The 112,500-nt window shown below is 39.9% G+C and overlaps 2 protein-coding genes across 2 annotated transcripts in view; both read left to right on the plus strand.

Annotated features, from left to right (window-relative positions):
* The first annotated feature begins 17,277 nt into the window (after positions 1-17,277).
* Positions 17,278-105,427, plus strand: adgrf6 (adhesion G protein-coupled receptor F6). Its single transcript, XM_063222155.1, has 109 exons — positions 17,278-17,476; positions 33,710-33,801; positions 33,972-34,020; positions 34,195-34,341; positions 34,839-34,997; positions 35,819-35,956; positions 37,687-37,833; positions 38,593-38,736; positions 39,552-39,680; positions 41,338-41,514; positions 41,893-41,919; positions 42,097-42,237; positions 44,142-44,288; positions 44,378-44,524; positions 44,616-44,762; positions 45,049-45,195; positions 45,282-45,428; positions 49,133-49,279; positions 49,366-49,512; positions 49,797-49,943; positions 50,030-50,176; positions 50,358-50,504; positions 50,591-50,737; positions 51,023-51,169; positions 51,256-51,402; positions 51,687-51,833; positions 51,920-52,066; positions 52,922-53,068; positions 54,361-54,507; positions 54,695-54,841; positions 54,971-55,114; positions 55,448-55,579; positions 55,942-56,118; positions 59,345-59,371; positions 59,549-59,689; positions 61,001-61,147; positions 61,264-61,410; positions 61,503-61,649; positions 61,748-61,894; positions 61,988-62,134; positions 62,558-62,704; positions 62,812-62,958; positions 63,103-63,249; positions 63,337-63,483; positions 63,671-63,817; positions 63,916-64,062; positions 64,146-64,292; positions 64,385-64,531; positions 64,912-65,058; positions 65,140-65,286; positions 65,376-65,522; positions 65,616-65,762; positions 65,885-66,031; positions 66,120-66,266; positions 66,652-66,798; positions 66,902-67,048; positions 67,440-67,586; positions 68,936-69,082; positions 69,728-69,874; positions 70,183-70,329; positions 70,426-70,572; positions 70,929-71,075; positions 71,226-71,372; positions 71,484-71,630; positions 71,994-72,140; positions 72,290-72,436; positions 72,552-72,698; positions 73,061-73,207; positions 73,356-73,502; positions 73,610-73,756; positions 74,118-74,264; positions 74,448-74,594; positions 74,693-74,839; positions 75,225-75,371; positions 75,522-75,668; positions 75,767-75,913; positions 76,922-77,068; positions 77,324-77,470; positions 77,577-77,723; positions 78,095-78,241; positions 78,749-78,895; positions 78,999-79,145; positions 79,430-79,576; positions 79,742-79,888; positions 80,406-80,552; positions 81,736-81,882; positions 82,065-82,211; positions 82,385-82,531; positions 82,614-82,760; positions 86,898-87,035; positions 87,383-87,532; positions 89,333-89,470; positions 89,669-89,815; positions 93,309-93,455; positions 93,566-93,709; positions 94,580-94,591; positions 95,342-95,442; positions 95,600-95,658; positions 96,933-97,072; positions 97,171-97,368; positions 97,984-98,172; positions 99,894-100,040; positions 100,812-100,987; positions 101,254-101,424; positions 101,928-103,277; positions 103,761-103,802; positions 104,031-104,096; positions 104,636-104,699; positions 104,835-105,427. Exons 2-109 carry the CDS (start codon positions 33,712-33,714, stop codon positions 104,897-104,899), a joined length of 16,197 nt encoding a protein of 5,398 aa, XP_063078225.1. The 5' UTR covers positions 17,278-17,476; positions 33,710-33,711; the 3' UTR covers positions 104,900-105,427.
* A 5,297-nt stretch (positions 105,428-110,724) lies between these two features.
* batf (basic leucine zipper transcription factor, ATF-like) overlaps positions 110,725-112,500 on the plus strand; it is a 12,398-nt gene continuing 10,622 nt past the window's right edge. The window contains exon 1 of the mRNA XM_063222486.1: positions 110,725-111,149. Within this exon, the coding sequence (XP_063078556.1) occupies positions 111,081-111,149 (69 nt within the window). The 5' untranslated portion in view covers positions 110,725-111,080. The remainder of the gene's footprint in view (positions 111,150-112,500) is intronic.

Raw genomic sequence — 112,500 nt, forward strand, 5'->3', positions numbered from 1 at the left:
AAAATAATATCATGCTTAAACACACCAAATACAATTTGAAACTTTGACATCCAAAGAGTTTAATAGCTTACAAGTTAGCTAAAATAAATAATTCAGCAAATAAACAGACATGTTGATGGACTCACCAGAATTTGGTGAGGTCAAAATGAGGTCTCAGGCCCAAATGGTTACTAAATAATAACTTTTTTGCTCACCAGCCACTCACAGGCCAAACAGTTTTTCTTTTTTTAAGATGTTTGTTTGGCCTTTCAACTTTTTTATGATAACACTGCAGTTAAGGATTGACAGTAAGCAAGTGGGGAGAGAGAGACGGGGAAGTTTTGGCCAAGGACCCAGGCCGGAATCGAATCCAGGTCAGCCGCGTAGCAGATGAGTGCCCTAACATGGCCGGCCATACAGTTTTTCTACTCCCCACAGTTTTGTTGCCCTTTTTTTCCCCTTTTAGAATGAATCTAGTCATCAGTTTTCACAAGGAAGAGCGTGACACTGCTTCTTCACGGTTCACAAGTTTTTATTTTTCTTGGAGCACCAATAAAAATAAAAAGTGGTGAACCGTGAAGACGCAATGTCGCGCTCTTCCTTGTGAAAACTGATGACTGAAGTACCCTGAAAAGCTGCACCTGCTGAAAAAGAAGCCTTCGAGGTGTGCGGGCTCTCGCAAAACTTTGCCAGCATGAATTTTAGTGCCAAAGCAATATGCTGTTTTCTTCTACCTGTAACTTAAACCCATTTTAGCCTAAGCCCTTTTTGGGAAAGGGTGCCCTCTGCCTATTAAATCCTAAATATCTCCGAAGCACATATAAACATGACATAGGCTGTATTTAATTTTTTTTGCATTAGAATGTCATGGAAGACTCTGAATGAAGCGTATATGTGTCTCCAGGCTAAAATGGGTTAATACAAACAATTGATGCTCCACAACTTTGATGTGTCAAGCCCTGTTGGGAACCACTGCTATACCATGAGTAAGCAGAGAGGCAGGGGTTCCCAATCCCAACCATTTCCAACTTTAGGCCCACTTACAATTTTCCCAAATGTTCGGGGCCCACCTCTTGTCCAATAAACAATACAACTTAAATGAATAGTCAACAGCAACACATACACAAATATTACTTTGTTTTAAAAAAAAAAAGATTTCAAGGCCCTCTTTGAATACCTTGAGGGCCCTCCGGTGGGCCTTGGCCCACAGTTTGGGCTAATGTTTTTCCTCCGCCAACTGATGCCAAGATAACACACGAGGAAACAAATGCATTGTCTGTGAAGATTCTTACTGAGGTCATGACTCATGTTACTTAAGCAATATGACCCGAGTGGGAGGGATGATGTGCACTGACATCCTCCCTGGTGTGGTTCGGCCATAGGCACGAAGCCGAAGGCTGAATTTAGTCGTTAAAATGGTCATAGTCATAGTCATAGTAGCAGTGGTGAAAGTAGTTTCCATGTCTTACCGGTGCTACCCCCCCCCCCCCCCCCCCACCATTTGAAAATAAAATAAAATAAAATAATAATAATAATAATAATAATAATAATAATAATAATACTTTTTTTAAAAGATGCGTGTGTGTGTGTGTGTGTGTCGGGGTGGGGGGGAGGGGTGGGGGGGTGTTGGGGCAGGATGTGTTGAGGCAGGTTTTGAGGCAGGATGATAACTGAATGCCAATGCCAATAGTAGAAAGAGCGCAAATAAAATAGGCATGTGTGCACGACTACAGGACTACTTTAGGAGGAGTATATCGGGAAACTTTGAGCTATTTTCTTCATACGATATGACACTTGAATCAAATGGCATAATTAAGTTCTATGTGTTTTCAACTTAAATCATGCACCTTACTTTTTCCCCCTCAAATGTGGGTTTTTGTTCAGCATTAACCCTTTTCTTGCTTCGCACCAGCAGAAAATGTTAGACCGGTGCTACGCACCACCTTACTTTCACCATAATTATGATAAGTTATGATGTGTAATGATTTAATATGATGATCATGTTATTAGTGGAGTAGGCCCTAATAGAGTAGAGTAGAGTAGAGAACTTGTATTAATCCAAAGGGAAATTAAGGTGTCTGCAGCTTACATAACTACACAAATACAAAAAGGACACAAACACATAGTAATACACGTTATTGCAGATTGCAGTAAACATACACTAGCACACATTTGATTATAGTAATTAGCCTTGCATCAGTTCACATACACGCACCCACGCTCTGTCTCTCTCTTACACCCACTCACCCAGCTTGCATAGGCTAAATACACTTTGAATATATTTATTGTTATAATAGGCTATATAATTAACAATTAATAAAATAATAACACCATCTATTAGCAATAGAAACAATATACTATCTGTGAATACTACCTGACACCATAAAAATGTACCACCTATCTAGTCCATACATTTTTATGTATTTTCCTCCTGTGTGTTTGCAAGTTTGACAACCCCCAGCTTTAGCCTATGGAGCAGGTTATACCAGTTTCACAGCATTACTGTAATTGTATACGTTTCCAAAATGACAAGAGAATGTGGAAAGTGAATACCATTACGAGACAGAGTGGTTACCTCTTTTTTTTTTTAGCAAATACTTGTACATCACTGAGATTATGCTATTGTTTAATATCAAAATACTTTTTACTCTACTTTCTCACTCATTTGCCTTTGCTTAGAGTACAAATATTTGGCAACGTAGCTGTCCTGGGTCCAGTATGATGTATCATCATATGGGATCATACTTACACCACTCTGTGTGTGTGTGTGTGTGTGTGTGTGTGTGTGTGTGTGTGTGTGTGTGTGTGTGTGTGTGTGTGTGTGTGTGTGTGTGTGTGTGTGTGTGTGTGTGTGTGTGTGTGTGTGTGTGTGTGTGTGTGTGTGTGTGCGGGCTGGCGTGCATGCGGGCTGGCGGACAGGCGTACATGCGTGCGTGCGTGCGTGCGTGCCAGTGTTAATTTCGTCAGCTTTTTTTGATTTAGTCTTAGTCTTAGTCACAATGACGAAAATCAATTTTAGTCTTAGTCATATTTTAGTCATTGCCTTCCCAATTTAGTCTTAGTCTTAGTCAAAATGACGAAAATCAATTTTAGTCATAGTCAAATTTTAGTCATTTTAGTCAACATTTCAAATTTTAGTCAACATTTCAATTTTTAGTCATTTTAGTCAATATTGTGTAAAATGAATAACCTACAATGGCTATTGTTATTTCACAAAGTATTACTAATATTGCCTATTGCAGCAAATATTCACCTTGTTACTTGGTCATTTTCCACCAAAACCCAAATCAGTAATTTCAACATCATAGAGCAAAAGAGCATCTCACACACACACACACACACATCCAGGCTGTGCGCTCTCTCTCTCTCTCTCTCTCTCTCTCTCTCTCGCATTAGAAGCTGCTGCATATTATATTTCATTTTGAGTTTGATCACGGAGGAAGCTACATGCTCTTCTTCACCTGACCGCGGGACTTAAAGGAACAGTTTGGTCAATTTAAACATGCAGTTGTAATGCTCACACTACCCTGGACTTGTCAGTGCCTGAGATTTTTTTTTCTTCTTCTTCAGCCGTTTCCGAGATCCTGGTCATTGTAATGGGGGCAGCTCTTTGTTTACATTTCAAAAAAACATTTTTATTTATTCCCAAAAACATCCAAAAGGTTATAAAACATCAGCAGACAACTAGCAAACAGCCCAGGTCAAAAAAATGTGTACTTAAGTGTACTTTAAATATATTTAATTTTCTGAAAGTATATTTTAAGTACACTCTATTTATCAAGTACAGTACTTAAGCATGGTATTTAAAAATATACTTATAGTTTAGTGTATTTTAAATATATTTTAAAATAATTTGTATTATTAAAGTTATGTACTTAAATATAGTTTTATAAAATATACTGTTAGTGTATTGTATTTTAAATGTATTTTAAGTATATTTGTATTTTAAAAGTAATGTGCTAAGTGTAGTATTGTCAAATATACTATTAGTGTATTATATTTTAAGTGTATTTCAAGTATATTTGTATTTTAAAAGTAATGTGCTAAAGTGTAGCATTATAAAGTATACTATTAGTGTATTACACTTTAAGTGTATTTTAAGTATCTTTGTATTTTAAAAGTTATATACTTAAGTGTAGTATTATAAAATACACTATTAGTGTATTGTATTTAAATGTATTGTAAGTACATTTGTATTTTAAAAGTAATGTGCTTAAGTGTAGTATTGTCAAATATACTATTAGTATATTGTATTTTAAGTCTATTTTAAGTACATTTGTATTTTAAAAGTAATGTGCTAAAGTGTATCATTATACAGTGTACTATTAGTGTATTATATGTTAAGTGTATTTTAAATATCTTTGTATTTTAAAAGTTATGTACTTAAGTGTAGTATTATAAAATACACTATTAGTGTATTGTATTTAAATGTATTTTAAGTACATTTGTATTTTAAAAGTAATGTGCTAAAGTGTAGCATTATAAAGTATACTATTAGTGTATTATATTTTAAGTGTATTTTAAGTATCTTTGTATTTTAAAAGTTATGTACTTAAGTGTAGTATTATAAAATACACTATTAGTGTATTGTATTTAAATGTATTGTAAGTACATTTGTATTTTTAAAGTAATGTGCTTAAGTGTGGTACTGTTAAATATACTATTAGTATATTCAATTTTAAGTCTATTTTAAGTACATTTGTATTTTAAAAGTAACGTGTTAAAGTATAGTATTATAAAATACACTATTAGTGTATTGTATTTAAGTGTATTTTAAGTGTATTTGTATTTTGAAAGTAATGTGCTAAAGTGTGGTATTAGAAAATATACTATTAGTGTATTGCATTTTAAGTGTATTTTAAGTTTATTTGTATTTCTAAAGTAATGTGCTAAAGTGTGGTATTAAAAAATACAGTCCCAAGAAAAAGTTTGTACACCCTTTGAAATTTCTGACCTTTCTGTCAAAATTGGTCATAAAACATGGTCCGATCTTCCCGGAAATCACAAGAAGGAACAACCAGAGTCTGCTTTAACTGATTCAACCCAAACATTTACAAGTTTTCATATTTTCATTGGCCATAAGATGTAAACATTCACAGGACAGCAAGGCATAAGTAAGTACACCCTTGCATTCAATAGGTTTTAACCCTAAGTTAGTCGCAATAACCTCAACCAGATGTTTCCTGTAGTTGCAGATCAGATTAACAAAACAATCTGGATGTATCTGGTCTCCCTCTTCTTTACAAAACTGCCTCTCGTCAGCAAGGTTTGTGGGATGTCTGGAGTGCATAGCTTTCTTGACTTCATGCCATATAATCTCAATTGTTTTTTGTCAGGGCTTTGACTGGGCTATTCCAGAATGTGTATTTCATTATTATGAAGCCATTCTAAAGTCGATTTGCTTCTAAAGTATGGGTTGTTGTCACATTTCAGCACCCATCCTCTTGTGTGCTTCAACTGTGTGACAGACTACCTCACTTTTTTCTGTAAAATATCTCGATAAACTTCTGAATTCATTGTTCCACTGAAAATAGCTAACTGAAAAGGGCCTGAGGCAGCAAGGTAGCCGCATATAATGATGTTCTCGCCACCATACTCGGAGGTGGAGATGATGTTTTGGTGAAGGTGTGGTTCTCCAGTTCTCCTCCAAACATGACATTGTGTGTTCCCTTGAACAATTCAACTTTGATTTCAACGTTGGTCTACAGAATATTTTGCAGTAATTCTATGAAGCATATAAATGCTTTTTCGCAAACCTCAAAGGTGCAGCAATATTTTTTTGGACAGAAACCCCATTCATTTTAGATTGGCAGAATGAATCCCATTTTTAGCGATTCTGGGTTACATCTCCTCTTCTGAGTATGGTGGCGGGAGCATCATTATATGCGGCTACCTTGCTGCCTCAGGCCCTTGACAGTTTGCTATTATCAGTGGAACAATGAACTCAAGTTTATTGTGATATTTTACAGAAAATGTGAGGTAGTCTGTCACACAGTTGAAGCACACAAGAGTATGGGTCCTGAAATGTGACAACAACCCACTTTAGAAGCAAATCGACTTTAGAATGGCTTCATAATAATGAAATACACATTCTGGAATAGCCCAGTCAAAGCCCTGAAAAAAACCAATTGAGATCATATGGCATGAAGTCAAGAAAGCTATGCACTCCAGACATCCCACAAACCTTGCTGACGAGAGGCAGTTCTCTAAAGAAGAGGGAGACAAGATACAAACAGATTGTTTTTTAAATCTGATCTGCAACTACAGGACAAGTCTGGTTGATGATATTGCCACTAACTGAGGGTTAAAACCTACTTAATGCAAGGGTGTACTTACTTATGCCCTGCTCTCCTGTGAATGTTATGGCCTTATGACCAATAAAAATATGATAACATGTAAATGTTTGGGTGGAATTAATTAAAGCAGACTCTGATTGTTCCTTCTTGAGATTTCTGGGAAGATCAGACCATGTTTTATGACCAATTTTGACAGAAATGTAAGAAATTTCAAAGGGTGTACAAACTTTTTCTTGGGACTGTATACTATTAGTGTATTGTAATTTAAGTGTAGTTTAAGTGTATTTGTATTTTTAAAGTAATGTGCTAAAGTTTGGTATTAGAAAGAATATTTGAAACGTACTTTAAGTTAAGTATGATTTTAGTATATTAAGTACACTTGTACAAAGTTTGATTTTAGTACCAAAAAGTCAACTTAAAATGTGTTAAAGCTCTACTTAATTATATTTCAAGTGTATTTAAGTATACTATAAGTTGTCCCAAAATAACACAACTTAAGTATGTACTTCTGCAGCATGCTATAAAGTGCTTTCTTATGACCTTGAATTAGATTTGTAGCATACTTCAAATAGTTACACTTAACCACATGTTAAAGTACACATTAAACATCTTTTAAAGTGAATTAGTAAGTATATTTAAAATGTACTTACAGTTAAGTATGATTTTAGCATATTAAGTACACTTCTGCAAAGATTGATTTTAGTACCAAAACGTCAGCTTAAAATGTGTTAAAGCTCTACTTAATCATACTTCAAGTGTATTTAAGTATACTATAAGTTGTCCCAAAATAACATTCTTTAAATACACACTTTTGAAGTATATTTTAAATACAAAAATACATACTTATTAAGTATATTAAGTACATTTTGTTTCACCTGGGTACTTTTTTTAACCATCAATTTAGTGTATTTTAACCTAGGCTTATTTATTCATTATGCTTTGTAACATTAAATAACCTTCCACCTTCCATTTTGTTAATGTATTTTCATGGTAAAAACACCATATTGAAGAGCACAAACAGATCTTAAAAAGGCATGTAAGGCCTTACCTATTACACTTTTAAGCACAATACTGAAGTCTGTACTTAAGTTGTGTTATTAGTGTATTAAGTGCACTTTAAGTGTACTTTTTGGTGCACAAATTAAACATGTAAAAGTGTCTTTAATTCGATAAAAGCATACCACCACCAATGATTTCTAAGTATTATTATTAAATATATAAAAGTATACTTAAAGTGTACTACTCAAGACTATTACTTCAAGAACGTAATTGTGCCTGTAGAAGAACAGGTAGTTGTGGTCTAGTGGTTAGAGTGCAGGTCTGTGGTTCAGTGAGTTGTGGGTTCAAATCCTGGTTGAGGCAGTGGTTGTTGTCTGAAGTGAAGGTGAAAGGAAGGTTCATGTGAATGGCTGATGGTTGTGAACAAGACATTGTACAATGGAAATGAGCAATTCGAGATTACATTAATGTTTTTTTCATATACTTTTGAAATATATTTAAAGTGTACTTAAAATAAATATATTTGAAATGTGCTTAAAGTAAAATCTACTTGTAGTATACTTAAAATACATTTAGAGTCAATACACTTAAAATGTACTTAAAGACCTTGAAATAGATTTGTAGTATACTTAAAATACACTAAACTGCATGCTAAAGTACAAAATAAACATATTTTAAAGTGAATTAGCAAGTATGTTTGAAATGTACTTAAGTTAAGTATGATTTTAGTATATTAAGTACACTTGTACAAAGTTTGATTTTAGTACAAAAAAGTCAACTTAAAATGTGATTAAGCTCTACTTAATTATATTTCAAGTGTATTTAAGTATACTATAAGTTGTCCCAAAATAACACAAAATAAGTATGTACTTCTGCAGTATACTATAAAGTACTTTCTCATGACATTGAAATAGATTTCTAATGTACTTAAAATGCACTTATCCGCATGCTAAAGTTCACATTAAACACATTTTAATGTGACTTGGTTAGTATACTTATAATGTACTAAAAGTTAAATATATTTTTAGTATATTAAGTACACTTGTACAAAGTTTAATTTTAGTACAAAAAAGTCAACTTAAAATGTGATTAAGCTCTACTTAATTATATTTCAAGTGTATTTAAGTATACTATAAGTTGTCCCAAAATAACACAACTTAAGTATGTACTTCTGCAGTATACTATAAAGTACTTTCTCGTGACGTTAAAATAGATTTCTAATGTACTTAAAATGCACTTATCTGCATGCTAAAGTACACATTAAGTACATTATAAGTATACTAACCAAGTCACTTTAAAATGTGTTTAAAGTTAAATATATTTTTAGTATATTAAGTACACTTATACAAAGTTTAATTTTAGTACAAAAAAGTCAACTTAAAATGTGTTTAAGCTCTACTTAATTATATTTCAAGTACATTTAAGTATACTATAAGTTGTCCCAAAATAACATTCTTTAAATACACACTTTTGAAGTACACTTTAAATACAATAAAACGTACTTATTAAGTATATATTAAGTACACTTTTTTTTTACTTGGGAGCAGTACCTTTTGGGAAAATATTTGGAGTTGGCCTATGTTTCATTTTTTAAAAATGTAAACAAACGCTGCCCCCATTAGAATTGCTCATATCTCGGAAAGGGCTGAGCCGAAAAATGTGGCATCACCAGGTACTGACAAGTCAAGGGTAGTGTGAGCAATACAACTGCATGTTGAAATTGACCAAACTGTCCCTTTAAAGCCTGCAGATTGCCGGCAGTGGGAAGACCAGACATCCCAAGTCTGCATGAAGTTCAAGAAGTCTCCCTGATAGTGGCTTCCCGATGACCACGAGTCAGATAAAATACTGCTGATGTTAGACTATGCAAGTTAGCGGTTTTTGTTTTCAATTGGCAATGCGAGCAGAGAACGATAATGACTCGTGCGGCATGTGTGGAATAGGCTTAAATAGATTGCGCGAGCCCACTTCGTATGCCCTGCAAAAGTCCCAGGAAAAATAGTTAGGCAGGGGTATGCAGACTGGACGATAGAAAGGACACGCATATACAAATATTTAAACACTAATGCTGTTTTGTTTGTCGGGGGTGTCGAGGCTCGATAAGCATGACCTGGAAAGAGTTTTTGGAACTTAGGAAGACGCTGAAGACGCACGGAAATGCTGTCGACTTCCTTGGGTCTTTTAGCGTTGCTCTCGACGAGAACAAGTTTCAAATCTCAACAGTTTAAAACTCCTTAGCGATCGCCCATCCATTGATTCTTTTCAAAACTAGACTACAGTAGCCGTGCCTCTGTTACTTTAGACAGGCCAACTTTCCCCCTGCTGGCGCGCGCTCCCGCGGTGACTGATTTAAATAAATTCACAAATCCGACCTTCATGATTTGCTTGCTGCCTACTCATATGGTTAAACAACAAATATAGCAAACATTACAAAAAAAGAACAGACAACAAACGCCGGGCTAAGACAGCCTAAGTGAAAAGGAGAATAGTGGAAGCTCGAGGGGGTTTAGAATGACAGTATCAGAGGAGGATTGGCGCGACTGTCATTACCTACTGCAGAAACACGTCTTCGTCATGGATAAGAGGGTTGTTGAACATGTTTCAAAATGAACACTTCTCTCAACGTCGGCTATTTTTTCTCTTTCTCTGGGAATGTTTTAGGACCTAAACTCAACTTAAATGGACTCACTGAACTACTAGGCTACAGAACTACTGACTGAGCCGCGCCATGCATTGGCTGCCAGCAGATACAAGCGAGGCAACACAGCGTGAGCGCAATCACCTATGAAGTTCAAGACACTTAGGCCTATATTACAATTACAAATTAATTACAAATAATTATATATTTTTAATGTCCATTCGTCCATGGCTTGTAAATTTCGTCTCGTCTTAGTCTCCTTGACGAAAATATATTTTTATTTTCGTCATATTTTGATTTGCTTGAGGCAATTTTTAGTGCGTCATCGTCTCGTCATCGTCAAGGGAAAAGGGGCGTTGACGAAATATTTTCGTCATCGTCGTGGTTGACGAAATTAACACTGGTGCGTGCACACAAATAATGGGCAGGTGCATGTGCGAACCTACGCATACATGCACGTCTGTATCTATGTCTGTATATGTGCTGTGCTGCACGAGTGTGATCCTACCAATTGGTCAGTGGACCAAATGGCATGAGAAATGATCTCATCCGGCTCTCTGCGAAGGTAAGACAGCTGTCAAGCACTCCACTGACTTGAGTCTTTATTAACCCATTTTAGCCTGGAGACGCATATACTGCATACACTGCATTCAGGCTCTTGATATTTGAGGGTTTTTATTTAAAATGTGGGTATGTTACAGCGGAATGAACACATTCTAATGCAAAATGAGTGTCCTAGCTTTTAAATGCAACATTTCACGTTTGTATGTGCTTCGGAGGCTGAGATATTTAGCATTTACTAGGCAGAGGGCACCCTTTCCCAAAAAGGGCTTTGGCTAAAATGGGTTAAGCACTGGCTACATGCCTACGCGTTTTCGACCCATTGTCTTCATCAGGGCCACTGGTCCACTGACTTCTCCTGAACTCTGTCTCACTCAGTGGATATCTTCATACTGTTCTGGTCGGACAGCCTGTGGCCAAAAATACTGAATCAAACCAAGACATCGCAAAACACGCCCACTCAATGCAAAAGCTTGCTCAAGTTGGGTCTCCTAAGGGGGCGTTGTCCCCTACTTCTTTTTCTCTTTTTGAGGTGTTTGTGCAAGACGTGCGCTACTGCCATCTACAGTGCTAAGGGGACTTCATTGATTCTCAACCTCAGGACTCTGAAGGTCTCCTAACCGAAGCTCTCCTAAAGGGGCGTTCACCCGACATGAAGTGAATACCGGAAAAGAAACAAAATGACGCTTCTTGTTAGATCCACCTTCTTTGCTGTGGCCTTTGTTGTAGGCTAGGCCTTTCAATACAGTCCTTTTCAAGCCAGATAAACCACCCACATGGCATCATGTTTTCATGGTCCCTTCACTGCACTTTTTTTCTCAGCGATACTCCCTTCATGGGAATATAAAATGATAAAGATCTATGGGCCTGGTAAGCATTACGACGACAGCTCAAGATAATGCAAGTGATCTATGGGCCTGGTAAGCAGCGATAGCTCAAGATACTGAAATGCAAGTGATGCGGAGATGTAAAAAAAAAATGTTTTTCCCCCAGATCTCTGCATAATATAAACATTGCGGAAAGTCACACCACATGCATCTGTCAGATGAAGATGGTCATGGTGGATGATCAGTCAGCTGAGGACTGGCGGTGGAGAGTGAATCGCAAGCAGCATGACATGAGAGCTACTGTATGTAGGTGCTGTATGAGAAGAGTGGAGAAGAGTAGAGGAGCTGCACATTGTGTTTCTGCATACAGCATACTCCCCCCCCCCCCCGCCCCCGCCCAAGGGACACAAAAATAGGGTACTTTTGCATTTACTGCAAACATCAATTTTATACACAGGCTAAAATTTTACCCCAAAACATTAAAATACATTTAAGGGCCCTGCCGTGGCTAACCGGTAGGGCACTCGTCTACCATGCGTCTGACCCGGGTTTGATTCCCTGCCCGAGTCCTTTGCCGATCCCTCCCCGTCTCTCTCCCCATTTGCTTCCTGTCTATCTCTCGTACTGTCCTGTCGAGAAAATGAAGTAGAGAAAAAAAAACATTTAAGCTCTCTCTCTCTCTCTCTCTCTCTCTCTCTCTCTCTCTCTGTGTATGCGTGTGTGTGAGAGAGGGAGGGGGGTTGAGAAAGAGAAGAGTGGAAAAGGAAAGTGAATGTGACTCGGGAGACATTCGGGCTGCTGACAGGTTTAAGAAGACAAAGCATGCATGATTGAGTGACAAATATGTGTGTGTGTGTGTGTGTGTGTGTGTGTGTGTGTGTGTGTGTGTGTGTGTGTGTGTGTGTGTGTGTGTGTGTGTGTGTGTGTGTGTGTGTGTGTGTGTGTGTGTGTGTGTGCGTGTGTGTGGAGAAGAGTGACAGGGACTTAGAACTTGAATTAGCTGCTATAGGAAGGGAGTGGGATTGTTGTGCCGGCCAGTAAAGGGACCATTGCACAGTTGCACGCAGGGTTAATGACAGGCAGGTTGCATTCCCATGTCAGTCTTACTCACTGATGATGTTGAAGTAATTTAATCTAATTTACAGTGCGACACAACCAAAGTATACATACAGCATATATTCATTTTAATAATTTGCTTTAATTTTGCATTAATACAAAAATACAGGAAAACGAGGCAAAATATGACTTCCCTGCAGCTTACATGATTAGGAGAGGACATGCCCCCCTTTCCTTTGGCATGTAAAGCATGAATGATTTCTGTTTTGACCGTAATTATTACTTTTTATTTTATTCATACCCGGGTCGAAAACCATAAGTGCTATATTTTTATCTTGACCATTTTCAAATTTGGTAAAATGTTTTTTTAGGCCTACTTTAGAAATATGTTCAAGATGGTTCTAACAAAGTCAAGAAAGCCTTGATGAAAATATTGTTCATACCCGGGTCGAAAACGACCCGAAAACCATAAGTGCTATATTTTTATCTTGACCATTTTCAAATTTGGTAAAATGCTTTTTTAGGTCTACTTTAGAAATATGTTCAAGATGGTTCTAACAAAGTCAAGAAAGCCTTGATGAAAATATTGTGATTTAGAGCATTTATTTGCAGAAAGTTACAAGTGGTGAAAATAACACAAAAGATGCAATGTTTTCAGACCTCAAAAATCCAAAGAAGACAAGATGATAGGCCTATTCACTTTAAAACAACATAAAAGTAATGTGTTAACTTGGGAAGAGTTCAGAAATCAATATTTGGTAGAATAACCCTGGATTTTAATCACAGCTGTTATGCATCTTGGCATGCTCTCCACCACTGTGTCTTTCACATAAGCAATAAGCCACGAGAGGTTATCAAGTAAGGGTTAACGTTCGGCGAGAAGGTCGCTACCGTGGAATAGCAGCACGACAGAGAGAATCTTTAGACCCCGACGCGGAGCGGAGGGGTCTTGTTCTCTCTGAAGTGCTGCTATTCCACAAAGCGACCGACTCGCCGAAAGTTAACCCGCTTATTATATGGATATACTTAAATGATTCACACATGGCGGGGACATTTCTTTAGGCCTATTTAATGTTAAGATTGTTGCTGCGCAAAACAAAACAGTGCCATTGTGGAACAGCGCTAGGCAACAGCTAGGTAGCCAGGACAACAGGTGTTGTCTATCACAGCAACTGATTAGAGTCTTGTTGAAAAGTCGCTTTAGCAGTGAAAAGTCTTGTTGCCATCGACAGCGGTCTGTTATAGACCAACCCGTCCGTTATCGAAAAATAACAGACGTGCGAAGGTTGGGGAGCCCCGTTGAAATGAATGGAGCATTCGACCGATGACGTCACACCATATAATAATAGAGCATAACCCACGGACTCAAGTGGCTTATTGCTTATATATTGCTTATATATATATAACACTGTTACACCTAATCGCTGACGAAATTTCTTTAAAAACACGTTAATAACAATTAATTTTATCCGCAACGTTCAGTTGCCAAGTTGAGGAAGTGATTGTGGTTAGGTTACCCCGACAACCATACTGGGCGTGCTTGCATTCGTCGCGCTGCCAGACAGACACTTCGCAACAAAAACTGAGCAAGGGGCGATAAACGCAGCAGGACTGAAACGTCTTTGCAATCACACTGATAGGCCTACCCCAACCACAGATTGTGCAAAGATGTGCTCTTCTTGCAGACCCCCTACCCCAACTGCAACATATTTTCATTACCAAATTAGATGCGCTGGGTCTAACGCGCATAGAATCTTCAGGTGGAAGGTGTGGGTTGATGCCTGATTAAACACGGCTATCAGCCAATCAGAATCGAGAACCGGTGTTAGATATCGCCAAAGACTCTTGAGACAAGAGGGCTTACTCACGTCATAACAGCGTAGTGCGAAATGATGGCGACGGGAGTACGGAAATTTTATTATTCTTCTACGGTCAGTACTGGAAGCATCAGGGAAGCATGCAATGACACTTCCACGAGGGTCGGAGTGTGGAACAGGTCATAGGACAGCGTGAATGTTTGTCAGCTGTCCTTAATTACCCCCAGCAATTACTGCTGACCAACAGCTGCCGTTAATTTGGCCACAAATTATCCATCATGGTGTCGCCCCCACTGACCATGCGCAAGGGAGTACGAAAATTGTATCCATCTCACCCACTGACCAATGACTATAGTGCAAGGGAGTTAATTTTCCCTCCACTCGTGTCCTCAGGCAACGCCCCCGTACTACACCGTGGCCAAAGCATTTTCCCCCAAGAGATTGTTCTTCTGTTGAGTTTCTTTGATATCGCTCTGAAATGATTTCATTCCACCCCCGGTTCAAAGATTCAAGTTGTTGAACTTTGTTTGATGGCTTGTGACCACACATCTTCCATTTGATCACATTTCAGGGGTTTTCCATGGGACTCAGGCCTAGAGATTGTGCTGTCCATGTATCAGGGTATTGATTTGGTGGTCCTCCATCCACACCTTTATTAAACAAGCTTTTTTTTTTAGGATTTTAGAGCAAAAGCCTAATACATGTTAAAACATGTTACACTACTCTACCAAGACTATCAAGACTACCAAAACCGCTAAAAACGAAGATACTACAAAAACCTTTCCGTCAATCAGGGTCCCACTTCTCAAAAGCATTACTGCTGAGCAGTTAGCAAATTAGTAGGTTGCCTATGGGAAATTGCATTGCAGCAAAGTAAGTGCTGACCTAATTGACGCTGTTGAGAAATGCCCTCCAGGTCGTGTAAAAGTTAATTTGGTCAACAAAGAACTCAAAAATGTCAGTGCCACATGTTCACATGGTCAAGTGCACATTGTGCCAGGGCATGCTCTGTGTGGGGGGGACCATGAACTGCACAGTAAATTCTGCAGTGCTCATTTAACACTCAGGGAATTGATTTGACATCATTTGGACTTAAATGAACTCTCTAAGTGTTGAATTAACACAGCAACATTTACTTTGTGGGTGTCAGGGGGGAGCGGAGGAGGTAGGATATGTAGCCTACCTGTATGAAGTGTTGCCAGATTGAGCAGTTTCCCACCCAATTGTAGCCTGGTGAACCAGCGCCACCCGCTGGACGCCAAAATGTTTTGTCTACGGGTGGGTCTGGCCTCGCATAATGATTCAATGAAGCCAGAATGCCATGAATCTGGCAAACCAATTACAACGCAAAGATGTGTTTTGAATCAAAGCGGGCAGGGTTTTGAGGGAAGGTTGTTCTCATCAACAATCTTCGGATGTATTATGCATCGAGGCCAGACTAAATTAGACATCCACATTTAGTCTGGTTTATCAGGCTAACCCAATTGGGCTGTTTAGGATGTCTGTCGGTAAAACAAAGGGTGTTGAGTAGGTTTCTCTGAAGATTTATGGCCATAGTATTCACTGGAATTAAGTTCAAATTGCCTCCTGGTGGATTTTGAGCATTTTTGGGGCTGGTAATCACCTGTCACATCTGGTAACCTTGCCTGCGTGTGTTGTGGTGGCAATGAGGTTGTGGGACTGTCACTACCTTCCCCATCTATGACCTTGACCCACACCTCAGTCACATGATGTGAGGGCCAAACCCGGAACGGCTACCTTAGTCAGGTAGGTGGCTTTAGTAATACCTTTTAACTTGTTGTAACCATCTAGGATGAGGAATGTTGAGAGTGACCTACTTGGCTGACTGAAGGTATACTGTATGTTCATATGCAAAATATTACAAATCATAGTAGCAGCAGTTGTGTAACATCATGAACTTTCTTGTCAGCCATCTGCTTGTTATTGGCCATTTTCTTTACTTCAACCTTAGCCTCTTTGTGCAGATGGATGCGTTACCATTCACGCTTTGTTGAAAAGACTCAACTACATCATAACAACATACTGTAGATATGACATTACCGAAAGCTTTGAGTTCACAGATGTAAGGCTTGGTCATTATTATGTTGGCGTCAGTAGTGTTATGCCATAGCCTCTATGCGCAAAGTTTACAGGTATGTATTGTTTGTGAATGGCTGAGGATGTTTATGTGTCTGTGTGAGAAAATGGTGTCTATATGTATAGCAAATGAGATGTGTACTACAAGATCTATTGAAAAGAAAATAAAGGTCCGCAACACTGGTAAATGCTCCCAAATATTTAATGGCACGACGTTTCGGACTAACCGTCCTTCAGAACATTGCAACACAGACGACAACAAGATCTAAGCTGATGGAACTAAGCAGTCTGATGTGAAAAGAAATATCCCTAAGGGACAATAAAGAATCTAATCTTATCTAAAGGGGTTCGTCAGATTACATAAAAATGTTCAGATGGAAATCATGACCTCTTTATTTCTACATGTCTCACCCAGTGTCTTCGACGGGCGTAGTAACGAGTTGTGGTGGTGCATTTTTTTTCTCTTCATTCCTTATTTCTTAACATGTTACTGCTGCTGCACTCCACTCATTTGCCTGCAATGAAATTTGAGAAAGCCTCATTTAGGGAGCCCAAAAGAGGGGATGCAAATGCACCTCTGCATCCCCATTTCCGGCACCTATGTGTCTGTCTGAAAATATTTCAAAGTAAAAACCATTTGCCTTGTTGTCTGGAAAAAAAGAGGCCTGAATACAGACAGGGTTAGCTTATACCAACAAGCGGGCTATTATTATGGTGAACAGACAAGAGGCGGCAAGCATGGTTAGGAGGATCACAGAAGTATGCACCTGTATGATAAAATTACAGATTGGCATCTGTAGGGAACAATGCTTTCTACGTCCTCCAGTGGAACCAGGAAAGAGAAAATCACTACAAAAACAGGTCCAACCAGGGTTTTTCTACTCACGCCTTCTGCCTGCCTGCCTTGCGCGCCCGTGTGTGTGTGTGTGTGTGTGTGTGTGTGAGTGTGTGTGTGTGTGTGTGTGTGTGTGTGTGTGTGTGTGTGTGTGTGTGTGTGTGTGTGTGTGTGTGTGTGTGTGTGTATGTGTGTGTGTGTGTGTGTGTGTGTGTGTGTGTGTGTGTGTGTGTGTGTGTGTGTGTGTGTGTGTGTGTGTGTGCTCTATAGCCTTGCCGATGCTGAAAGCGTGTCAGTCGTGATTGAGTCTTGAACAGTTGGAGGATGACATGACTGCTCAAAACACAACTGCCCCAGAACGTACAACTTTGGTAAGTTGCTTTTTTTTTTTGCATGTCTGTCTCTGCCATTAAGTGTGCAGTGATAAGGAATAGATATTCATTGGTGTTGACATTAATGTAAACTCACGTGTTACCAACGTGAACACTTTGACATGTATTTTGAGTTCATTCTTCTCTGCTTATGGAGATTGTGATGACAGAGTGGTTTTCAGGTATTCCTTCTGACAACGCTGGTCATTTTTGGTGCTGCTATCTTTAGGTTATACCCTAAAGCAACACATAGTGCACCTTTCTACTGGAAAAAAACGATGTGCACAAAAATGATGTTGTTACCCTACAAGTTGTTGCTGGTAGCGCAGCCAAAACGCTTTAAGCTAATCATGAATATTACAGTGAAAAATGGTCCCATTGCTGTATAAAATTATTGCGCCCATGTACACTGTGTTATGCTACCACCACAATTTACCAAATTACTGAAATGTCAATCATCACCACGGGGGCAAAGTGTGTTAATGATTCTCCTCGACCAATATAAAATCAATAGACCATAAAAATAACATCATTTTGAAATTAATATAAATATCTCGCTGGTGCATTCAGGTCTTTGATCAGATCCGATTCTCTCTTCAGGATTCCAGGATGTGTCTCTGAAAACTGTAGATGCTAATCAAAGTCAGAACGATGCAATCAGTTAAATGTGAGGGAAAAAGGATTGTCACAGGAGATTACTTCAACAAACGTCCCTGTAAATGGCCATCTACATTTTAAACTTGCTGAAATGAATTTGAAAATCACTCTTTTTTGTAAAAAAAAAAAAAAAAAACACAAACTGAATCAGGTCATTGACAAGGCCAATGGCAACTGGAATGACTGAGATGTTTTGAGTAGAGTAGAGCTGGGTAGAGACAGTAGTTAACAAAGTAGGTCACAAACCCCGATGTAGAAGGTAGTCTTCAGCTTGAGGCAAGTGCCAAGACTATCATTTTGACCACAGTGTTAGTCTTGGCACTTGCCCCAATAAAGCTGAAAGCTACCAGCTACTGTACATTTGTAGACGCTCCAGTGACCTTCTTTCTTACTAGCACTTGGTCCTTTCAAGTGACAGACCAGATTGTGAAGTGCAGGAGCGCGGATGGACATTTTTCTTCTTTAGAGGCACCAGTTATCTCTGCTCTGAATCTTAATAACCTCAAGACACCTGGGTTTAGGACATGCCACTTGAGCAAGATGATGGCTGGAGGCCCATTAAAATCTCCGCAAGGCACATGTCAAATTCACAGCAAAGAGTCATTGCACAATGTCACATCACAACATTCCTGACAATACACTCCGCTTGTACAAGCACGACACCATCCGTGAATATGACCTGTTATCTCGACTCGCCCCACAATTACCAGGAGGATGGTAGACTATTGTGTGTTAAAGGAACAGTCCACCCTTTTTTGATTTTCACATATTTGCAGTATTTCCCAGCATTATTAATGAATGTGCATATCATTTTCGTCTATGTGTTTCCACTGCCTAGTTTAACAGTATCCAAATTAAGCGTAGCAATGCAAGTCTATGGGGGCAAAGAACACATCATCAAATGTACTTATAAAGTACTTTAAAATTAATGTAAAATTCACCAGAGTGCAAAACAGCTATTTAACCCTCTGGTTGTGTTACGGTCAAAAATGACCGTTTTGAAACTTCATTCTTAAATAACTTCTCTATTTCTCATCATACACAAATGACACTTCATGATATCCTCCAGCTAACCCATTCAAATGGTCAAAATTAAATACAATGAAATTCCTAAAAAAAATTGTGGAAGATACACCAACTTGTTACATTCATGGTGTTTCGGTCAAAAATCACTGGACCATTAATTTACATCTCCCAAAGTTAAATACAGTTATATTACATTCATTACATACTTTTTTAAGCTTTTCAGAATACAACCATATGTGCCACATTAGTATAGATGTTTACATTTAGTTGAAATACTTGAAAAAAGTAAAGGTGTTCCAAACGGCCTGAAAGCCTCTGAGAGGCCCTAGACTCCAGACCAGAGGGTTAATAAAACGAATTGGTGCAAGATGAGGGGAAAAAAAGCCTACAAATCACTAAAACAAAGCAGAATAACATTTAAATCACATTGGAAATGTTTCAAAAGGATGTCTAAAAGGTATTAATCACAAAATATGAAAATCAGATTTTTAATCAATGTATTATTACCTTTTTTGCGTAGGCGGTCAATTTTGACCGTTAACACCATGAACGTAACCATGTTTCTAACACAACCAGAGGGTTAATCCTGTCCTATGATCATTTGTGGCTTGATGCTAACGCCTCCATTTACTTCCAGTGATTATGCTAAAATATGCTAATAATTCTGATCCAATACATCTAAGTACTGAAAAAACTGAGAAGAAAATTATATGCACAATCATGAATAATGCTTGGAAATACTGGAAATATGTGAAAATCAAGGGTGGACTGTTCCTTTAAAACCAGCAATACAGTTGGAAATTGGCTGGTTAATATTGCAAAACTGTATGAGCAACACAGAGCCTGATACAGTATGTACTGTTTTGGTCCTACCTCAGACACCACAAAGGACTGTAGATGAATCATTGAGGGTTGACAATGAAAGAAGACAATGACACCCGTGTTTAGTTGTCATATTTTCAAGGCAGTGCCTAATGAGTTGCCCAGAGGCGCTTGAAATAGCCTCTAATTACTGTTGCAGTTTAAATTGCTTGTCACGAAACTCTGCAGACTGTCGCTCATAGGCAGTGCAAATAAGTACATTTTATTGTTGTTTTTTTTGCGTGGCTATCTAATGTTCGCTCATGTGCAGTTTTGCATCATTAGCCATTTGGTTGGGTTTCTTTTTTTTTTTTTTGGTAAGATATTTTTATTTGCTTTTTGGGCCTTTCTTTCGGATAGGACAGTGAAGGTGCGACAGGAAGTGACTGTGGAGAGAGATGGGGAAGGGCTGGGAAATTACCCCGAACTCGAACCGGGGTCCCCGTGGGCATGCAAGCCCAAGTGTGGGGGGCTTAAGGTTGGGGTTTTTTTGTGCTGGAACAAAACATACTGCGTTCATGTCCTCTCAGAAAAATACAAGGTGCTTTATTTGCTTTATTTGTTCTACCTACTGCAGAGACTGAACAACCCCCACAACCCCTCCCCAAAACCACACACCTTGGAAAACACACACACACACACACACACACACACACACACACACACACACACACACACACACACACACACACACACACACACACACACACAGAGCCCAACCTTAAAATATTTGTGGGGCCCTTGTAGGCCCCTTCCAAATCTTTGTGAGGCCCTTCCATACATATTAACCCTAACAATAGCTAAAGAATGCTAAACTCTGCCGAAAACCAAAACAATCCCTAACCCAATCTGTAACAGCGGAAATGTATTTACACTTTTAGTTTTACCAGTAACAACAAAACTACCCCAGCAAAAGGGGTCCAAACATATGGGGTCCAGGATTTGGGCCCCATGGAGCAAGGGCCCCAGCATGTGGGTGTGCTCCAATAGCAGTGGCCTCACAAAGGTAGATTGGTGTAGCGCGCACACACACACACACACACACACACACACACACACACACACACACACACACACACACACACACACACACACACACACACACACACACACACACACACACACACACACACACACACACACGGAAGAGTTCCATTTCATACACTGGTGATTTTATATGTGGGTGATTTTTAGTCCACTATACGGTCCACTGGTTGGGAACCAGTTTGCATTTTGGAATCACAACATAGACCTGCTGACCTTGTTTTATTTCAATGTTGTTCATTTCCTGGTCAACATATTCCCAACACTTTGTCTTTCGTAGTATATCTGCCTTTGTGTCACGCATCTTGCATGCTCTTGTCTCAGCTTCTGTATCAAGTTGTCTTGGAGCAGATATGGGGCACCTAAGTCACGCCCTCTACTTCCTGGTTCATGGGGCAGAACGTTGCAAAAAAATGAATGGAAGTGAACGAGGCGAGACGTGGTGGATGTGTGGTGCATAAGTGGAGATCCAAGGTTTGGATTGTTGACGAAAAACCACTCATTTCAAGCCCAGTAATTATTTTTTGACTCCCTCTGCCCCATGAACCAGGAAGTAGAGGGCGTGACTTAGGTGCCCCATTATCATGCATCTTTTTTTCTGAACATCCAATGGTCGGTAGGCCTAAGGGGGAAAAAAGTATCGGAGGGAGTTGGGTAATGAAAAGGCTGCACAATGTACTGTAAGTGTAACGGATTCCAACTAGTAGAGTTCAGCAGTAGAATGTTAGTAAAATCTCCCTCTTGAAGCCTGATACAGTATAGATAGCGCTGAGCTATCTCAGTTAGCTCAGCCGTATTATGCTGTGCTGTGCCATAGGCAAAGCAAAGCAAGGCAAGTTTATTTGTATTGCACATTTCATACGCAGGTGCAACTCATTGTGCTTCACAAAAATAAATGCAAAAATGAAAGGAAACAAGAAAGAAAGAAATTAGAGTCAAAGAAAATTAAAACATTAGGATAAAACATATGGTAAAATAAGAATGAAAACATCATTTAAGCTAGGGGAAAGCATCTGAGAACAGCTTCGTCTTAAGTCTGTAGTTAAAGCTATCACTCGTGGTTGCATTTTTTACATAATCTGGGAGCTGGTTCCAAAGCTTTGCAGCGTAGAAGCTAAAGGCTGCCTCTCCACTCTTTGTTTTGACTTTTGGAATTACCAGCAAATTCTTCTCGTTGACCTTAGTGACCCGGTTGGTGCATACCGCTGAAACATATCCAGTAGATAGGTGGGTCCCATTCCATTTAATGATTTAAACACAAGAAGCATTGCCTTAAAAATCAATTCTGTAGCTTACTCTGGGAGCCAATGCAGCCATATCAAAATTGGAGTAATGTGGTCAAATTTCCTTGTTTTCATAAGAACCCTTGCTGCTGCATTTTGGATTAGTTGAAGCGGTTTGATGGTCTTTTTGGGGACCAATGTGCAATGCCCTATGCACAAATAACTGCTAAGTCAATAAGTCACTTTGTATAAAAAAAACATGTACAAACCCCAACTCCGGTGAAGTTGGGACGTTTGGTAAACAGTGGATAAAATCAAAATGCTATCATTTTCAAAACATTCAATCTATTCATTAGATGGAGAATAGTGAAAAGACAACATATTAAGTGTTAAAACCGAGAAAAAATATTGTTTTGGGGGACATATGTACTCATTTATAATTTGATAAATGCAACACGTCTCAAATAAGTTGGGACGGGGATCAGTAAAATTGAGTAAACATCCAAATAAGATAAAACAACAAAGAAGAACATTTCAAAATGAATTGTACTGACGGACAATATAGGTGTATAGGCTGAGTCACTCAGAATTAAAGATGCAAAGGGAATAATTACCATAGTTATTACATACATTTTTGAATTCCCTTTGATTTACCACGATTGAGTGTATATAAGACATATTTTTGTTACTAAAATCATTGTATAGGTTCATGACATCATGAAATATATATTGGCTGTAGTCTCACTCTAGCACTCCAGGAATTAGAGCTATTGAAAATTGACCATATTAAGAATGCTTAACCCTTTAACGCATAACATGGGTCTAAATAGACCCGGCTGAGTTTAAAATTTCTATATCTTTGTAAGAATACAATTTTCTTACTCAGCACTCCATGAATTCCTCAATTGACTTGTTTTTGTCCCTTAGATGACTTAATTTATTTTTGTTTATTGTGTATTGAAGCCGAAAATATACAACAGAAGTCTAAGGATTAACTGGAGAGACAGACGTTTCGGAGCTAGTCCATTTTCAATGTACTGGAGACATTGAAAATGGACTAGCTCCGAAACGTCTGTCTCTCCAGTTAATCCTTAGACTTCTGTTGTATATTTTCGGCTTCAATACACTTTTTCACACAAGTCTTGTGTGCGCCTCCTTTTTTCCATTATTTTGAGTGATTATATACACTGTGTGCAGAATTATTAGGCAAACATGTTTTTGACCATATTGTCTTTTTTATGCTTATTTTCCAACAGGAATCTATATGAACTTGAAAACCTATCGGATTTAAGCATTCCAGGCCATGCATATTTGTATAAAAATATGGGGCTGTCGTCGAAGGTGCCCAACACCTTATATCAGGTGTGCATAATTATTAGGCAACTTTGTTGTCTTCTTGGAAAATGGGCCACAAAATAGATCTAACAAACTCTGAAAAGTCAATTAACAATTTTGAAGTCTTCTAGAGGGATGTGGCTGTCGTGAAATTGGCAAGACGTTGGTCACTTTACCACAGAATTATGAAATGCATCATTACAAAGTCATCAGTCTCGTAAGAAATGTCACTGGCAAAAATTGAGATGAATTTAAGGTGGAACTACAAAAAAAGTATTACCCTGCAGTCCTATAATATTACACAATAGAAACCTACACCGAGTGTCCAGAAGAACAGGGCATTGAGCACTCAGAGATATGACCAAGGTAAGAAGGGATGACACCAGACAAGTTAATTAAGTCAAGACTGGGTCAAAAATAGAGAGTTTTCAAAGTTAGGCCTATTATGGACTTGGGAAAGTGACTCTTGACAAACAGGGTGGATGAGCCCATGGCTGGATCATTGAGAGGAAGACATTTGCTTATTTTGAAGACCATGGTATTTATGCTGTACTTTGCTGGCATTTGAGTGGAACTCAGGAACTCATGTAAGTGTGCACATTGCTGATCTAGCCATAAACTCATCTACCTGGTCCATTAACAGTCACCTTCACTAGTTCATAAAACCATTGAAAAAACATTTCTTGACCCAGTCTTGACTTAAGTGTGTTGTTGAGTGGTCTTCAGGTTTCAGCCTGTTTTACCTTGGCCAAGTCTCTGAGTGCTGAATACAATGTTCTTGTGGACACTCAATGTAGGTTTCAGTTCTGGAATATAACAGCACTGCAGGTAATAGTTTTGTGGTAGTTTCATCTTCAATTCTTCTAAATCTGGCAGTGACTTTGTGAGCTCATGTCATGTGACACTGATGGCTTTGTAGCATTGCTTTAGACGGATGTGACCAATATTTCAAGACAGCCACACCCCTCTGGAAGACATCAAAATTGTTTATAGTATTTGTGGAGTTTGTTAGATGTCTTATGTGGCATATTTTCCCATAGGAAAGCAAAGTTGCCTAATAATTATGCATATAATATGCATATATGCAAATAGGCTATTGGGCTCCTCCGATCACACCGTATCTATATTACTGACATGGAATGCTTAAATCCAATAGGTCAGCAGTGGTCAACAGTGGTCAAAAACTGTCCGCAGTTTATTTGTTCCTTACTGGAATCCTTTTAAATATATTTTAGTTCCTTACGTGAAACACTTCAGACTTAGGCTATGTCTGCAATAATGGGAACTTATTTATGTGTATATTTATATAAGATACATAAATAACACCCATTTTGTGCATTAAAAACAACCTACATTACAACTTTTAATCCATTAGCTATTAAAATACATTAATTGTGGAAGTTATTACAGTGAAAGATTTAGACTTCCATTAGAAATGAATGCGGGCCATTTTCGATCCATGTCTAGAAATTAGTGATTTAATTCCAACTTCATGTTTATTTGTAAAATAAAAATATAAGAACATTTTAAAAAATACTTTTTTAAATTAAGGACCACCTATGTAATTACTTGAAGAAGAATTATGGGATAAAATGTATTGGTTTTAGAAGTTGTGTGAGAGAATACATGATTAATGCTCAGAAATACATTGGAAATGAATGCGGGTCTATTTAGACCCATGTTATGCGTTAGTGTGAGTCCAATGGCTTATGCATTAAAGGGTTAATGCGTGCAAATGATACAGGGGTGTAACATTCTCCTAAGCACCTGAGCTCACTTGAAATAGACCCAGAAGACATGGGAAACTGTCCTTTGCTTACAGAAGTCGGCAGAAGTTGTAGAAGTCCATTCTTTTTGACAATAATAGAGCATTGCACATCCTGTGCTACAGTGAAAATGGACCATCCAACTTGTGTTAGTGCTAGCTTCAAAAGTCAGCCTCCATGATGGCATGCGGGTGCAGTAGTGCATTGGTTAAGATCTTCTCACTCATCTGTAGAGTTAAATACAGTGCTGAATGGTATAAATGGGTTTTAAACAGCCTGAAAAGCCACTCATTCATTATATTTTGAAGGGAGATCTTCGATTACTGCCACATAGTAAGGTCAAATTGCATTCTCTACTATGTTTTAACAGTTTGGCTCCATCATAAGGACCAGCAGGTGATAAAATGGTGGGATTTTGGTCAAGAACTGTCACACTGTAAGCACTACATAGGAAAACATTGCAAAACATGACAAGGAATACACCCACCATTTAAGCTGGTGAAATCATGTCCAAAATAGACATTAACATTGTTTTTTTATATAAAATCATCTCATCGGTTAATGTAATTAACTGTTAAAGGGACACTGTGCAGGAAATGGTCAAAAAAGGTACTGCAACTATGCTGCTCATTGAAACTGGGCTGCCTATTGCCAAATTTGACCTTTTCATGATAGTTTACTAAGTAATAAACTAATATTTTCTAGTGTGGCCCAAGTACAGTCGTTTTTACAGCTAAAAATTGCTATTTCTGGAAATTCAAAATGGCGGACCATGGAGAAGATCCCTCTTTTCATGTATGAAAACTGCAATTTTTCCAGTCATAATGAATACTTAGAATTTGATGGTGGTGGTAAATATTCATGAAAAAGGTAACATTAGTGAATTGGCAGCATGAATTCTGGAAATAAACAACTAAAAATCTCACACAGTGTCCCTTTAAGTGTTGTCCTTTGTTTTGTTTTTAGTCTTCCTCGACATTTGCTGCCATTTATTGTCCCCGTCCCAACTCTTTTGAGACGTGTTGGATTTATCAAATTAGAAATGAGTACATATGTCCCCCAAAACAATATTTTTTCTCGGTTTTAACAATTAATATGTTGTCTTTTCACTATTCTCCATCTAATGAATAAATAGACTACCCTAATAGATAAATGTTTTGAGAAAGATAGCATTTTGATTTTATTCACTGTTTACCAAACGTCCCAACTTCATCGGAGTTGGGGTTTGTAAGATGTAATGTGAAGATTAAGGTAAAACTCTGACTTGCTTGATGAAATGGGAGTAGTTGCTAATCATGTAATGTCAACATTAGTGCAGCAGAGAGACAAGTATGTAACCTATGACATTGGGACGAAAGGGCTTTGGTTGACACTTTGGTTGTGTGCTTGATAAGTTTAAGTAGAATTCTGATAGTTTTTGAAATGTGCCTCAGCTGTTTGTGTTCAAGGATGTTGTTAACCGTGAAGACTGCAAGATAAATACATACTGCACTTAGTAAGGCCTGGGATATGCTTGCTGTGTGACTTAACTTAGGCTACGTATGGTAACGAGTGCACATCTTATTAAGAACGATCAGAGCATACACACAATACTGGAGGTATCATCTACTGTAGGGCAGGGGTCCCCAACCTTTTCCATCTTGGGGCCCACTGGAACACACAAATGTCAAAAATGATTGATTTTTAGAAAATAATTTCAGGGCCAACTGGGAATACCTTCGCAGCCCACAGTTTGAGAACCAGTGATCTAGGAAGCAGACAGCCAACGTGGCCCTCATTAATATTTTCCCCCATTGTTTGACTCTACCGCAGCCTCAACATGAACATTAGGTCCTTGCGATCTTTTCAATTTTGCACCATGTGCACGTGTCTACGTACCTTGTCAGGTGGTGTCCAACCACGCTCAAGATTGACGTATTATACACTTGGCAACGTGTTTGTGCACGACATGTGCACACAAATGCACATGTCCTGGGCATTAGGTTCATGTTAGCTAGCATCTATCAGCTCCACTGTGTTGAGTGTGATAGAATAATACACTGTATTCCTCTTCAAGTGGTTATTTGGTCAGATTGAAGACAAAGTTGGACAACTGCTATTATGAACTCTAATGTGTATTATTGTAAAGTGGGTTCTGGGCATGTAGAGAGATTCTGGAGGACGATTGTGTATAAGACTTCCAAAAGATTTATTAACCGTTTATCAGCAAATAACAAAGGCTGCTCACCATCTGACAAATTCAGTTCCCTCCAGAGAGCTCTCCCCAGTGTTCCAAAACATTCAACACAAAAGTCCCCACGCTCTATCCTTTCAACATAAAAGTTTAAGTGTTACATTATTTATGATACTTGTGCTGTACTCCTCTTCAGCTTCCAGGTGGTCATATTGTGGTCTTGCAGCTCAAAGGACTTCAGATTTGTGAAGAGCAGTAATGTAATATTAGTGTTTGTTTTGTGTTTGTGTGTGTGTGTGTGTGTGTGTGTGTGTGTGTGTGTGTGTGTGTGTGTGTGTGTGTGTGTGCGTGTGTGCGTGTGCGTGTGCGTGTGTGTGTGTGTGTGTGTGTGTGTCATTGGTCAATAATACGCAGTAGCCTACTACATTGGAAACTAGAAACTGGTGGTACAGCTAGGTTTTGTCAAATGTAGGCACTATAAAATGGGACTCTTTAGGCCCTTTTCCACTGCCTGTTTTTCACTAGTACCTACTATCTGGAATGCCGTGCGTGAACTCGTCCTCACCAGTGAATCAAAAAACAATCATGGTGGCCACCCGATCTACCACCTTGGACCTCTCTTTAGTTTTACACTTTATTACTTTGATATTAAAATCGAAGGCAGAAATCAGCATTGTAGTATCCAAATACGATGTCGCTCAAACTATGTATAGCTTCGATAGATCAGATATCTCTTGGCCTCATGTTAGTCAAAAAGTCTAGTTGGAAAGTAATGATATGTGACAATGCCAAAACCGTAACTCCAACCATGCTCCGGGTAACACGGTTTGTAATGGACACCCAAACCAGGCTGATTTAACACTCGACACAACAAAGCACGGCATGACCGGGTTGTATGTGGCAAAATGCCTTAGGCGCTGCATGCCATTTGCATCTTGTACACACACACTAATCCTCACACTCAACTCGTGTGGCGTATTGCAATGACCTCCCTCATTCTTGAGAAGTGTTCAGCAGCTATTGGAATTTGGAACTATTATGTTTTGTTTTTTACACACTACTTACCTACAGCATATTACTACATTATTGACATTAAATATAGAAATTCTACATGATTTTTTTTTTACTTCCGCCAAGGAGGTTATGTTTTCGGTCACATTGGATTGTCTGTTTGTCTGTCTGTCTGTCTGTCAGTCAGCAGGACAACTCAAAAAGTTATGAACGGATTTTGATTACTTTCATTTGATAAAATGTTGGTGATGATGTGGATCCAGGATTTTTTTCTTCACAATTGATTCTTCACCATTGCAGGATAGAGCGAATGTTGACTTTCCAGTTTCTAACTCCACAAAAACAAAGCTAAAAGGCTTGAATAAAATTAAGTTGCAACATAGTCAAATACTCTATCAAACAGAACGAAGAGACGAGACCGGAGCAGCTCAGATGGGATGCTTTTTCTTTTTAATTCAAGTGCACAACATGTTAGGGACTAACGTTTCGATGGCAAGCCACCTGGACTCTGATGAAAATGGCTTGCCATCGAAACGTTAGTCCCTAAGAAGTTGTGCACTTGAATTAAAAAGAAAAAGCATCCCATCTGAGCTGCTCCGGTCTCTTCTCTTCGTTCAAGATTAACTGCCTCCCTCCCGTTGATGCACCAGATGTAAAAACAGAAGCGCGTGGAACCCCTTTTGTGTTGATTCTATCAAACAGCTTCTTTGGCAGAGGTCTACACTCTCTGAATACATGTCTAGTTTACTTGTATAACCACTTTCTTGTGTTGCATAAGATGCATACAAGGAAGTAGAACCAAAAATGTTGCACTCATATGCATCCATTAAACAGCACCCATCATGTTTTTTTTTCCTGCTTGGCATTCCACATTCCAGAAACCAAGAGAGTACAATATGTCTGATGAATCACCTCTGCTGCATTGTAAGGGTTTTGGTCACTAAAGCCAATGAAGATGCGAAAAACGCCCAAAGGTGCGATGCCACCACGATATAGCTCGCTTTCACTTGGTTCTGTGTACTTCATGTAGAGGAGCACTAAGCAGCATTTTTAAGTTAATCATCTTTAGGAGTTTGCTGATGTGTAACTTCTTATTGAAGATGCTCCCATCCACAGGCCTATTCACTCTTCGTTGAACATACTCCACTATATCATAACAACATTGCTAGGACATTACAGAGAACCTTAAGTAAAAGATTAAGACATGGCTATTACATTTTTTGTGACAGTAAGGTTATAACATAGACTTCGCTTTAAGGGGTTAAGAGACAATTAACAATGACATTCAGAAGGTCAAAGGCTGACCAGTCCCGAAAGGTGGACCTGTCTCCTGAATAAAATGAAAATGGGTGGAACTCGACAAGCATTCCGATGCCTCTGCAGCTAATTTGAAAGTCGGCCATCTTGAAAGTGTTCACTTTCAATGTTTGGCCAGTTTTTGTACCCATTATAGCGTGTTTGCACACAAGGTTGGGTTAAAATCCCCCAATTATTCAAAGGTTAGCCTATTCCACAAACAAAAAGTCAACCATCTCGAAGGATGGCAATCTTGAAAGCATCATCACAAGATTTGGTGGAAATCTGTCCAAACATTCAAGTTATTGCACAAAGACAAAACTAATGCCATGGAGTGAGGTCGAGGATTTCACCCAGCAAGCCTCTGATTTTAAGTCCACCTCTCTAACCATTGGACCATTTTTGCGCCTGTTGAGAAAGTTTTAAGTTTTCACACCCATCCTTAAAGCATTTTACTCCTCAGCGGAGAGCATCTTGACAGGGTCCATCATCACCTGGTACGAAAACACCACAGTGCATGAACGCAATGCACTACAAAGAGTAGTGCATTCTACTGAACGCTGTATTATTGTATCTCTGCCAGCCATGCAAATCATCTAGAGAGTGTTTTTTTTCTTTTCTTTTCTTTTCTTTCCTCAAGCCATTTATTTACTAAAATTCCTCCTAATTGTGTTACTGAAAACACACACACACACACACACACACACACACACACCTTTCTTCTGCACACTTGTTTTGCATCGGCCGTTCATTGCATTACATGTGACACGAAAGTGTCTCTACAGGTAATGTATGTGACAAATAAAAAACCTTGTATCCTTGTACACCCAAGAACACAACGACCGGAGAGGGTTCTTGCCTGTGCATAGTTAACCTGACTTACATAATCTAGCTGCGTGTCACCAAACAACACCCAAGTGCGTTCTGGTTTCCTTATGCAACCATCGCATCGAAGGATCATGAAGATCAATATCATTTATGAACAAATGAGTCGATCAGGATCGCCGGGTGGGATTTTCCGTACATGGGGGTGTTATGGTTCTTCTTCCACCTGTTGTTCTCAGCTGCGACACGGGTCAGGGTTCAATGTGAGTTACTGAAGTGTCCCTTCAGTGCAATTGAGGTCAGGTTGTGAATCCAATCACATGCAAGGATTTTTCATAAGGAGCGTCATTCGAAAACATGTTGGTTGTGGGGGGTTCCCAGATGGTATCATAAAGACGAAGGCGAAACATACATGTTGGCGGGAGTCAGGTGCCGCATAGTGTCAGTCATAGTGCCCACTGGCAGGGCTGCCGCCCAATTTGAACTAAATCCTATTCATTTCTATGGCAATAAATCTACCGAAAAATCTGGCCAATACCCTGGTTTTTACCCTCAGACGGTTCTCCTAAGCAGCCCAATTGGGCGGGAAACAGCCCAATCTGGAAACACTGCCCACTGGAACCAGTGCATGCATTCCTCAGGGCGACAATAAGCTTCAGGGTTGCTGCGTCATCATCCCAACTTTCTCCTCTGTCATGGAAAGTACACCAGATAGCCTACCCTCACACTTAGTGCTACTTGATCAGATTACACAGGAAAGTCCTGCAAATAGAGTCTCTTCGGCTTTGACTGATAACACTAGTATTGTTTCAAACCATGCCAATTACTTCACTTTCCCTACATTTTTTGGGCTGTATTTTCTATTCTTTTTGTCTGTGTTTGTCACTAAAAGGGCCACGTAGTGTAACTCTCTTTTTTTGTATTTCTTTTGAGCGATTCAATGTTAATTAAACACTGTTTGCAGAATATGGATCATATTCAAATTTAGTGTTAATTTCAACTGGTTGCTTGTTGAATTAACACTGCAAAGCCATATAGGCATGTGCTTTAAAATAGTGTTAAATTCAACTCTTTACATGTGAATTCAACACCTAGAGAGTTGAATTAACAACACCAAATTGCTTGAGGCCATATAATCTCAGAACAGTGTTAAATTAACACTGCATTTTCAACGGAAGTGGTTCTTAACACCTGTAGGTGCGCCAGAGATCGCAGGGGGTGCAAGGAATTTTGTTTGTGTTGAGGTTGTGACCAAAATTGTGCTTGGGAACATTATAATTAGGCCAAATCAAAACCAAATTAAAATATGCTTTGATCTACATTTAAAGTCATCTAGGTATAGATGAATTCATTAATTGATTAATGCAAGAATTGTTGTAGCCTATTTAGTGCGTATAGTATACACGTATAAAAGTTTTGGTTGGTGGTGCGTGACTTGTCTTGAGCACAGGTAAGGAGGTGCAAGAACTGTTCAACTGTGTACCTGACTCTCAGGGAATGAGGAAACTAATGCCAAACTGTTCCAAGATTTCACCTCCGCATGCCTCTCGACAGCACCTGACACTTCATTCAGCATATGAATCGTGTGCCAGCGAAATTTGGAATTCCATTTGACATGAAGGAGTTCCTGATCAGATACGAAATTAAAGATAAAGAGATAAATAGCATGGCTGCATTCATTTTCTTCTCACGTCTCCTAAGCTTATCATGCCAAGTGAATACATTTTCACCTTTAGTTGGAGAACATTCAGTTTAACTCTCTTTTTAAATTGTATTACCTCCGCCAAGGAGGTTATGTCATCGTCCGAGTTTTTTTTGTGTAGGCCTACGTTCGTTTGTTTGTACGTTAGCGGTGCATTTCCTATCCACCAGAGGGTGGAGGTAGGCTACACATGCTCTCTGAGTGCATTTCCAGTTAACTCTGAGACCATTGATAATGATTGTGTTAAAAATGAAATTACCTCAAAAATAGGGAACATAATTAGGCCTACTAAGTTTTAACACTTTTATGATGATTGTGCAACAGTATTTGAGCGTAGGCATTAGGCAACCGTACAATGCGTCTAAATGCATACAGCGTGTCCTAAATACATGTAGGCCTATAGTACAAAGTTTACTATATAAGTCAACATACAAAAGACCGTTTTAAAGCAGGCAGGACGTAAATGTGTGGGTTAGTCTTTCTGAAATGTGAGATGCATGCCGATATTAAACTATGGAACAGACATGGTTATTGTGGTTGCATGTCATGTCTGACATGTTCTCGATGGGGAAACATTTTGAGAATGAAAATGTCCCAGACATAGAAGGAAGTAGACCCATTGTCTGTTGAAAACTAAGGCATGAGTTATAATAGCTGGGTGAGGTGGAAAACATCGGCATCTCTCATTAAGACGCTGTCGGCACATAGTAGGCCTATGTGGATATTTTTGAGAAGGCAATTGGCCTCGGACTCTCATTTACATGTTAAGAGATTTAGAAATCCGTTTTTTTTTTTTTTTTTAAATATCCATTTTGGGGCTAAAATGCAACTGTCACAATGACACTTTTTATTTACATTTTATTGTTTTTATATATAGACTAGCCTATAAATACGTAATGTCTTATTTTGCGTTGTTTTGTTCATTGTTCTGGTTTGTCTTGATGAGCCACTCTCTGACTTGAATGGATTTGCCCAAGTGCCGGGCGAATAAACAGAGTTAATAAACAGGCATGTAAGCCTAATGGCAAAACAGATCCAATGCCTTACGTCAGTGATTCTCATACTGTGGCCGGTGGCCCACTGGTGGGCCCTGAAGGTATTCCTAGTGGGCCTTGATATCAGTTTCTAAAAATCACATTGTTGTGCGTGTTGTTGATATGTTTGAGCTTTATGCTTATTGTATCAGAGGTGGGCCCCGAAAGATTGTGAAAATTTCAAGTGGGCCCGAAGTTGGAAAAGGTTGGGAGCCTCTGCCTTATGCCTTTTTGTAGGGCCTACTATAAGAATAATTGTGATGTTCTTTCATGTGGACAGGTATGGCAGTATCCAGGGGAGAATCAGTCTTCTTCATAGTTATCTGTTGCGTTTTGGCCACAGGAGCACTTTATGAATCTGCTTTTTCTCAGGTAGGCCTAATGTTGAATGTTGTAATTAATAGTGCCTTTTCATAAAGCAATATTGGGTACAGTAACCATTACCCTTATTGACTTATGGAAGACAAACATTTTATAAAGCCATTTTCATCCCTGGTTAATATTATACTGAGTCCACATGTGTACATGCTTCCTTATCCTAGCTCACAGAGAAACATGGAATTCAACTCCACCTTCGAACAAGACGTTCCAGTACGTATTCACATCCTTAAAGTTTAACTTCACTTGTAAAACAAGTAGTGCATTGAATTGCTACTATGCTCTGAAGTCAGTGTTCTCTACACTAGCTAAAGCATTTTTTGTATGAGTATAAATAAAATTGGCTTATAATGAACAGATTTTAATTTAATTCCTCGTTCTTTTCAGTTTCAGGGGGCTTGAGGTTTACACTTGAGATTGATGTAAACGTTTCGAGCACAGATGTCAGTGATAATCTGAAATCTGTAGTGGGCAATTTGAGTTATCCCTTGCAGTTGCAAAGTGCTAACGTCACACAGCTTGAAGTCTCTACCGGTAAGTAATGGTTGAAAATCTGGGACATTGGGTGCGTTTGGGGCAGCCATGGCCTGATGATTAGTCGGTCTTTAATATTAGAGGGTTGCAGGTTCAAATCTCACCCTTACCTCTCCCTACACCTCCATCCATAGCTGAAGTGCTCTAGAGCAAGGCACCTAACCCCACATTGCTCCAAGGACTGTTAGCCATTACCTGTAAATAACTGTAAGTTCCAGTGTCAGCGGAAGTGTAAGTGTGGTGTAGTGCAATGTAATGTAATGTAGTGTAATGTAAAGCGTAATGTAAAATCTTATTGTAGGCCTATGGATGCCATACGAAATCTAAAAAAAATTAAAAAATTACGTAGCACTTTATAATAACCATCTGCTGTAAATAGTTAACTAATGTTTAATGGTGGTTTATTTTGCAATAACATGTTAAATAAACCATTTGTTGATCATTTATAAACGATTTCTTATGATTAAAAAAAATTGCAATGATTGTTTTGATTGTAGTGTGTTCACCAAATGGCACTGAGTACGAGTGTCGCTGTGAGGAGCAGTATTTTCTCTTCTACAACACCTGCGCTACCTACGGTGCGTGTGATGACATAGTGGATCAGACATGTGGATGCATCAACTCCCTCCCATACACCTCATCTCTGTGCCAAAAAGGTATGTCCACATACTGAGCGGATTCCAATATGCGGTGTCACGTCCTCGCTTGCTGACTTTCCTCCATGTGGCCTCGTCATGACAAGCCAATGCCCATTACTCGGTCCGTCAAGAGTAATGGGCGTTGGATTGGTCAATGACAATCACATAGAAAGAAAGAAAGAAAGAAAGAAAGAAAGAAAGAAAGAAAGAAAGAAAGAAAGAAAGAAAGAAAGAAAGAAAGAAAGACCGCCTGGGAAACACCAACTTCCATTGTTATTGTGACCCAGCACTCTGCAGCACACAAATGCACACAACAAAATTGTATTCATGCCTCGCCCGTCACGTGCAAGTGGGCAGCCCCCAATGGCGCCCCAAGGGAGCAGTGCGGCACGACAGTGCCACGGTACCTCAGTCATGGGGGTGGAGTTAATGACTTCCCCCACCAACCTGGCATATCAGGAGTTGAATCATCAACCTTTGGGCTACAGGTCTGGGACCCTAACCACTTACCCACGCCGAACCCTTGGAACCGGCTCTATGGGAAGACGCGTAACCCCTTAAGACACGGCATTATAAATTAGCTGTTACCAGAATGGCAATGACCAAGTCATAATGTATTACTAAAGGCCCCGTACACTGTCAGAGTAGTGTAGCACTATAGTAGTTAACTTTCAATGTCTATTACAGCGTGCCACAGGAGGTACGGCGTGCATTAAGGGGCTAGACAGTATTCATGTTTCACTTCATTGCACAGTCTCCTTGTAGTGACCCATGCCATGCAGTTATTCATTCTCTCTCTCTCTATCTCTCCCCTCCCCCCTTTCTCTCATATACTATAGATGTCTGCGGTCAGTCGCAAATCTGTGGTCCCAACTCTAACTGCACAAACGTGCTAGGAGGACATTCCTGCTCTTGCTGGTCTGGGTATAACACCACAGATTCCACCTGTGAAATCAGTGAAAGTAACCCATGCTCAGGTGAGGTGTTCTTCCTTGCATGTACAGTAGGCCTACCGATGATTACTGAAATAACTTTTTTCTGCCAACTTTGAGAACCATTTCAGTGTTTGCTTCTTACCTGAAGAGGGTTCTGAATAAGTTCTGGACTATACAGTATATCATGAAAGTGAATACACCCCTCACAGTTTTGCAGATTTTTGAGTATATCTTTTCATAGGAAAGCATTACAGAACTTTCACTTTGACACAATGATTAGTGACCTTTTAACAACATATTTAACCGCTTACATTTCTTGTTCACTCACAAAAAAACTAAATACAGCCATTCATCTTTGAACATGTACTCACAAAAGTGAGTACACCCCAGATTAAAATCCGGTAGAGAAGGGGCTATGTTGGCTCGAATCGTCTCGAAATGAAAAGGGATGACAAGGGAGGTCATCAGTGTGCGTTTCAACCTTTCTTTGCATTGAACTTTTACATTTTGAGTCTGCATCTGGCTTAAATAGATTGGTGTGAGATTTGAATGCAATCCTATGGAGAATATCATGATCTGCTTCAGTAGTCACAGTGCATGTTGACATGCATGTTTCTTTTAGGTGTATTTCAGATTGCCAATGTTAACAGCATTCATGCATCCCCAAACCATGTCAGTCCCACTACCATGCTTGGCTATTGAGAGGATAAACCTTCTTTGTAAAACTCACTTGTTTACCACCACACATGCTTGACACCATCTAAAGCAAATTTGAGATGAACAGACCAAGGATATGGATCACTGGAACCATGTCGTGTGATCTGAAGAGACCAAGATAAACAAATTTGCTTTAGATGGTGTCAAGCATGTGTGGTGGTAAACAAGTGATTTTTACAAAAAAAAGGTGTATCCTCTCAGTAGCCAAGCATGGTAGTGGGACTGACATGGTTTGGGGATGCATGAAAGCTGTCAACATTGGCAATCTGAAATACACCTAAAAGAAACATGCATGTCAACATGCACTGTGACTACTGAAGCAGATCATGATATTCTCCATAGGATTGCATTCAAATCTCTCACCAATCTATTTAAGCCAGATGCAGACTCAAAATGTAAAAGTTCAATGCAAAGAAAGGTTGAAACGCACACTGATGACCTCCCTTGTCATCCCTTTTCATTTCGTTTCATTTCGAGACGATTCGAGCCAACATAGCTCCTTCTCTACCGGATTTTAATCTTGGTTGTACTCACTTTTGTGAGTACATGTTCAAACATTAATGGCTGTATTTTGTTTTTTTCTGAGTGAACAAGAAATTTAAGCGGTTAAATATGTTGTTAAAAGGTCACTAATCATTGTGTCAAAGTAAAATTTCTGTAATGCTTTCCTATGAAAAGATATACTCAAAAATCTGCAAAACTGTGAGGGGTGTATTCACTTTCGTGATATACTGTATGTGGGAACTTAGACAAGGATTCATGTCCTGTTTATAAATAAATAAAATAGCAGTAACACTATTGGAATTGGAATGGGACACAGACTTACCATTCCACTGCACAAAAACTCTGATAAATGCAAATAGCCTAAATAATATTGAGGGTCCTTGATTGCATTACCATCAAACATTTACGTTATTGACACTCATCCTTTTCACTGTTTAACACTGACTGACATGTGACTCAGACTTGACTTGGACTCTAATCTTTTTGGACTCTGTCTTGTCTCTGACTCGAACCTGCTACCTCAGGTAACCCATTGTGTTTGTGATTTTCAGATGTCAACGAATGTTCTGAGGTACCTAGTGTGTGTGGATCCAACTCCAACTGTGCCAACACCAATGGAGGATACAACTGTTCCTGCTTGAATGGATACCAAGTGACCAATGCAGGCCAACCCATAAGTGCCAGCAACCAATGCACAGGTGATTGGGAAAAGGATATTACCTTAACCCTATCCAGACTGGGGGGGGGGCTAAAAGTGCCCGCACCAACTTTGATGTTGTATAATTCCTTAACGACTTAAGCTATGACTACGAAACTTGGTGACTTTTCCTAAAATTTAGTTGGCTACAGTTTAGTACCAAAAAATTATGTTTATCATTTTTGCCGTTGCCATGGCAGCGGTTTTCTGACAGGTATGTCTGACCGAAAATCACTGATCTAAGTCTCATTATTGTTCCTTTTTCATATTTTTTTGTTATTTCCATTAGCGTCAGACAGCTTTGTGAGCAATAAAGTGGTCTGAAGCATATAATCATTAAAATTTAAGAGCATTACCTAAATTTGATGGGAAAGACATTATGGCGAGATTTTGGGCATTATAATCAGATGATGTCATAATGACGTCATAATACCAGATAATGACACGAAAATTATGTCATTCATAGATGTCCATATGTAGATCATCTCCCCAAAGTTTGGTGGTCATACCGTATTCCGTTCATGAGTTATGAGGGGGGGGGTCAAAAGAGCCCCCCCCCCAGGCCCAGGAATGCCAAAAAAGCCCAGTCTGAATAGGGTTAAAACACTGTTAAAATACTATACTTGTATACGTAAATGTAAAAAAATGTTCATAGTAATATTGTCTGCTATTGCTTTTCAGATATGGATGAATGCCTCCAGAGTCCACCAGTCTGTGGTCTAAACTCATAGTAATTGAATTGTTTGCTATTGCATTTTAGATGTGGATGAATGTGCCCAGACAGCCATCTGTGGTCCAAACTCCACATGTAGCAACACAGCAGGAGACTACAGTTGCACGTGTCAGAGTGGATACAAAGTTACTGACCCTAGTCTGAAGAGTAGTGCTGACAACCCCTGTACAGGTAAGAACATCATGTCACATTGTTTTGGAGGAGATGGGGAAATGACCCTATCTGTCTATCTGGTTACTTGTCCTTTGTATGCGTGCGTTTTGTCTGTAGGGGGTTTCAAACACACCAAGTCGTACACACATTCTTCGGCAAATACAGACACACTCAATATCATGTGCAGCTACCAAGGACATATTACAGCACGGGCCTAACAGGGTCAGTCCCAGAGGCCCAGGAGGCAAGGGGGGGCCAAAATCCAAGCCTCCAAACTACAAAAAAACACTTCGTTCTTATAGTACAATCATGTTTTTAATATTGTGTTAAAATGTATTTTCAAATTTTATTGGGGAGTAAACCCCTAAACACCCAACAACAAAAGCTCTCTTACATCTTCGGTAAACATCCAAATAATTTCGAACCTTGAGACTCCATGAAGGGATGATTTTCTGATTTCTGGATTTTGTTTGTTTTTTCGTTTGTTTGTTCTTTAAGAAAAGATCATTGGATCTGCTCTGGTGCAAGTGCCAGCTGTCAAGTCATTCATTGAACTTTTGCTCTTTAGTTTTTCTTCTTCTTTGGATTGTGTCCACGTATAGATGACACACTTTGATGTTAGATGCTAATCCTTATAGATTTGTATATCTGTTAGATGACTGATAAGTGAAAAGAACTGGGAGGGTAATTGTCAAGTGCTGTCGATTTAGCCGCACAATGATTTCCCAATTGAACTGAATGTGGGCACTGATGGACTTGTTGTAAATAGCTGATGTGAATGACAGAATTAAAGCGTGCTCTATTTTTCCTCATGATTTTCACATTGCTTGCAGAAATACTTTACTACAATATTGGAGCACAGATCAACATATCAGCTGACGCTGTGGATGAACTTCGTGCCATTTTGAGTAATCTCTCACTGGGTGCCCTGATCGAAATTAGTGATGCCGATATCACAACAGGTAAGGAGTGAAGATGGATCAGACATCAATAGAGCACAAGAATCAGAATTGAGCTTTTTGGTTGTAAGAAAGTTTTTTTATTGCCTACATGTGTATCTTCTCAGCCCATTTTGTTTGATATTATCTCTCACTGACTCTGCCTTTCTCTCACGTCTCTCTTTTACATACAACCAGGGCTCTAAATTAACACACGCCAACACGCCAAACACGGGTGAAAATTCATTTTGGCTAGTAGAAAAAAATACCTACCCGCCAATTTGGCTAGTAGCGCCCGAGTACAGTAACTTATGAACGGTAAACCGCTGCTATTACGAACGTTATAGGGCGAGATTTCCTACATTACCCATGGACACTAGCGTCACGACGTAGCCTCCCACCGTGGGCTTTCCAGTGCATCGAGCGTCAACTCCATGCTGTTGCGCGCACCAGGATTGAAAACATTTCAGACGACCAGCCTTCTGTCAGCTAAGCTGCGCTCACACTATTCTGACAGGCAGCTCTCCTCCTATGCTCTCGTCGCTTTCGCTACAACCCTTTTAACGTCACTACTGCCATTATTACTATATGAACCTTGCTGTAACAGGCTGCATTTTTGAAGCAGCGAAACCCTGACCGTTTCAATAACAGGACTTACGCAGATTATGCATAGCGCTACTTCTGTTGTGTAGACTATGTTTTGTGCGAGTGATGAGAATGTGGCGGGGGTTAGAGCAAGGTTCTGTGTGTTGGTGAATGCTAGTAGTAATTGTAAATAGTGACGTTAAAAATGAGTGGTTGTGGAACGAAATAGCGACCGCCGACCAGGGCAGAGGAGGAGAGCCGACTGTCAGAGTAGTGTGACCGTAGCTGTCAGTTCAGTTGTCTTCTGAAATGTTCAGAGTCGTGGCGCAACTAAGTTGGAAAGCCCACGCCATCGGAAAGAAAAAAAAAAGCAACCAACGACGAAGCTGTGGAAGTAACAAAGGAAGCGAAGATTCCCGAGATATTATTTACTTTTAATTAAACTAGGCTTCTTGTCATTTTGTTGCGCATGGTAGAGAAGAGCTCCTCCTCTCTCCTCTCATTTTCCTCTCATCTCCTTCCTTGGGGTGTGCGTATGTGAGGTTTTGTAGTGTTTGGCTGTGTGCTTGGTTACTGTATGTTAAAGGTCTGTTATGTGAGTGGCTTGTGTGATGTGATTCAGCTGTTTTCAGAAGAATTTAACAAAAACTAATCAAATGAATTAGGCCTAAGTAATGAAAGTAAAAAATAAAGCAGAAGTTAAAAAACAATGAAAAAATATATAGCCTATAATATGCTTATTATGTAGGCATATAGTAGGCCTACCCTATGCAGGCCTATAGTGTATCTGTGTTGTAGAAACAGTTGGACAAAATGACCATTTAATTAGAAAAAAAATAACTAGCCTAATGCATAGTTTATTTTGGCGAGATTAAAAAAAATGGCTAGTTGAACTTCTGTTTGGCTGGTAAGAAAAAATGTCCACTAGCCAAATTGGCTGGTGGTGGAAAAAGTTAATTTAGAGCCCTGCATACAACACACGCAAACACATGCACACGCACACACACACACACACACACAAAGAGTCATTTGGCTTTTCAACTTACCTCTTATCCTAAGTTATATAGTAAATGTTTTCTCATTTTCATGCCGCCAGTGTGTTCTCCCAACGTCACGTCGAGCGTCACCTCATACCAGTGCAGGTGTGAAGATGAGTTCTACTGGCCTTGTGACAAGTGCAACGCCTATGGACACTGTGATGACATCGTCAATGACACGTGTGGATGCATAAACGCCATCCCTGATGACGGGCTGTATTGCCAACCCATAACAAGTACATGAAAGAATATTCTATTTTATTTGGTTGTGTGCGCTGTATTTTATTCACCAAGGATAGCTTCCGTGAATAGTTTCAAACTGCTACCACACTATGTAGGCCCAACCTTATAAAATGTAACTCTTGAAATAAACACATACATTGCATTTTCTAATTAGGGCATTACAATAGCACAGAAAATCAGAACGTTCAATGAATCAATCGTTTACGTTCCACTTATGCCGAAGTCCCATCATTATAAGGAAACACACTCCAGTTGCTTACATGTTGTATTGTGTCATGCTGTGTCATGCTACTGCATGTTACACTACATGATGTTGTTTCGACTTATATTCTCTACTCTCCTTTCAAACTCTCTTATTTCTGTATTAACAGACCTAACTGGCTGCCCAGTGCCACCAGGTAAGTCCAGTCTGAAAAGTGTATTGTTGCACCTGTAATCATCCTGATTGTCCTGATTATGTCAGAATGAACACGGATGAGTTTTATGTTGTACTTCAATGAAAGAGTCATTTCCCAAAAGAGTTTGTATACATCTGTCCAGATTATGACATTTTTTTCATTTTTGTATGTCAACAGATGAGTGTGCTGACAATTCAACAATCTGTGGCCCAAACTCAGTCTGTAACAACACTATTGAAGGCTACAACTGCACATGTTGGACTGGATACTTGGTTACAAACACCAGTCAGATAAGCAGTGAAGAAAATCCTTGTGTCGGTAAGGTACCCTGTGTCAAAAACAAAGTCCTACCCATGTTTAAGTGTGAATATAACCTATAGGCCTACCATCACAGCTGGCAGAGTACTCCAGGAAATCACCGTACTGATCAAATAACTTCATGACATCGACGACATGCAATGACATACAAATGACTAGTTTCCCAAACTGGCACTGTGGTAATATGTTCACATTGCGAAATGATGGTACTGTTTTCATTTAAGAACAAAACAGACAATCAGTATATGTGTATATGGGTGGTTGACGTTTAAGGGCGTAACGCAAAAAAAAAAAAAAAGTTTTTCAAATTCCTGAAAAAAATGATGGATAAAAATTGGAAAAAAATAGAAAAAAATAAAGCACTTAGTGGTCTGTGGAATTTCACCTTATTTTTGCCATTTTTGGGAAAATGTGTCCTGCATCAACACATAGCATAGGCATGTCACACCGCAGGAAAATGGAGTCACACCACAGGGAATTCACTGCATTATGGCCATTTTAATCCTTTTGTATACATGACTGACATCTGAGCTCATGCTAACTTGATAATGCTATTGTGTTTAATCTTAATATGTGTTTTCATTAATAAATGAAATTTTTTTTCCTCCTATAAGAGCAGTCACACCACAGGACACCATAAAATGAACCTAAGCATTGCGTGACAGAAAGATTGCAATATGAAGACATATTAAGAGGTTAAGAGTCACCTTAAACTTCCACAGCACTCTCCAATAACTGAGGTACTGACTGGTTAGGAGCCAGTCTTTAAGACCCTTGTAGTTGGCCTTGCAGCAGCCCATTCACAAACATTGACATACATGTCACCCCTAAGGACGCAATTTGTGTTACGAAATTGAACTTGTAGTTAATATTACTGTCTTGAGTTTTTTCCACATTCACATATCTTAATCTAAAGTTAAGATTTATGCAATCATGCCAAATGCTTCATACATTATTCAAAATGTTGTTGGTTAATTTATATATATATTATTATATATATTGTTTCATTAATGTTACAGTCACACCGCAGGAAATTTGACATATAAACTTTTACATAAATCTTAACAAAAATGTTTCTTCTCATCTAAGACTAATATGAAACATTATGTACCACATCTTCTTTCATTGACATTTGTTTTTTAAAGGAAAATAACAGTTTTGTAGATTTTTAACCAATGTTACGAAAAAACAAGGCATCACGTATCCCACCCATATGTGGACCAAAGCAAAACTGTGTCAATAGCAATGGAGGCAGCAGCAGCTGTGTCTGCTTGAGTTGATACCAAGTGACCAATGCATGCCAAAGCATCACTGTAGCGAAGGGCAGTAGAGTTGCCCAGCCGGGACTCGAACCTGGACCTTCTGGGGTTGTAAACTGGGGCTCTGACTGCTACACCAAAGAGCCAGGTTCATTGGCATGACAGTCTGAACACACCCACAACCCTAGTGATGGTCACTCCATCACACTGCTCTTCGCTTCGGGAAGCGCACCCGTGAGCTTCACACACTGATGGTGTCCCTCACGCAACTGCCCATCATGCTTCTCCCATCCAGTGTGCCCCATCATCAATGATTCACCCATCACTGGGGTCCCTCAAAACGGGGTCACCAATCCTGGGGATCCCTCTCATGGAATTATGCCTCACACACAATGGGTGCGCTTCTGATGGCCTCACGGTAGCCATCCCACTTCTGACACCATTTGTAGCGAAGGAGTAGAGTACTACTCCTACCACTGCAAAGTAGAGTTACCCAGCCGGAACTCAAACACAAACCTTCTGGGGTATTAAACTGGGGCTCTGACCCCCCAAAGAGCTAGGCTAGAGCTAGAGTAATCATCAGTGCAGAGGTATATACCCTAGATGAAATGTATAATATAATGTGGCTGATTTATTTGCTTTCAGATGTGGATGAATGCCTCGAGAGTCCACCAGTATGTGGTCCAAACTCAGACTGCAGCAACACCATTGGAGACTACAGTTGTACGTGTCAGAGTGGATACAATGTAACCGACCACAGTTTAAGAAGCAGCCCTGACAACCCATGTACAGGTAAGATTGTTTCTGAAAAGTAATCAAGAAAGGTTGTTCCTTATGAAGGTTGTGTACCTAAGGTGATGAGTTGTCTTTGTGTTTTGTAGATGTCAATGAATGTTCAGAGGTACCTGATGTGTGTGGACCCGACTCCAACTGTGCCAACACCAATGGAAGCTACAACTGTTCATGTTTGAATGGATACCAAGCCACCAATGCAAGCCATCCCATAAGTAACAGCAACTCATGCACAGGTATTGTACATTCAAACTAAATAGCTAAGATAGATACTTCTACAACTGTTCCAAAAGCATTCGATAAAACATTGTAACTATAATCTTTCAGATGTGGATGAATGTCTCGAGACTCCAGCAGTCTGTGGTCCAAAGTCAGACTGCAACAACACCATTGGAGACTACAGTTGTACATGTCAGAGTGGATACAATGTAACCGACCACAGTTTAAGAAGCAGCCCTGACAATCCATGTACAGGTAAGCTTGACGCTAAGGATGAGAAGCACCCATATTTAATACTTATTTTTTTCCTCAACATGTCTGAAGAATTTCCCTAAAGCATCTGAATAAGTAACCTGGTTCTCACCCGATAGTTGAGCTCACGAAGTTTAGCGAAGATGCACGAAGCACGAATGGTCTGTGTGAGAGCCAGGCTACTGAATAAGTGGAGTAAGGCTGTTTGCATTAAGGACAAAGGAAAGAAACATAACCCTTGTCTATTTTATGTGTACCTAAGATAACAGGTTGTTTCTGTGTTTTTCAGATGTCAATGAATGTTCAGAGGAACCTGATGTGTGTGGACCCGACTCCAACTGTCTCAACACTAATGGGAGCTACAACTGTTCCTGCTTGAGTGGATATGACATCACCAATTCAAGCCAAGCTATAAGCGGCAGCAATCCATGCACAGGTAATAAGCATACAGACCACAAAATAGATATTACTAGAACCATTTGAAAACACACCTGGTAAAATGTTGTAAACATCATCTTTCAGATGTGGAGGAATGCCTCGAGACTCCAGCAGTCTGTGGTCCAAACTCAGACTGCAACAACACCATTGGAGACTACAGTTGTACATGTCAGAGTGGATACAATGTAACCGACCACAGTTTAAGAAGCAGCCCTGACAATCCATGTACAGGTAAGCTTGATGCTAAGGATGTTAACAGGGCTCCAGACCAACATTTTGCACTGGTTGCACTGGTGCGCCTAAAAAATTTTTTTAGGTGCACCAGCACAAAATTTAGGTGCACCCAAATGTTTTCACCACCCCATACACACACGCACCTCAGCTTTAAAAAATCATTAAAACTAATAACAATAGCAATAATAATAGCAACAATAATCATAATAATAATAATAATTATTATTATTCTATTATTGTTGCTATATTTTAAAAGACCTGGAGCCTTTCATGTGCTATAAGTTAGTCTTCCAAATGTGCTCCTTATAAAAGACAGTCTACTGGCAACCTAAGTAACACATCTGGGCTACAAGCAGTTTGGCTGGTAGAAAAGACCAAATGAGTAGCCTTTTAGTCAGTATGTGTTTGACTAGTAAGATCAACATACCAGCCTTTTCTGCAATAAGGCTATGCACACGACACAAGCACAGAGTTACAATATGAAGATGGATGGATTGATGGATGGATGGATGGATGGATGGATGGATGGATGGATGGATGGATGGATTTTTTTTAACAAACCCTGCTAAATGATGTATATCTATGTAATGATTTTAAATTTCATTAGACACAAATAGCCTAGCCTATGTTTACAGTGGAATCTGAGGTGAATTGGGTTTTGTCTATTTTCCCGTTTTTGAGCGCTCTACCGCTGCATAATGATTGTGGTAGGCTATATTAGCAAGCGCTAAGAACAGACACAACAGCACTAGTGCGCTCGCTCGCTCACTCTCTCTCGCTCTCTCTCTCTCGCTCTCTCGCTCTCTCTCTCTCTCTCCCCCCGTCTCTCTCGTGCTGTCTCGAGGTGCATGAACGATGCCTTGCCGACTGATAGGCAGTATGTAGCCTACCCTAGTCGCTATCAAAAAACTCTCACAGAAGTCCCGACAGACTAGCGCGTCACCTGTCAACCAACTGTTGTTTGGCCAGCTCTGCACAAGGCTGAAACTTATCCGCACCCGTCTGCGTTTTTGTGTGGCAATGTTTAATATCCGCTCAAGCCATTTAGTTTTTCCCCGTGATTGTGACTCTCTCGTGTTTAAAATATCCTCGAGTCATTTAGCTGTTTTACCGTGATTGTAACTCTCTCGTCCGTTGCAAAACTCGCTGGCACATGTGAACTCGGATAGTTGAGCGAAGTCGAACATTCTATTCTGAAACGTCGGGCTGCCTGTGAACGAGGAAGGGGGAGAAAGCTACCGGTAGTTCAGCGGAGTTGAAGGAATGACTGCATCGACACGCTTTATTGTGTGATGATGGGCCACTTAGGGCTGAGTACCGATCAGAATTTTTCGGTTTCGGTTCCGGTTCCAGAACCTACGTTTCAATGCCGGTTCCTGACGGTGCCATTTTCGGTTCCTAATTTATAAACACTGAACGAAATGTTTAAAAATCTCAAACGACCACCGAGCCTACCTCATTATCCAGTTGAAGTTCCCGGGAATTTATTTTAAATTGAGAACTACAATCTAAATCCAACCCTATCCATTTCGTGGGTGTGCATCTTTGCATCGGAGCATCAGGTCATAGTCATACAGTCGATGTTCATGGCAATCGCACAGACAATCGTGCGAATTTACCTGATTACAAACTGAACCAGCATGAAGTTTTGCATCAGCCCCAGACAACTTGAGCGGCAAAACAACAAGGAGAAACTCATATTTCATTTTTTACGCTGCACACGCTCCTTTTAAAACATGCCCTGTGTGAGGGGATTTTCCTCGCGCAGGGACTGTTAAATGGAAAGGCATGGTGTACTGTCTGACCTGTCACTGCCGTCCCGTTGACTGTCAGGATTTGGCCTGTTGAAACTTTTCCAACTTTGTCTTTAAAATCAGGCAATTTTGCAGTTTTTTTTGTAGCTAACAGGTATGCTGTTCTTGCAAACACTTTTAAAAACAAGAAAGGTCGCCACATTCCGCCCACTTCACTGATCACTTCACTGTGAACGTGATAATGTCACTATTTCAAATACTATTTGATTATGCTATCGTATATTTTTGGATAGCGGCAACTGTGTAGATGAGGTTAATGAGCATATTAGCTAACATTGGTGGCCCTTTCTATCGTGTAATTTGGAGATAACGTCCAGCATGTCCAAAATCTAGTTTCAGCACAATTCGCCAGCGAAAGGCTCCCAATTCCGCCCGCTTGATTTCAGGTCACGTCGGAATTTCCGTTAGCCTACTGTTATTCCTTCATGCTGTTTTGCTTATTTCGTTCACACTTGTAGTCCTAAAGCGAAACAGGGAAGCAGCCAGGGCGAGTTTTTAGCCAGAATGTCGTCGTGAAATTAAAGTTCCTTTCATGCTGCCGTTACGACGCCCCTCATTACAATGCTGTTTATGGCCGTTTCACTCAGTTTTAAATGTCATCACCGTTTCAAATTGTATGCATACAAACTCCGTATCATGTCGATATCCATTCCTGACTTAAACAGTGGATACATAATTAACTATCATCACTTATAAGTAGGCGGGCGGATTTGGGGAACGGGCGGAGGCGACTTGGCTATAGCTTGTTACGCACGCAGTGACTCTGTTTCGAGTTCTTTGCATGGTCCGTAATTATAGGCTACCAAACGGAAAAAAATATCCACATAGAAGAAATCAAGTCTTCAGTTTCAATAACCCACGCTACTGCGTTCCGTGGCACAAAGAAAGTCTCTCGCGGCCAAAAGTGACTGAGCTCACCTGATGCTTCTGATATGAGTTTACATTTTATTGACATGAAATGTAAACTTTGCAATGATTCACGGTGTAATCCAAAAAGTCAGAGAATGCGCGCACCCACCACTAAAGGGAAAAGGTCCCCAACACTGTTTGATTCATGGTGGAGTGAACAGTGTTGCCGACTTTTACTTTCCTCATACGCCGATGTAACCATCTGCTTGAGAATGATGGAATGCTTTGTTTGCACACCTCTTGCTGTTTCTTGGCTCGCAGTGGCTGTGTCGAAGACAAAGTTTGAATTCTTTGCCGTCTGCAAACGCTAGAAATAGGCTACTCTTCTCGGTAAACCTACACAAATTAAAGATGGGCTGATGGTAGTTTCTCTCGTAACAGCGTTAGTATCCATAGATGATCTGAAGACCTGTTTAAAAGGGGGTTGTAGCCTACCAGCAGTCTCTGCAAGCCCGAATGATCACAATTAATGTTACCAGATTTTTTTGCCAGAAGCGACTGCCGTTCTGACTGTGTTAACGTTCTGGGGTTATGAATGCGAAATGATAACTGACATGATGCAAATCTCGGAACCGAAACGTGGAACCGACAGCCAAGGCACGTTTCGATGCCAAGTAGAACCTTAGCCTTTCATTCAATTCCATTAAGGAACCGAATTTCGGTACCCAGTCCTAGGGCCACTACTGTAGAATGACTATTAATTTTATGTCCATTAAAAAGGTTGTTTGATAATTGATTTTGTTCTACTGATGACTGGTCGCACCATTGAAAAAAATGGGCGCATATGCGACCAAATTGGTCGTACTCTGGAGCCCTGGATAAGCACCCATACTTCAGTGTACTGTCCCCACAGGTCTGAAGAATTGCCCTTAAACATCTGAATAAATGAAGTACGGCTGTTGAAGGATGAAGAAGAGAAAAATCACCATGCTTAATTGATGTGTACCTAAGATAACAGGTTGTGTTCGCGAATTTCAGATATAAATGAATGTGTTGAGGTACCTAATGTGTGTGGACCTGACTCCAACTGTCTCAACACTAATGGGAGCTACAACTGTTCCTGCTTGAATGGATATGACATCACCAATTCAAGTCAAGCTATTAGCAACAGCAATCCATGCACAGGTAATACGCATACAGAACACAAGATAGATATTACTAGAACCATTTGAAAACACACCTGGTAAAATGTTGTAAACATCATCTTTCAGATGTGGATGAATGCCTCGAGACTCCACCAGTCTGTGGTCCAAACTCAGACTGCAACAACACCATTGGAGACTACAGTTGTACATGTCAGAGTGGATACAATGTAACCGACCACAGTTTAAGAAGCAGCCCTGACAATCCATGTAGAGGTAAGCTTGACGCTAAGGATGAGAAGCACCCATACGTCATGCTTCTTTTTTCCCAATATGTCTGAAGAATTTCCCTAAAGCATCTGAATAAGTAACCTGGTTCTCACACGATAGTTGAGCTCACGAAGTTTAGCGAAGATGAACGCAGCACGAAGGGTCTGCGTGAGAGCCAGGCTACTGAATAAGTGGAGTAAGGCTGTTAGCATGAAGGACAAAGGAAAGACACATAACCCTTGTCTATTTTATGTGTACCTAAGATAACAGGTTGTTTCTGTATTTTTCAGATGTCAATGAATGTTCAGAGGAACCTGATGTGTGTGGACCCGACTCGAACTGTGTCAACACTAATGGAAGCTACAACTGTTCCTGCTTGAGTGGATATGACATCACAAATTCAAGCCAAGCTATAAGCGACAGCAATCCATGCACAGGTAATAAGCAAACAGAACACAAAATAGATATTACTAGAACCATTTGAAAACACACCTGGTAAAATGTTGTAACCATCATCTTTCAGATGTGGATGAATGCCTAGAGACTCCACCAGTCTGTGGTCCAAACTCAGACTGCAACAACACCATTGGAGACTACAGTTGTACATGTCAGAGTGGATACAATGTAACCGACCACAGTTTAAGAAGCAGCCCTGACAATCCATGTACAGGTAAGCTTGATGCTAAGGATGATAAGCACCCATACTTCAGTGTACTGTCCCCACAAGTCTGAAGAATTTCCCTTAAACATCTGAATAAATGAAGTAAGGCTGTTGAAGGATAAAGAAGAGAAAAATTACCATGCTTAATTGATGTGTACCTAAGATAACAGGTTGTGTTCGCGAATTTCAGATATAAATGAATGTGATGAGGTACCTAATGTGTGTGGACCTGACTCCAACTGTGCAAACACCAATGGAAGCTACAACTGTTCCTGCTTGAATGGATATGACATCACCAATTCAAGCCAAGCTATTAGCGACAGCAATCCATGCACAGGTAATAAGCAAACAGAACACAAGATAGATATTACTAGAACCATTTGAAAACACGCCTGGTAAAATGTTGTTAACATCATCTTTCAGATGTGGATGAATGCCTCGAGACTCCACCAGTCTGTGGTCCTAACTCAGACTGCAACAACACCATTGGAGACTACAGTTGTACATGTCAGAGTGGATACAATGTAACCGACCACAGTTTAAGAAGCAGCCCTGACAATCCATGCACAGGTAAGCTTGACGCTAAGGATGAGAAGCACCCATACGTCATGCTTCTTTGTTTCCCAATATGTCTGAAGAATTTCCCTAAAGCATCTGAATAAGTAACCTGGTTCTCACGCAATAGTTGAGCTCAAGAAGGTTAGTGAAGATGAACGCAGCACGAAGGGTCTGCGTGAGAGCCAGGCTACTGAATAAATGGAGTAAGGCTGTTAGCATGAAGGACAAAGGAAAGACACATAACCCTTGTCTATTTTATGTGTACCTAAGGTAATAGGTTGTTTCTGTATTTTTCAGATGTCAATGAATGTTCAGAGGAACCTGATGTGTGTGGACCCGACTCGAACTGTGCCAACACCAATGGAAGCTACAACTGTTCCTGCTTGAGTGGATATGACATCACAAATTCAAGTCAAGCTATAAGCGGCAGCAATCCATGCACAGGTAATAAGCATACAGACCACAACATAGATATTACTAGAACCCTTTGAAAACACACCTGGTAAAACATTGTAACCATCATCTTTCAGATGTGGATGAATGCCTAGAGACTCCACCAGTCTGTGGTCCAAACTCAGACTGCAACAACACCATTGGAGACTACAGTTGTACATGTCAGACTGGATACAATGTAACCGACCACAGTTTAAGAAGCAGCCCTGACAATCCATGTACAGGTAAGCTTGGCGCTAAGGATGAGATGCACCCATACTTCAAACTTCTTTTTTCCCAACATGTCTGAAGAATTTCCCTAAAGCATCTGAATAAATAATCTGGTTCTCACGCGATAGTTGAGCTCACAAAGTTTAGCGAAGATGCATGAAACACGAAGTTTCTACGTGAGAGCCAGACTACTGAATAAGTGGAGTAAGGCTGTTTGCATGAAGTACAAAGGAAATAAACATAACCCTTGTCTATTTTATGTGTACCTAAGAGAACAGGTTGGTTCTGTATTTTTCAGATGTCAATGAATGTTCAGAGGAACCTGATGTGTGTGGACCTGACTCCAACTGTGTCAACACTAATGGAAGCTACAACTGTTCCTGCTTGAATGGATATGATATCACCAATTCAAGCCAAGCTATAAGCGGCAGCAATCCATGCACAGGTAATAAGCATACAGAACACAAGATAGATATTACTAGAACCATTTGAAAACACACCTGGTAAAATATTGTTACCATCACATTTCAGATGTGGATGAATGCCTCGAGACTCCACCAGTCTGTGGTCCAAACTCAGACTGCAACAACACCATTGGAGACTACAGTTGTACATGTCTGAGTGGATACAATGTAACCGACCACAGTTTAAGAAGCAGTCCTGATAACTCATGTACAGGTAAGTGTAAAAGTTATTGAGCATGAGGACTGAAATATTCACAATCGGGCAACCAGTTATGAAAGAGAAATTGTGCAAAGAATAAAATCCTTGCACGGGAGCTCCAGTTATGTCAGAGTCATTGGACATGAAAATAATTGAATGTGATTGTATAATTAATGACTGCATAAATCACATGTTACGATCAGTCTCATAAAATCGTTAAATTGAAGTCAACCAGAGAAGGATTCACAAATTTGCCTTCACTTTAATGGTTTTAGGACACTAATCGTAACATGTAATTCATGCAGTCATTGATTAAACAATTGATGATTCCATGAATCCATACCTACATATTTGGAGCCACAAGTGCGAGGATTTTATTCTTTGCACACAATTTCATTTATATTTTTGATACCCCAGCGTGAGGTGTTTAGCCTACTCCTCTTGCGTTATTCTTACACTTTTAGTCCTCACCTCCAAATGTACATTACCCCTACATGAGTGCTGCCCTCATGCGAGGGCTTTGGTCTTCATGTCCAATTATTCTGACATAACTGGAGCTTCTGTGTGATGATTTCATTCTTAGTACAATTCATCTTACATAATATGTTGCCCGAGAGTGAGGATTTCTGTCCTCATGCTCAGTAACGCCAACATAATTGGTGACCCGTGTGAGGATTTTCGTCCGCATGCTCAATAATTCCAACATAAGCTTGATGCTAAGGTTTAGAAGCACTCACATGTCTGAAGAATTTCCCTAAAACATCCAAATAAATGAAGTAAGGCTTTTTGTATGAAGGACAAGGGAAAGACACATAACCCTTGTCTATTTTACGTGTACCTAAGATAACGAGCTGTTTCTGTGTTTTTCAGATGTCAATGAATGTTCTGAGATACCTAGTGTGTGTGGACCCGACTCCAACTGTGCCAACACCAATGGAAGCTACAACTGTTCCTGCTTGAATGGATACGACTTCACCAATTCAAGCCAAGCTATAAGCGACAGCAATCCATGCACAGGTACTGTACATACCGTAGCAATAGCCAGTCCCTCCAGGATTTCGCGCTGGGATTTTGTGATTTTTGCGGTCAAAATGTCTGATTTTGCGGCGGCATTTTCTCATTTTTTGCAAAGATTTTGCGCCCCTTTCTGGGATTTACAGAATTAAAATTGGCCAAAACAATATCAAAATACATAGCCTATACAGACTTTACACCCCCACCAATGACATGTCATAATACCATAACCAAAAATACAAATAAAGAACTAAATGGCAAAAATAACAAACAATATCGATCGCAAACTGCATGAGGGTTTGATTGACAGTTGAATATGACAGCAAAGGTGCGCAGCGGAAGCGCTTTCACTGTAGGCCTAGATGGATGGAGGCGGAGCTGGTGTGTGCAGTGGACTGGTGAGTGGACTGATGCTGAAAGTTTGTGCTGAGTGAATGAGTGGACTGGCGGGGAAACTGTGGTGCGTTGGGTAGTGGAACATGCTAGCAGGCGCCTCGCTAGATGCTGTGGATGTCATGGAGGGACTGTTTTAAAGGCAAAGTGTGGAACACCTCGTGGTAGCGTCGCCCGCGACGACCAAAACCGTCCAAACTTTCCCCCTTAAGTTCCAAACCTTCCCCCCAACAAAACCCGACACAACAAAGTTCATTTTAGCCATGCTCAAGTCCAGAATCAGTAGGCCTATTGCGTGTGCGTCTATGTGTGTGTGTCAACGAATGCGAGTGCTCCGTTTGCGCACCCCAGAGAGAGAGAGAGAGAGACACTTTATGCGCTTGCTGTTGCCAATGCTGTCCGTGCGCATTCACAAACGGAGCGGTGAAGAGGGGAAGAGAATTCACATCCTCACAGGGACAAATGGGAAAATTTGCGGGGAATATGCGGCTTTACAGGAATTACGCGGCATCGTGAAATTATGCGGAATATCACTGAATTTGCATGAATCCACGCGATCGCTGAATCGCGAAAAACTGGAGGGACTGAATAGCCAAAGTAGACATTGTTAAAGTAGCTACGTTATTATTTATTACCAGACTATATCACAAGTTAGATATAGTTTAGAGACCACCTACGTTGTCAGTTCAGTAGATCAGTTGTATTCAAACAAACTACCTTCCATATGTTGAGAAGTATGTCATCATCTTTCCATCCCTTCCCGCTCTCGGATTGGCTCCCTACCTCAGGCTAGCGCTTTGGGATGAGCATCTATGCTGACTTTCAGATCTGAACGATGGTGGAAAGCAGCATGGGATTTCACAACCTAGGTACATTCTGAAAAATTTGCGATTATATTTCAGATGTGGATGAATGTCTTGAGACTCCAGCAGTCTGTGGTCCAAACTCAGACTGCAACAACACCATTGGAGACTACAGTTGTACATGTCAGAGTGGATACAATGTAACTGACCACAGTTTAAGAAGCAGCCCTGACAATCCATGTACAGGTAAGATTGAATCTAATGCTGAGAAGCACCCATACTTCAGTGCATTTTTCTGATACGTCTGAAGAATTTCCCGTAAACACCTGAATAAGTGAAGTGAGGCTGTTTGTTTGAAGGAGAAAGCAAAGAAAAATAACATTTCCTTAATTGATGTGTACCTTAGATAACGGGTTGTGTCTGTGAATTTCAGATATAAATGAATGTGATGAGGTACCTAATGTATGTGGATCCAACTCCAACTGTGCCAACACCAATGGAAGCTACACCTGTGGCTGCTTGAGTGGATATAACATCACCAATTCAAGTCAAGCCATAAGCAACAGCAATCCATGCACAGGTAAAGAGCATACAGATGCAATACACAAAATAATCACCATCATCTTTCAGATGTGCATGAATGCCTCCAGAGTCCACCAGTCTGTGGTCCAAACTCATAGTAATTTAATTGTTTGCTGTTGCATTTTAGATGTGAATGAATGCGTCGAGACAGCCATTTGTGGTCCAAACGCCACGTGCAGCAACACAGCAGGAGACTACAGTTGCACTTGTCAGAGTGGATATATAGTTACTGACCCTGATCTGAAGAGTAGTGCTGACAACCCCTGTACAGGTAAGAACATCATGTTATTTTTTTGCTGGAGTGCCAGCTGTCAAGTCATTTATTTGGCATTGTTTTTCTTCGTCATTGGATTGTGTCCATGTTTAGATGACACACTTTGATGGGAGATGCTAATCCTTATAGATTTGCATAGCTGTTCGATGACTGATAAGTGAAAAGAACTGGGCAGGGTAATTATTCAAGTGGTGTCAAGTTAGCCATACAATGATTTTAAAATTGCACTGATTTAGGCCGCTGATGGAGTTGAAAATAGCTGATGTAAATTACATAATTAATGTGTGTGCTATTTATTTACTGTACTCGTGATTTTCACATTGCTTGCAGAAATACTTTACTATGATTTTGAAGCAGAGCTCAACATAACGTCTGATTTGGAAGAGCTTCGCGCCATTCTGAGTAATCTCTCACTGATATTGGATGGCCAGTTAGAAATTACAGATGTTGATATCACAACAGGTAAGGAGTAAAGATTGATTACAAGTAGAGCAAATGAATAAGCTTTTTGGTTGCAAGACAGTTTTTGATTGCCAACTTTTGCATCATTTCAGACCATATTATTCGATAAGATCTCCCACTCACTTTGCCTTACTTTCTTGACTCTCTTTTACTAAAACGCACACATGCAGAAACACACACACACAAACACACACACACACACACACACACACACACACACACACACACACACACACACACACACACACACACACACACACACACACACACACACACACAGTACAAAGTGGCATTTGGCTTTTTGACTTAACTCTTATCCTCTAAGTTATATTGTAAATGATTTTTTATTTTCATGTCGCCAGTGTGTTCTCCCAATGTCACGTCGGGCGTCACCTCATACCAGTGCAGGTGTGAAGATGAGTTCTACTGGCCTTGTGACAAGTGCAACGCCTATGGACACTGTGATGACATCGTCAATGACACGTGTGGATGTATAAACAGCATCCCTGATGATGGGCTGTATTGCCAACCAATAACAAGTACATGGAAGAATATTCTATTTTTTCTTTTTTGGAGACATTTAATTTCAAGATTCTGTATGTCCATAGTTTTGGAAATACATACCACCTAATAATGTTTAAGTCAGCTCGTGTTATCCAAAGAGCTTAGTAAGTTTTACAGAACTGGAAGCCGGCATGGAGATTTAAAGATGCTTTGTTCGTTATCCAAAGAGCGTCATCAGTTCTTTGGTTGATGTATCAGAAAACACTATAGTTATACGGTCATTATACAAACTATACAGTAATTAGGCACATTTTGGGTAAAGCAAAAAAAATAAAAATAATAATAAATAACCTAGATCTTGCAATAAATAACATTAGAGGGTAGTAGGGGGGTCGCAGCAGGTTGGAATGAAAATAATTGCTAGACAAAACAAACAATTGAATAAATTAAACGGACACTGTGCAGGAAATGGTCAAAAAAGGTACTGCAACTATGCTGCTAATTGAAACTGGGCTGCCTATTGCCAAATTTGATCTTTACATGAAAGTTTACTAGGTAATAAACAAATATTTTCTAGTATGGTCCAAGTACAGTCATTTTTGCAGCTAAAAATGGCTATTTTTGGAAATTCAAAATGGCGGACCATGGAGAAGATCCCCCCTTTCATGTATGAAAAGTGCAATTTTTCCAGTCATAAGGAATACTTATAATTTGATGCTGGTGGTAAGTATTCATGAAAAAGGTAACATTAGTGAATAGGCATGGTACGGTTTGCGTTGCAAACCGAGACCGTACGGTTTGCATGTCACGGAACGGGGTAGTGGGCAACCGCACGGTGCCCACGGTTTCAAAATGAAAAAAAAATAGAGTGACCACCGGCGGACGACGCTATTAAAATCCTACTACTTTTACAAGCATAAAACACAAAGACTACGTAGGATATTGAGTGTGGAAAGACTGATTTCTATCAGCCAACTGAAAGACATAATGTAACAGCATGCGCCAGCTGACTAGGCTACAGTAGCCTACAAGCAAGTGCAGGTCGGTCATCAGCGTCACCCTCTCCCCCTCTCTCTCCACGTTAGCGCAAGTGACTGTTCCCAGACTTTATGCTGACCATTTTAAATTAAATGAACATGAATTTACAAACAATGACAGATTAGCAGAACAAAGTAGACTATGACTTACGTTACATTAGCCTAGTGTAGGCTATATCCACGTGGCATTGAATGGGGATTCCGGACGGCAAAATGCGAGATAATTGAACATATCCATCAGATTCACTGTGCTGTCCTTAACTGCAATCAACTGTAGGCCTAATTATATGTAGCTAGTTAAACTCTGATGGACGGAAGGGGACTTTGTGCGGTTGCCTAGTTAACATGTAAGGGTTAACGTTCGGCGAGAAGGTCGCTACCGTGGAATAGCAGCACGACAGAGAGAATCTTTAGACCCCGACGCGGAGCGGAGGGGTCTTGTTCTCTCTGAAGTGCTGCTATTCCACAAAGCGACCGACTCGCCGAAAGTTAACCCGCTTATTATATGGATATACTTAAATGATTCACACATGCGGGGACATTTCTTTAGACCTATTTAATGTTAAGATTGTTGCTGCGCAAAACAAAACAGTGCTGTTGTGGAACACCGCTAGGCAACAGCTAGGTAGGCTAGCCAGGACAACAGGTGTTGTCTATCACAGCAGCTGATTAGAGTGACAAAAGACCGGACCCCCTGCGGAGTGATATGAAACATTCGCTTTAGCCACTGACTTGTATACAAGCCAGTGGCTTTAGCAGTGAACGTCTTATTGCCATTGACAGCGGTAGCCAGGAGGACAACGGGTGCTGTCTATCACAGCAGCTGATTAGAGTCTTGTTGAAAAGTCGCTTTAGCAGTGAAAAGTCTTGTTGCCATTGACAGCGGTCTGTTATAGACCAACCCGTCCGTTATCGAAAAATAACAGACGTCCGAACGTTGGGGAGCCCCGTTGAAATGAATGGAGCATTCGACAGGTGACGTCACAACCATATAATAATGATGTTTAACACTAGGATAACATTTGACTGAAAAGGCTCAGCTTCACAGGAGTTTTGTGAAACATTCTTGTGCATACACTTCTAAAAAAAACGATCTTTTAAAATTATTTGTTACCTTAACTTTCACATTTTAACATAACATAACCCTATCACTTGTTCACTTAAAATTGAATTTGACTTCTGATTTTACTTCTATGCTTCTCACGGCCGGCAGTTTCATGATAGGAAGCAACTGATTCATAAGCGCAAAACTCGCAGAAAGCGGTATCAAAATAAAAGTCCAATTCGTTCTCAGTGTGTCATTAACCAAAATAGTCATACTACACTGACCTAATGGTCCAATTACCTACAGGAGTGTAGCCGTTTTATTTTTACACGTCAAATGTGTTATAGCATGTAATATTTGAATATTTGTCAACTTAAAAGTTAGGACTTAGTTCTCCCTTTTTGTGAAATAAATGGAAGCATGTTAAAATCATTGATATCTTTCCTCTTTCAGTTGGGTTAAATGAAGTCAAATTCAACATAACCATGTTAAGCTTACATTTTCATTCAAAATGTTATATAATACATTTTATTTAAAAAAATTTTTTTTTTAAAAAACAGAACCGTACAAAACCGAAAACCGTGACCTTGAAACCGTGATATGGACCGAACCGTGACATTTATGAACCGTACCACCCCTATTAGTGAATGGGCAGCATGAATTCTGGAAATAAACAACTAAAAATCTCACACAGTGTCCCTTTAAATAACTAAAGTACACCAAAATATGCACACAAAAAAATAATAAACTCAACAATATCCCCATTAGTTACTGTCTAATCTTTGAAATGGCCTCGTTTACATACCGTACTCTACACTGGTATATTTATCAAGGTGGCACAGCCCACGTCAAGGGGTCCTTTGAAATCAACTGATATATGGGGGACAAAGTTTAGGAACCCCAGTATTATACTATAGTATTCCGGAAAACATCAATTAGACAATTGATAAAGGTCCTTACATGATGAACAAGATGTCTTTCAACCTCCGGAAAACATCAATTAGACAATTGATAAAGCTCCTTACATGATGAACAAGACGTCTTTCAACCTCCAAGAAAAACTCCAGTTGCTTATGTTGTATTGTGTCATGTCACTGTATGTTATAGAGTGCTACATGATGTTGTTGTGATTTATGTTCTATATTTTCCTTTCAAACTCTCTTATTTCTGTGTTAACAGACCTAACTGACTGCCCAGTGCCACCAGGTAAGTCCAGTCTCAAAAGTGTATTGTTGCACCTGCAATCATCCTTATTGTCCTGATTATGTCAGAATGAACACTGATGAGTTTTATGTTGTACTTCAATGAAAGAGTCATTTCCCAAAAGAGTTTGTATACCTCTTTCCAGGTGGTAACATTGGTCTCATTTTTGTGTGTCAACAGACGAGTGCGCTGGCAATTCAACAATCTGTGGCCCAAACTCAGTCTGTAACAACACTATTGAAGGCTACAACTGCACTTGCTGGAATGGATACTCGGTTACAAACACCAGTCAGATAAGCAGTGAAGAAAATCCTTGCGTCGGTAAGGTGCCCCGTGTCAAAAACAAAGTCCTACCCATGTTTCAGTATGGATAACCCTACCAACACAGCTTGCAGAGTACTCCAGGAAATCACTTTACACTACATGATATTACACTACACTACATTACATTACAGTTGACAGATGCTTTTAGCCAAAATGCAACATGCCATAGAGATACCCTGGGTCTAGGACAGCTCAGGCATTAGTGCTGTAAATACTCACAAAAAAGAAGCATCTCTACCTGCTTCTTGAAGGTTCAGAGATATGACCCTAATCTTGCTGCATCTGGAAGTTTGTTCCACCACTGAGGGACAATGACAGAGAACAGTCTTGACTGAGATTGCTTAGAGCGAGTAGGCGCATGGCTAAATGGTTTGTGTTGAAGGAGTGTAGCTCTCTGGCAGGTACTATGGCCTCACTATGTCCGTCAGATAACCTGGAGGCATTCCTGAGGTGGTTTTGTAGGCAAGGGTCAAAGCCTTGTGCTTTATCCAGACCGCCAGTACAGCTCGACAAATAGAGGAGTAACATGGGTCCTTTTGGGTTGAGTGAATACCAAACATGTGGCCACATTCTGGACCAAATGCTGTTTTATTGCAGAAGCAGGTAGACCTGCCAAGAGAGAGTTGCCAGTACAGCTCGACAAATAGAGGAGTAACATGGGTCCTTTTGGGTTGAGTGAATACCAAACATGTGGCCACATTCTGGACCAAATGCTGTTTTATTGCAGAAGCAGGTAGGCCTGCCAAGAGAGAGTTGCAATAATCCAGACGGGAGATGACCATGACCTGATCCAGTAGTTGTGTTCCATGTTGGGTCAGATAGGGTCTGTTTTTCTGTTTATTGAACAACACAAATTGGCACTGACTGATGTGGTGTGTTTGGAGAATGACAGCTGGTCATCAGTCATGACACTAGGGTTTTGGCAACTTTGTTTGGTGCCACAGTGGCAGAGCCTATGTTGAGGTTGATGTTGTGACAGGTTGACTCTTCAGCTGGGATCACTAGGAGCTCTGTCTTGGACAGGTTCAGTGGTAGGCGGTGTTCCTTCATCCATGTTGACAGGTCGGTGAGGCAGGTCGAGATGCGTGCCGAAACTGTGGAGTCATCTGGCTGGAACGTCAGGTGTATCTTGCTGTCATCAGCATAGCAGTGATAGGAGAACCCATGTGTTCGAATGACATTTCCCAGAGAGGTGGTGTACATTCGGAACAGAAGGAGCCCCAGCACTGATCCTTGGGGTACGCCTGTAGTGAGGGTGTGAGTTGAAGACAGTTTTCCTTATAATGTGGTTGATATATTTGCTTTCAGATGTGGATGAATGTCTCGAGATTTCACCAGTATGTGGTCCAAACTCAGACTGCATCAACACCGTTGGAGACTACAGTTGTACATGTCAGAGTGGATACAATGTAACCGACCATAGTTTAAGAAGCAGCCCTGACAACCCATGTAGAGGTAAGAATATTTCCACAAACACACAAAGAAATCAATTAAACGTTTTCTGTCAAGTACAGAAACACTTTAGAGAAAGTTTTATGTGCCTAATAACAACTTGTGTTTGTGTTTTTCAGATATAAATGAATGTGGTCAGGTACCTGATGTGTGTGGACCCAACTCCAACTGTACCAACACCAATGGAAGCTACAGCTGTTCCTGCTTGAATGGGTATGCTTCCACAAACGCAAGCCAAACCATAAGCAACAGCAATCCATGCACAGGTACTGAACACACAGACCAAATATACAAGGTACAGTAGATAATCACTAGAACTATTATAGAAGTGTAAAACATTGTCACCACCATCTTTCAGATGTGGATGAATGTCTGGAGACTCCACCAGTCTGTGGTCCAAACTCAGACTGCAACAACACCATTGGAGACTACAGCTGTACATGTCAGAGTGGATACAATGTAACCGACCACAGTTTAAGAAGCGGCCCTGACAACCCATGTAGAGGTACGGTGAGCTTGTTGATTTGAAACACCTTGGCAAAGTATTACAATAAGAGTTATCTACTTAAGTTACTATATTCATACTGTCACTCTGCTTTGCAGACATACATGAATGTATTGAAACACCTAAAATATGTGGACCCAATTCATATTGCACCAATTACAATGGAACTTTCAACTGTTCCTGTATCACTGGATATCAAGTGACCGATTCAAGCCAATCCATAAGCAACAGTAATCCATGCACAGGTACATTGACTTAGAACTTCATTATGTATTATTAGTGTGAAATGTCACTAAGACTTCTGCCTAAGACAAAATACATTTACTCTCATCTTTCAGATGTGGATGAATGTCTTGAGACTCCATCAGTATGTGGTCCAAACTCAGACTGCAGCAACACCATTGGAGACTACAGTTGTACATGTCAGAGTGGATACAATGTAACCGACCACAGTTTAAGAAGCAGCCCTGACAATCCATGTACAGGTAACAATATTCAATAGCACTAAACTTGACGCCAGCATCATACCTATGACATAACAGTCACATAACAATGTCGTAACACAGTCATACATGTGTCATAAACATTATGTCAATGTCATGACTGCCATTAAGTGACATTCAGTTGTGGTAAAGACAGCCCTACCAATGTCAACTTTCCATGACCATAAAACGGTTGACATTGACATCACTTTATGACTCATCCATGACTGTATCATGACACTGTTTGGCCACTTTTTTGACAGTGTTATGTCATACGTATGATGCCGGCATCTAGTAAAGTGTAACCCAATAGTTCCTCAAACATGATGGAATCAAGCAAAGCTTTTCTCTGAAAGATAAGGTAGAAAACATGTCTACCTCATTGTTTTGTACCAAAGATAACAGGTTGTCTCTGTATTTTTCCAGATGTCAATGAATGTTCTGAGGTACCTGATGTGTGTGGACCCGACTCCAACTGTGCCAACACCAATGGAGGATACAACTGTTCTTGCTTGAATGGATACCAAGTGACCAACGCAAGCCAACCCATAAGTGACAGCAATCCATGCACAGGTACTGTACATTCAGTATGATGACTTTCAAATCGAAACGATGGTGGAAAGCAGCATGGGATTTCCCAGGTTAGGTACATTCTGTAAAAGTTTGCAATTATATTTCAGATGTGGATGAATGTCTTGAGACTCCAGCAGTCTGTGGTCCAAACTCAGACTGCAGCAACACCATTGGAGACTACAGTTGTACATGTCAGAGTGGATACAATGTAACCGACCACAGTTTAAGAAGCAGCCCTGACAACCCATGTAGAGGTAAGGCCATGTCCATGTCACCATGCTTCCAACCCATGTAGAGGTCAGTGAATGTCCCCAAAATTTGTAAGAAATTTGAAATATGGAGAATTTTTAAAGATATCTTGTGAGCCTAAGGTAACTATTTGCATCTGTGTTTTCAAGATGTCAATGAATGTTCAGAGGTACCTAATGTGTGTGGACCCGATTCGAACTGTGCCAACACCAATGGAAGCTACAACTGTTCCTGCTTGAATGGATACCAAGTGACCAATGCAAGCCAACCTATAAGTGACAGCAATCCATGCGCGGGTATACAGAAACAAACAAAATTACAATAGATATTTTCATAACGGTTCAAAAAACATTCCGCAAATTATTGTAACTATCATCTTTCAGATGTGGATGAATGTCTTGAGACTCCACCAATATGTGGTCCAAACTCAGACTGCAGCAACACCATTGGAGACTACAGTTGTACATGTCAGAGTGGATACAATGTAACCGACCACAGTTTCAGAAGCAGCCCTGACAACCCATGTAGAGGTAATCATTTTGCTTCCAAAGATGGGAAGCACACTGGCTCAGAATTAAGAATGTTCTAGAACTTAAGTTTACAATATTCACACAATCACTGTGCTTTGCAGACATACATGAATGTGTTGAGGCGAAGTATTACAGTAAGATTTATGGACTGAAGTTACTATATTCATACTCTCACTGTGCTTTGCAGATATACATGAATGTATTGAAACACCTAAAATATGTGGACCCAACTCACATTGTACCAACTACAATGGAACTTTCAACTGTTCCTGTATCACTGGATATCAAGTGATCGATTCAAGCCAACCCATAAACAACAGCAATCCATGCACAGGTATACGGATTTAGAAATTCCTTTTGTATAAGCAGTATGAACTGTCAGTAAAACCTTTCGTATACACAAAATATATTTACCGTACCATCATCTTTCAGATGTTAATGAATGTCTCGAGACTCCAGCAGTCTGTGGTCCAAACTCAGACTGCAGCAACACCATTGGAGACTACAGTTGTACATGTCAGAGTGGATACAATGTAACCGACCACAGTTTAAGAAGCAGTCCAGACAACCCATGTACAGGTAACAATATTAGCACAAAGTGAAGGAAAAACAGATTTGCCAAATATTGTACAGTATAATAAGTCGTGTATATATTTTCTCAGATGTCAATGAATGTTCTGATGTACCTGATGTGTGTGGATCCAACTCCAACTGTGCCAACACCAATGGAAGCTACAACTGTTCCTGCTTGAATGGATACCAAGCGACCAATGCAAGCCAATCCATAAGTGACAGCAATCCATGCACAGGTAGATAAAAGCCAAATACTGTACCTGATTCAGACATTTCTACAGCTGATCCAAATAACATTCAACAAAACATTGTTACTGTCGTTTTTCAGATGTGGATGAATGTCTCGAGACTCCACCAGTCTGTGGTCCAAACTCAGACTGCAGCAACACCATTGGAGACTACAGTTGTACATGCCAGAGTGGATACAATGTAACCGACCACAGTTTAAGAAGCAGCCCTGACAACCCATGTAGAGGTAAGAATAATTTATTACACTAAACTTGATGCCAGTGTCATAACTATGTCATAACAGTGTCATAACAGTCATGCATGTGTCATAAACATTATGTCAATGTCATTAACATTTTATAACGCTATCAACTTTTCATGACCATGAAACGATTGGCATTGAAATCATGTTTATGACTCATCCATGACTGCGTCATAACACAATTTTGACACTTTTATGACACTGTTATGCCATAGGTATGATGCCGGCGTCAAGTAAAGTGTAACTGAATAGTTCCTCAAACATGATGGAATCAAGCAAAGCTTTTCTCTGAAAGACAAGGTATAAAACATGTCTACCTAATTGTTTTGTACCAAAGATAACAGGTTGTCTCTGTATTTTTCCAGATGTCAATGAATGTTCTGAGGTACCTGATGTGTGTGGACCCAACTCCAACTGTGTCAACACTAATGGCAGCTACATCTGTTCCTGCTTGAATGGATACCAAGTGGCCAATGCAAGCCAACTGATAAGTGCCAGCAATACATGCACAGGTACATTCAAGCTAAATAGCTAAGGTAGATATTGTTAGAGCTGCTACATCCAGTGAAACTTGTAACTACTGTATATTTCAGATGTGGATGAATGCATTGAGACTCCACCAGTATGTGGTCCAAACTCAGAGTGCAACAACACCATTGGAGACTACAGTTGTACATGTCAGAGTGGATACAATGTAACCGACCACAGTTTAAGAAGCAGCCCTGACAATCCATGCAGAGGTAAGCTTGTTGATGAGAAACACTTTGTCAAAGTAATACAGTAAGAGTTCTGTACTTAAGTTATAATATTCTGTCATTGTGTTTTGCAGACATACATGAATGTGTTGAGACACCTAAAATATGTGGACCCAATTCTTACTGTACCAACTACAATGGAACTTTCAACTGTTCCTGTATCACTGGATATCAAGTGACCGATGCAAGCCAACCCATCAGCAACAGCAATCCATGCACAGGTACATGGACTTAGAACTTCGGTTTGTATTATTAGTGTGATATGTCACTAAAACTTCTGCCTAAGATAAAATATATCCACCTTCATCTTTCAGATGTAGATGAATGTCTTGAGACTCCAGCAGTCTGTGGTCCAAACTCAGACTGCAACAACACCATTGGAGACTACAGTTGTACATGTCAGAGTGGATACAATGTAACCGACCACAGTTTAAGAAGCAGCCCTGACAACCCATGTAGAGGTAACAATATTTCTTCAAACATGATGGAATCAAGCAAAACTTTTCTCTGAAAGATAAGGTATAATAATGTCTCCATAATTGTTTTCTGCCTAAGGTAACAGGTTGTCTCTTTATGTTTTCAGATGTCGATGAATGTTCTGAGGTCCCTGATGTGTGTGGACCCAACTCCAACTGTGCCAACACCAATGGAAGCTACAACTGTTCCTGCTTGAATGGATATGACATCACCAATGCAGGCCAACCCATAAGCGACAGCAATCCATGCAAAGGTACTGTGCGTACATACCAAATAAACAAGGCAGATATTTCTTGAACTGTTTGAAAGCACAGGCAATAAACAATACCATCATCTTTCAGATGTGGATGAATGCCTCGGGACTCCACCAGTCTGTGGTCCAAACTCAGACTGCAACAACACCATTGGAGACTACAGTTGTACATGTCAGAGTGGATACAATGTAACCGACCACAGTTTAAGAAGCAGCTCAGACAACCCTTGTACAGGTAATTCAAATGATGTTGATGACAAGTCACCATGTTTGCACAGTTCAAATCAGTTGTGTACTTCAGAGACGTATTCCATGAAGTTTGTTCGGTAGCAAACCAGGTTAACATTGAGTTATGCCAGGCATACACTGTGCGAACAGTGTGAGTAGTAGCTGAATACCCATGATTGGAAATATCGCACAGTGTAGGCCCACCTTTAGTCTGTATGTTTATTATAAGACATCTCTTGAGTGTTTCAGCATATTTTACATCATTTTTTATCTCACTTTACTGTACAGCACATTTGAGTTGCATTCATGTATGAAATGTGCTATTCACATAAAATTGCCTTGCCTTGCCTTTATTTAAAACAATATTGTAATATGTGACTGCCATCTTTTAGATGTGGATGAATGTCTCGAGACTCCAGCAGTCTGTGGTCCAAACTCAGACTGCAACAACACCATTGGAGACTACAGTTGTACATGTCAGAGTGGATACAATGTAACCGACCACAGTTTAAAAAGCAGCCCTGACAACCCATGTAGAGGTAAGATTGTTGATTTGAAACATCTTGGCAAAGTATTACTGTAAGAGTTACGGTATCTACTTACATTAAGTTACTATATTCATACTGTCACTGTGTTTTGCAGATATACATGAATGTGTTGAGACACCTAAAATATGTGGACCCAATTCTTACTGTACCAACTACAATGGAACTTTCAACTGTTCCTGTATCGCTGGATATCAAGTGACCGATTCAAGCCAACCCATCAGCAACAGCAATCCATGCACAGGTAAAATAGTATTTGGGAATGAGGTTGGTATCTCTGTCATGAGATATTTCTAGTATGTTCATCAAAAACAAAGTTGTTACCATCCTCTTTCAGACATCTTTCAGATGTGGATGCAACAGGCTAATTTGTCCATTTTACACTTTAATTTTGCATTAAGGTGTGCACGAGCGGTTTATGTATTTAACATGTTTCAAAGTATATGAATAGATTAATTAATTAAGTTATTATTTTGCAGGTCATTACATAATCTTCATGGGAAATTGTGTTATTGCAGAAAACAATAACTACAGTTCAGACTACAATACCATTACTTTTAAAAGCAAAAATACATAGTTATCATGTTGCATTTCATAACATTTGTTGTTGTTATTGGAAATTGTGTTTTTTGCAGACATAAATGAATGTACAAAGACACCCAGCATATGTGGACCCAACTCCAACTGTTCCAACACCAATGGAGGCTACAGCTGTGTCTGCTTGATTGGCTTTGAACCGACCAATGCAAGCCGTACCATCAGCCAGAGTAACCAGTGCAGAGGTAGATAGGATCAATGAGACGTATACTTTTATTCAGGACTGATAATCATTCCATTTGACATATTACCATCCACTTCACGCCCTTTTTATGTAATGTAAATGTGGCTAATGAAGTGCATGTAAAGAAATTGACAATAAACCCAGCTTGACTTTTATTCAGGACTGATAATCATTCCATTTGACATATTACCATCCTCTTCACGCCCTTTTTATGTAATGTAAATGTGGCTAATGAAGTGCATGTAAAGAAATTGACAATAAACCCAACTTGATGTTGTAAGACTTGATGAGTTTGGCCTTGTCTCTTTAGATGTGGATGAATGTCTTGAGACTCCAGCAGTCTGTGGTCCAAACTCAGACTGCAGCAACACCATTGGAGACTACAGTTGTACATGTCAGAGTGGATACAATGTAACCGACCACAGTTTAAGAAGCGGCCCTGACAACCCATGTAGAGGTAAGGCCATGTCCATGTCATCATGCTTACAAAGTTTGGAACAGTTGTGTACCTCCGATTCATACATTTACTCTATTTTCTGTTTCTTTGCAGACATACATGAGTGTATTGAGACACCTAAAATATGTGGACCCAATTCACATTGCACCAACTACAATGGAACTTACAACTGTTCCTGTATCACTGGATATCAAGTGACCGATTCAAGTCAACCTATTAGCAACAGTAATCCATGCACAGGTAAAATAGTATTTCAGAAGGAGGTTGATTTCTAGTATGTTCATCAAAAGCAACATTGTTACCATCATCTTTCAGATGTGGATGCAATAGGCTAATTGGTCAATTTTACACTTAAATTTTGCATTAAGATATGCATGAATGGTTTATGTATTTAACATGTTTAAAAGTAAATTATTTAATTAATTAATACAATTATTATATTGCATTTCATTACATAATCTTCGTGGGAAATTGTGTTATTGCAGATAACGACTTCAGACTACATTACCATTACTTTTAAAGCAAAGTAAAACAAAACAGTGATCATGTTGCATTTCATGACATTTGTTGTTATTGGAAATTGTGTGTTTTTGCAGACATAAATGAATGTACAAAGACACCCAGCATATGTGGACCCAACTCCAACTGTTCCAACACCAATGGAGGCTACAGCTGTGTCTGCTTGATTGGCTTTGAACCGACCAATGCAAGCCAAACCATCAGCCAGAGCAATCAGTGCAGAGGTAGATAGGATAAATTAGACGTATACTTTTATTCAGGACTGATACTCATTCGATACGACATATTAACATCCTCTTCACACCCTTTTTATCTAATGTAAATGTGGCTAATGATGTTGTAAGACTTGATAAGTTTGGCCTTGTCTATTTCAGATATGGATGAATGTCTTGAGTCTCCAGCAGTCTGTGGTCCAAACTCAGACTGCAGCAACACCATTGGAGACTACAGTTGTACATGTCAGAGTGGATATAATGTAACTGACCACAGTTTAAGAAGCAGCCTTGACAACCCATGTAGAGGTAAGGCCATGTCCATGTCACCATGCTTCCAAAATCTGGAACAGTAGTGTACCTCAGACTCATACATTTAGTCTATTTTATCTTTTGTTTGTTTGTTTTTTTGGTATGCAGATATACATGAATGTATTGAAACACCTAAAATATGTGGATCCAATTCTTACTGTACCAACTACAATGGAACTTACAACTGTTCCTGTATCACTGGATATCAAGTGACTGATTCAAGCCAACCCATCAGCAACAGAAACCCATGCACAGGTAAAATAGTATTTCAGAATGGGGTTGGTGTCTCTGTCATCAGGTATCTATAGTATGTTCATCAAAAACAACATTGTTACCATCATCTTTCAGATCTGGATGCAACAGTCTTATTGGTCCATTTTACACTTTAATTTTGGATTAAGGTGTGCATGAATGGTTTATGTATTTAACATGTTTCAAAGTATATGAATAGATTAATTAATTAAGTTATTATATTGCATTTCATTACATCATTTTCATGGGAAATTGTGTTATTGCAGAAAACAATGCCTACAGTTCAGACTACAATACCATTACTTTTAAAAGCAAAAATACATAGTTATCATGTTGCATTTCATAAAATTTGTTGTTGTTGTTTTTATTGGAAATTGTGTGATTTTGCAGACATAAATGAATGTACAAAGACACCCAGCATATGTGGACCCAACTCCAACTGTTCCAACACCAATGGAGGCTACAGCTGTGTCTGCTTGATTGGCTTTGAACCGACCAATGCAAGCCAAACCATCAGCCAGAGCAATCAGTGCAGAGGTAGATAGGATAAATTAGACGTATACTTTTATTCAAGACTGATAATCATTCGATACGACATATTAACATCCTCTTCACACCCTTTTTATTTAATGTAAATGTGACTAATGAAGTGCATGTAAAGAAATTGACAATAAACCCAGCTTGACTTTTATTCAGGACTGATAATCATTCCATTTGACATATTACCATCCTCTTCACGCCCTTTTTATGTAATGTAAATGTGACTTATGAAGTGCATGTAAAGAAATTGACAATAAACCCAACTTGACTTGTAAGACTTGATACGTTTGGCCTTGTCTCTTTAGATGTGGATGAATGTCTCGAGACTCCAGCAGTCTGTGGTCCAAACTCAGACTGCAGCAACACCATTGGAGACTACAGTTGTACATGTCAGAGTGGATACAATGTAACCGACCACAGTTTAAGAAGCAGCCCTGACAACCCATGTAGAGGTAAGGCCATGTCCATGTCACCATGCTTCCAAAATCTGGAACAGTAGTGTACCTCAGACTCATACATTTAGTCTATTTTATCTTTTGTTTTTGCAGACATACATGAATGTATTGAGACACCCAAAATATGTGGACCCAATTCACACTGTTTCAACTACAATGGAACTTACAACTGTTCCTGTATCACTGGATATCAAGTGACCGATTCAAGCCAACCCATCAGCAACAGCAATCCATGCACAGGTAAAATAGTATTTCAGAATGGGGTTGATTTCTATAGTGTTCATCAAAAGCAACATTGTTACCATCATCTTTGATATGTGGATGCAATAGGCTATTTTGTCCATTTTACACTTAAATTTTGCATTAAGATATGCATGCATGGTTTATGTATTTAACATGTTTAAAAGTAAATTATTTAATTAATTAATAAAATTATTATATTGCATTTCATTACATCATTTTCGTGGGAAATTGTGTTATTGCAGATAACGACTACAGACTACATTTCCATTACTTTTAAAGCAAAGCAAAACAAAACAGTTATCATGTCGCATTTCATGACATTTGTTGTTATTGGAAATTGTGTGATTTTGCAGACATAAATGAATGTACAAAGACACCCAGCATATGTGGACCCAACTCCAACTGTTCCAACACCAATGGAGGCTACAGCTGTGTCTGCTTGATTGGCTTTGAACCGACCAATGCAAGCCAAACCATCAGCCAGAGCAATCAGTGCAGAGGTAGATAGGATAAATTAGACGTATACTTTTATTCAGGACTGATAATCATTCCATTTGACATATTACCATCCTCTTCACGCCCTTTTTATGTAATGTAAATGTGGCTAATGATGTTGTAAGACTTGATAAGTTTGGCCTTGTCTATTTCAGATATGGATGAATGTCTTGAGTCTCCAGCAGTCTGTGGTCCAAACTCAGACTGCAGCAACACCATTGGAGACTACAGTTGTACATGTCAGAGTGGATATAATGTAACTGACCACAGTTTAAGAAGCAACCCTGACAACCCATGTAGAGGTAAGGCCATGTCCATGTCACCATGCTTCCAAAATCTGGAACAGTAGTGTACCTCAGACTCATACATTTAGTCTATTTTATCTTTTGTTTGTTTGTTTTTTTGGTATGCAGACATACATGAATGTATTGAGACACCCAAAATATGTGGACCCAATTCACACTGTTTCAACTACAATGGAACTTACAACTGTTCCTGTATCACTGGATATCAAGTGACCGATTCAAGCCAACCCATCAGCAACAGCAATCCATGCACAGGTAAAATAGTATTTCAGAATGGGGTTGATTTCTAGTATGTTCATCAAAAGCAACATTGTTACCATCATCTTTCAGATGTGGATGCAATAGGCTAATTTGTCCATTTTACACTTAAATTTTGCATTAAGATATGCATGAATGGTTTATGTATTTAACATGTTTAAAAGTATATGAATAGATTAATTAATTAAGTTATTATTTTGCAGGTCATTACATAATCTTCATGGGAAATTGTGTTATTGCAGAAAACAATGCCTACAGTTCAGACTACAATACCATTACTTTTAAAAGCAAAAATACATAGTTATCATGTTGCATTTCATAACATTTGTTGTTGTTATTGGAAATTGTGTGATTTTGCAGACATAAATGAATGTACAAAGACACCCAGCATATGTGGACCCAACTCCAACTGTTCCAACACCAATGGAGGCTACAGCTGTGTCTGCTTGATTGGCTTTGAACCGACCAATGCAAGCCAAACCATCAGCCAGAGCAATCAGTGCAGAGGTAGATAGGATAAATTAGACGTATACTTTTATTCAGGACTGATACTCATTCGATACGACATATTAACATCCTCTTCACACCCTTTGTATCTAAAGTAAATGTGGCTAATGATGTTGTAAGACTTGATAAGTTTGGCCTTGTCTCTTTAGATGTGAATGAATGTCTTGAGACTCCAGCAGTCTGTGGTCCAAACTCAGACTGCAGCAACACCATTGGAGACTACAGTTGTACATGTCAGAGTGGATACAATGTAACCGACCACAGTTTAAGAAGCGGCCCTGACAACCCATGTAGAGGTAAGGCCATGTCCATGTCATCATGCTTACAAAGTTTGGAACAGTTGTGTACCTCCGATTCATACATTTACTCTATTTTATCTGTTTTTTGTTTGTTTGTTTTTTTGGTATGCAGATATACATGAATGTGTTGAAACACCTAAAATATGTGGACCCAATTCTTACTGTACCAACTACAACGGAACTTACAACTGTTCCTGTTACACTGGATATCAAGTGACCGATTCAATCCAACCCATCAGCAACAGCAATCCATGCACAGGTAAAATAGTATTTCAGAATGGGGTTGATTTCTATAGTGTTCATCAAAAACAACATTGTTACCATCATCTTTCAGATGTGGATGCAACAGTCTTATTGGTCCATTTTACACTTTAATTTTGGATTAAGGTGTGCATGAATGGTTTATGTATTTAGCATGTTTAAAAGTAAATTAATTAATTAATTAATAAAGTTATTATATTGCATTTCATTACATCATTTTTGCAGGAAATTGTGTTATTTCAGATAACAATGCCTACAGTTCAGACTACGTTACCATTACTTAAAAAAAAAAGCATAGTTATCTTGTTGCATTTCATAAAATTTGTTGTTGTATTTATTGGAAATTGTGTGTTTTTGCAGACATAAATGAATGTACAAAGACACCCAGTATATGTGGACCCAACTCCAACTGTTCCAACACCAATGGAGGCTACAGCTGTGTCTGCTTGATTGGCTTCGAACCGACCAATGCAAGCCAAACCATCAGCCAGAGCAATCAGTGCAGAGGTAGATAGGATAAATGAGACGTATAATTTTATTCAGGACTGATAATAATTCGATATGACATATTACCATCCTATTCACACCCTTTTTATTAATGTAATTGTGACTAATGATGTTGTAAGACTTGATAAGTTTGGCCTTGTCTCTTTAGATGTGGATGAATGTCTTGAGACTCCAGCAGTCTGTGGTCCAAACTCAGACTGCAGCAACACCATTGGAGACTACAGTTGTACATGTCAGAGCGGATACAATGTAACTGACCACAGTTTAAGAAGCAGCCCTGACAACCCATGTAGAGGTAAGGCCATGTCCATATCACCATGCTTCCAAAGTTTGGAACAGTAGTGTACCTCAGATTCATACATTTACTCTATTTTGTTTCCGTTTTTTTTTATATATATACAGATATACATGAATGTGTTGAAACACCTAAAATATGTGGACCCAATTCTTACTGTACCAACTACAACGGAACTTACAACTGTTCCTGTTACACTGGATATCAAGTGACCGATTCAATCCAACCCATCAGCAACAGCAATCCATGCACAGGTAAAATAGTATTTCAGAATGGGGTTGATTTCTATAGTGTTCATCAAAAACAACATTGTTACCATCATCTTTCAGATGTGGATGCAACAGTCTTATTGGTCCATTTTACACTTTAATTTTAGATTAAGGTGTGCATGAATGGTTTATGTATTTAGCATGTTTAAAAGTAAATGAAGGAATTAATTAATAAAGTTATTATATTGCATTTCATTACATCATTTTTGCAGGAAATTGTGTTATTTCAGATAACAATGCCTACAGTTCAGACTACGTTACCATTACTTTAAAAAAAAGCATAGTTATCTTGTTGCATTTCATAAAATTTGTTGTTGTATTTATTGGAAATTGTGTGTTTTTGCAGACATAAATGAATGTACAAAGACACCCAGTATATGTGGACCCAACTCCAACTGTTCCAACACCAATGGAGGCTACAGCTGTGTCTGCTTGATTGGCTTCGAACCGACCAATGCAAGCCGTACCATCAGCCAGAGTAACCAGTGCAGAGGTAGATAGGATAAATGAGACGTATACTTTTATTCAGGACTGATAATAATTCGATATGACATATTACCATCCTATTCACACCCTTTTTATTTAATGTAATTGTGACTAATGAAGTGCATAAAGAAACTGATAATAAACCCGACTTGACTTGTAAGACTTGATAAGTTTGGCCTTGTCTCTTTAGATGTGGATGAATGTCTTGAGACTCCAGCAGTCTGTGGTCCAAACTCAGACTGCAGCAACACCATTGGAGACTACAGTTGTACATGTCAGAGCGGATACAATGTAACCGACCACAGTTTAAGAAGCAGCCCTGACAACCCATGTAGAGGTAAGACCATGTCCATATCACCATGCTTCCAAAGCTTGGAACAGTAGTGTACCTCAGATTCATACATTTGCTCTATTTTGTTTCTGTTTTTTTTGCAGACATACATGAATGTATTGAAACACCCAAAATATGTGGACCCAATTCATATTGTACCAACTACAATGGAACTTACAACTGTTCCTGTGTCACTGGATATCAAGTGACCGATTCAAGCCAACCCATCAGCAACAGTAATCCATGCACAGGTAAAATAGTATTTCAGAATGAGGTTGGTGTCTCTGTCATCAGGTATCTATAGTATGTTCATCAAAAACAACTTTGTTACCAACATCTTTCAGATGTGGATGCAAGATTTGTCAATTTTACACTTTAATTTTGCATTAATGTGTGCATGAATGGTTTATGTATTTAACATATTTAAAAGTACATAAATAGACGAATTAATTAAGCTATTATTTTGCAGTTCATTACATAATCTTCGTGGGAAATTGTGTTATTGCAGATAACGATGACTCCAGTTCAGACTACATTACCTTTACTTTTAAAACAAAACAAAACAAAACAAAACATAGTTATCATGTTGCATTTCATACCATTTGTTGTTGTTATTGGAACTTGTGTGTTTTGCAGACATAAATGAATGTACAAAGACACCCAGCATATGTGGACCCAACTCCAACTGTTCCAACACCAATGGAGGCTACAGCTGTGTCTGCTTGATTGGCTTTGAACCGACCAATGCAAGCCAAACCATCAGCCAGAGCAATCAGTGCAGAGGTAGATAGGATCAATGAGACGTATACTTTTTATTCAGGACTGATAATAATTCGATATGACATATTATCATCCTCTTCGCACCCTTTTTATCTAATGTAAATGTGGCTAATGATGTTGTAAGACTTGATACGTTTGGCCTTGTCTCTTTAGATGTGGATGAATGTCTTGAGACTCCAGCAGTCTGTGGTCCAAACTCAGACTGCAGCAACACCATTGGAGACTACAGTTGTACATGTCAGAGTGGATACAATGTAACCGACCACAGTTTAAGAAGCAGCCCTGACAACCCGTGTAGAGGTAAGGCCATGTCCATGTCACCATGCTTCCAAAGTTTGGAACAGTAGTGTACCTCAGATTCATACATTTAGTCTATTTCATCTGTTTTTTTTTTGCAGACATACACGAATGTATTGAGACACCCAAAATATGTGGACCCAATTCACACTGTTTCAACTACAATGGAACTTACAACTGTTCCTGTATCCCTGGATATCAAGTGACTGATTCAAGCCAACCCATAAGCAACAGTAATCCATGCACAGGTAAAATAGTGTATGAGAATGAGGTTGGTGTGTCTGTCATCAGGTATTTCTAGTATGGTCATGGAAAACAGCATTGTTACCATCCTCCTTCAGATGTGGATGCAACAGGCAAGTTCTGTGGTATCTTGACGTTTCTCAACAGCATCGTTGCTAACTAAGTTATCAACATACTTTGTTGCAATGCAATTTCCCCTAGGCAACCTACTAAGTTGCTAACTGTTCAGCAACAATGCTTTCCAGAAACGGGTCCGTGGATTGCTCCTGACTACTAGAGCTGGGTATCGATTAAAATTTCAAGAATCAATTCGATTCCAATTTTCAAGTTTTCGGAATCGATTTTTTTTCGATGCGCTCCAATTCAATCCGATTCGATCTGATTTCGAGCTGATTTCCAATTCAATCCGATTTCGATTCGATCCGTGAGTTAAAAACGTAGGCTATTTGAGCTGTTTCCTTCATTTCATGACTAGAGAAGCAACATATTAAATCTAGCATAATATCAATATCACTGTAAACAGCTAATCTTATTTATTTGGTAGTAGTATTTGGTAGAAGTATTTGGTAGTTACTGATGGCTGGAAGACTGAAAAAAGGTTAACTGCGGGGGAAATTAAAAATAATAATAATAATAATAATAATAATAGTAACAATAAATAATGATAATAATTTTAAAAAAATCGATCTGTGGATGGATGAATCGATTATCGGAAATGAATGTGTGAATCGATTTAAAATCGATCAATCGATTTTTTCAACACAGCTCTACTCACTACATATACAAACCCAGGATGACCTTCTAAAGGGCATTTTTTATTTTAAACTTCTCTATGTATTGAATATTGAATTGAATTGAAAACTTTATTACAGACTCAAAAAGTTCCATATAAGATACATAAAAAGACATAAAAACACACATAAATGTAATTAGCATGTTTTAAAAAAAATATAAATGTAGTTATAAGTTTGCCTTTCATTTCCTAATTTTCATGGGAAATTTTGTTACTACAGATATAAATGAATGTACCGAGACACCCAATATATGTGGACCCAACTCCAACTGTGCCAACACCAATGGAAACTACAGCTGTTCCTGCTTCATTGGATACCAAGTCACACATGCAGATCAGGCCATAAGCAAAACCAATCCATGCACAGGTAACTTAAAGTGGGTTTTTTCCAAGGCAAAATTGTGATCAATTCTTTTCAGGTGTACATAAATACTTCATGCTTTATGTATTAGATTACAGTTGTTTATATATATATATATATATATATATATATATATATATATATATATATATATATATATATATACATATATATATATATAAACAACTGTAATCTAATATATATATAATTTTGTATTTCCTAAAATGTATTTTTGTCATTGGAAATTGTCTGTTTTTGTAGACATAAATGAATGTACAGAGACACCCAGCATATGTGGTCCCAACTCTGCCTGTGCCAACACCAATGGAAGCTACAGCTGTTCCTGTGTCACTGGGTACCAAGTGACCAATGGAAACCAAAGCATCAGCCAAAGTAATCCATGTAGAGGTAAGAATATGTCTGTCAAAGACACTCACAACATTTCCCAAGTTAGGAATAGTTGTGTACCTCAGCTTCATACATTTATGTTGTGTCTGTTCTTCTTTCTTTGCAGACATACATGAGTGTATTGAGACACCTAAAATATGTGGACCCAACTCACACTGCACCAACTACAATGGAACTTACAACTGTTCCTGTATCATTGGGTATCAAGTGACTGATTCAAGCCAACCCATAAGCAACAGTAATCCATGCACAGGTAAAACAGTATAGGAATGGATAAGGTATCTGTCATATGAAATCTAAACTGTAGTGTGACGTTGTTTTAAGTAGTTAAGTAGTTCTTCACTAAACGTTCATCTCTGCATGATGGCGGTCCGTGTACATTTTAGGAAGTCAATTTTCGTTTTAGGCCTTAATATTGCTTTAAGATGTGCATCAATGCTCTATGTAGTCAGGATTGTATTTAAAACCAAGATTTTTTTTTCATTGCATCGATAGACATAAATGAATTTCATTTTTTTGTGAAGCACATTGAATTGCACCTGTGTATGAAATGCGCTATACACATAAACTTGCCCTGCCTTGCCTTTCATTGCATCATTTTTATGGGTAATTGTGTTATTCCAGATATAAATGAATGCACAGAGGTACCCAACATATGTGGACCCAACTCCAACTGTGCCAACACCAATGGAAGCTACAGCTGTTCCTGCTTGAATGGATACCAAGTGACCAGTGTGGATCAAACCATAAGCAACACCAATCCATGCAGAGGTAAGTACAGGTTTTTTTTCAAGGCAAGATTGTGACTAATTGTTTTCAGGTATATGTATATACATACTCTATGTCAGGGGTATTCAATTAAATGTCAACGAGGGCCAGTTTTTCAAATTCCTCCAAGTAAAGGGGCCGAACTACAGTATATGTATATATTATAGTTGCCGACTGTCAATGAAAAAAATATGGCACATTTCTTTCAGTGGGGGGTCAGAAAGTTTTGCATTTCTTAGATGTTATTTCCTGCATTTTAACGTCCCGTGTCCCGTTTCAGCATGGTAACGGAACCCATACCTTTATCTCTAAATTCCAAAAAATGATACTGTATTTCAAGTGGCTTGTGGGGGGCCAGAACCTTGCTGTCCAGGGGCCGCATCTGGCCCCATTGCGCCATTTGAATAGCCCTGCTCTATGCAATAGATTAGAGTTGTTTAAAAAAAACATTCATAATTTTGTATTTTCTGAAAATGTATTTTTGTCATTGGAAATTGTCTGTTTTTGTAGACATAAATGAATGTACAGAGACACCCAGCATATGTGGTCCCAACTCTGCCTGTGCCAACACCAATGGAAGCTACAGCTGTTCCTGTGTCACTGGGTACCAAGTGTCCAATGGAAGCCAAAGCATCAGCCAAAGTAATCCATGTAGAGGTAAGAATATATCTGTCAAAGACACTCACAACATTTCTCAAGTTTGGAATAGTTGTGTACCTCAGCTTCATACATTTGTGTTGTCTCTATTTTTTCTTTGCAGACATACATGAATGTATTGAGACACCTAAAATATGTGGACCCAACTCACATTGCACCAACTACAATGGAACTTTCAGCTGTTCCTGTATCCCTGGATATCAAGTGACCGATTCAAGCCAACCCATAAGCAACAGCAATCCATGCACAGGTAAATAAGTATATGAATGGATTGTATCTGTCATTGGAAATCTAAACTGTGTTTATTAAAGGTAGAGTGTGTCATGGTTTTATGTAGTTTATTTCCAGATTTTTTGCTGCCCAGTCACAAGTGTTATCTTGTTCATGTATATTTACCACCACCATCAATTTCTAAGTATTCGTTATGACTTGACCACATTGAATTGCACCTGTGTATGAATTGCACTATACAAATAAGCTTGCCTTGCCTTGCCTTTCATTGCATCATTTTTATGGGAAATTATGTTATTCCAGATATAAATGAATGCACAGAGATACCCAACATATGTGGACCCAACTCCAACTGTGCCAACACCAATGGAAGCTACAGCTGTTCCTGCTTGAATGGATACCAAGTGACCAACGCAGGCCAACCCATAAGCAACAGCAATCCATGCAGAGGTAACTTAATTGGTTTTTTTTTCAAGGCAAGGTTGTGATCAATTATTTTCAAGTGTACGTACATATTTTCTCTATATATTAGATCAGATATGTTTTAAAAAAACATTCATAATTTTGTATTTTCTATAATGTATTTTTGTCATTGGAAATCGTCTGTTTTTGTAGATATAAACGAATGTACAGAGACACCCAGCATATGTGGTCCCAACTCTGCCTGTGCCAACACCAATGGAAGCTACAGCTGTTCCTGTGTCACTGGGTACCAAGTGTCCAATGGAAGCCAAAGCATCAGCCAAAGTAATCCATGTAGAGGTAAGAATATGTCTGTGAAAGACACTCACAACTAGAGATGTACAGGGTCCAAGATCCGGTTCCGGATCCGGCAGGATAATAGGGTTTTTTAGACTATCCGGATCCGGCAGGATCTTTAGCAGTGGATCCGGTATCCGGCAGTTACATAAAAATCAGGATGTGGGGCATCTCTACTTTTTACGTAGCCTAGGCTTTTCAGTCAGTCTTTCACAACCCCAATTGCTGCATGGAGTGAAAGCCCTTCGGAAGCGGCCGTTGAAGGCAGTGTGGCAGTAAGCCAATGAGTCTTAAAAATAGTTTGCGCCAACGTAATAAAAAGGGCCCACGTGTGCAAGTTGGCTATGTGTTTCAACCCTTTCGTAGGATACGGTATCCGGTATCTTAAGCAGTGGATCCGGTATCCGGCAGGATACTAAAAATCAGGATCCGGTGCATCTCTACTCACAACACACAAAGTTTGGAATAGTTGTGTACCTCAGCTTCATACATTTGTGTTGTCTCTATTTTTTCTTTGCAGACATACATGAATGTATTGAAACACCTAAAATATGTGGACCCAACTCGCACTGCACCAACTACAATGGAACTTTCAGCTGTTCCTGTCTCACTGGATATCAAGTGACTGATTCAAGCCAGCCCATAAGCAACAGTAATCCATGCACAGGTAAATCGGTATATGAATGGGGTCGGTATCTGCTAGTCTGTGCGATCTTATTCTCGATTGTGATTGGCTGATAGCCATTGTAAATCGGGTGTGAACACACACCATTCCAAATGAAGATTCTATGCGTGTCTAAGTTAGACGCGATGCATTTAAGTTGATATTGAGAATCTGGTGCAGTTGAGGTAGGAAAATACGGGAAGAGCACATCTTTGTGTCATCTGTGGTTGGGGTATCAGTGTGATTGCAACGACGTTTCATTCCTGCTGTGTTTATATCCCCTCGCTGAGATTTTGTAGCAAAGTGTGTGTCTAGCAGCACGACAAACGCACGCACGCCGTTAGTGTTGCAGGGGTAACCAACCACTTCCTCAACCTGTCAACTGACCGACAGGGGGTAAATTAATTGTTATTACAGCACTTTTAAAGACATTATGGTCAGTTGAGTGCAACAGTGTTAGATAAGCAATAAGCCACTTGAGTCTGTGTGTTTGTGTTCGATTTATAACGGCATAGGGGAGATTAATGGCACTCTACTTCGCGTCGTGCCCCACTCCCCTTACCCGTTATAAATCGAACACAAACCTCCGGCCTATCGTGGCTTATTGCTTAATTACATGTCTAGTATGTTTGTTGAAAACAACATTGTTACCGTCAACAATTTTTTCAGTCAGTATTGTTTTGGGGGGTGTTATCAGACATGTATACACGCAGGGTGCGATTTGTCGGAAAACCAGAAGGGGGGATACGTTTTAGATTGTAAGCAATATCAATGGAATTACATTGAAATGTGATAATATCATGTAGAAAAAGTGGCGATATCAAGACCAGACGGGGGGACAATTCCCCCATCCCCCCCTACAAATCGCACCCTGTATACACGTGTCTGGGATTTATGCAAGCGTTCACTTCTCTTCATGACCTCCCTACAGTACCGATGCGACCCCTTTGCTTTTGGGGTCCCGACCCCCATGTTGGGAACCATTGGGCTAGCTCAGGATTGCGCCGCACCTTGAGACTCAGCTTGACATTTTCTCAGCATAGTCATTTTACACTGTAATGTTGACTCAAGGTGTGAATGAATATTCAATAGACTAGTTAGTGTTGATTTCCAAATCAAAATACTGTATAGGGATTTTTTGTTTTACTGTTCATTAAATCAATTCATGTCATTGGATTTTTTACAGATGTAAACGAATGTACAGAGACACCCAGCATATGTGGACCCAACTCTGCCTGTGCCAACACCAATGGAAGCTACAGCTGTTCCTGTGTCACTGGGTACCAAGTGACCAATGCAGGCCAACCCATAAGCAACAGCAATCCATGCACAGGTAGATTACTAAAGGTCTTGTAGGTTTTTATCCAAGGCAATCTTGTGAGCATTTTATTGCCGATGTACAGTAAATACATGTTCTATATACATTAGATATGCATTCTTTTCAAAACAAAAATATGGAGATACATTTGCATTTTATAAGACATATTTTGTATTATTGTAACTTGCTTTTTGCAGATATAAATGAATGTACAGAGACACCCAACATGTGTGGACCTAACTCAAACTGTGCCAACACCAATGGAGGCTACAGCTGTTCCTGCTTCAGTGGGTATCAAGTGACCAATGCAGGCCAACCTATAAGCAACAGCAATCCATGCAGAGGTAAATAAATGCAGTTTTATTTTGTGAGAAATATTAGGTAATATAAGGTAATATTGTGAGCATTTACATTTCAGATGTAAATGCATTTACATTCTGTGTACATGAGATTAGCATCATATAATTCTAATTTTGCTTTATATGTAACTTTTGTAATTGAAAATGGTCTTTTGCAGATATAAATGAATGCACAGCGGTATCCAGCCTATGTGGACCCAACTCCAACTGTGCCAACACCAATGGAAGCTACAGCTGTTCCTGCTTGAATGGATACCAAGTGACCAGTGCAAGCCTACCTATAAATGCCAGCAATCCATGCACAGGTAAATGAACACAATTTTTATTTCTCGTGAAATATCTCAAAGGTGAGTGTTCAAGGCAATAATTGTAACCATTATATTTCAGATGTGGATGAATGCTCTCTGAGTCCATCAGTCTGTGGTCCACATGCGGACTGCAGCAACTCTGATGGAGGCCACAGCTGTGCATGTAAGGATGGATACCAGGCGACCCAAGATGGACAGCCCATAAATAGCAGCAACCCATGCACAGGTAAATACTGTATATAAAGGAAAAATGCAGATCTAGATGCTGTTTTTCACATAGACTTTCTTGAAAACACAATGGTTCCGGCCTCTCGTTTACATGTACAGTATATAGACTGAGTTTTCCCCCAAAATCTAAGATCTAACGTTGCCACCAAGGGCCACATCACGTTATCTGATCCTCTTTTTAAGTCTAAACTTTCTGATTCTTGTGATTTTTTTGCTTTATTATTCATTGTTTTTCATTCTGACTTATTTATTTATTTATTTATTTGTATTTATTTTTGCTGTCAATCTAACTATGAAGCACATTGAGTTGCATGTCTTACAAATAAAGTTATTAATTAGAGATGTCCGATATTGGCTTTTTTGCCGATATCCGATATGCCGATATTGTCCAACTCTCAATTTTCGATTCCGATATCGGTCGATACCGATGTCGGCCGATACCGACGTCGATATATGTGTTTTTTTTTTCCTCAAAACAAATTTTAAAGGCCAGCTTCCGATAAAACACAATTTTACTCACTCCTTTTGAAGATCGGACGGTCACCCCAAGTTAAACTCACTTGCAAGGCTCTCATAGCGGTGCGTCACCTCGCCTGGCTGTGTTTCCCGGTGTTTCCCAATTGACATAAATAATGCAGAGAAACGAGCGAATCACGAAAGCCTTTCTGTGTTTCGTCACGTCGAAAGAAGGCGTTGGCCACAAAGGTTTATGTCGACCCATTTTTCTAAAAACATGTCGAGTAATTTTTTCTGCTTGTTTTCAATACAAGCAACGTCTGGTGGCCCGAAATCTAGCTTAGCTTAGCTATCAGCTGGTTGCTACTCTCAGGTACACACACAGCACAAAGCCTCATCCATAGAGCAAGCCCACTCTGGTTGCTCCGTGCCTGCTGCTTGCCTAGGGGTCGCTGTCGAAAGAGCACAGCCCTGAATGGAGCATGCACGCCTCCGTTGGTGCCCCTATAGTGCAGTACCACCCGGGGAAGTGGCGACTCTGTTTCCCATTACATTCTCTCCAAGAACAGGAGGACTGAGCCAATCAGAGACGCATTTCCACGAGAGCTGGAAGAGTGAGCCAATCAGAGACGCATTTCCATGAGAAACACGGAACACCCTCTCGTTTCTCCACAAGCCACCTTGCTGGCTTGCAAAAACGGCTTGAAACAAAGCAACCAGAACGTTTTTTAAAACAGGACCAACGCGTAACACATTCAATAACAATGGGGAACACAGCAATATTAATCAAATGACGTTGAGAGGCCATCTTTAAAGCGATCCTATACAACTTTGACATAAACACATAGATATAAACAACTTTATAGCGGCCTCTAGTGGTTTTGCCGAAAATGTGCATTGAATTAAATTAGACAGACATTGGCTTCGAGATTATGTGCGAATTAAATTTCGTCGTCTTCTGTAATTAACCAGATTCCCTTCCTTGCATTCAGTTCTCTCCACTTCTAAGGGGCTTTATCATATGTGAGATTCCCCCCCTTGCTTATGAGTTGGCTGCTTCGTAATTCACTTCACACAACTGCAATCATGTTTGCACTTCCCTCAGATGGATATTATTTGATCCACTTGTTCTCGGCAGATATCCCCGTCTTTATTTCACATTTCCAGTAACTATATAGTACCTGTAGCCTACATTAGAAGAACGAGGAATCAAACGGCTATTTTGTTGTCATAATAACGATTTCGAAGTCGAGGTGACAAGACGCGGTTTTATCTCCTGTGGTGTTGGAAGTGAAAGTGGACATCCATATGCCGACTAGAGATCACGTTTCGTCTCCTCTTGATCGGCAACAACATATATTTTTAGCCTCGCTCGACTGATTGTGTCCTTTGACATCAAATAAAATATGCGACATCAGATTTCAACTCGTATACATTTGTGTATCTTTGTAAACTAAACGAGGTGGCGTGGGTTTTGAGAATGCTAATGCATACATCCCAGTGTAGTGAATGAATGATAAAATCCCCATCTTTTGGCGTTCGGCTCTCTCCGGTTTGAAGCCCTTTTCCAATGTTCACACAAGTGATTTATTTGCCTGTCCAAACCTTTCATCTCAATTATCTCGTGATGTATTTGCAGTCCCATTCGTTGTTTTCACTGCATGCCAGCGTGATATTTTACAATCAGCTAGCCAGTAGCCAGTAGCCAGCTTTCAGCAAGCTGCTGCCTTATGTAGACCTCCTTGGCTGCTGCTTAGTTAGCAAACGAAGGAATAGGTCTCGCTCCGCTCATACAGCATAGAAATCTGGACGCCCCTAGCGGCCACAAATTGCACAACAACAAAAGGCGCGGCGCCGCCAGGCAAAACTGCAAGTGCTGTTTCGGAGCAGGAGCACTAGGCGGTGATGGAAATATTGCCATTTTCCCCATTACGGGTCAGTCAAGCAAAATCTTGAGTACCAAGCCATTTCATGACTATGAAAAAGTTGCATAGTGTTTCTTTAAGTAAGATTACACATCTCCTGTTGTGGAACAAAATATGCTTAATTTTATTGTAACGCCCCACTAGATGCATTCTCGAATGCAGCAAAGCTTTCCAAAAATTAACATCGTCTGTGCAAAATAGAAAAATAATTAAGGAGAAAAGTGTACAGTAATTCAAGCATTATTATATCGGTTTTGATAGGTCAAAAATCCGATACCAATATTGACCGATATTACATTTTTATGTATTATTGGGCCGATAATATCGGTGGGCCGATATTATCGGACATCTCTAGTTATTATTATTATTTTATATAAATCTCGCATTTAAAAATATCCCTTTTATGAGGCGAAACATAAACTTTAACAATAGGCTTTTTTAATCCACGTGTTCATGTGTTTGACATAAACGGCATAATCCATGGCGTGTTTGATGTAAACAGATAAAAAATGTCTGTTTATTAAAACATCTGCATATGTGTAACCAAGGCGCTAATCAGTGGCGTGCACAGGTGCTCAAGGTGGGGCGGGGGGCATGTGGAACTTCCAATTACCTTACGGTACGTACCAGGCTATAGAAGCAATATACTGTATTGGAGCATTATTACCTCCGTCAGGAGGTTATGTTTTCCGTCGCAGTTTGTCTGTCTGTTTGTCAGCAGGATAACTCAAAAAGTTATGAAGAGATTTGGATGTGGAGTTGTTGGAAATGACCAAAGGCACTAGTGATTATATTTTGGTGGTGATCCGGATCAAGATTCTTCAGCTTTGCTAGCCTAGAAATCTAGACACCCCTAGTGACCGCAAATTGAATTGTAACATAGTCAAATGTTCCATCAAACAGCTTCCTTGGCGGAGGTCTGCACTCTCTCAGCGCCTTGGTTGTGACGTGCTTTAGATTGTCAAGCATTTATAGATGATCATGTCAACATGAGCCACAGTACATTGTGACAAAAAATATCTAAAAAACCCTCAAAATGGCATTTTTGTCCAGTAGGGCAAAAGGGCACCACCTTGTCCCTATCTGCGCATGCCTATGACCCTAACTCACAGTAACAATGGATGCTGCAGCTGTTCCTTTGTGAATGGTTATGGATTGACTAACTTAGTGGTTCTCAACCTTTTTACAGCAAATGTCCCCTTGACCTCATCATAAGCCTCCCAATGCCCCCTTGACATCATCATAAGCCTGTCCAAAATAAAATAGACTAATGCTCCCTAATGATCCTTCTCAATGCCCCCCTTTGGGCTCCTCAATGCCCCCTGGGGGGCTGTAGCGCCCCTGTTGAGAAACACTAGACTAAATGAAAAATAAACTAAAATCAACAAAAGATGTACACTACTATGATGCCAAGAAGTATCACTGGACTATTTCAGACAGCAGCAAAGTAGGACAGATACAAAACAGGACACAGTTCACTGAAGTTGAACTTAAATGGTCAATACTGTCGCCAAAAATGGCTCCTGTCACCCAATACGCCTTTGCTGCCTTTGTCGCCTGCTTGTCAATACACAGTCAATTTTTATAGCGTTAGTCACCTCAAGTGTATTTGTGTAGTAAGGCAAGCCAATACATAAGTAACAGTAACAAACAAAGGAAAGGCCCGGTAAGCAGACAGGAAGACAGACATAATTGGGGTTCACATCAGATAACTCTTAAGCATGTGATTTTCTTTTGCTAACACCTTATTTCAGATGTGGATGAATGCTCTCTGAGTTCACCAGTCTGTGGTCCAAACTCGGTGTGCACCAATTCTGATGGAAGCCACAGCTGTGCATGTAAGGATGGATACCAGGCGACCCAGCCCATAAGTAGCAGCAACCCATGCACAGGTAAATAAAAATGACTGATGCAGGACCCCGTTTCTCGGAAGCATCACTGCTAACCAGTTAGCAACTCACTAGGTTTCCAATGGTAAATTGCCTTGCAACCAAGTAAGTTGCTAACTTAGTTAGCAACAATGTTGTCGAAAAATGCACCCCAGATCTAGTGGCAACAAAAATATTACATAACAACAGTACAAATGGAGGGCTCAGCTCCTCCTTTGTGAACTGTTATGATCTGAGCAGCTGCAGGAAAACACCAACAGCAACAAAAGACACATAAAGCCAAAATATAGTTACTATTTTGCGTTTTTTTAACATTTGCTTTTGTTATTGGAAATTGTTTGTCTCTGCAGACATTAATGAATGTACAGAGACACCCAACATATGTGGACCCAACTCAAAATGTGACAACACCAATGGAAACTACAGTTGTTCCTGTGTTTCTTCTGGGTACCAAGTGACCAATGCAGGTCAACCCATAAGCAACGCCAATCCATGCACAGGTAAATAAATAGGCCTACAGTTTTAATTTCTGATATAATATCTCCTTCATTTTTGTTAAAGGAAAGAGTGTGACCCTTTTACTTTCCAGATGTGAATGAATTCTCTACAATATAAGTAGATTTAACTCACAGTAACAATGGATCCTCCAGCTGTTCCTTTGTGAATGGTTATGGATTGACTAGCTGAACGATCACAGAAAAAAAATCAACAAAAGATGTACAGTACTATGATGCCAAGAAGTATCACTGGTGTACTATTTCAGACAGCAGCAAAGTAGGGCAGATACAAAACAGGACACAGTTCACTGAAGTTGATCTTCAAATAGTCAATACTGTCGCCAAAAATGCCTCCCGTCACCCAATACGCCTTTGCTGCCTTTGTCGCCTGCTTGTCAATACACAGTCAATTTTTGTAGTGTCAGTCACTTCTAGTGTATTTGTGTAGTAAGGCAAGCCAATACATAGTGTAGTACCGTGGACCTTCAGGAAATTGCCAAAAATAATAATAATAAACAATATTGATACCTGTAATTGCATGACTAGGCCACTGGGGGAATTTCACCCCCAGAATAAACCTTGACTGTACAAGTAAGGCACACAGGTTCTGACAGACTGGGACAGTTGAAAAAATAAAAATATTTTCTTTATTTATCCAGATGTGCAATGATTAAAATAGCCGCACCGCCAAAATAAAAGAAAAGAAAACTGTGAACAATGCCAGGGCAACTACCCTAAAGGATTGGCAGACTCAGGCTAGCAGGGCAGGTTACCAGTTGGGAATAAATGTGTTGTTCACCACTCATGCTATGAAACAATGGCCTACGATACAGCACGCACACACTCACACACGCTCATAGGCATACCACACTAAGCAAGTGATTCAATCAATATTGCTACACACTACACACAGGTGAGTCAATTCACTGCAATTCAAGTTGAAATGATTCCTACTGAGACCTGCCCTGCGAGCTACTGGACTATGATGCACAATGAAACAGAAATAGTAGCCTACATTTAAGAATTGGCGACCGGATAAAAGAAAACAGAACACAAATAATCAGGAAGGCAAACTAAATTCAGTAAGGACAAAACAGTGATTGGGTAATCTGTCCATGGTGCAAACATACAGTGTCCAGAACCCTTGATGACACATCTGAGAGTTTTGGGCACACAATGAAGTAATTAGTAATAGTCCATTACATGTACATCACGGTTAACAGTGGATTGAGACATACCGGACCGATTACATACCTCACTACAGGCAGACAGAAGGTGCACAGTTTACAGACAGAGACCTTCAGGGCGCCAGGGGATCAGGTTAACCTGGCGATTAACAAATCAGAACATCATCCCGTGTGTTGGATGAAGCACATCAATTACATACACAATGTTAACCATACACACACATACCTCGAGCCTCTACAAATGTAGATCAGAACCAATCCGGGCATCACGGATCATAGCTCTGTGCCAGCAGAACATCTGGCAGAACAGCTGCAAATATTAGGCCTACCTCCAGGAGGGCTCCAGCGAGCCTACCCAACGCTGACTGCTTTGTATAAAACAAACGCCTAGCCGCACCTGATTAGCACTCACTGCTATCTGAGTCCGTGACATTATGACACTATGGGAGCTGGCAAGGGACAACACTCGCTTCAAGACCGGCAGGTCTACCTGTTACAATAGGTAACAGTAACAAATAAAGGAAAGGCCCAGTAAGCAGGCAGGAAGGCAGACATAATTGAGGTTCACATCAGATCTTTAAGCATGTGATTTTCTTTTGTTAACATGTTATTTCAGATCTGAATGAATGCTCTCTGAGTCCACCAGTCTGTGGTCCAAACTCGATGTGCACCAACTCTGATGGGGGCCACAGCTGTGCATGTGTGAAGGGATACCAGGCGACCCCGCCCATAAGTAGCAGCAACCCATGCACAGGTAAATAAAAATGACTGATGCAGATCTAGTGTCAATAAAAACATTACATAACAACAGTACAAAGGGAGGGCTCAGCTCTTCCTTTGTGAACTGAGCCGCTGCAGGAAAACAGCAAAAGCGACAAAAGACACATAAAGCCAAAATATAGTTACTATTTTGCGTTTTTTTTTTAAACATTTGCTTCATTTGTCTCTGCAGACATTAATGAATGTACAGAGACACCCAACATATGTGGACCCAACTCCAACTGTGCCAACACCAATGGAAGCTACAGCTGTTCCTGCTTGAATGGATACCAAGTGACCAATGCAGGTCAAACCATAAGCAACAGCAATCCATGCACAGGTAAAGAGTGCAACAGGCAACAGTGTGACTGATTTACTTTCCAGATGTGAATGAATTCTCTCCAATACTGTATACGTAGATTTGCATTGTTTTCAAAACAAACTAGGACTATGCAGTCGTCTCCGACTGGTAAAGGTACAGTATATTCCCGAAACGTGATGCTTCTAGTCCCCCATCATTCCCACCACTCCCGTCCAGCTATTTATAAACTTATAACTATATTAAATATAAAATTTAAAAGAAATATATATACAGTATATACAGTATACTGTACATAGATCAGTGCCGTGCATAGGCTTAAAACCAAACAACTACACCGTATTCCACATTATTACGCAAATGACATTTTTCGCGGTTTCCCCAAATAATCAATACAAATGACAGTCATCATAATTTTCAAGTCATCAGTCATAAGAGTACAATTAATAAGTTTTTGAATGAACCTTCCAATGATATCTGTATTTTTTTTAAATAATAAAAAACTTAAAATGCTCTGTTCCACATTATTAAGCAAAATAGTTTTGTAGTGTTGTAATCCAAATTTCCAATTTACATCAAAACAGTTGGAATTTGTTACCTTCTAAATTACATTTCAATGTTCAATACTTGGTGATAAGCTCTTTGTCTTAGTAACTGGAATGCTGCGTTTAACATTGAAGTCAATGGCAGGGCATTGCATGGGAGTTATGGAAGCCCAGATATCCTTGATGCTTTGATCTCAACTGTTTTTGCTTGTTTTGTCTGGTGACCCACACTTCACTCTTCAATATACCCGTAGATTTCTATGCCACCTGTAGGTGCTTTGGTGGTATCGACATTCTAACTCACCAGACATAAAACCCCATTGAAAACGAATGGGATGTTATGTCTGGTGAGTTAGAACGTCATCACCTTCAAAGCACCTAAACGTGGCAGGGAAATCTACGGGTATATTGAAGAGTGAAGTGTGGGTCACCAGACCAAACAAACAAAAACAGCTGAGAGCAAAGCATCAAGGATATCTGGGCTTCCATAATTCCCATGCAATGCCCTGCCATTGACTTCAATGTTAAATGCAGCATTCCAGTTACAGCTTATAACCATGTTTTGAACATTGAAATGTAATTTAGATGGTACCAAATGCCCACTGTTTTGATGTAAATGGGAAAAGAAGAAAGAAATTTGGATAACAACACTACAAAACTGTTTTGCGTAATAATTTGGAACAGAGCATTTTGGGCATTTTAAGTTTTTTAATATTTTAAAAAATACCGTTATCATTGGGAGGTTCATTCAAAAACGCTTTAATTGTACTCTTATGGCTGATGACTTGAAAATTATGACGACTGTCATTTGTATTGATTATTTGGGGAAACAGCGAAAAATGTCATTTGCGTAATAATGTGGAATGCGGTGTATTGTGAAAACAAAGCAAAAAAAAATTGGGGCAAATCCATCCACCCGGCCAAACAAAACTTCGGCCATCTTGAATTCAGTCATCTCTAAAGTGCTGGCCTTCAAAATCGAATCATTTCTTGAACCTACCGTAGAGCATTAACACACCGAATCTGAGACAAATCCATCCATCCATTCAAAAGTTATCGCGTTAAGACAAAAGACCTTACACAGACACCGCGGACGCAACGACTTAAGGACATCGTCATGTCCCTGGTTCTCTGAGGGAGATGAGTGAGTGATCTTGTGGAAGCTCAGCTCTCATTTCTGTGATTGACGAAGACCCTTTTCAATCACGCCAGAGGTCCAATGAGCTGCGACATGGGCGGAACGTCCACATTCCCAAAACCACTTGTTTTGTGCACGAATCCTTACATTTTGAGTCAACACTCTCTTCGGATGGCGGCAATAAGGGTGTCCTAAAGAGATGGCTCACTCATTTTCTTCGGAGAATGGGGACATGACTATGTCCTAATGTTCTCTTTCAGTCGAATCGTTCACCATCTCTTATGGGACCCTTACAATCACTCCAGATTACAAATGATGCGATGGCCTCTTCTCCGAACAGACCCATGAGGGACAGAGGCAGATCCATAACGACTGTCTTCTCTTGCTCGAGGAGGGCGGTGAGATCCAGCCATAGTTCTCTTGCCCTCGCTACCGCTAGGCCGAAGGCTTGCCCCGTCGCCCGCACGGTACCTTGTACAGTTTTGAGGATCCAATTCGTGTTGTCGCACAAATTTCCTCCCACACTTCATCCACTAATAGATCTTTGGCCATGAGATCCGTGATGTCCTCCTGGAGGGCAGAGAGGTAGGCGGAGAGAAGAGCCGATGCGTTCAACGCGCTAGAGCGTTCTACCCGCTAGAGAAGATGCCCTGTACGTTTTCTCCCACAGCGAGAGGGTAAGCTGGTCGGCTTTCGCTGGGAGCTTTGAGGCGACGGAGGGCAGGCCCAGACTGCCCAGCTGAGGGGCAAGGTGGTGGTCGAGAGCCGTCTCCATTGTGGCATTCTATTCCAGTCGTTCTCCATTTCCACCGTGTCCAGCATGACGAACCCCAGGGTTGGCGGGCATGCCGAGTAAGGGTGGTCCTACGTCCTGGACTCATGCTCCACGGCGTCTGGGGTAGCAGTTTCCGGCCGATGGGTTGTTGGGGGAAAGGCCTCCCACCTCAGCCCAATCAAGCCCTCGGGTGGTCGCGAGTCGCAAGCGGGGCGTCCCAATCTACCTAAGTGTAGCAGCATTTAGCTTGTGAGGCTATCATGTGGTCCAGGAAAGCCATGTGACGTCTCAAGGCGTTAGCACTCAGTTCTCCACAGTCGTAACACTCGCTGCTGGTGAGGCCTTCATGGGCATGGGTGTAGCCGAGGCAGACAATGCAGACAAGGTGAGGGTCCTTCCAGGAGATAGTGAACCCACAACCGTTGGGGCAGTCGCGAGGCTCCTTTTCCCTCCTTTTCTGAAAAGAAGTGGTAACCATTATGGAGTTAGGCGAGTTACCAGGGCTAGCTACAGTATAACGCTACTGTTAACACGCTAAAAACTGCTAGCGGGACCAGTGACTAGTCAGTGACTCAGCGGTTTCATAAAATAGACAATCCTCAATCATTGAATTACTCATCCAGAGTGACAAACTCCTCTTTTGTCGAGACTGGGCGCCCGGCACTTCTAGTGGACAATTAAATTCAGTCGGTCAATTTGCCAGACGAAGAGAGTGAAATGTAAGTATTCACGCGCAAAACAAGTGGTTTTCACAATGTGGACATCCCGCTCACGTCGCAGCTCATTGGACCTCTGGCGTGATTGACAAAGCTCTTCGTCAATTGCACAGCTGAGAGCTGAGCTCCCATAAGAGATGGTGAACGATTCGACTGAAATAGAACCATTACATCCCCCACGCTCTGCGTTTCAGGGATATAGATATGTAATTGAAGATTTTCTAACATTTGTTTTTGTTATTGGAAATATTTGGGTTATTGGACATACTTACAAAACATACTTAATATTTTGTATTTCTTAACATTTGCTTATGTTATTGGAAATTGTTTGTCTTTGCAGATATAAATGAGTGCACAGAGACACCCAACATATGTGGACCCAACTCCAAATGTGCCAACACCAATGGAGAACACAACTGTGAATGTGATGAAGGATACCAAGTGACCAATGCAGGCCAATCCATAAGCAGCAGCAATCCATGCAGAGGTGAATTAATACAATACCATATATTGCCTACAGATATATAGCCGTAATTGGTGTGTCGGGATTAGACCACTGCAATGATGTAATTTTATTTTGCTAACACGTTATTTCAGATGTGAATGAATGCTCTCAGAGTCCATCAGTCTGTGGTCCAAACTCGGTGTGCACCAACACCCCTGGAGACCACAGATGTGAATGTGAGGATGGATACCAAGCAACCCAAGACGGCCAGCCCATAAGTAGCAGCAATCAGTGCGGTAAATAAAAAAATACTAATGCAGACATACTGTCAATAACTAACATCAGATATACCAATGGGAGTTTTAGCTGTTCATAAATAAGAATCTGTAAATTGGCTGCCTTTCTTGTGTGCTGTAAATGATTACAAACTGACCGTCAGTCACTGTAATAGGCTACAGTAAAAGCAGAAAAGGGTAGATTTTATGTACATTTCCGAGAGGTTGTTGGTATTGTGTGTACTTGACTGGTACCTGTGCTATCAATGTAGATGTAGCTTTGAACTTATGAATGGTGCTTCATAATAAGTACAATTTTATAACATTTTATTACTGAGATAGTCAGTCAATCCATATTTGGCTGCCTATTGCCAAATTTGATCTTTACATGAAAGTTTACTAAGTAATAAACAAATATTTTCTAGTATGGTCCAAGTAGGCCTACAGTCATTTTTGCAGCTAAAAATGGCTATTTTTGGAAATTCAAAATGGCGGACCATGGAGAAGATCCCCCTTTTTATGTATGAAAAGGGCACATTTTCCAGTCTTAATGAATACTTTGAATTTGATGCTGATGGTAAGTAAGTATTCATGAAAAAGGTAACATTAGTGAATGGGCAGCACGAATTCTGGAAATAAACAACTAAAAATCTCACACAGTGTCCCTTTAAGATCATTAGCATTTACCTATGTAAGAACACCTTTTGCATTATAGTCAGGAGTGCCGTCTAGAAATTAAGTATTATAAGTATATTAAAATAAGTATATAATTGTATTGAGTAAATAAGTATATTAAGTAAATTAAGTATAATTAAGTATATTAAGTAATTTTTGTTTTTCTTTCTTTTTCAAACTTCTCCCTTTTCAATCGTGCTACCATCTCTACATCAGAACAACGAGAAGGTATGGATCCAGGAAGGTTCATAGCATGACTATATTTGAACTCTTATTTTGCAGTATTTTAAAATCACATATTCTTCTGTGGTGTTACACATTAGCAGTTTTGGAGAGAGAGGTCTGCACACTTAAAATATTGGTAACACTTTCTATGAAGCCCATATCTATAGCGCATTATGAGCACATTCATAACAAATCATAATGGGCATCATAATTATAGTGCATTATGACTACACTTTTAACGCTTCATGATGGAGTATATCAACAGCCATACCTATAACTATAACTATAAATCTAGCTTATAATGCATTATAAATCTTAGGATGTTTTGAGTGCTCGTGAATGGTTATAAACTACAGGCAGTGAATGGGCTTATAATGCATTATAACGGTCATGATGCACTATGACTAATTATGATGCGCATTATAATTTGTTATAAATGCACTCATAATGTGCTATAGATATGGGCTTCATAGAAAGTGTTACCAAAATATTTTTTGTTTTTTTATTATTTCATGGCTGGATTACATTTCGACTTCAACAGTCTTCATCAGATTTTCTATCTGGTTATAAATTAGCGGAAAATTCAGGGAAAAAAGTACTTTTCAAGAAAATTATGATCTTCAAATAACAAATATATACATAAAATACACTGTGCATGCATTTACCAGTATTTAGGACTGGGTTTATTAACACATGCTCTTAAGTGAAGCTATTGAATTTACTCTGAATGCAATTCTCTGTTTCTTTTTGTAGGCACAGACATGAGTTTAACATTAGATATGGAGTTTAAATTAAGTTTGACTGATAAACAGAGTGAGGACTTCAAAAAATATGCCAGAGAAATAAAAACAGCAGTAAGTCACAAATCATATGCTCCATTTCAAAGATTTCATCAAATAAATAATTGTCTGATAATTAACTGACAAAACGCTAACATTTAATATATCATTGCTTGAAAAGATGGTTGATTTTGCTCCCTTTCATTTGCTTTTCTTTCTTTTTGAAATTCAGGTGGAAAACACCTACCGTGACATTCCTGGGTTTCGATCTGTAGAGGTGGAAGCATTCAGGTAGAAGTTGTGCACCTTCTTGAACCCTCTCCCATCTAGATAGAGAAAGGTGTATTGTTTTTAGTTTGTTCTTCTGTCTGTCTGGTGGCAATATTGCGCAAAAAAAAACTACACAAAAGTTTCAAACATGGCCACACACAGACACAGCTCTTTCTCAACCTGAAAATGTCACTTAAAAAGCCTTTTGCACCTTTTAGCCTTTGGGCAAATTCAGGTTATGTTGATGGTCACAGCACCATGGTCAGAAATGGTCAGTTTTACATTAAACTTTCAAAAAAGACAGACAATGACTTCAGCAATGAGGTCAAAGTCAAAGGCCATATATCATTTCAAATTTCAGAAAACTTTCAGAAAATCACTTCTACATGACCTCCAAGGGGCCAAATCCCCTCAATGTCAAAGGTCACACTTTTTTGTTGTAACTCTGACAAAACAACAGCAAAACATGACAGTCTTCTACTACTGAGCTGCAGCCGGCTTTATTTACTATTGTAATGGATTGGTAATAACAGGCACTACTTCGTCAGTAGCTGTGTATATATGGCACTTTTTTCGGAATAGATCTGATCCGATTAGTCTGATCGGAATGAAGTGTATACATTACATTGACCTCGAACGTCCGAATACCTGCCACGCGCGGTTACCAGGGACAGTGGTTAGCAACAGACCGGGCTATATGGTTGAAACTGCGATAAACATAAAAGTATCGCTTGCTTTATTTATCATTTTAGTCTTTCTGAAAGTGCAGCGGGAAGCGACACTGCTGTACTTAATCTTGCGCTTATGGGCAAGTGCGTAACAGCGGCACTCCGACGCGCTGTTGTCACCAGTTCACTTAAAACACCTCACAAACAAGAAAGAAGTCTGTGGATGAGAGTACGAAGCCAGGATTGGTGGGAGAGAGTTGTTCTGCAGGAATTCAGCGACTAATATGGTGTTAAAATGTTAGGATAACCAGAGCTTCATTTGTTAAAATATGTGACACGATTGCATCACAAACAACCAAGTGGAATAGAGTGTATACATGGACCATCTGATCGGACTACACCACCTCTTCTAGTCCGATTAGAATTCTGATCCGATCAAAGAAATCTAGTCCGATCGGGCCGTATACAAGGGAATTCCTGATCGGCTTAGAAAAATATCCCTATTCTAATCGGATCAGAAGTGCCCATGTATACATACCTATTGTTGTTTGTTGTTATGTTATTTTATTATAACTGCTCCCCTATTGGCCATGTGGTAACCCAGTTGGTTCTCCTATTTGCTTACAGGCAAGGTAGTGTGGTGGCTGATGTGGTCATAACTCATAATGATATAAACTGGGACGATGTCCAAAAGAGCAATGAGGCTCTGACCACTAATCTCCAAAACCAAGGCTATCCACCCGCAGAAGACTTTATTACCGAGATGTGTGAGTATCCACAACAGAATTTTTTTAAATTATTATTATTTTGGAACAGTCATGTTCTATTTATAACAATGAAAAAAATAACATTTCTCTTCACAAAGCACGAAAGACACTCAGTACAGGCAATCATTACTCAGGAGATACAACCATGGTGCTACAATGTCCTGCTCCACCAACTGACTCGACTACCACACCTCAGTGGAAGTTCAAAGGAAAAGCACTTGGAAACTCTGATAAATACAACATATTGACATCGAGCAGGACTATCGAAGTAAAAAATGTTGTCCTTGGTGACAAAGGTAAATATGGTCATATGTGGTTGTACAGAATCTGTCATCATGGCTCTGAATTGTGTTTGAAATATACAAAAAAAGCCACCTTGGGTTCCATAAAAAGCGCTATAAAAATATTTTATTCAAAATTATTATATTATTCAACAACAAATAAAGAGGAGGAAACTGTGGCACTGCAGTTACAATATTTTTTACTTTTTCTTCAAGGCAAATAGACTGGCCGATGCGTTTCAACCTACACGGTCCTGACAAAGATTTACCTTGAAGAAAAAGTAAAAAAACATTGCAACCGGAGAGCCATAGTTTACTCCTCTTTATTTTTTGTTTTCTACTACCCACTAACTGTTAGAGCACCCGTGTTGAAAAGTTTGGATCCTTGCAGCGCTTCCGTTTTTCCCTTTTTTCTGATAATATTATTCATTTGTATGTAAGATATAATAACTATTTGTAATTGTGATGGAGTGGTCATCACTACAGTTCTCTTCGCTACAGTAATACTGAAGACCTCTGCGAATTTCAGATATGTTTATTTTTCTGCTGTCTCCTTCTTGAGTAGGAACTGTATTGACATTGTTCATGGCATGGGAGCCTCACCAATCATCACCTGCTTTGTTGTTTCAGGACGGTATGAGTGCAAATATGAGAGAACCTCTGCACCAACTCTAATTTACTGGGAAAGTGTCAATGTTAAGGGTGCGCCTGACATCTTCACAAATTTCATGACAAAAACTGTAACGTGTGGAACCCGTGTTTCTGTGGAGTGTTGTGTGAAGCAGGGATTCACAGTCACGTTAGATGACACAGCGAGCGGTAAGCACTGACTGCTTGGTCATCACATATAAGCCATCCAATAATATAACAATCCAGAGTGGCCTTTTTCCACATCAGTTTACTCTCTTTCAGTGTATCTTCATATTGTGTTGTATGATATTGTGCACATAGTAACATACATAACATACGTACATAAGGGATACATTACATACATAAGGGATAACAGCTGGCAAGCTGTTTTGGGGTGCATTTCTGGAAAGCGTAGTTGGCAGTTAGCAACTTTGGTAGTTGCCAATGGGAAATTGCATTGCAACCAACAAAGTAGCTAACATAGTTAGCAACTACACTTTCCAGAAATGCACCCCAGGGTAGTAAGAGTAGAGTAGAGTAGAGTAGAGTAGAGTAGAGTAGAGTAGAGTAGAGTAGAGTATGCCAAGAAAGTAGTCATCCTTGAGGTAGTGGCAAATCATTTAATAGAAGAGCCTGGAGTCCATAGTTTCTTAACTAAATGACATATGCAGGCTATCTATTAGCATAGTTATTCAGGTTATTCATGCAGGTTAACAGGTTGGTCGGGTTTATTACAATGTACTTAACGTTGTTCTGAGCATACTCCCCAGTTCTTTAGTAAATTAATTTGGCATGGGTATAATTAGTAGCTTACCAACGGCAAAAAACATCAACAAGCCCAAGGTTCAAGGGTGCTCTCATTTGACAACTACCATTTCGCAGTTACCAAGTGGTCAGATCAGGGGTGAGTTTCTCAAAAGGGAAGTTGTTAGCCTGTTAGCAACTTTGGTAGTTGCCAATGGGAAAATGCATTGAAAGCAACGAAGTAGCTAATGTAGTAAGCAACTTTGGTTTCGAGAAATTCACCCTAGATCACATCAACACAAACAGGAGATAAGGGGGGCACTGGCCCATGCAGAGACCAGTTCCTTGCACCCTGCTTTGCATCGTTATAGCATCAACCTCACATTCATTTCCATGAAACTATTTATCTTGTGGGCTGTTATCCCTTTCATCCTCTGTTTGTGTTTATGATATAACTTGATATGCACACAGCACCAAAAGAATGAGTGTATTTGCTTCTTTATAGTCCCGTTAAAGGTACACTGTGTAAGATTTTTTTTTTAGTTGTATATTTCCAGAATTCATGCTACCCATTCACTAATGTTACCTTTTTCATGAATACTTACCACCACCATCAAATTCTAAGTATTCATGACTGGGAAAATTGCACTTTTCTTACAGTAAAAGGGGGATCTTCTCCATGGTCCGCCATTTTGAATTTCCAGAAATTGATTTTTAGCTGCAAAAATGACTGTTCTTGGGCCATACTAGAAAATATTAGTTTATTACTTTGTAAAATTCCATGAAAAGATCAAATATGGCAAAAGTCAACCCAGTTTCAATGAGCAGCATAGTTGCAGTACCTTTTTTGACCATTTTCTGCACAGTGTACCTTAAAGACCGAGTAGTTTGACATTGTCATTTACGTGATGGAGTTCAGGATAAGCAGGCAAAGGATAACGACAATGTTTTTTAAACCAAAATAGTTATGTCAACAAAGTAGTTTTGAACAACTTATTGATTATTTTGCAACAGTGACATGGTCACAAATCACAATTACACATCAAGGTATGCAATTTTTAGTGGAGCGTGGTCAGATAAGTAAAAATTATATTCCATTCAAGTTAAGTCTCACATGTAATTCAAGCCAATATTGACTTTCTTTTTTCTTCCTGTTTACTATGAAGTCAATGACGGTGCCAGGAGTTGTGCCAGGATTGAACATACAACCGAAAATTGTGACGTTGAACTAAATGTGAAAATATTCAGATGTAAACTGGCGGTGCCAAACAGGGAAAAAGCTATGAGATTGACTGCTCAACCTGAAACTCCAGGTAGATATACCGTTTATTGCTGGCTTTGTTTTTAATGTGTTCTATTATTATTTTATTCACTTTGTTATAATTTCTGCATCTTTGCCCACACTACTCTTTGTTAAATTTGTACATTTTAATAAACTATATATTGAACTTTAAATAGTTGCACATGATATTGTTTACGTCATATTTAGATGCATGTCTATGCATACCTAATGCCTTGTACACATTTTATGACATCACATCTATTTCAGCCATTTTTAGCCTCTTTCACGTGACATCAGACACCTTCGATTCAATGCATTTTAAGCAGGAAAAGTAGCAATCAGTGGCATAGACATACATTTACACAGCACTGTTTTCGATGGAAACTGGTTGTAATTTTTCCTACTTCGCTTCAAAAATGGAACTTGTCTGACAACACGGTGAAACAGGCTGATGTGGATAGTGATGATACCACTGTAAACTCGACACCAGTGTCTTAGTTCGTCTTGTAAACTTAAAGATGACAAATCCGCACTCACAAGCTACAGTACATCTCATTATTTATTTACCACGCACTGATGAAAGCTTGAGAGCCGAGACACGTTTGTTTGAGGACATGGTGGTAATTTATAAATTAATAATGAGACATAGCTTGTGAGTGCGGAATGTTCATCTTTAAGTTGATACCTTTTTATCGCGCACCCAAATTCATTCATTTTTCCAAGAAGTTGAGCGCGTCTTCTGACTAACTCTTAGTTCATCTTGTAACCTGAACATCTCAATAATTTCAATATCTATCAACAGACACGTCTTGTGAAGACGACGAATTGGGAGTTGGAGAAGAGAATCAAGAAAGGACCGTTGGCTGTGAAACGGGCAAAACTGGGGACCAAATATACAGATGCACCAATGAAAACTGGGAACGAATCGAAGATAACTGTGTGTTAGAAGAAATAAAAGGCTTGGAAGAAAACTCAACGGTAGAAAAACTTATTGTCACATACTGTAAATAGATATTGTCAAAATCTTGTGTGAATTAGCAGCAGTCAATTCCATTGTTTATGATAGGATATGTCAATCTGGTAGAATGTTCTATATGGTAGACTGTTCTAGCACTAATATTCATAAAGTATTTGACCGCTGACTTGATGTCCATTGCACTGTCAATACCCTTCTTATGAAAATACCTACATTTCATTTTTAATTAATGAGATGAGACACATTTGATATTTTGTTTCTCCTGTAGAATTTGAGTGGAGAACAAGTTCCAGAGTTCGTGGGCAACCTCAGTTCAGCCACACAGGACAACAGCCAAGAAATTGTCACCTCCCAAGCAACCCTTACATCGATCGTGACCATACTTGAGAATGTGGCAGACGCTTCCCTTCAAGTGGAAGTCAACCAGCAAGTGATGGAGGTATAACATTTTTTTAATAATGAAGGGCAATGTGCGTATAATACAATGTGTCATTTAGGGCTTCATCTAACGATTATTTTAATAGTCGACTAATCAATAGATCTAGTCACGATTAGTCACTAAGTCAAAAATACTTGGTCCAACCTCCGACAAACCTTCCCGGCCTCTAGCGCAGGGAAGTGAAACAATTCTTACAGCTCACAATGAGCTTTAAATCATGATAGAAACTTATTTACTCCAAGATACAACGTCTAATTCATACATGCAGGGCAATTTAGCCTTCAATAAAGTCGACTAATCGTTGCAGCCCTAGTGTCATTATTATTTATCAAGTATATTACATATTACTTCTGATCACATTGATCTGGATTAGAGGTGTGTACTTCAAACAATTCCAACGCTAATATCATTCAGTCCTACTGTATTACTAATTCCTGTCTCTATTTATTAATTCATGAATTTATTCGTGCACTGATTTGTGTCTGTGTTTTCATTCTGCACAGAGTGTCCTGGATACTGTCAATGTCATCATTGGTACCAATGCCACTGCGACATGGAGCAACATAACTAACGACGAGAATGAAACGCGTCGAAATGTTAGCTCCAATCTGCTGCGGTCCATGGAAGCCATGTCGGCTAGACTCTCGACCCAAGAGACATTTGAAATCATCCGACCCACCCTCAGTTTGAAGAAATCTCTACTGACGTCAGCAAATACCATGATCACAGCAAACACGTCTGAAATTGACCTCCCACAGATATCGGACAACACCTCGGTCACGGTCATTGCATTTTACACCCTAAATACTATTTTGCGAAACAGGACAGAAGAGAACAATGACACAATCATAAATGGCAATGTTGTTCTGGTCAACACGAGTGAAACCATTGATAACATCTCCCTGAGCTTTGATCAGCTGAACACTTCTGAGTCGTTCACCCCACTGTGTGTCTTTTGGAACTTTGAGCTTTTCAACAATACTGGTGGATGGGACACTTTTGGATGTGAGGTAAAATTGGATGGAAATTCCACCGTCACATGCGAGTGCAATCATACCACTTCCTTTTCCATCCTGATGGCGCCATATCTTCCGGAAAAACTCAAGAACGTCCTATCAATAATAACTTACATCGGTGTGGGAGTATCCCTGGCCAGCCTGGTCATTTGCCTGATCATCGAGGCCATTGTTTGGCGTGTCACAACGGGGAACAACACGGCCTACATGCGTCACGTCTGCATTGTCAACATTGCTCTGTGCCTCCTGATTGCCGACATCTGGTTCATCGTGGCGGCTGCCACCACGTATGAAAACAGCAGCCCGGACGTCGGCTCCTGCACCGCCGCCACGTTCTTCGCCCACTTCTTCTACCTGGCCATGTTCTTCTGGATGCTGCTGTCCGCCCTGCTGCTGCTGTATCGCATCATCTGGGTCTTCTCGCACATCCCCAAGTGGATCATGATGCTGGTGGCCTTCGTCGTCGGCTACGGCTTCCCTCTCATCATAGCGGTGGTCACCGTGGCGGCCTTAGCTGGGCACGGCGGCTACATCTCGGAGCAGTCGTGCTGGCTGAACTGGAACAAGAGCAAGGCCATGCTGGCCTTCGTGATCCCTGCGCTCTTCATTGTGGCCGTCAACTTCTGCATCATGATCGTGGTGCTGATCAAGATGCGGAGGAGAGGGGTGGGAGACACTCAGCAGAACGATGAGAGGCACAACTTGAAAGTGATTGCGAAATGTGTGATCTTTTTGACCCCTCTATTTGGCCTCACCTGGGGATTTGGCATTGGCCTCCTCATCGCTCCAGAAGTTTTCGGACTCCATGTGGTGTTCGCATTATTGAACTCATTTCAGGTAGGCTTTTGCTCCTCTTACCATTTTACCAAGGTTTGACATTTGCGTGCACTGTATAATGTTTCCAGCAGTTTCTTTCCAGAATTCATGCGATCCATTCTCAAATGATACCTTTTCCATGGATACTTTACTTACCACCAGACTATCAAATTCTAGGTATTCATTATGACTGGAAAAATTGCACTTTTCATACAGGAAAAAGTGGATATTCTCCATGTCTGCCATTTTCAATGTCCAGAAATTGACATTTTCAGCTGCAAACCTTACTGTACTTTTGGTATACTAGTGAAGACTCATTTGTTTTTTTTAGTACATATTAATGAAAAGATAAAATTTGGCAATAGGCAGCACAGTTCCATTGAGCAAAATCGTTGCAATACCAACTCTGTCCACATCCCTACACAGTGCACCTTTCAAGGTCAAAATGAATAGAGACGATATAAGTATTTATGCTGTTTGCATTGTGATTTTCTTATCCCAAAGGGCCTCTTCGTTTTAGTGTTTTGCACACTCTTGGACAAGAAGGTATGTACAAGTCACTGAATTCAGTGTAGTTTTCTTTTCAAAGGAAAACTTTATATTGAAATAAAGAATACATACAATACCACATTTAGTTAATGAATTGTCCCAATCGCTGTGATGGTGCATCGGTTGAAAATATTGGGAGAATATGCCATTGAAGTAGGTTTCGTTGTGGTGTGATGTGGTAAGTTAGAATGCCATAATAAGGGGATATCCCTTCTCTACATTTAGGTTCGGGCTGCTTTGGCAAGAAAGCCAGTGTTCCCGAGCTCAGGATCTGGAACAGGACAAACAAGAGTAAGTATGCCCCCACAGAAAATGTAAACAATGTAGTTTTTGTTAAGACTGCAAGGTGTCCGATAGAGGCACATCTCACTAGATTAGGAAGCGATGCCCATAGCAACGAACCAAGCACAGTGGTCAATCTACTTTCTTACGAAGCCTCAGATCAACATATTAATAAATTAATATTTAAATGCTGGCAACCGGGTGATAAGCGGAATAACGGCCTTCGAGGTGTCCCGATATTAAGGGAAATGGACTTGGCGAAGCGAACAGCCCTTCGGCTGCACCGTGGGGCTGTTAGAACACTCCACCTCATCCATTATTTCCCTTGATATCGGGACACCTCGTCTGCCGTTATTCCTTACGTAATGTGTTCTGAGTGGGACATTTTTTGAAAAACGGCTATCTTAGGGGGGCTTGGCTGTGGCTCAAATGGCTAAGGCTGTGGTCAATTATGGCCTGAGGTCACACTGTTGTATGCACTGTGCACTGTGTGGAGTTGTGTGGATATGGCATGATGCATGTGCACTTAAATTGTTTCACACTCACAGAGTACAAGTGGTGGAGTGTCATCTTCCAGTGGTTTGAGCATCTTCAGAAAGATCAAATTAAGAAGTAAGACATTATTATTATTATTGTTGTTTTTTATTATCATTATCATTATCATTATTATTATTATCATTGGTGTTGATTTAAAAATTCACTCAGATTCAACTAATTCCTTTTTGTGAATTGACTTTGCTTGTGTAGGGCCATTCCATATCGCTGTTTCATCAGGCCACTCCTCCTCCTCCGATTCCTCTGTCAACACCTGAGACTCAAGTTTCACAAAATATGAAGAGAAAGAAAGAAACATGAAATCATGGCACGCTTAACCCCGACAGAAATGTAATGTGAAACTTTTTTTTTTTTTTAATGCGATTTAAGAAGTGTTTTTGTTATGGTCACAAGAGATATTCTCTTTGAAGTCATTTTGTCTTTCAGTACAGTGCACATTGCCAAGAAAAACATTAATTCAAATAATGATTCCGTTGGGGTCACGGTATATTTAATCTTACAGTATGTTTTCAAATGGAAAATGAAAATGAACCATTTATGTTCTTCCTTGGCTAATGTAATTCTGCATCATTTACGTTATGATTTTGTTATGGATGTTGTTTGTGTTGTTGTTCTTGTATTAATTTTGCACTTAAAGCTTAGGGAGGATCCAAAGAAGAGTTATGGCATTATGGAATTATGAAGTTATGGCAAATGTGTCAAAGACAGATGTGCAATAACGAACGTCTGAATGTAGTTATATGGCATGACCATATCTCTAAATATTGTTATTGTGAATTGTCTAAATAAAATATTGTTTATTTTCAATGATACAATTTTAATATGCAGTTGGTTGCAATCATTGTGATACAAGTAAAGGCCAGAAGGGGGCAGTAACAGTAGTCTTCTGTGTAGTGCTGCAGTAGTAATAATTACAGCACTTAAAGCAGTAAAATGGTTTTAAAAGCTTCAGTGAACACACACACACACACACATTTTTTTTATTTGATATGTGGAGGGATACTGTGTAGTATGACATCTAGTAACAAACACACACACACACACACACACACACACACACACACACACACACACACACACACACACACACACACACACACACACACACCTTATCATCATGTTGACATGTACCACAATACATTATAAAAACACTTTCAAAGGGGGATTTTTCTTTTGCCCTGTAGGCCGAAGGGGCAGGTGCTTCAGCATCACCTCATCTCTATCTGAGCACTCTTATGAATGTATCAGTGTCAGTGAATGGAGAACGAAGAGACAAATGAGAACAAAGGGGCAGACAGACAGAACATAAATTAGTGAGTGAGAGAGAGAGAGAGAGAAATAGGAGAGAGAGTGGCCATGCGGCTACACACTGAGCTGTGGAGTGCACTGCTTACTAAAGACCATAAAGGGAAGAATTACACCATGGGTGAACCTTTTTCATTTGAGGGGCCAATTCAAATTTTAGAAAGTCCTCCAAGGGCAGTACTATGAATACATACCAGGACTTTCCCCTGAATGCCAGGCATATAGTATTTAAGGCTTTACAACAAACCCCACCTCCACTAGGTCCCCTGATGACATTAATGTCAGATTTCATGTGAAACTGCATAACATTACAATTATGTCCGAATGAAACGGCCTCATAAATGGCCCTCGAGACATAGGAAGAACAAAAAGAAAGAAAGGAAGAAAGGAAAGAAGCCCACCAGGGAAACTCCCATTGTCATTGTAACACAGCGACACAGTGCTCACTGCACACAATGAAATTGCATTTATGCCTCACTCATGCAATGGGGCAGCCCCAAAACAGCGCCACAAAGGGGAAAGTGCGAACCAGCAACCTTTGGCTACAAGTCTGACGCCCTAACAGCTTAACCATGACTGGCCATGAATAAGAAAAAAACAATTAAGTCCAAAAAAGATTGGATAATATAACAAATCAAATCACTGAGGTCGAACCATTAACTTAATGATTCTTAAGAGTTAAAAATAAACAAAAATAAAAGAAACCTCTCCCCTCCAACTGTGACAACTGAACAAGGCGTTTGAATTCCAATGTTGGCAGTATGATGATTCACACGTGGGAGGACTGCTCTGCAGGCAAAAAATCTGTTGTTCACCCTTTTTTCGTCCACAGGCTCACGAGAGAGGCTTGTCATGAGGCCAACTTATGCTCAGGGAAATCTTTTCATTCCATTTGGAAGGCACAATGTGAAGAAGACAAGATTACCAGAGACCAAATAGGATCTCAAAGCTGTATGCATGTGCCCCCAGAGTTGCCCGTCACAGCTTTCAACTACCAGCTACAGTGATGATAAACCAATAACTTTGACACTAACTTTGAATAAGGACATGTGACATTGTATTTATCTGACACTGTCATCCAGAGGAATTTATAGTAGTGATTAGGGAACAGGTTGCCAATATCAACCCAATATCACAGTACACCACAACAGGGCTTGACATGAACTTTTTTGTGCACTTTTTACTCACCGGGCGGCCACAGTGACTAGTGATTTTCCAGAGTAAAGAGCCACTCAGTCTTTCTACTAGCTACAGTTTTGTTGTCAGTAATTTTAGACATATTTTCTTTATCTTGTACATCTAAGTTCAGAAAATGAGCATGAGAAAGTGATGAAACAAGACGATCATTGCTATGGACATAGTGTGTTAAATGAAACTACAGTATAGCACACAAATAGAATCGGAATAATATTTTGCACCGTGACAAAAACAGGATATATGCTATTAGATATGTCATGCGCAAGAAGTGGCAAAGTGGCTAGTGAAAATCATAGGCATGGCCAAGTTTAATCCATTTTTGGACGGTTGGCAGGTGCCAATGTCAAGCCCTACACCACAACAGAGGGAGCTGGTGACATAATGTGTGGACAGTCAGGTGAAGGAGACTTTGACCAAATGTTTTAAGTCTTAAGCTACAGGTGAAAATTCTGTATCCAAATACTGCATCACAAGCATTGCAAATTTCTGATATTTTCTTATAAGGTAAGGTACACTTCCGGTATGTCACCACAGTAAAAGGAAGTAGACATCACAACCATGATGTAGGCTAAACCAGGGGTTCCCAAACTTATGCCAAGGCCCCCATACACCGGTAGACCCCAGCCAAGGCCCCCTTTACACACTACTTTTCCTGTGCACCCCTTTCACAACCATAGTCTAGGCCTGTGAGTCACTGCCTCACAAGGATATATGAAATGAAGTAATGGAAATATTGTTTTGCTCATTTTGGTTCATTAGTTATTACATTTCTTAAATCATTTATTTTATTATTCCCTACCAACTTTCCACGGCCCCCCTAACATCCCCTCACGGCCCCCCAGGGGTCCCCGCCCCCCACTTTGAAAACCACTGGGTTAAACACACTACAAACCCATCCTACAGTATATTCGGCATAAGGAACAGATACAACCACTGACCTGCCTTTGGGTGAGATGAATCTAAGGTCATGCGGACCAGTCTCAGACCCAGAGGAGGAACAGAGATCTTCAGCAGTTCTGTGTGCTCCTCCTGCCCTGCTGTCCACAGTTTCAGCAGTACAGGACAAGGAACTGAGAGCCACAAGGAGGCCACAGTCCCACATATCTCACTACAGCCCCACCACCAACTCTCGCATAGGCCTATCCCTATTCCTAATCAAGAGTGCATTTCTTGAAACCATAATTGCTAACTTACATTAGCTAGGCTATTTGTTGTTTGCCATGCAATTTCCCATTGACAACTACCCAAGTTGCTAACTGGCTAACAACTAGGCTAGGGGGACAAAGGGGTCAGTCCCAGGCCCAGGGGAGAGAGGGGCCCCAGAATGGGGGCCCCATTACATTTCATGTGTGTGTGGGCGGGGGACATTGTCCCGGGCCTGGGAAAACCTGTCAGCGGCCCTGCCGCTAATGGTGGAGTTACAGGTCTGGTGGACAACAATAATATTCAAGAGTCGAGATTCAGTCATTAGAAAGTGTGAGTCGTCCAAGACAAGACCTTTGGGGCCAATAGATGACCTTTTCATGTTCATGCTCAAGTTGAATCTTCATGTTCAGGGCCGGCGCTAGGCAAAGGCAAACAAGGCGGTTGATAGGGCACCAAATGTTTTAGGGGCGCCATGTAATGCCTGAAAGTCCGACTCCCACATTACAATGTCAAGCAAATAAAACTAAAGGCTACTACGTATGTTGGTACTAGATCAGCTGTGTTCGATCAGAGGTAGACTACAACACTATGTTTACAGATGGCAATTTCTAAATGCACAAAAAGGAAAGCAAGTGCTCACCTAGGGCATCAAACGGACTAGTTTGATCACTAGTGGTTCTTCACCCAGCTCGTATACCGTAACTACACTCATTGCCAATGATGCAAAGAGGGGGAAATGAGCGTCAGTTTTCCCCTAATGTCGCTTCCCTGCTTAGCACAGATATTCAATCAACTCAACAGTCGACTCAATCTCTGATCATATTTTCACATGGTATTATTATACAATGTGTAGGCCAACATTTTATAATATTGTTCTTGTATAACCTTTTTGTTACAAGGACACAGCACTTCATGGTCTGTCCCATCTCGTCATATTTGCTTTCACATATATTTTATCTCTTTCTGCACAATCACTTGCCATTAACTTGAAGTCGACATTATGATAGAAACTAATCAGGTGCATCATTCTTATTCTGTTCTGGGGTAGCCCGTCCATAGCCACCCAGCTACATATGCCTGTATGCAGTATGCCTTTAGAGGGCTGATCGGTGATCATGCTTGATCACTTAGATCAGTGATTCTCAAAGTGTGGTCTGGAGACCACTGGTGCTTAGGTGGTCCGCAAAGGGATTTCTACTTTTCCAAGAAAAGCTAGCAGAAGGTTACATTTGTGACATTATTACAAAGCCAAACATGTCTGAAGTCATATTTTCACTACAATAACATAGGGTTGTAAATGTGAATAAAATAAGTGGTCTGCATCAAAATGAACAGTGTCGAAATAGCCCCTATCAACTGTCAATTATGTTGACAGGTGGTCCCTGAACAGTTTTTGGGGGCCAAAGTGATCCTCGGTCTGAAAAAGTTTGAGAATCACTGACTTAGATGTTCCAGTACTGTATGTATTATCAAGATTTGCACTCAAAAGCTGTGTGGGAAACAAAACTTTTAGCGTAAACGTGGGATTGTTCACCTTTACGAATACATCTGTGTGTGTGTGTGTGTGTGTGTGTGTGTGTGTGTGTGTGTGTGTGTGTGTGTGTGTGTGTGTGTGTGTGTGTGTGTGTGTGTGTGTGTGTGTGTGTGTGTGTGTGTGTGTGTGTGTTACTGGGTTTGTGCAGATGTTGTGATGGTAATCTGGTTGGTGAAATTTGGTGGAATTTTTGAACAAATTCACAGGATCGCCTGCATGCAGCAGCTGCAGTAAAAGCTGCCTACACTTATGGGGGAAACACCACATTAGCCTACATGTAGGCTACTGAACCATGAAGATGATGCAATTGTGCAGGCATGGCTTTTGGCTTTTATTTTCACAGCACAAAGCACTGAGCAGCAGTCCCAACAGTGTCGTAGTGTCCCTTTTGAGTCCAGTTGCAAGATGATGGGGGCATTTTAGTTCAATTAAAGCCCACTTTGTCCAAATGAAAGATGACCGAACTACTCGAGCTTTAGGCCTAATGGTAACAATTAAAGTAAGTAAGTAAGTAAGTTTTATTTCTAAAGCTCGTTTAAAACAGTACAAAACTGACCAAAGTGCTGCACAGAGGCTGGTTAGAATAAAAATAGCAAAATAGCAAATTAAGCCTATTTAAAATTCAATTTGGAAGCATAAACACCCCCTGTCATAGGCTATAGGCCTATTCTTTATTAGGTTAAAAAAAAAAGTTCATCTTTGTAGCCCAATTGTTTTTCACAACAAAGGCTGTTTGCATAGGCCTGATTATTCTAACTAAATGTCACTTGCCCACTCACCTGAATTGTTTAAAAGTAAAAACAGTATCATGCTTGATGAAGTGTATGGACGAGCCCCCCCTCGACGTTCTCATGAAAAGTTTCCAGTGACCATGTGACTTCCAGTCTGGTGTCATTTACCCTGCATGTGTTGATCAGAAAACCACATCACACACAGCTAATTAAGCAGGGCAGACACGCCAAAGTTGAGAGAGTGTGAGAGAGAGAACGTGTGCGGGGACGAGAAAAAAAGCGTCAGAGAAAGAACAGATAGAAAGACCAGGAAGACGGAGGAGAAGAAAAAGAAAGAAGAAAACAGTAATTGCTCATTTAGGCGACCGACCCACTGAACAGCGATCGGCGCTCAGCACGCTTCCATCGCATCAGTGTTCAAATCGGAACACACAACAACACACATAAACAGAGAGACACTACACATACAGAAAGCAGAAGTTGAAAGAGGAAAGCCGGGGTTTTTTTCGCCGCATCGAGGCTGGTATGGCACACGGCTCTGACAGCAACGACACCAGCTACACCAGGTCTCCTTCGCCGGGCAGCAGCACACGGGTAAGAGGCTGATCTCTCGTTGGTACCTCCACTGGCATCTGCCTGCCACTATTGTTCGGGCTTTAAAAACAACCCAAGATTTTTTGTGTGTGTGTCCATGTGTTATTTTAACAAGAACGTCTGAGTGTCGCAATAGATTGAGGTGATATAGATTTTCAATGTAATTGATTTATGCTATGGAATCCAAATATGAATAGTAGGCCTAGGCCTACATTCTCTAATATTTGATCAAGCAGTTTAGGAACCACTTGTAGGTTAATATCCCAGTGTGCTGTGTTATAGGTTTAGTGTACCTATTTTGTGGCAGTAGCCTAGGCTATAGCTGTGTGATGATGACGGTTTTCCTTTGAAGTCAATGTGGTTAAGATGGGATGTTGAGTAATTATGAGGTGCTGAACCGACTGCAGTTTGGTGGTCTGAAACATGCTCACTGATTCCCTTTCCATTAATGTCTGAATGGTCCATTTTTCTTCATGTGAGGCCTTGTGTAGGCCTAATGTTACTTTGTTGCAGTTGGTAGTTGTTTGCAGACTGTCACCACAAGAAAAGTGAGCATATGGTTTAGCCTATACTTTAAAACCATTAATCCAAATTGATGGGGAAACATATTTGGTTGCAGAAACCACTGTTGGTTGCACTTCTTGGTTTAGGCTACTTACAACAGTGTATAACATGGGAAACAAACTTTAGACTACCTTTTTAGTTTCAGACAGTAGCCTGACACCCAACGGATCACTCTGACAAAAAGGAGCTCGCTGCATAGACCGGCAACAGTTACCCCAAGTGTTGTTGCATGGTGACTGATTCATTGAAAAACTCCCTGTTTCAGGTCATTGACAAAGCAGCGTATGTGGTTTGCCAGTCAGTCAGAGTAGTTACGCTGTCAGCTTCAAAAAAATGAATTCAGCATACTGAGATATGTATAAAATAAAGGTGATGCAGATTTTCCAACATGGTACGAGAAGTAATGTTTAGTGCGTTTAAACATATCTCGACAGCACTGTTGAATGAAACATGCCTGAAGTTATTATTCATAGACGTTATTACTCAGTAATATGCAGGGAGGTGGATGAAGATGCTTGGCTTGATTAAGCTACCTGTTTTAATGGCAGAAAGTCTCAAGAAGCTAGAGTTGAGTATGAGGAGAGTTATTTTATTAATCTCGAGTGTGTCTGACACATAAACACACAAATACAAAACAGACACAAAGACCTAATACACATTATTGCACATTGCAATTAAACACATAGCAAAGCTGTTTTGTGATTAAAACAAACAAACAAACAAACACAACATAGTAGTCTCATCTCTATCCCCTTTGTTCACATTTGCAGGTTTGTCGTCTATCATA

The sequence above is a fragment of the Engraulis encrasicolus genome, chromosome 18 (genome assembly GCF_034702125.1).
Source record: "Engraulis encrasicolus isolate BLACKSEA-1 chromosome 18, IST_EnEncr_1.0, whole genome shotgun sequence".
NCBI classification, from domain to species: Eukaryota; Metazoa; Chordata; class Actinopteri; order Clupeiformes; family Engraulidae; genus Engraulis; species Engraulis encrasicolus.

Coding starts and splice junctions, on each gene's coding strand:
- adgrf6 (XM_063222155.1), top strand. CDS start 33,712: ATGGCAGTATCCAGGGGAGAATCAGTCTTCTTCATAGTTATCTGTTGC. Junction 67,049..67,439: donor CAACAGCAATCCATGCACAG/GTAAAATAGTAT, acceptor TGTTTTTTGCAG/ACATAAATGAATGTACAAAG. Junction 75,914..76,921: donor CAACAGTAATCCATGCACAG/GTAAAATAGTGT, acceptor TTGTTACTACAG/ATATAAATGAATGTACCGAG.